This window comes from Oreochromis niloticus, linkage group LG12 (assembly GCF_001858045.2).
Source record: "Oreochromis niloticus isolate F11D_XX linkage group LG12, O_niloticus_UMD_NMBU, whole genome shotgun sequence".
Taxonomy (NCBI): domain Eukaryota; kingdom Metazoa; phylum Chordata; class Actinopteri; order Cichliformes; family Cichlidae; genus Oreochromis; species Oreochromis niloticus.
The window spans coordinates 7,004,401-7,110,280 of record NC_031977.2 but is presented as its reverse complement, the minus strand read 5'-3'; the positions used below and the strand labels follow the sequence as shown (position 1 = coordinate 7,110,280).

The window sequence follows — 105,880 nt, the reverse complement described above, 5'->3', positions numbered from 1 at the left end:
TCTGTGTGATCCTTGTATCACGCGAACATCTATTTATAGAATGATTTCGAAAGTTACGTTTGGTCACGGCGGTATGTGACCAGAGGGATTTGATTGAAGGGCATGGATCAAATGGAAATTTGTGTGGGCAGACCGGGTGTTTTAATAAGAAAAATAAGAAATGTGTTGCTTTTCACATTCTTTTGTTCTGAAACTGCTCAGACAAAAACTCAGTAAGTCTGGTTCCTATCTTTAAACAATGTTGCCACTAGCAACAACAACAAAATGTATGATAAGATCAAAACTTCCAAGAGTGAATCTGAAGGGAAGAAGTTCCTGTGGTCTCCAGTAAAATGATGGAACAATATCTTACACAGAACTATCACCATGCAAATCTAACTCACATTAACCCAATTCGACACATACAAAAACCTCATATCACACATCTTTTTTTCACTTACTCAGTGCAGATCAGTACCAAAAACTATTGCACATATAAATCAGTTCATCAAGTGCAGTTACTTTGATGAAAATTTGGGGAAAAAAACAGTAGTTTTTCCCAAATGCTGTCTCACATTTCTTAAAACTGCCCCATTCTTTCTTAATACCACCCAAAGACCTGGTATAAGACACACATGGTAACACATTCGGCCTTGGGACAGATTCAAACCCGGGCCTCTGCATTAACTTTACAGCATGTGGGCTGCCTGCTCTACCCAGTAAGCTTTTAAGCCCCCAAATATGACATTTTTCTACTTACATTTAGAAAACTTCGGAGAAAAAGACTTCGCAGATGACCACACATGCACAGACAGACGCGCACACACATCAACATATGTGCAATACCACTAAGTGTAATTTTTCTAACAAAACATAGTATGTAATTCTATTTTATATAGCATGTTATTCTTTTTATCTTATTCTATTCCATTGTTTTTCTTAATTTTTACTGCTTGTAACTTTGCACTGTCCACTTTCTGCCGTGACCCAACAAATTTCCCACGTGTGGGACTAATAAAGGCTTGAAAATTCAGACCTTCCATACACAACTGGCACTCATTCAATCCTACACAAACAAAGCACCAAATGTAAGTGCAGTAAAAGCAGTAAGGAACCACCACCATGCCCTATATAGTTTGTAAAAAGCATTGTACACAGATGTTTCAGTACAACACAGGGCAACCTAATTATGCTGAGGTTGGGTTGCGCTCTTTATCCTGCGTCCCTCATTATCATTCCACGAAGAAAAACATCTGGAAGTACTGTCCTTTGTTTTGCTCTTGTCTTCCTACCTCTCCTCCTCCTCTGCATCTTAGATTGTTCCCAGAGAAAACCATCCATCTTCCATCACCTCATTAGCAACACTTGTTGAGTTTTTGCCTACAAGTGAATTGCTGTGAAAATACATTTGAGAGTGTTTGGAGCAGTATTACATCAGGAGTAAATATACTTTGTTTTAGTGTTTACTGACATAAATTGGTCGGCTTTCGGAGCTTTGTTGCTAGAGAACTAACTCTGGCGCTGTATACCACGCTCTCATTGTCCTGAGACAACTTAATGAATCTCATTATTCTGGCAAAAACTTTACTCGCTTTCATCTCATTAAAACAGATTTTGGACCATGAAACACTTTTGATGCACCACAGATGGCAAAAGTAAACATTACCACAGCACAGATGTTATATCTTAGATCCAACAACTCAGAGTAGTTAATGAATCTCACAGTGGTTACATTTTATTGACCTCCATCTCCCCGATATGTGAGTTTTATTGTTGAATCGAGGATTTTGGTGTCAGATGTTTGCTGCCTTTATAATGCCATGTATACTACATTTTATCACAAATCTGCTGTGGTGTGACTTTTTGCTTAAAATTCACCTCTTTGCAAATTAACTGATGTACGAAGAAAAATCTAAGGCATTCAATTTTCTGTGTGTTGCCAAATACAAGATAGTTTTTCCACAGAAACAGTTGTTGTTGAAACAAGATGTTCAAGTCGTTCGGCAAACAACTCTGTTTCAAAAAATGATATTCCTAAGAGTGATTGATGGTTTCCGAACATTTCCTGAGAGATAAGTGTGTGTGGAGATCAGCTCAGGTAAAATGAAAATCTGTAATGCGTCGGGTAGCTACTGTTGTGTAATGAGGCGTGTTGCATCATGCGTAAAGTTATGTGAATACTCAGTAACCTCCCCTTTAAGACACAACGTCGGTTTGTACGCGTTGGCTCTCGCTGCTCATTACGGGAATGGGAGGGACATGTACAAAACAGCAATCATCTCTCTGCCTGAGAGACTAGTGTGAACGTCTGGTGTGTTCCAAAATTTACATTTTTAGTTTAAACTATGAAATTAAATTGCAAAGCGTTACATTGAAAGTAGAAACTACACTATACGTTTTTATTATGCAAACTGTTTTACAAATGGTGAGTTTGTTTTACAGTTTCTTTTTACTTTTTTTCAGTTGAAGTACGCATAGAAACTATACTTGTAACAGCATGAGGCTAATCACACTGAAAATGAGGCTAATGTGGATGAGGAAATGTGGTACTGATTTGAGACTGCGTTAAGAGTGGTGACAATGATGTGTGAATTGCACTAAAGCGATTGGGGAAAAGTGTAATATAGTAAATTGCGCTTTTCTAAAAAATATGAGCACTCAAGGCACTTTCTCCCATAAGTCTCATTCGCCCATTAACATACACACACATTCATATAGTGGTTTTATCTATACCCAAGCACTTTATAACAGTCAACACACACAAGTGTATGTGCCAGGAGCAACCCAGAGTTTATTATCTTGTCCAAGGTCACTTCAAGGGTCACTCTACCACCTGAACCACAGCCACCACAGATATCTTTTACTTCAGAAATATTTTTGTTATTGACTAAGATTTAATTTTTCCCTTTTTTGTTGGTCTGACCACAAACGTCATCCACTTGAAATTTGTCACATAGTGCTGTCTGGAGCTAGGCATGGTAGATACCTGGAGAGCCAAATGCCACATAAAGACATAACTCATAACTCATATCGATGTCCCCACATGTCTCTACAAACAATTTCCAGATTGTTTTTTAAATTTTCTTCAGAATACTAAACACATTCTCATAGACCAGCATGATACAGCTGTGATTCATAATAATAATAATGATGAATGGAGGCTCAAGCTAAACACAATTACAATGACATTTAATAAACGTGACGACTGGCAATTGGTCACGCTCGTTGCTATTGCTTTAATTAAGCAAAATAAGTCAATTGTGAATTCACAGGCAGCAAGAGTGATCAGAAAGTTGTTAAAAGCATTGAATGGAAATGGAGGCAGAGGAATAAGAGCCTGTAAGAAGAGCTGCAGGTGGAGGCAGAGGAGAGCAGACATTTCAGATGGAGTGTGAGAAACCACTATTTTTTCTATGTTTACTCATTTTTTTTATCCTTATTTTATGTTTTGTTGCACTGGAAAAATCCAAAAGGGGGGAATCTGTTTAATAAATAACAGTATATGTCAGACATGTCTGATGGATTGCTGTAGAGAGGACACAAAAACAGGACTCTTTGGTCAGTTTAGTCAATGAAAGGCATTTATTCTGCATACAAGAGTCTTAGAATAAACCAAGGTCAAATAAAAAAAGAAAAAAACAGGGCGATATGCCGGGGACAAATAGACAATCTGACAAATGGATGAAGCACTGCAGGCTTTCTTCCTTTCACTTGTTTGTGCCTCTTTTTGCAACCCACGGCAGGGAGAGGACTCTTTAAACAACTCGTGCTTTTTATTCAGTTATTTAAGATGTTCAGACTTTCTGCCTTTTGCTTCTGTCTGTGTGATTAAATAAAAGTATATCCTGCCACATTAGCCTGTTGTACACTTGGGTGTAATGATAAAACAAGCCATGATGACTGTCAAATATAGCTGTAGTTGTGCAATAACAAAACAATTTCTGATGCAGCTGTGCCAAATGACATATTTCATTTTCATGGCCTGAGGCAAAATACCATGAACCAGAGCTTTGACTTTTCATGGACTTGTATTTGTTTCTTAGTTAGTTTATTGTTTGTATTTGACTTTCATGTATTTCAGTTCAACATTAGTATTCTGGGTGGGGTTTACTTTGTATAGTCGCCTATGTTATTTTCTTAACCTTTACCCTCACATCTCTCTATGTCAGGTTTGTGCGTGTTAGTGTTTAGTTAGTTACTTCCTGTTTTATTTTGATAGCAGAGTTTGCGTGCTGCACAAAAACCCTCTCAGTGATTGCTTTGGTTGTGAGCTGATTGCCACAGTTGCCCATATAATTTTTTATGTTTGTCTGCAGCTACTTGATTGCAGACAAACATGATCGATCCAATTATCGACAGTATCGATACAAACATTAGTACTGTTGTCAGATCGATACTAACACAATAAGATTTATACTTTGTCTCCATCCTCCAAGTTCAGTGTGTAGCCCACTGAATTGCATTATTTTATTATTGTATTATTTTTATACAAGTGAAAAAACATGCACTGTAAAAAATGTCTGAACCTTAAAATGTGTTTTGAATTTGGAAATTGATGATGAGTCATTTCATGAATCATGACACACTGTCCACCTTACATAAGCTGCCTTTATAGGTTAAAAGTATTAGTATCAGGATTAGTAGGTCAGTATGAGCAACACTGGCTTGAAAACCTGATTTTGTTTTAACAGTTTTCAGAGAAAAGGGTGGAAGGTTGTGAGAAGTGTCTCTTGGCAACCTTGAGAAAAATAAGAAAAGAGGGAGAGGAAGTGTGGTGGAAACTGAACTGTTGCTGCAGCACTTACAGTGAGTGGCTTTAATTTTGAAACCTCCTCAGTCACATCTAAAACATTATAGCTGCTCAAATATTCTTTGTGCTCATTTTTTGGTCGACAACAAGATTTTTTTTTTGTCATCCACCACATCCCGATGCAGTTCTCATGACTCTGACACTTTGTCCATTATCATGTCCATGTCCAACCCAAGTATTGATCTGCAGCATATTTATAAAACTCAAGCTCTGATTGGTAAGTGCATTTGTTCACTTGGCAAAATAGCATGGCTATGAAGAACCCAGTGTTTATAGCTAATAATAATGTCATATAATAAATGAATACAAAGCAGAGGACGTGTATTGATGCACATTGGGTCACACTCAGTAGCTGTGTGTTGTTGCTGTGTTTACTGCCTGAAGGCATTGTAAAGCCAACACAGTGTTTCTGTTTTTATCTTCTATTTTAAGCATAATGAGTTTACATATAGGGAAATGTGCTATAGAGATAAAATTGCCATGTTTTCCAGCAGCCATTCACTGGATGTAAGTGGTAATAATGGAGTCAAGTGTGGGAGTAGGATAGGGTATCAAAAATTGACTCCCTGCAGTGCTGATATAATGCAAATCAGCGTTGCAAGAGTTCAATATTGAGTTAAATTTTTACATCCACTCTAATGTTAACATGACAGTAACTGCACTAAGGCTACGTTCACACTGCAGATCTTAACCTCCTAGGACCTGGCGTCCACATATGTGGACATCACATTTTGGGTTGTCTAGACCAAAATACTAAATTTTGCTCTACAAGGGCCTGATATCCAGTTACGAGGACATTATGCTGCCACTGTTCCATCAAAATTTAAAACGAATATCCTCATACGTGGCTCTCATTTTTCTGAGGAACAAAAATCGGGTTAAAAAACAAATATGTAAGACTGCTTTCTTCCATTTGCGCAACATCTCTAAAGTTAGAAATATCCTGTCTCTTAGTGACGCTGAAAAACTAGTTCATGCATTTATTACTTCCAGGCAGGGCTGGATTTTTCGTTTTTATGGGCCGATGGAGTTTTATTTCTTTTCTTTTTTTAATGGTATAAATGAATGGTGGATTGGCCAGCTGGTCATGATCGACTCTGGGCTGGACCAATTACAGCCGAGGAGGTCGAACTTTAAAGTTGAGGTGAAAAGGAACGCGATTTGTCCCGTAGTACTACTTCAGCTAGAAAGTTGCAAATGCAATCAAGAAACTGATCAATGATCGGCTGATCGGCTTTTCTCTCTGCGCCAGAAAGAGGAAACCAGCAGATGTCGCGCTAAACAACATCAGCATGTTTAAGCTTGATCAGCTGTTGTTAGAATTTATTTAATATTAATTTCTAGTATCAGCTGGTGTTTGCTGGAGCCACAGCCGTAAAGCTGCTGGTCATTATATCGGTTTGGATATGTGGTGAGAGGGAAACATGAAGATGAAACCAGGAGATGTCCTTACTGAATTATCAGAGCTGAACAGGCGATGGAGAAACAGGTTTACCTTTTAGGTGACATGAATGAGTTGAAGGGAAGTTATGAACTGTTTCTGAGAGACAAATAACACCAGGATCCTTTTCTAAGTAGCTGACAGCTGGTAACTGTGCAGGGGCGGGTCTAGCAAAGTTTTGCCAGGGGGTCAGGTAGGGCATTAACAGGGAAAGGGGGGGACAAGGAAATACTTTTCTTTCTTATTCTCATTTAAAATGTCTCGCTTTTAATAAATAATTATCTGAATCTTACAACCAAAGCTTTCATCTGATGTAAAATGTATAGAAATCCATTACTGTATTCAGTAAATATTAAGTCTAGTATGTACCCTAGTAAGTTATAGTATTCTTTCCTTTGGGAAGGTACCATCTGTGCAGTCTGCAATTCTGTTGAAGAAAGATGTTGAATCTATTTAATTACTGGAGAAAAATAATAGATTTCTGTGCATTTGTTTTATACGTGCATTCAATTAAAATTGGTTTTGTCGATTACGCATCTTGAGGCAGAGGGTACGGGAGTGGTTCCCTATTTTTTTTTTCTTTTTTTGCTGGGAGTTGCCAACCCTATTAGTTAGGTATATGTAATTATAAATTAGGTTGTTTTATATTTTTGCTAAGTACTGTTTAGAATACCATAATAGGGAGGATGGTGTAGGTTTAAGTTTATTATAAAGGCTATAATACCATGGTGGGCCGGTCACTAGTCAAAATGCCCGGGCTGATTTTTTGTCCCAGTCCAGCCGGGCTTCCAGGCTGGACTACTGTAATTCATTATTATCAGGAAGTCCTAAAAACTCGCTGAAAAGCCTTCAGCTAATCCAAAATGCTGCAGCAAGAGTACTAACAGGGACTAGAAAGAGAGAGCATATTTCTCCTGTATTGGCTTCCCTTCATTGGCTCCCTGTTAAATCCAGAATTGAATTCAAAATCCTGCTCCTCACATACAAGGTCTTAAATAATCAGGCCCCATCTTATCTTAATGACCTTGTAGTGCCATATCACCCTATTAGAGCACTTCGCTCTCGCTCTGCAGGCTTACTTGTTGTTCCTAGAGTATTTAAAAGTAGAATGGGAGGCAGAGCCTTCAGTTTTCAGGCCCCTCTTCTGTGGAACCAGCTTCCAGTTTGGATTCAGGAGACAGACACTATTTCTACTTTCAAGATTAGGCTTAAAACTTTCCTTTTTGCTAAAGCATATAGTTAGGGCTGGACCAGGTGACCCTGAATCCTCCCTTAGTCATGCTGCAATAGACGTAGGCCAGGGGCGATTTTAGCCCATTTTTGGGGGTGCTTCAGCACCCCCAAAATGAATCAAAGCACCCCCAAAGATTTCTTACTTTTTTTGACAATATTTGCTGTTTGTGGGACACACTACTAAAAATATAAAATGCATACAGTACGTAATTGAGATGGAACATTTTAACAACAAAAGTATAGATAACACCTCTCCCCCTCCCAAAGTGGTTTGTTCCAGCTCGGCTCTCCCCTGCTCTTGGGGCCTGCTCTGGCTCTAGCGCCGTTGCTGCCAGAGCGATGGTGGCTGAGACGCAGCGGAGCGGAGGTGAAAGCACCTGCCTTAAAACAGGACATGTTAGCTGCATTTAACCTTCAGTTACTCTTTATATAGTTAGGTAGGAGTCAGGCCATGTTTCGTTTTAGCTGAAAAACATTACACCCAGGTAACCTGCTGTGTTGAAAACGTGTTTCCCGACTATGTTTGCTACCCTACAATCCGTCCTATTCTGTAGTAACATCAGCGACATTTGACCGTCCTGTTGCTCCCATTTAAATGTATGCAGCCTATTTAAAATCTAAAACTTAACATTGTCCGTAGCCTGCTGTTGTTACCACTGTCCTGTTTGAAATGTAATGAGAGAAACTGGTTATTTTGTCCTATGTACAAGGTACTAACTAGCTAACTGGCTGGATGGCCATTAACCTTATAACTCCACTGTTGTGTGTGTGTGTATGTTTGTGTACAGAGAGACAGCCAGGTTCATAATGGATATGAGGAAGTTTTTTCAAAAAAAAGAAGCCACATTTAGGTAAAAGTGTAAGATCAAATTATCCATCAATAAAGGATAATGTTGGATCAGTGTTTCAATATTTATATCCTTTATTAGATGTACATGCGGTTTGGTTATTTGCCTTTTGGTTGAAAGTACACTGAGAGAGGACTTTTTTTATTAGTGATCTTAATAGTATTTTTTTTAATCTAATTGAATACAATCTATTTGTGTATGATTGTCGGTCCAAAGAGGGAGAGAGGAAAGAGGAGAACCTGAGGAGAAAGTACAGGGTCAGGAAGAACCAGGTAAGAAAACAGACAGGGAATACTAACAGGCAAAACAGAAACTGTTAAACTGGCAAAGAAAAAAACCCAACTAATTTTACTCATACAATCTGGAAGCTGTGTTCTCCCTATATTAAAGCTGCTATACAGAATCTGCAAAACAAACTGGGTTGTCAGCCCTGGCACTGCATTACCATATTGAGCTTCAGTCAGAGGAAGTCACGGTTGCCAAAAACTTTTTGAAGCTCAAGAGTGAGGCTGGTGCCATTCCAGATATGTTAACATCTTCTGGATAATCAGATCTTCCCCACACTGAAAACTGTTGTTCAGGTTGCCCTAACAAACCCAGTTAGCAGCTGTAGCTGTGAAAGGTCTTTTAGTGTCTTGAGTCAGCTCCATACCTGGCTGAGAAGGACCATGGGTCAAAGCAGACTCCAGCACCTGGCTGTGATGTCATTTGAGAAAGAGATGCTTGAGAGACTTGACCACCAAAATGTGATAGACAGATTTACCAACCTCAAGGTGAGGCGACAAGAAAGACCTTTTCATACATTGTATACATTGTACCATAGGCCAAGGTGTCTCCATTTTTTTTAATTTTTTAATAATATTTTGTACATTTCAAGGACTCTTCTATTTTTGGAGTGTATTTTTTATGTATCTGTATTGTATTATACATACACATTAAAAGTGAATCTCTGTCCAAAAAATGCACTCAGTTTACTTTTTACTGACTATGAGCATCATTCATTATTCTCCAGCAGTAATTAAGGTTAGGATATGTATTTTTTTTTAAAATTCCAATCCATTCTTCTTTAGCAGCATTTAAATAACCTTTATCAGATTTGATGGTTTTGTTACAGACTTTTCAAAAAAGTGTTTTGCTTTTCTTTCACAAATGTGGGGATTAAATTGTGTTAAAATGTCCAAAACAGTGATGTCATGTTTTGAGACGAGGACCCAGGCACAGAGAGACTTGATGAATTTAAGAATCTTATGACTTAATAAAGAAATTTGCAGACTTGCACAGAGAGGGTAAAATTATGATGACTGATAATGGAGATGAAGACAACAGACGATGAGGACAGGGAGGAACAGGGTTTAAATGCACCAATGAGACAGTCAGAGGGAACTCGGGACAACTGGAGACATTTAAGGATGCAGGGACTGACAGAGACGGGGAAGAAGTCTCATCGTGACGTGTAAAGTTTATCTTGCCTGGATGGGCAGCTCTCTGGGTGCTCAGCACCCCCAAAGCTATGATCCTAGAATCGCCCCTGACGTAGGCTGCCGGGGATTCCCATGATGCACTGAGTTTTTCCTTTCCAGTCACCTTTCTCACTCAGTATGTGGTAATAGACCTCTCTGCATTGAATCATATCTGTTATTAACCTCTGTCTCTCTTCCACAGCATGTCTTTATCCTGTTTTCCTTCTCTCACCCCAACCGATCGCAGCAGATGGCCCCGCCCCTCCCTGAGCCTGGTTCTGCCGGAGGTTTCTTCCTGTTAAAAGGGAGTTTTTCCTTCCCACTGTCGCCAAAGTGCTTGCTCATAGGGGGTCATATGATTGTTGGGTTTTTCTCTGTACCTATGAAGCGCCTTGAGGCGACTTTTGTTGTGATTTGGCGCTATATAAATAAAATTGAATTGAATTGGAAAAAAAAAATCTGGTGATTCTTTGTTTTTACATTCATCTGGTCCTAATATGCCCAAATATCAAAGAGAAATTAAAAATGCATGCCATGGAATAGTTTGGGTCTGAGGAGGTTAATGCTCAATTCCAATTTTTTGATCAAATCCGATTTTTTTGTCTGCTTGTTCACACTACAAATAATATGTCTGCAAACGCGCTCTAGTGTGAACCCTCAAAGCAGCCCGCATGCGCAAAGGAAGACGTCACACACATCGCTCTCTGTTTAGACCCAGACAAATAGTATTGTTTGACTGATGGCCCTTAATATAAAGACTTGTTTCAGACTTTACGTTTCCCAATTTAGCTTTAAGTTATAAAGTTATTTTGTTATTTAAATCCACTAATGAAGAGACAGAATAGCAGTGATGCTCTGAAATACAGTGAGTATGTGTTTGTAGATGATCTATCACCCTGTCAGGACTCACTCTTCTTCTTTCCTCCTGCATGTTTATTTACAATTTTCCAGTAAATGGCCCTGGGGGCGTGGCTTACATAATAGCCTACGCCCACGTGCGACACAGCAGATCTAATTGCCTGTATTTGTATAGCGCTTTACTAGTCCCTAAGGATCCCAAAGCGCTTTACACATTCAGTCATCCACCCATTCACACACACATTCACACACTGGTGATGGCAAGCTTAAATCCCGCCTACTCCTCCTGGCTGCAGTCAACATTTCCGATCGTCTTCCTTTACTTACAGCGCTAAAACTCAGGAACAACGGGGCCAAGAGAGAGAAACTTACTAAGCCAAGAGCTGGGACTTTGTTGTCACAGCTGTTGTCATGTCTTGAAGGTGATGCTGACATTTTGGAAGGAGGGTGCTCTGGCTTTTCACAGGGTGCTTTCAGTAGAAACTGGGCTGAGTTGAGTGATGGGATGGGTTAGGATTAGGGGCGGGTTTTGATTTTCGATTTATCGATTAAAATCGATTCTAGCTTGGGTAACGTAAAATCGATTCATTAAAATCCTGAATCGATTTTTAAATATAACTTTATTTTGCCCGAATTGCCAGAATCTCAGGTTAAACCTCACAAAATTTCAACAACCACCAAACAGCTAAAACGGTAAAGGAGAGCAGGTACGCGCGGACCCGCCGACGGATGAGAATCAGTGAGATGTGGCTTTCTCACCCGACGGCACGGGCACGGTCGGGGCTGAAAGCCGACAGCTCGCTGATTCTGATGTTTCGGCGGGTGCGCTTTGTGTTTACGCCCTTTTTGCGCTCGATTGAGAAGCTGCAGGTTTTTCACTCTCCAAACAATATTGACTGAACCAGATTCAAAAGAAGATCCAAACTACGCTTCACATAAACATCGTCATGAATTCACTCTTAGTTTTGCTGTTTTGCTTCCACCACGATAAAATCACACTTCATGCAGAGCTCACTGTCTCTCTCTCTCTCGCTCTCTCTCTCTCTTTCTGTATACTTCAAGAACAGTTTCCCATCTAAAAATCTGTTTTCTGCATTATTCGCTTGCTTATTACGCACAAGTCTACCGTTATTTACAGCGCTATGGGCCGCTGTTTTTTTTTCCTTTTACTTACTTCCGAAAAGAAAGACTCATTTCTGCTGTCCAATACTGAACAAACTTAAACTTTTTAAATTTATGCAAAATCGCAAAACGCTTAGCTGTGTCTCTAATCAAACCTCTGTAACTTTGCTCTGCTTCACTTCAGCAGCATCAGGTAATGTTCAGATGCTCAATAATGGCTTTCGTTCATTTTTGATCTACTGCAGAATATTTTTAAGGTTATCTGCTATAAAATCCCAGGCAAGGAAAGTCGCCTTCATGTTTTTCTGTGTTTTATCCTCAGTTACTTTGACACAAAGGCATCTGCTGTGATGCTTACACTCACTGTTAAAAAAAAAAAAAAAATCCTAAAAAAACCCCAGTAATATTCCGGCAGCTGGGGCGCCAAAATAACGCCAGAAAAGAACAGAAAAGAACTTTCTCATAAAAATACGGTTATTTTCAGTAATGACAATACAGTTTGTTGCCCTAATTTTACATGGGATTTTGCCTTTTTCAAGTGCTTTTAAACATTAAATTAGGAACATTTTAATGTGATTAAACAATGAACTTACCTATAAACAAGGTCAATGAATGCGGCAATAAGAATAATAATACTTAAATGTACAGAAATATACAGTTAACAGTTGGTTTAAATAATAATAATGGATTGCATTTATATAGCGCTTTTCGAGACCCTCAAAGTGCTTTACAGTTCCACTATTCATTCACACATTGGTGGAGACAAGCTACAGTTGTAGCCACAGCTGCCGTGGGCCAGACTGACAGAGGCGAGGCTGCCATATCGCGCCATCGGCCACTCTGGCCATCACCAGTAGGCGGTAGGTGAAGTGTCTTGCCCAAGGACACAACGACCGAGACTGTCCGAGCCGGGACTCGAACCCGCAACCTTCTGATTACAAGACGAACTGCCAACTCTTGAGCTACGATCGCCCTAAATAACACTATTTGATGTAAAAAAAAAAAAAAAAGTTTATAAGAATCATTTTATATATTTTTCCATAGTATTACATTTGAATTTAACAGTTTCTTTCAAATCTTTCAAATAACGGACAAATATTTATGAAATTATGATACATTTGTGAATGTATTTTAACAATCTAAATATGCATATGTACAGACAAATATATTTAAAAAACAAGAAAATTATGTTTTATTACATTTACAGTGATTTTATGTTATTTTACATTTGAAATGTGAAATCACAGTCTATTTATATAAATTTAATGATATTCTAGAAAAACAGTACAAAACTGTAAAATACACAGTACAATACTTTTAGATTACATTTTTTTACAGTGCTTTTTATAAAGTCTCGCAAGTGTCAGCTTTTCTTTTATAGATATAAAAATATGGAAATGTACTGAAACGTGATCAGAATTATAATATTTCTCACTGAGGCAAAATGTCCCCGATTTAAATCAAATCAAATCGATTCTAGAAATCAGTGATGATACCCAGCCCTGGTTAGGATGGGGACGAGAAGACGATACTAAACAGCCTTCTGACATCAGAGTGCTGGTTTGAAATGAACGCTGTCTGATCTGGTGGACTGACCAAGTCTCATCTTAGATAAGATTTTATCATCTATTTTCAGTAAACTTTTTATCACCAGTACACACCCTCACACTGGCACCATGTTAATATCAAGTCACTCTGATTTTGGATTTCAAAATAAAAGCCATTTAAATGTACCAAATGAGCTACACTTCCATTCACTTCAGGATGCTGTTAAAAGGAAAATTCCTGTTTCCACAAACTAATCGCAGCTCATGTCGATATGATAACACATAATCTAACAGTGAAGTCTGTAACAGCTTTTATAAAGTACCAGAGATGAAACACCTTACAGCAGTTTGCCAGACAACAGCTTATGAACAACTTTATTGATCCCAGAGGGAAATTCATAACTCACTATTTGTATGAGGAGTGAAAAGCCTGATGGCCGTGTGTGAATGATTTTCTGTCTCCCTGTTTAACAACGAAGACAGATGAGTCCTCCAGGTCCCATAAAGATGTTATAAGGTGAGCTGTTCGGAGTTGTTCATGATGGCTTCTAAGGTCTTTATTGTGCATCTTTCAACCACTTCTCCCATTGTGTCCAGTCTGGTGATGGTCTTGAAGTCAGCATTATATAATGTGAAAAGAAATGGAGCCAGGACAGTCCAGTGGAGCCCACACGCTGCTCATTAATGCCCCACAAGTGCAGTTCCCCTAGCTGGTATTGAAAGTGCTGCAGTATTATTTATTCATGCTTAGTTTTGGACTTTTCTACCGATGGCAAATGTAGCTGAAATACTGAAGAAGTCGTGCAGGCACAGAAGGAAACACAAAATCATCTCAGCTGTCATAAGGCGAGAGGCGGGGTCACTACTGCATGGGCATTTAATATAAGTATACATTTTAGTCATGGCTCCATCCTTTTAAAATCCTCATCCAACTGAAGTCATTGTTGGAGATGAGTAAGAGGACCAGCCACATATGTTGTTGCTACGGCAGCAGTACTAACCCCTGCATCATCATCATCATCCCAACAAAGTGACCCCAGCTGTGTCCTCTCTATGTTCAAACTCTGTGATCTTATGCAGCTTATCTACACTGTAAAAAAGAATTCTGTAAAAAACAGAAGATGTCCTGGTAATTTTCAGTTTTTTACGGAAACTGACGGACTTTTCCATAAATGATGAAAGAATAAATTTCTTAGGTATTAACAGAATACTCTGTAGGATTTACGGACATTTCCTTCGGCTATGAAACTGAAAATTCTGTTTATTCAGTATATTTTCTGTATTGTTAACTGATATTTTCCATTAATAGAAAAAGTTGTGTTTATATTACCATTTACAGGCACTTCTTTTTACTGTTTACTGTTTCTTTTAACTCATTAAATGTACATTTCTATACAATTACAACCTAATACACCATTTGCTCAAAAATTCACAAATTAAAACTTTGTAAATTAATCTGTGCTTAGTACACAACAACATTGGTACAGTTACTGTTAAATATTCTTTTATTCTCCTCACCTCAGAAACTATCCTAAAATATAATGACTGTCGAGATAGGCTGTGTGGCAGGCAGGAATGGTGGACCCAAAATGCAGGACTCTCAGAGACGGGACTTAAACTGAAAACGCAGCTTTTACTGCTGGAAAAACTCTTCATGAAAATAAAAACTTACAAAAAACCTCAAAGGTGAAACTAACACGAGACAAACACACAGCAAGAAGAGGGTACCAAACATTAACGACACGACAGAGGGCAAATGCAAACACAGGGCTAAAATACTCAGTGAAGTAATCAGAGAATAGGAAGCAGGAGGGAGACACAGCTGGGAGAAATTAAGTGCAATGAGACAGGGGGAAGTAAAACTGAATACACTGACATAAGACATGGACCTTCAAAGTAAAACAGGAAACAAGAAACAAATCACAACGACGCAGACGTGACACTGAACTAAACCTACACTAAACACGAGGGCACAAGAACAAAACCTAAGAACTCATAACCCGGAACAAACTGAAAACTATAATAATACTCAAAACAGCACAACTAAAGAATCAAAACATAAATCATAATACAGAAGAATACCAAAACACAAGAAACTGAAAATGCTGGGTCAAAATGACCCAGAACCGTGACAATGACAGCATCCATCTCGCCACAGAACGACTAAACAGCTGATACACAAAATCACTCCCAAACTTTCAAATTTGAGCATTTTTATTTCCTTGAAATCAGTTTGTCCTCATGTAAATGTCTTTATATACATTCATTCAAGTGGCTCCAAAGTGTTTTCTTCAAACACTTGACAAGAAAAATATGATATTTAACGATATGTTCACACTTAATAATATCCAGAGCACCTCTAAGTCAGAATCACTCCCTCAGCCAAACAGTTAAGGTGTGGTTTACATCCATGTCTGTCCACTCATGATACAGTACACACATGTAGTCAGTTATAGCCACTCACCTTTGACTACTGACATTGCATTCACTTCATCGATGAACTGAATGCAATTCACATTGCTGTGAACATTTTTGAACTTTTGGGGGTCTTTGCCTTACAATATAACATCATTTGAGTCCAGATTTGTTGACTATTTAAGTGGTGCTACATGAATGAAACTGAACAGATCTAAAGAAGGCGTTCCTGAAATTTGGCTTTATTAGAACAGGACGGATGGATGAGCACAGCCCTCTCAGCACAGGGCTGACAGGACTTATAAACTTATAAACCATAATATACATCAAATACACAGTGACTTAAAAGAAATCAATAAATACACAAACACTTCAACCGCTGCTTCCCCAGACTGCATGAGTAACAGGAACCACTCACTGTTGGATCTGTGAGTGATAAAATTACACTGTTACTAGAGCCATCCAGTCGTTCTCTAAAAGTGAACATTAACTTTCTTAAAAGTGCTTTAAAAGTCCAAACACCCACAGCTACAAACATCTGACTGGCACTACCCCCTCTAGGTATCCTGACCAAAGGGGGGCAGTATATAACGGTATGCAACAAACTGGAAGTGAACAAAAGCTGAATTTGTGTCAAACAGTATTTGCCTGCACATAGAGCTTACATCGTTGTCTGTATATGTCATCATTTATTTGGTCAGTAGTAAAGTAACCGAGGTATTTCCCCTTTTTGAAAGAAAAAATGTGTTAACCCCTGGACTAAAGAAAAAATGCTCCAAGTGGGCGAGGTGCTAATTTTCAGATGGCAGGTCTACATCTAGAATCAAAATGAGCACAAACGTTAACAACCAAAGTGAAGCACTAAGACAAAACATAGCAATGTCAAACAGGATCCACACATTTGGGCCCCAAAATAGATGTAAATTGACTAAACTAAGACACAAATCAGGCAAAAATAGATGCAGCCTGATCACAAACAGACACGTGTTGGCTACATGTTGATGCAAAATGACTAAAGTCACACGTGCAACACTTTCTACATATTTGACAACAGAAGAAAAACACAAACAAAGTTGGAATGTATTTTTAATTTAGATTTTTTTTATTTCATGCCAAATTAGATATTTTAAAAATTAAACGCCAAATCACAAAGTCTCCTCCCTGTTTGTACTGTAAGGTCAAAACCCTACAGTACTACAGAGAACCCCAACAATCAAATGATCCCCCTCTGAGCAAGCACTAGGCGACTGTGGAGAAGAAAAACTCCCTTTAACAGGAAGAAACTTCCAACGGAACCAGGCTCAGAAGGGGCGGCCATCCGTTGCGACCGGTTGGGGGGGATGGAAATCAAAAAGGAGACGAGATGGCGTGAACTACAGTTGTTAAAATTTGGATTTGGTGCTAAAATTCTGCTTCAAGATGTTAAAAGAAGCAGGGCAGCTGGGAAAAGCCAGGATGGTCATTTTAATCATCTCTGGCTTTAGTGAACCACCTAAAGGGTTTTCGCAGAGTTTTTCCCAACGCTGAAAAAAACCTGGAAATTTTGGACTTTTTGGGAGGACTGGGGAGGACTCTGAGGCAGACTTTTATTTGCTTTACCAGAGCCTCATCAAAACACGCATCATTTGCCATCGCATTCTTTAACACATTGTCTGCGGAACCAAACTCCTCGATGAGGCATTTGGCTATTTTCTTGATGAACTCTCTCTTGTCATTCATCAGACTTGTGGCAGACTCTGTGCTGCTAATTTCAGGCAGCATCAGACCTCTCAGACGGCTGATCACCACCTCTAGATCTTTTATAGTAGATGATGTCCTGGAAAAAAAGTGCTGAGTTTCACGTTTTGATTTTTTGATCAGACTCATCATGAGGATAAAGGCGAGGTTATTGGAAATTTTCTCAGCATCAGAAGATGACACTGATACAGAACTCATCTCTGACATGTCAGAGGAATCCTTGAGAACGCCTGAAACACTGGCAGAGCATTTTTCTGGGGTAATGCTCCCAGGTTTTGGTGTCTGATCAGGGACCTGAGAGCATATTTCTGGGGTAATGTTCCCAGATTTTGGTGTCTGGGGTGACTGATCGGGTGCCTGAGAGGATCTTTCTGGGGTAATGCTCCAAGATTTTTCTGTCTGGGGCTTCTGATCAGGTGCCAGAGAGCATTTTTCTGGGGTAATGCTCACAGATTTTGGTGTTACAGGTAATGGAACAGATTCTCTTCCACTGCCATCTGAATCTGGGCTTGTTTCCTTTGTTGGGGTCCTTGTTCTTCTAATAAGGTTCTGGATGTCTTCCACAGCCACAGAAACCTTGTCCTCAATCATTTGAGCTTGGCCTTCGTTCTCCACCCAGAGCAAAAGCTGTTGTACAAACTTTTCTACTATGTCTTCTACGAGGACATAGAGGATTTCAGCAGAAAAGGGACGCTTTGAGCCATGTGCTGGTTGTGGAGTCCGCGAGATGACAGTGTCTGAGAGGGATCTACCCATTAGAGGTTCGGGGATTTGATACAGTCGATCCGTCATAAGTAGATCAAACACTTTTGCCGTTAACTCCACAGTAAAATCTCTGGTTGACCCACTATTTCTAAAGTTTTCCTGTGTTTTATCTCCAACACAAACTGTAACAGCTGCATACAGGGAACCACTCACTGCTGTTTATCCTGCAGGACAGGATCTGACAGGGAAAGAAGGACAAATAAGGGAACCACAGACCACTTTGATAATGCTTTGATTTATCCAGAACATATTTAGTTCAAATATTGTTTTCATCACAGTGGGATTGTGCTGGTTTCAGTGGGAAAGGTATGCAGCTTATTTAAATACAAAGTTGTCCCTTCATAAAGTGTGTCAGTATTTTATAAAGATGTCATGTTTCTGTATCATCTCTCTCCTGTTAGAGCCTCTGACCCAAACATCAGCCTGTTTAATGCTCTCATGTCTTCAACATCTTAAGTAAATCATACTGCACAGTTTTCTCATTAATAAAAGAATATTTACTGCATCAGTTTGTCTTCATTTCATCTGAAACACACAAGGATCAAATCTTTGACTTTGTTTTTGGGATATTGTCCTTAAATATAACTAAAGCTTTCACACAGGGCTCATAAATGATATGAAATAGAAATAAATACCTTGAATTTTGAAATGTCATATTTGATTCCACCACTGAGCTTTCTTTTTCCAAAATGGTGTGTATATAGTGTAAAATCAATGATGTCACTCCTGTTACGTTTGTACCATCAAACTGAAATGAGACTAGTGTCAGCAGCTACACTAGCAAACTGTTTTACTAAACTTAGCATCATTGTTGTCTACGGGGACTCAGCGCATGGCTGTAATGTTCTCCCATCACACGGAGCTGAAACAACAGTTTTCACATAGAAAACAGAGTTTAACTAAGAACTGGGTACTTGAATCATTTTCATGATGTTTGTTTGTCGGCTGCGCTCAGACAGGATGGAAACACAGGTTTAAAAAGGACCTCGAGTCCTTTTTCATGTACTCATGGTGGCTGCAATTACTCAAACCTTCAAAACACAAAACTAAAATGTTGCCAACTGATTGTTAAAGAGAATAATCCAAAGCAGACTTCAGGTTTACCATCATTTCTGATATTCTCTTGATCTTACACATAATCAGATATGAGTCCGAGTGCTCTGTCATGTGGATAGTAAAGTTTTCCGAGTCCTAACAAGAAGAAAATCTAAAAGTTTCCATCGAATGAAACTAAAAACTGAAAATAAATAGAGGAGCGCTCTCTCCTTCCTCGGCACCGCCGGCGTCGAGCAGAACAGACCCACGCTGACACCCGGCAAAGGTGGACTTCTCCGTCATCACAGGCAACGAGCTGGCATCCGGCTGCCATGGCAACACTGTTCACCGTGTGATCACCGGAACAGGTATGTCTTGTATCAACATTACCACCTGCAGCACATCTAATAATGATATTTAAAAAGTTTATCTTTTCTTTTAAATTCCTTGGTATTTCTTTGTGAAGCACTTTGTGATCTTCGCATTGTGAGGCGCTACACAAACAACATTTTATTTACTAACTTTCATTGAAATTTAGTGGTGACTTTAAAATCAGTGCATTTGTATGTGACTGAGCCTCCATCTTTGGAAGTGGTGCTGTGTGAGACTCTCAAAGCAAGTTTTGCACTTTTAGTGGAGATGCACTAAAACTGTAATATCATTAAAAAACATGCTGAAGCCAAACAAACAGACAAAGAAGAAAACAAAAACTATTTGTTCTCTATGATTGGAACTGACATGTGAAATGTGTCAGGTTGTGTCTTCATCATCACTGATTTGTTTGGAGGAGTCGAGCTTGAACGCTCTTTTGTCCAAATTAAAATAATTTCAACATTATTCAAATAACAAGTGGTCGGGCAGAGAATCAGTGCTGTATCAATGCAAACACATGCACAGCAAGCAAACCCGCAAACCTCGGCTTTGGATTCAAATGAAGACACAAACATTTCCAAGTGCGTCCATCTTTGCTGATGATGCAGCAGACACGCTGACCTCCAGTCAGGAGGAGAAGCATGTTCTTCCACTCACAGAGACTGAAGCCTGAAACCGAACGGCCCGTTTACTGCGTTTAACCTAAGTCCTAGTTTCATGGTTCGACGCCTGTGACCTCGTTTAGCTCCAGTTCACAGCCGATTCTGCCAGACGTCAGTCTGTTTGCATCTGTAATAACTTTGAATAAGTCATCTTCAGTTAAACGACTCTGAGCATCTTTAATCAAATGCACTTTAATGAACACTGGGCTGCTTTCTAAAACCACTTTTACAAAGTCTCTGATAGACGTGGGAGGAGGAGCGAAGATGACATTTATATCAGATGAAGAGTTCTGACTGTCACAGCTGAACAGACGTCTCATCGTGTCGGGTATGTTATGCATATGTTTGTTTTGGTTTATTTGATAATCTCACACATTCATTATCTGGTATTCTAATAAACAAAATGATGATAATTGAATGAAGACAACATTTTTTAAAGTTGAACGTTTCAAATGTTAAATATGTTTGGTAGTTTTGTTTGAATCATTAGATTAGGATAGAAATGGAGTGAATGACAGAGACATCTGCCTCTTTGTTGATGCTGGTTTAAGTGTTATGATTAATAATGATAGAGCAGCTGAAGATGAGATTCATGAGGACGTCTTCACAGTTTTTCAGCTCTCAGTCATGAAGAGGTGTGGACTGATCCTCCTGCTGCTCTCAGGTCTGTAAACTCATCTCAGTCGCCTCATTTATAGTTTGAATAAAACTTTTAATATCAGAAAATCAAAGAAAGCACAAAGTGAACTGCTCCATAGTGATTATTTTAAAGGTGTCTGTAAACGAGCTTCAAGCAGTCAGAAACACTCGTACAATCTCCAAAGATCTTTGTCATGTCAACTAAACTTCTAAAGGTTTCTTTGGGTCCAGTTAGAAGTTTGATTGACAGTTTAATAGTCGGTAGTTTGTAACAGTTTGTATAAAGTGAAGTAAAAGAGTAAAAAAAGAAAGAAAGGAGGGAAGAGAGAGTGCATGAACGTGGCTCTGTTTGTGTACACTGCTGAGAAAAACACGTCTTGATTTTATTTTCTGTGTAGAAATCTGACTGAAAGCCTGAAACGCTGCAAACCCGTCTGCTCGCCGAAAAAGATCCTGACTGCTTTTACCACGTCCGTGTGCACGTGTTGTTCAGCTTTAAGCCTCGACCACTATCACGTTGTTTTCAGACCCCTTAGCGACTTTTTTTTTTCTAAAAAGCGACTAGCGACAAATCTGGCGACTTTTCCTGGTGTTATTGGAGACTTATTTATGACGACTTTTTGACGTGAAAACGCATATCGCTCTTACTCTCAACAAGCAGCGGTGCTGCCGTGGGCACCTCACCCGTGCCAAAGCACTCACAGGCGGAGGATAGTCCTCCCCCAGCTGCTATAAGGGCAGGAGATGTTCACACCTATGCGTCCAAATGGCAAATGAATCGCGCATGAGCGAAGCCGCTGCTCCCGCACTGACTGTAACGCAGTCAGTTCTTCTTTTACTGTTATGCTGTTTTGTGGATCACAAGGTTTAAAACTACTTATAAACACACTCACACACACTGCGTGTGTGGTGGAACTCCACCAGAGTGCCAATTTCGGGTCACTTTTGCCGGTCCAAGCCCGGATAAAGGAGCAGGGTTGGAATTGTGACATTAAAAAACAATAATTACTAAAAGAAATTTAATTTGTAGTTCTAAATAAATTCTAACTGCATTTAGGACGGTTTTTTACTCACTTTATGTCTCTTCCACGATGTTATTTCTCTCTCCAACAACGTAGGTAGGTTACAATTACATTAGCGTGACCAATTATGCAAATTAGGCGATGACATCATTTAGCGACTTCTAGCGACTTTTAGGACAGCCAATAGCGATTTTCCTTACTGAGGAGTTGGCAACACTGGTCCACAGGCATTGTAAAACACATTTTAACCAGTACACGAGTTACAAATCCTTTGAAGGACACATATATTAACAGACCACAACATTGTTCAAATGTCTGTAAATTCTCCTGATGAGTAAAATCGAGCTGAGGTGAGTCTGTGACCTTGCTGACTGACTCGTGTCCTCTCTCAGGTTACGTGATGGTCTGCCATCTTCAGTCTGATCAGTTAGTCAGACAGCTCCACCTCGTTGACCTGCAGAAGTCCTGGAACGATGCTCAGCAATACTGCAGAGATGAGTACATTGACCTCGCCATTGTTAACAGCTCAGCTCTCATCCAGGAAGCCCAGAAAAGGGCGGGGAGCACAGAGGCATGGATTGGACTCTCCAAGAGCGACTGGAAATGGTCTCAAACTGGTCCGGTTCAGTCATCCTGGTTTAATTTCTGGTCCTTGGGACAGCCAGGGACTGGAGAGTGTGTTATAACATCTAAACTTGGATCATGGTCCACAAAACCATGCTCAGCTACTTATTACTTTGTCTGCTATGACGGTGAGTGTTTCAGACTTTGGTACCAGGGTTTGACAAACTGAACATTTTAGCTGCAGGCAGTTGCGGTTTTTGATATGGGCGAGATGGGCGGTTGCCCAGGGCGGCATCACGGGTATCGGCAAAAAAAAGGTTGCTCGTACTCATGCTGCCCCGACATTGTGCCAGCGCATTTTGGGGATGGCATAGGCACCGAAACACCAGGTATTATGATACAGACTTATAATTTGCACCGATGTTTTTTCGAAATTCTATCCACGAAAAGTGACGTGAGAGCCCTCGGAGCGCCTGCGCGCTGCTGAAGTCAAAGTAAACTTTATTGTCAACTCCGCTACATACAGTACAGTATGGAGACGAGACGACGACGCTTCAGTTACAGCAGTGCAAGTAAACAAACAATAAATCTAAGAAGAGTAAGAAAATAAATATAAACTTTAGGACTAGTGGTAAAGGGATCAATAACAATTTAAAATGTATAATTTACAGCAGTGGCGGTCCTAGCCTGTTTGGCGCCCCGGGCGAACACGCCCTCTGGCGCCCACCCCCCCCCACACACACACACACACACACATGCACACACGCATATATGACCCTATATATGACGAGAGAGAGAGTATGCATAGTATGCAAATGGCTACCAAACAGACATCATAATTCATTATACAATGGGAACAGGACAAATCAACAATTGACACTGACTAATTAATATTATATTATTTTATATATTGTTTGGAGTTTAGTCTCTTACTGTTAGTATTTTTACCATTTCTTCTTGGAGGAACTGTAACCCAAAGTTTTTCCTTAGGGATTAAGAAAGTATTCTGATTCTTAATGTTTTAGGATACATGACCTGCCATTATCCAATGACACACCTGCTTACCTGTATCTTTTGCTCGTTTTATAATTAAATGTATTGAATTTTAATGATCACTGGTTGGTTGCTATGGTGATGTGTAACGGGAGTCACGTGACATTAAGGGGCGTTGTCAGTCTGTCTTTCACTGGTTTGATTTTGACAGAGAGCAGGGCTGGGTAGATGTAGTTTTTGTTGACCGCAGCACAACGAGTTTCCTCTTGTTGCATTAGAGCCTGTGAAGTTCTAAGAGTTTGAATCGCGAGCTGAACACATTGCTCTGTAAACTTTTCAAGCACTTTAATAAACAAGCAAGCAATTCCACCGCTCGCATTATTGTGTAAAGTTGACAGCGCGTCAGGCAAATAGGGAGGCTCAATCCCCGGCCTCTGGCGACTGTGGAAGTCGCTACACTCCTCCTCTTCTCTCTCTGTTTTTTAAACTTTAAAAACGGGTTGTGTGTGAGACTTTAAATCAACAAAATATAAAATATACATTTTAAATTGTTATTGATCCCTTTACCCCTGGTCCTAAAGTGTATATTTATTTTCTTACTCTTCTTATATTAATTGTTTTATTACTTGCACTGCTGTAACTGGAGCCTAGTCGTCTCGTCTCTCTATATACTGGACTGTATGTAGCGGAGATGACAATAAAGTTTACTTTAACTTCAGCAGCGAGCAGGCGCACCGAGGGCTCTCACGCTCACTTTTCGCGTATAGAATTTCGAAAAAACATCGGTGCAAATTATAACTCTGTATCATAATGTCTGCTGTTTTCGTGTTTGTTTGTTTGTTTTTATTTTCTTTTATTTTGCAAGTTGGTTATTAGATGCTGCTCCAGCCAGCCAGAGAATCCCCCGCCGCCCCGCCCTCTCCTCCCTGTGCCTCAAGCAGCAGGCGCAGGGAGGAGAGGGCGGGCGCCCTTTACTCCCAGCAAATGGGCGATAGAAAACCGATCGGTGCCTATGCCATTCCCAATATGTGCTGGCTGATGTCGGGGCAGCATGAGTACGAGCAATTTTTTTTCCGATGCCCGTGATGCCGCCCCCCACCACGATGCCGCCCCGGGCAACCGCCCGTGTCGCCCGTATCTAAAACCGCTATTGATTTACAGTTTGATGATTTAAAGTCTCACACACAACCCGTCGACAGGGGAGGGGGCAGCTGCTTCCAAATACAGCACATTTCATTCATAATGATGTCAATCCAAGCCCATTATCTATTCATGATTTGAATCCTGGGTCGTGCGAAGTCCCAGAAATAAACCCTAGACAAAGTGAATCTGTGAACTAAGGTGTAGGTCTGTTAGGTTATGTTGTGGTGATCCTCGGGTTGGGGGATGGGTGTTCATACTGGAGTGCAAAATTAAAACCAATGGAAGATGGACAAGAAAAGTTCAAAGCCATCAGGTGTTCAGTTTAGAAAAAAGAGAAAAGAAGAGGAGGAGAAACGAGTAAAAGATACAGGTAAGCAGATGTGTCATTGGATAATGGCAGGTCATCCTGAAACAAGGAAATTATGTCGGTTACAGTTGGTCCAAGAAGAACTGGTAAAAATAGTAACAGTAACAGACTAAACTCCAAACAATACATTATGTTACAGATTCTACACATTTAAGAAATAGCACTAATATATGCAGATCACTCAATTATAAATATCAAGAATTAACAGAGGTGATTATAAATGAATATCAAGAAAATTACAGAGTAGAAAAGAGCGTGTGTAAAAAGGGTGTAGCTATTGCAGTGTTTACAGTGTATTAGATGGAGGAGTTGTACAGGGAGATGGCCACAGGCAGGAATGACTTCCTGTGTCGTTCAGTGGTGCTCTTTGGTAATCTCAGTCTCTCACTGAACGTGCTCCTGTGACTAGCCAGTATGTCATGGAGTGGGTGGAAGGTATTATCCAACATCGTCTTTATCTTGGACAACATCTGCCTCTCAGACACCACCCTAACAGAGTCCAGCTCCATCCCCACAACATTACTGGCCTTGTGGATCAGTTTATTTAGTCTGTTGGCAACTGTGACAGCAGAGCGTCAAACAGGCTAGGACCGCCACTGGCTGCTGGTCTGAATCCGTCTGATCGTTTGTCTTTCAGCTGTGACTAACAAATACATCCTGGTGCAGAACTTCAAGACCTGGTCTAATGCTCAGTCTTACTGCAGACAGAGGTACACAGACCTGAGCACCATCAACGACTGGTCGGACAACAACCAGATAGCTTTCATTTTGCCAACTACTGTTCATGCCTGGATTGGACTGTACAGAAATTACTGGACGTGGTCAAACTCAAGCACAGCCTCCAACCTGCCATGGGGGCTCAGGCAGCCTAATAACAGCGTAAACTGTGCCACAATAGTTGGATCAACGGGCTCCTTCAACAGTCATAACTGTGATGACCAACGCCCCTTCCTCTGCTCCACAGGTGAGTCTGTCCTCTGTGTTTCTGCACAGTCTGGTCCTCCTGGGCTCATCGGCCTTGTCTTTCTCTGCAGATGTCAAACCTTCAGCCTCGAGGTCAGTGAAGGTTCAGCTGAGGGCGGGATCTGCAGACCTGAACGACCCCACAGTGCAAGAATCCATCCTGCAGCAGGTCAGAGGACACACGGGCCCCGATACAAGGAACAGACCGCTATAACTACTGTGAAATGATAGAGAGCAGTGAGTCTGTGCAGTCCAGGTTCAGGGACACATGACAGCACACAGCTGCAGAGATACGGGGCTCATTTAATGGAATCCCATCGATTTTTATTATTTAACCTTTTTTTAATTGGTAACTTGAAGAAGTCATTTAATTTCAGATTACTGTGAGGAGATGAAGTGAACCAATGACAGGCAATGAGGCCTAATTCCAAACTTCAGTTTCATCCCCAGCCAGTTCATTTAGTTCATTTCCCCCAGAAACAGCACGAACAACGTTTTCTGCTCACGGAAACAACGGCTGATTAATGAGGAGCTTCTGTTAATGTGTGAAAACTGTTTTTTAGGTGAGGGAGAAGCTGGTGGAGCAAGGGATCAGAGAGGAGGTGAACCTGAGGTGGAAGACGCAGCCTGATGGGAAGATTTTCCACAGAGAGGAGGAGACAGCCGGTTACTGTGAGAAGGAAGACTGTGGGTCGGTTTAGTCTGAACGTTACTGGCTGATGTTCCTCAGATGATCTGTTGTGTAATTCAACTTATTTCCATCTCTGTACTCTGACTGCTGGACTGTAATAGCGTAGCTTTGAATGACTGACAGTTGGAAATAATCCTTATTTATCCTAAGCTCAGATCAAAGAGTGTCTGATGAGCTGTTTTATGCCTCTTTGTTTCTTCTGATTGGTGGGCTGCAAAGTTTGCAGGTGAGCAGGTGAGCGGACCTTCTGTGTCTCAGATATAAATGTTAATGATATCCTGTCTCTACATATGAAAGTTCAAGAGGAGAAAAAAGTGAAATTGAGTGTTCAGAGCAGTCTGATGTCTGAGCTTTTTGACTTCATACATTATATTTCAAATGAGCACCCAGCAATATAACAGTAGATATGCCGTATATGTCAGTGAATCGCGCATTTATGCTCTCTATTATGATATTAAATATACATTTTTCTGTAAAAGTCTCAGAAATGTCTCTGCTGCTGTTTGATTCTGTAAACTACAGTGATGGCTCTGCATCCATCTTCATTGTAAACTCTATTCAATAAAGTCTATTGATATTTTATTGTTCCTGTCTCAACTTTCAGTTGCTTCATATTTATGCTCTTATTTTGAATTTGATGCCAGTAACACACATCATAAAGGCTGAGACAACATGAAGTTTAATGCTATAAAATAAGACATCTCACATACAATGAAGCTGATTGGCAGGACAGCAGTCACGTGACTGGGTATGAAATCCCAGACAGACAATCCAACAGTTTATGAAACATCTGAATGTAAAATGCTGAAAACTTCTGCTGCTCATCTGTACACAGAAAAATCTGTGAAAGCAAGCGACGAGACAGCTGTGTGAAGATCATTTTCAAAATAAATTCAGATCAAATATTTTCTGTTTTAAAACACAAAGTGTTTCACAGTCTGATAAAACTCCACATTAAGACCAGAGTACCTGTCCACACAGCAGTGCATTCACTGCTGCACACACACTTCCACACACACACATTAGAGGAACAAAACCAAAAACAATAAGAAACTGATTAAAGCTAATCTATAAAATTAGTTTTCAGCATGTGTTTTGAATAATTGTATTGTTTTTTATATTTTCTCTTTTACCGCGGGAGGGGCTTTCATGAGAATGAAATAAAGTAAATGATGGGCAGAGGAAAGCTGTTCCAGAGTTGGGAGCTATGACTGGGTCCGTTTAGTCTGCCCACCAGAAAGTGACTGATCAGCTGATTTTTAATGGCTGATGTTCACAGGTTGATTTGACTCTTTTTTTATCTTTAGAAAAATGTTCGTTTTGTTGGACAATAACATTTTTGTTATTCAGTAGAAAAAGTCTGAGTGGTAATGATTGAATTTTCCTTCAGGACTTCATCGTTGTTACTGAAAATGTGTTACTGACCATTTAAAAGTTCAACCCTGCACCAACTGCACCAGCTTCTAGTTTTGCCCGTCATCTTTATTTATACAGAGATATTACTTATTATTATTATAGTTTCCTTTAATTGTCCCACATAAATTATGAATATGCAGTAGTTCTATCCATGAGAACTTTGAATACTTAGTAATATTTGATCATTTAAATAGTAAAGACTGTGTTACGTGTTCGGAAACAAAACTGCCAGCTGCTGTTTGTGTGATTAAAAAGGTCACATGGGTGCTCATATTCATGTAAGGGTGACTGCTCCTGTGTCGCTGGAAAACTTCTGAGCAGGAAACAAGATGTGCATTAAAACAGATCACTGCTACATAGAAAGTGACACACACACAACAGAAGAATAGCTTGTAGTTGGTGTTGCTGTGATCCCGTGTGGGCTGGACTTTAGCCCACGTGCACCTGCAGACTCAAACTCTGTGCTTTCTGACTACATTTGTTTCTGAAAGCACAGAAAATGGGCTGGATTCAAAGCCTCTGGTGTTTTGGCATGTGCCCTCACTTCCTGCAATTCCAGTGTCTGCAGGAATTTTATGATGGAGTGGAGCTCTTCCACTCATTTCCACATTTATCCTCCTCTTTATTCCCGACTCCACCAGAGTGGCTAAAAACATATTTTAACATATGTTTGTTAAGACTCATTTATCTCAGCAGTCCCATTTGAGAAGAGCGCGGCCCATGTTTTTGTGCTCGGAGCTACAGATGTACCCTGAACGCATCACACTGGGATAATCAAAGTTTATGTAAACTACAGGAGAAGTGCGACGTTCTTACCAGACATTTTTCCATATCCTTTGCTCCTGTGAATGTTACTCCTACGATGATCACATTAGGGATATCTGCTCCCTTTGACGTCACAGAGACTTTGTGGAGCAGTCTGAACCCTGATCTTTGGCTCACATATTCATTATCCGGAAAGTTTAATATGAACATGTGCTGTTGGAAGGTATTTAAGAAAATAAGAATGAGCACAAGGGGGGATGATAGGCCTCACGGCCCGGGCGGCCCTTCGGTGTGCTGAAATCAGAGTATGTGATGAACTGCCTGTACTGTGATGCCACTGTTAAACGTCCACCTCTCCCTCTGGCCTAATAATGATCCATATTGCTGTTTTAGAGAGGAGCGGTGCTTCAAAGGATAGTTGGAAATTTCTGTCAGAATCTGCAGATTATACAGTACGAATAAAATGTTCACGTTTCTCCAACGTTGTCTTCCCAACAGTTTCACTAACATCTACACTGGATGGCCAGGAAGCGTTCGCGATGTCTTATCGGGCGCTTCTCCGGTGCTGATAATTGGCGTCTGTCTTGTGTCAGTGACGTAAAAGACGGATTTAATGCGACATGACCATTCAAACAGCAGTCGCTTTCTAAAACATCAGATATGCATCGGATTCAGTACCACATACGAAAGTGACCCAGATCGGATTTGAAAATATCGGATTTGTGCCGTTCACACTGTCATACTGTAGCCAGATGAGCTACTCGCCTTTTTTCTCTCTCTCTCACTCTCTCTCCTGTGCTCGCTCTCTCCTGCGCTCGTTCTGTTCGCTGCGAAACTAGGTTAATTGGGAACCCACCTGCATATTGATTGCAGGGTGGCGTCAGCCCGTATAAAGCTAAGCCGGTGTTTTTCAGGATCATTCCTCCCGTGCATTCGGCGCAAAGCAGCAGTAAATGCTGGCACACTGCGAAGGACTCATCAGCAAGTTCAGGGCCGTGCAGAGACGTTTATAGGGGCGGGTGCTCAAAGCTAAAAAGGGGCACATTGAACCAGGGTGAATAACAACAACACACATTCATCAAGAATCTAATATGGGATCGCATCATACTATATCACTGTTGTGAGGCAAAGCAAACGTAGCCTATGTTTTACCTGATGGGTACAATGTTGCTGTTGAGGGGTTGCTGCTGCTCCTGCTGCTGATAGTGTTGGAGGGCAGGGCTGTGTTGATCTGAGACTGTAGACATTAAAAAGTCCATAGGAGAGATGGTAGCTGATTAAACAAGTGTCATGAGATAATAACAAAATGCAAAGATTGGTGACAGCGCTTGGAACCATAAGGCAACAAAAAACTGAGAAATAAACTAGACCCTGCCTGTGAATCACTCTTTGCCTCTCTTCCTCCTTCCATCCCCTCATTTCATCTATCACTCTCCACTTGCTGTCCATCTGAGAACAAGGCACAACTTGCTATTGCAATAAACTATTATTTAATTTTCCACACTTAATGATAACAGAAAAATGTTATAGAAGCAAAACATTTCAGTTGTGCTTATTATTATTTTTATACTGGAATACCTCTCCAACAACTGGTACATGTGTTAATGTTACCTGTGCTCTTTGTAATCCAGCTGCTGAGGGATCCACTGCCTTTAGTAGCCTCACACAGCTCCTACTGTTTCCTCCTCATGTCCTTACCAGCCATGTCTGGACAATGTTATATTATGAGTAATAATTCAAAAATCCATATACATAAAACACACACATGCATGCACACACAGTGACATTTTAGACCTTCTTCAGAATACTGTGTATACTGTAGGCACAAGTTTCCATCATGGTGCTGATCCAGAATCCTTCCCTTATTATTTATTACTAGAGCTACAATAATAAAGCAATGAGGGAAAAAAAATAATAAATTTATAATAATGTATTTATGATGATTCCATTTGTTTCACTATCCACTCTGTGCAGGGAGAAAGCTTATTACATTTTTAAACTGTAGAGATACAATAATTTTGCTGCTGTAAAATCAGCATTTTGTCTTATTTAAAATATAAATCTAATATAATATATTTCTTAATGTATGTTCTTTAAAATACAGTGTGTTTTTTTAAATATTATAATTATAATAATCCATTATTATGTGGACATGCATATTAGATCGTTTTAAGTGAAATATAAGCCCTCCAGAAAGGCAGGAAAAGCCCTGTAACTTACTTTAAAACTAAATATGTTCCCTAAAACGGTGGACAGAGCTACAGACCCATGACAGCCTTACCCAGTGAGCCAGCAGCTATGACCAGCACTACTTGTGCAGTTAATAAAAGGACAGGTAAAGTTTGTCGCGCTGTTGCACACACAGCACGCTCATTTGTTTCAGTTCGTCAGTTGCCACAAGACAGCTTACCAACGTGTACGTAACAAGCTAATACTCCTGTGTGCTTTAGACTACAGTGTACGCTGTACACCTACTTACTGGTTTTGTCGCATCAGTCTGTGTCTCTGAGTTAATTTGTGTTTCTCCTACAGCTCCGGACCGCAAAAAATGCGCGTGCTCTTTGTGAGCTCGTTCCCGGCTCGTAACCAGCGCGTTCTGCCGTCAAGGGCGATCATTGGTTAATGGTGATCATGTGACTGATGCAAGCCAGATCCTTTTATTTAGCAAAAATGTGATTAATAGTTAAATATTATTGTTGAGGGGCACAGACAGGACTCCACACGCACACACACATTTAAAAAAAAAATTTAAATAAAAAAAAAAATTGCCTCAACAAAAGGGCCCTTTGGGCACCCATCAGGAAAGGGGCGGGTGCTCAAGCCCCTTCCGCCCCCCCCTCTGCACGTGCCTGTCAGCAAGAGTAGTTTATATGACAGCCACAGGTATGCTCTTGCTTAACCTCAGATTCATTCCAAGTATTAGAATGTGCAGTAATATAGTTTTGTGACCTGTTGTAGCGCAGCAGTTTTCTGATTTATTCCGGCGTTGCGAGAGGGGTGCTCGCGTTATCCCCACCAGTGAGAGTATAGCGCCTCCGGTTCTGGGGTAAGCCGTTAAAACTATTTTTATTAGCATTCACTGCTATAAGGGTCTAAGGTTACATTTGTCTGTTGTTTTAGGGTTTGATTGCTGTATTCACCTCTCCGTGGCAAATCGCCCAACCTAGATCGGAAGAGTGAAACGCCTTCCCAGCCGCTGTTGTGAGGTCTCCTCCTCGGTGGAGCCCGCTGTCTTGTCTTGTCTTGTCTATCTTGTCTTATCCTGTTTTATCTTGTCGTGAGACTGTTTTTATTAAGTAGGCTTACCTTTTCCTGGTTCGCCTGGTTTTATTCTATTTTATTCTGGACTGTTGCTTGTACCCACGCTTCTGTGATCGGGCTGAAGCGATCCTCTGCCCGAGTGTCGGGCCGGGAATTTGAAATCGCCTCCGTTGCTGGTCTCAGCCTGTGGGGAGCCCGACCAGCTTGCGATTGAGGCTTGGACAACTACTACCAGCACGAGTGGTAGTTTGACCCGTGGGGCATAAGCCTTCCAGTGTGGTGTGTGTCTGTGTGTGTCTGCATGTGCGATTTCTTTTATTAAAGTGTGTTTTAGTTTTTTATGATCTGTAGCGAGCCAGACGCTCAGTGTCCTTTTATTCCTTTAACGTATTTTTCTGTGTTTTATTTCAGTGAACGGAGGACGTGCCAGTGGCCCTGGGACCTCAGGTGGTGGGTCGTTTTCACACTTTCTTTTGTACAGCACCGGGTGGGCTGCAGTGATTTTCTTTTTGTGTGATTTTCTTTTGGGTCCACGGCTGCTGGTAAGTCCAAGTTCCATCATTGTTTTATTGTACTTTTAGGACACTGTCAACAAAGACGCTACATTTTGTTTCCTAATATTTTATTTATTTTTTACTATAAATAAAACTGTTTTAATATTGGAGCCAACCTGCCTCAGTGTACATCCTTGAATCTGTGCAGCCTCTTTTTATTCCTTTTATCTATTTTTCTTAAATATATTTCCTGGGGGCGAAATTCCCATAGGTGGCGTTGTCATTTTATTATTTCTTTTATAGCCCTGCCAAGCACTTGGTCACATACTTGGCGTTGGTCGACAGGATGCACATTTGAGGTAGACGTTTGGTCTTGTAAATTGTTTTATTTTTGCAGAGAGCATAGTTCACCTGTTTTGAAGGCTCTATTTTTTTTTTTAGTGTGTGATTATAGACAAGACAGCAGTATCCAGCTTTAGGAGGAAGCGTAATAGGATTTTAGCACCTTGCTGATGTAATTTTCCTTTTTTTTTTGGTCTAAATTTATTATGGAGGAAGAATTGCAGCAACTTAGAGACTTGGTAGCGCAGATAATGAGCAATTGCGCCAGGATAGGGGCGCTGTGCTGGAGTCTGGTGGTGGTGCCGCGTCGGCCTCCTTCGCACCAGCTGGTTGCATACCAAATGTTGGTAGCCAGGCCGCCGTTACAGAGCGTTTGGTGGTGGTGCCTAGGGACCGTAAATGTCCCATGTTCAATGGCAGAACGGGCATCAATAAAGCTGAATGGGTTGAAGAGGTTCAAGCGTGCATGCGTGCCCGGCACCTGTCTGTTGCTGATCAAGCGTTCTTTATTTTTGACCATTTAGAGGGAGAAGCAAGGGAGGAGATCAAATTCCGCCCTAATTCAGAGCGAGGGGATCCTGCTCGGGTGTTGACCATTTTAAAGGAACTGCATGGTAATGCGCAGTCCTTTGTCACTCTGCAGCAGGCTTTCTTATTGAGGAGATAGCGGGAGGGAGAGACTTTGCAGGAGTTTTCCTTAGCGCTAATGGCTCTGATGGAGCAAGTAAAACAAAGTGCACCTGATGGCATGTGTAATGCAGAGGTGTTGCTCCGAGACCAGTTTGTAGAACATGTTGTTGACAGTGCTCTCCGCAGAGAGCTTAAACAATATGTTCGCCGTGTGCCTACTACCACCTTGTTAGAGGTGCACGGGGAAGCAATTAGATGGGAAAGAGAAGGGTTTTCAGGCGGTGTTCGCGACCGTGGCTATTCTCACCCATCAGCGTATGGTTTCCAGTGTGGGGTGCACACTAGCCTTAGGTCCGCTCCTGTTGGTACACCTGAGTCCGAGTGGCGTGAGCTAAAGGAACTCCTAAAGCGCCAGCAAGAGCAGTTAAATCAGCTCACTGAGACAGTGGTTTCTTTACCGAACCCCCAAAGAGGTGTTCGGCTCTCACGGGGTGGCTTGGTGACTTGTCGCCGGTGTCAGCAGCCAGGACACTTTGCTAGGGAGTGCACTGGGGAGCGGGCTTCACGCCGCACCAGAGCAGGTTTTGATTCAGGCCCCACTCGTACAGCAGTTGGCAATCACCTTCCCGCTACCCAGTCGGAAAACTAAAGCCCTCTGAGCTGCAGAGCCACAGTTCAGGTGGGGAGTTCACTGGCTCACAGAAAGATAGGATTGGCAGGCTAATTTCATCGTGTCCAAAGATAGATGTGCTGATTAGTGGGGTGACTGTCCCTTGTTTGGTGGATACTGGGTCAATGGTTTCCACCATCACAGAAAGCTTCTTTTTGGCACATTTTGCCCCTTGGGGACAAGAACGCCTTCAGTCATGCCGTTGGTTACAGCTTCGGGCTGCCAATGGGCTTGCCATTCCTTACATTGGCTATTTGGAGCTCAGTGTACTCCTGTGTGGCAAGGAAATGCCCTCTTGTGGGATCCTTATAGTGAAGGACCCTCCTGGTGCCACGCCCTCTGTCCCTGGTATTTTAGGAATGAACGTAATCCGCCGCTGTTATCAAGAGATGTTTGGGGCTTTCGGTGGCTCCTTGTTTAATTCTCCTTCTGTGTCACAGGCACCGAGACCAGTTTTGGAGGCCTTACATCAGTGTCACCAGTCTGCAGCCCAAGCCCCAGAGGACCCTGTCGGTACCGTCAAGGTACAGGGCCCGCGGGCCGTGCGGATACCTGGTGGTGTTGTACAGCTGGTGGCCACCACCTGTTCCCAGCAGTTGTTGGGTCAGGCTATGCTTTTTGAGCCTCCCGAGTCCGGGTTGCCAGTCGGGTTGCTGGCCTCTCCATGTTTGGTCCAGGTGGATAAGGGCGTTGCCTACATCCCAGTCCCCAATGTGGGGACAGCTGAAGCTGTTCTCCACCCACGGACCCATTTGGGAGTGATAAGCCAAGCTACTGTTGTTAGCCTCCCTGCTGGCGTTAGCGAGGAACACTCTTTTCCCGTCACAGTTTCCTCCCATACAACCAGCAGCCCTGCTCAAGACACGGTGGATGCGATTGACCTGTCTGCTCTCGCTGAGTCGGAGCAACATGAGGTACGGTTACTTTTGCAGAAGTACCGCTCTGTTTTCTCCGCTCATGAGGGAGACTTGGGCTGCACGAACCTCATTTCGCACGACATACCTCTGTTTGATGACGTGCCCGTCCGGCAGAGGTACAGGCGAATTCCTCCTTCTGATTATGAGGCTGTTAGGGCCCATATCAACCAGCTACTGGAGGCCCAGGTAATTAGGGAGAGTAGCAGTCCTTATGCCTCTCCCATCGTGTTGGTCCGCAAGAAGGATGGAAGCCTCCGTCTGTGTGTTGACTATCGTTTGCTGAATAGCAAAACAAGGAAGGACGCCTTCCCCTTACCTCGCGTCGAGGAAAGTCTGGATGCCCTGGCTGGCGCACGCTGGTTTTCTACAATCGACCTGGCTAGCGGGTACAATCAGGTGCCAGTTTCTGAGCAGGATAAGCCCAAGACCGCTTTTTGCACACCCTTTGGCCTGTTCGAGTGGAATTGTATGCCGCTCGGGCTGTGCAATGCTCCTGGTACCTTCCAGCGCCTAATGCAGAGGATGTTCGGGGATCAGCAGTGCCAGTCGCTACTGCTGTATCTAGACGACACCATTGTGTTCTCCTCGTCTGTTTCTCAGCACCTGCAACGGCTGGAGATGGTGATGGCACGGCTGCAGCAAGAGGGGCTCAAGGCTAAGCTAGAAAAGTGTGCCTTTTTCCAGCAGAAGGTTAACTACTTGGGCCATGTAATCTCTTGTGAGGGTGTCTCCACCGATCCAGCCAAGGTCGACGCAGTAGCCAAGTGGAAGTGTCCCCGTTCCATGTCAGAACGCGCCCATTTATCTTGGAGATTGATGCCAGCCACAGTGGTTTGGGTGCAGTTCTCTCCCAAGATGTAGAAGGTGTTGTTAGGCCAGTGGCTTATGCTAGTCGAGGTCTTTGGCCACATGAGTGCAACATGGACAATTACAGCTCCATGAAGCTGGAGTTTCTTGCGCTCAAGTGGGCCATGGCCGAGAAGTTCCGGAGTACCTGCTGGGGCAGAAGTGTGTGGTTTACACTGACAACAATCCCCTCAGTTACCTCTCCTCAGCTGAGCTGGGTGCCACCAAGCAGAGGTGGGCATCCCAGCTGGCGGCATTCGATTTTGAGATTAAGTATCACTCAGGCCGCAGTAATAGGAATGCTGATGCTCTCTCTCGACAGTATGAGACGAGCTCCAGCCTGGCCGAGGGTGTGTTGCCTGGGACTCCTGTCCCAACTTCACTTCAGCAGGCTCAGTGTCCAGCAGTTTTGCCCTCCGTTACTCAGTTGGAGATTGGGGCCTTTCCGTCTCATTCTCCGGGGGACATCCATGCTTTGCAGGAGGCTGACCCCCTCCTGAAAGATTTCTTGGTATACTGGAGGAGGCAGTCCCCGCCCTCTTCGGAGGAAAGGAGTCAGGTCCCCAAACCAGCCATGGTTCTGCTGCGTCAGTGGGATTGTCTGGTGGAGAAGCATAGCATCCTTTATCGCCGTATTTTGCGTCCGGGTGGAGGTGAGGAAGCCCTCCAACTTGTTCTTCCAGAGGCTCTGAAGCCTGAGACCTTGAGGCAGCTGCACCAGGACTATGGGCACCAAGGTATTGAGCGTACCACTGAACTGGTCAGGCAGAGTTGCTATTGGCCCGGGATGTCCTCTGACATCAAGCAATGGGTTCAGCGTTGTGGACGCTGTCAGGTCGCAAAGGACTCAGAGTTGGGATCTCATAGTTATATGGGTCACCTGTAGGCGTCTAGGCCAAATGAAATCCTGGCCATAGACTTCACGGTGTTGGAACCTTCCCGTAGTGGAGTTGAAAACGTCTTGGTTGTGACTGACGTTTTTAGCAAATACACTGTCGCAGTCCCTACCCAGGACCACCGGGCCTCTACTGTGGCCCAGGCCCTGTTAACAGTGTTTTTTTGGGGGGGTTTTTAAGTTTGGCGTTCCTAGCCACCTCCACTCTGATCAGGGTAGAAACTTTGAGGGTTTGGTGATGCAACAACTATGCGAGTTGTATCGGGTAGCCAAGTCCCGTACAACCCCTTACCACCCAGCGGGTAATGGGCAGTGCGAACGGTTTAACCAAACCCTCCACAACCTCCTACGGACCCTGCCATCATCGCGGAAACGCGACTGGGCTACATGCTTACCACACGTGCACACACAATGCCATGATCGGATATGGGTCGCATAGAGTCAAAGTCGGATTTGATGCTCTTTCGCCTGCAGTGTGAACGTAGCCTTAGTGTTTATAAATGCACACTGATAGGGCTAACTTTGGCTTATCATTATAATGATCTAAATGGTAATGCGTGAGTGCATTGTGCAATAATTTAATAACAATTTATTCTCAATTTAATTTAAATTGAGAGCCCGAGCCATGGAGTCTAAACAGCATAACTTTCTGTGTTAATAATAATAATAATAATAATAATAATAATATGCACAAGACATGGAGCCATCCACATCAAGAGTTTGGCTCCATTCATGCACACTGCAGCTTTCCACAGTGATGCAAAAACAAAGTTACTGAGTGGCGTATGCCCCAAACCTGTACAGCCTCTCTGTTCACCCAGTCCAGTTTGTTGTTCTGGTAGGATCAAAGATAAGGGGGTTTAATACTAATAACCTCTTATATTTCCTCTCTTTATCCCTCGTTGTTGTGTTTGTTTCATTGGCTAATTATTCGACTGTTCTAACATTTGTTTTGTATGTTAGTGCAGCTACAGCACTTAAATGTTCCCTTTGGGGTTTAACTTCTCCTAATCCTGTCTTAATCTTCACTTAATCAAATGTCTCTGTGTGATTATGGACCTACTGTAACAACACGAGCAATTCAATACTGAATGTCATTATAATGAGTTTGGAGAGGATTTGTTTTCTTGGATAACAAAGACTGTTCTGGACACACACACACACACACACACACACTCACACTATCCTTGCCTTAGGTTTTCTTTGTACATTTAATAGTTGCTGCTGTGATTTATTGATCATCCTAAAAGTGCAATTTCTCAGCTATCTTTTTAAAAGGATAGCTGTCAGTTTTTCTCTGACTGACAAAACACTGAAAAACACAGGAAATATTACTGAAAAAAAAATGTATTCACCACTCATCCATTTTCATACAGCTTACTCAAATTCTTTCCGTGCAGAGTTGCAGAGACCTTCCTCACCCCTAATGTTCTAAGTTTTTGTTTGATAAGATTTGTATTTGATTTGATCTGTTTCTCTGCTCTCCTCCATACTGCAATTTGCCATCTACAGGATTAGACCCAGGAAGTGCTAAACCACTCCATGATGTTCTAGACCTGCTTTTATGGTCATGTGAGGTGGAGTATTATAAAAATAATAATAACTTAAATTTACATAGGGCCTTTCAAGAAACCCAAGAACACTTTACAAATTAATAGCAACAAAAAAGGGTATACATTGAGGGTTTCGTGGAAGACAGGTTGATTCTCTTAATACAATTAGACATGCTTGTTTGCTTTTAAACACTCTAACTATTAAGGAAACCATCCATCCATCTTCTTCTGCCTATCCTGGGCCGGGTACGGGCAGCAGCCCAAGCAGAGAAGCCCAGATCTCTCTCTCCCCAGCCACCTCCTCCAGCTTGTCCAGGGGAACATCAAGGCGTTCCCTGGCCAGCCGAGAGATATAATATATATATATATATATAAAGGAAAATATAATATAATCACTCCAGCGTGTCCTGGGTCTGCCCCGGGGCCTCCTCCCAGTGGGACATGCCTAGATCACCTCGCCCAGGAGGCATCCCTGTCAGATGCCCGAACCACCTCAACTGGCTCCTTTCGATGTGGAGGAGCAGCTGCTCTATTCTGAGCCCCTCCCGAATGGCTGAACTTCTCACCCTATCTCTAAGGGAGAGCCCAACCACCCTTCAAAGGAAGCCCATTTCCGACGCTTGTATCTCGTTCTTTTGGTTACTATCCACAGCTCATGACCATAGGTGAGGGTAGGGACGTAGAACAACCGGTAAATTGAGAGCTTCAGAGAGAATATATACAATTATACTCATGAAAATAGAGTTAAAAGTCCAAAATCTATGCTCCGTTAAATTTCACAAAGCCATTTATTGGGCCGGATTGGAGTCTTTCCTAGGCCAATTATGGCCCCCAGGCCTTATATTTGACACCTTTGCTGTACACTTATTAAATATAAACAAAGAGAGGTGCTCTTTTCATATGGGAGATTATGCCTTGGTTTTTAGTGGTCTAATTCACTTGTGGTCAGATTAGACTGTCTGTGGCCCATGAAGTAAAAGGAGTTTGACACCTTTTGTTTTTTGACTCTCTTAGCAGTACAAGTCATGTGCTCAGTCCTGCTGAGTCAGCAATCCCTGATGCAGTTTTGTTGGATATCTCACATCACTCTGCAAGAAAATAGGAGTAGATACATTAAGTACAATTTATACTCGTGATCTGCCTATTTTCTCTTCCGATAGGAGAATGAAGGATAGATATGTGCTTCTCTGAGCGAATGAAGACCAAATAAAGACTGCAGCAAATCAGGATTCATGCTTACATTTACCTGCTTTCACAGAGAAATTTGATGAAAAACATAGTTATCGACTGAACACAAGATGAATGACTTGTGGGGCAAGTGTCCCTTCCATTGTTGAAATGGGCTGTTGGACTGGAGGACTCTTGTCTTTTCTTATAGTGAAAATAGGTTATTGTAATTATGCACTGTCGAGTGCAGCAGTTAAATACACTGAAGTATGGCAGGCCTCATAGCCTTTTGTTGAATAGCTTAAACCAACCCAGAGTCACAGGCTTTCCCATTTAACAAGCTAATTTCTGACTGTTTCCAAACCTAATATTAGTATAAAGACAAGCACATAATTGTTTGCCTTAAAAAGAAATCTAAAGCCTGAATATAATCAAGCTTTAGATTCCTCTAAAGGGACTTTTATCAAACCTGTTATTTACTCAGGCTGTATTTTCCTTAGAGTTTTCATATCTTTAAAAGGTTAACCGTTAATTGCAGTGCTTGGTTGTAATGACCAACTCATCGACTGAAAGAGAAAATAAGAATTCCCAGAAAGCTGATTCTTTTCATCCAGACGTTGCCAGTTGTCAGTTTTCTTAGAAAATAAGAATGAATTAATTTAAAAAAAACATTTTCATGAGCATTTAAAATCTTTTCACATAATGGCATGAGAAGCCTACAGGAAGTTAAAACTAAAAAAAAAAATGAGTGGAATAGAGTTGGATGACATGTGGTCATACGTGTGCAAATCCAGTAGTGTTTCTTTTTAAATTTGTAAATGCAAACACCCTGGTTAAAGGAAGCAGTGTAAGATCAATTATAAGGAAAAACAATATCCTCTTAAAAATTAACAGAGGTTATGTTGTACAGGAACATGTTTTGTTAAGTTCCCTGTGCAGGTTTGATGTGAAGGAAAAAGAGATTTAGGATATGGTGCACCTGTCTGTCTCAGGGCAAACACAGAGAATGACAGACAGACACTTGCACTCACATTGATTTGGGCAGTTTAGATCGACCAGTTAGCCAAACCTGGGCTGGGTTCCATTCAAAACAGTCTCAGAGAAAATATACAAATTGAAACTTTCACATGGTGGATTTCTAAACAGATATATCAGTATAAAAGAGGTCCTCAAAGCTGCTGCGAATAGAAGAGCTTTTGGTATAAACATGATGAATTTTTAAAATTGTACAAATGTTGTAATCATTTAGAGATAAAATGCTTTCTATTATATTGTATATTATGCTATACTCTATGATAGACATGTAAGCTATCCAGTGCACCCCACTGGCAGCTGGGATAGCCAACACCATCCTGAATATCTCACAGGACTGTTTTCATGGTGTTAAACAGGGATCTCAGTATGATTTACTGTCATTTATTAAAGATTTGCCAAAAAAAAGAAAAGAATTTAAACAGCTGAGGAGAATTATGTGGCTATACTTGTGAAAGCCCCTTTGTATGTGAAGAAAGAAGAAGCTTTGAGAAAAACTTCACTGGGATTTGACTGTTGGAGGTGAAAGCATCTGAAACTTTTGATTTACATGAACAATGAGAACCAGCAGAAAAATCCTCCCAGAAAAGCGGCTGTGGAGGTGGAGGAGTTAAAGCGGGCAGGAGACATCTGACATTAAGCTGAGGGTTTGCTTAAGGCAGTGTACAGTTGTCTGACTTGCCCTAAAGACAATAAAAATGCCGAGGTGTGACCATGAAAGCAGTTTGTAAAATCTGAAAAGATATGTTTTGATGTGACACATTTTCAGAACAGAGCTTTGATTGAATATGTTTTCATGTTATTTTTCTTAAACGTCTACCTGGTGTGAGAAAAGCATTCCTCTATTAATTCTCCAGACTACTGTTTAAAAAGTCATTGTGTAGATTTCAGCAGTGAAATTTTTTTATATTTGAAGGAGTTTTCCAGATGATGCTAAAGAGATAACAACAGATCGCTTGTTAACATGTTAACAGTGCTTGCTGTTGTGTGAATAATGACATCAGTAATGGTTCATGGTAGCAACCAGACACCAAAATAAAGCTATAAGTGTGAAGGAGAGACAAATTTCTCGGACAGGGATGTTATTTCTGGCTTAAAATGACTTGATCGTCATGGTTATGTTTGGCAAATGTCTGACAAATTACAGGCCAACAAATGATTTTTAAAAAAAATCACTTTTTGTTACTGGTGTGGTTTGTTTGCCAAAAAGTGATTTCCGTGTGTTTTTTCTGTGTGACATTTTGCTTATGTTGGCAAAACGACTGAAGTCAACTGGATTTATTTACTGACTATATATAAAGAAATCGCCTGGTTTGCAAGCTCTGTGTTACTGTACCTATATTATATTCAACCAAGTCCTTTTCGGCCTCCTAAATTATCTTAAAAGCACTATTATGTTATATTCATTGTAATATCTGCTGCTCACTTGGTCACTCTTAAATAATAAACTTTTATTGTCAGACTTTTTGCCCTGGTAAATAAAGGATATATAAAAGTCACTTTACTACAAACTGATAGCGACTTCTATGTACCAGGAATGTTCTTCTCTGCTCAAAGTTATTTATTTATTTTTTTCCAGTGTGGAAAATACCGGAAGTCCTTTTTGACACAACACCTAACTCTAATTAAAAGCCTCCTGACACAGGTGTGATCCTCCGCCACGCCAGAGGCCTCTCCCAGCTCGCTTTTACATGGCGCCACGATAAAGAATTAAATCAACCAGGTGGTAGCTTATTTTTATCAAACGGTACTCGTTAAAATGAAGGTACCGGAGGAGGAATCCATGAGTGACATTTTGAAGCGGCTGACGGGCGAGTCTGCGCTCCCTGTCTACTGCAACATCGAGAAGCTCAAACGAGGACGGGACAATTTGTACTTCGTGGCCGAGGAGTTCAGCGAAACTGTGAAAAAACGAGAGTTGGTCAACGCCAAGGAACGAATGAGAGTGAGTGTTTTAAACAGTAACTTGTCACCACAAATGAAGGACTGGTGGCAAATTTTCCTTTAACAGCTCACTTAAGGAGGGACGCTGTTAGCAACCTCACAGCTAACAATGCTAACTGGAAAAATACACGTTGTTGTTCATGTTGGGAATAATTTGCTAATATTTTCTGAAAATAGAATGACGACTTTATTGTCCAAGCAGAGTTGCAAGTTTAATCTAAACATTTCGACTTTACACTCAATAAAGCAATATTTTTTTTCCTTAATCTGTGCCACTCCGCCCTACAACGAGTCCTCGGCTTATGTAGAGCTGCGTCCCTGAAGCAGCACTACACCAGTAACGCACCAGTTCACCCAAAGGCCTGCATCTTGTTTTTTTAGCAGCTGTGTGTTAAGTGCTAAGCATGACCTTTTTCTGAAATCGCTTTATGAATGCATCCTGGCATGAAATGGTCGGAAATGGACTAGATTTTCTTGGAAATGCACTTCTCCTTCATTGTTATATTAGAGATGTTGTTTTTGGATGTCTGAAAGATATTATTAGAATGAAGATAATAATAATAGCGCTGATATTTGCACAAGTAGACGTGCTGGGGTGCTAAAAGTTTCCTTTGTGTTTATTTTAAAATTACCTTTTGTATTTCAAAATCGACCAGTCTGTATAAAACTCTGTGCTGCTCATGATCAAGTAAGTATGAATATAGACCCTGTAAATGTTTAGTTTGCGTTTCTAAACTGGGATTTGTTCCCACAGAGCTTAAATTTGTACAAAAAAGGATGAAATTGTGACAATCACTCCTGCTTCAAACCCTACAGTTTTGCTCAAGCACTTCAGGCTCTCTTCGTTGCAGATCAGGAACTTGAATACCATGTTCTCCCGCTTGAAAAGGATGGTGCCACTGATGCGACCAGACCGAAAGCCCAGCAAAGTGGACACACTCAAAGCTGCCACAGAATACATTCGACTGCTGCTTGCAGTTTTGCAGGAAACTGACAGTGTAAGTACTGCGCTCAGCAGGACTCTCTGAAATGACAAGTGTGTTGTTTTCCAAGAGCAACACTGCCACTTATTGTGAAATGTTGATCTGTGTTTTGTTTTCTGTTTTTGTTTATTTTAGGATGATGGCAGTGGGACTGATTTCTTAAAGAATGCAATCACCTACAGTCAGACTGAAGGCCTTGGTAGTGACCTTTGGCGAGTGGATGATGTAAGTGGTGTCTGTTTCTTCACTTAAGTGACGCTGTTGTATCAACCTACTAATAGTGCTAATTCACATTCAGAATGTGCATGCATCATTAAATGGAGCGTCACACACATGCTAGTGCTTTGGCCTAAGTTCCTGCAGTTTTGCATTTGCATGTCTGTTGGGTTGCATTCAGGTAAATGAGTTAGCCATTAACACCTATCCCCCCCCATTGAGAAACTTTGCTTGTCTTTGCCATAGACTTTGGGTCATTACTTGTTGGCACAGTGAATTGTCATCTGATCAGTTTTGGGGTTTTTGTTTGTTTTGTTTTTTACCACTTAGCTGTAAATGGCTGATGGGATATTGTCTCTCTGCTGGGTGTGTGGACACCCGAGTTTGTGAATGCGATAATTTGAGAAGGATGCGATAAGGAAGTCACCTAGAATTTGTTATATTATACCGTACACGTATCCACTAGGAGTCTGCGGGCCATCGGTATTTTTCAGAATTTGTCTGAATCTGAGCAGTGTTTTTGGCCATCTGTGTAATCTGCATTCCAGATTGTATATTCCCTTTTCAGCCTAATTAGGGCCTCTTTTACTTGCCTTCAAGTTACTTTGACCGTCATGAGTTCCAGTGAAGAGCTACCAAATACAATTTCAACATATGGAAATCTTTTCTTTTCTTGTTAATTTGTTGCTGAATAACAAGGGAACAGGCATCCCCTGGCCATGAAACAGCCTGACAGTAATTATCAAAGTACTTTTTAAGCCTCAAAAATGGGGGACTGTGTATAAAAATGGCTATGCTTCATGAACAGAGTAATGCAGTACTCTGTAAAAGTCTGCACTTCAGTCACATCAGTGCTGTCGGTGGTGTATGGAGGCAAAATGTAAAACATGTCATAGTCCAAAGACTTAGACCCAACTGCATAACTATCTACTAAATAAACATTACAGTAGAATGGATCACTCTTTGACGTATGTGAGCTGAGCCTAACTGCAATTCAACCCTTTCTCTTGCTAAAAGTGTGGGTGCCAGTGTGTGTCTCCCTCTTTTGTAACAAGCTCTCTGGAGCGATGAAGGCCAGCAAAGCTCTGCTTTCCAGTCTGTGCCGTTTAACAATTAGCATTAAAGTGGATTCATGTCACTACATTAATTGAGTGCTAATATTATATTCCCCCTTGCGTCATCCTTGCTGTTGAAAGCTGCCTTGTTAACAGGTAGGGCCTCTGACATACCTCTTTGCCTGTGAAGATTAGTGTAACGCATTCTAATCAAAAGGTGAGCAACTGAAAAGGCAGGATTTATGTTTGGGGAAGGAGAGCTGACATCTTTAATCTCAGATCTGTTATCAGTTGCAACAACTCAGTGTTTATACTAAAAGGTCAAATCTTGCCACTGTTGAGCAAATCAGCCAAGTGCGTCGATCCAGGGTTTTCCACTTCTGATCCCATACACCTTTGTGTATCTGCTAATACTGAATGCCCATTCATTATATTGCTATTAAAATAAATGACATTAGGGCTAGGACATGAGAACCACAGAAAATGTATTTGCATTATTTGTCACACTGAGCTCAAGTTAGACATACAATCATTGGCTGCTGCTTACTGCTGATATTTGCAGTCTCTAGTTTCTCCTTCCCTCCACTCTGTAACTCCTTATCGCTCCTCACACACATGAAGTGGAACAGAGAAGAGACATTAATGGAGGTGGGTGAAAGTCATGTTACCATTACTCCAGTAAAAGTTTGAGAGAGTCATTGTCTGAGCCTTTCAGTTGTTATCTGACAGTTTCTAGTTAAGTCTAAAATATTGCAAACTTGAATACAGAAGGCCTGAAATGTCTCCAAACTGGTGTCACTTTTACTGTTGGCTTCCTCCATACTAGCTCCTTTTTATTTTTTAGCTCAACCTCTAATTACCAGAAGAATCAAGACTGCATCTGGTAACATTACACTAAACAACTTGGAACAGGACTGAATGGATGGGGACTTTTAGGAGCTTGTCATTTATATCTGACCCAGTTTTCACTCCTCTGCTGTAAAAGGCTGATGGGGTATTGTCCTTAATGAACGGATATAATTGTGATAGGATGGCGCATATAATTAATACATGAATAATTTTTTTTTTTTCATAAAGCCGCAAGCAGCAATCAACCATCCAGTCCTGAGCATAACATAAAACTACATCAGCTCACGGTCAAGTGTATATTGCTGTTAAATACACTGAAGTATGGCAGGCCTCATAGCCTTTTGTTGAATAGCTTAAACCAACCCAGAGTCACAGGCCTTCCCATTTAACAAGCTAATTTCTGACGGTTTCCATTAAATGATGATATTACTGTTAGTGGAGACTTTACTGAATAAAAGTGGAGACTTTTATTCAGTGTGTTAAGGTGATCTATCATATCCAACATGAAGTGCAGCTTTTCCAGGAAAGTGCTAAATGAAATTTATTTTTTTTAGTTTAAAACATTTAATCAGAGGTTAGAGTAAATACTTCTAAATGGTGAGCTCTCTAATGGGTGCATCTACTAAAAGTCTCAGACAACTTCGAAGCTCTGTGAACTCAACCTGAAGGTCAAAGGTCAAGTTTTCTGAAAATCCTCTAGGGCAGGGGTCTCCAACTCCAGGCCTCGAGGACTGGTGTCCTGCAGATTTTAGATATCACCCTGGGTCTACACACCTGAATCAAATGATTAGTTCATTACCAGGCCTGTGGAGAACTTCAAGACATGTTGAGGAGGTAATTTAGCCATTTGAATCAGCTGTGTTGAATCAAGGACACATCTAAAACCTGCAGGACAGGTTTTAGATGTGTCCTCGAGGCCTGGAGTTGGGGACCCCTGCTCTAGGGCTTTCAAACTAATACCATACATGCATCTACTAGGAGGGTGAGTAGTAGTGGTGGCCACAGGTATTTTATTTTCTATTTTTATTTTATTTTGGGGGTCATATTTTAATCATGCATGCTATTAAAAGGGAGGCACGTCTGTCTGGTACAAATAGTTTTGTGTACCTCTCACCATGGACATAAAAGAGAATTTAGATGCTACTTCAAAATAACTGCCCAAAGAAGTGCCTAGAGTGCCAATTGCTGAATGGGAAACTGGTATGACCACCTTTATTCTTCAACACAGCCTGAACTCTTTTAGGCTAACCCCCCTCCACGGCCAACCGAGTGCTGTGGACACCCAAGTTTGAATCCAATATGTCCAGAATGAATTGATATAGGAGTTTCAAATTGATACCATAGGTGTATCTACTTAAAATCTTGAACGAGTTTGACCTGAAGGAGGAACAGCACACTGCTCCCATGCCAGCCGAGAGATCTCAAGCGTGTCCCAAGCCTACCCCGGGGGGTTCTCCTGGTAGTTTGAAAGCTAATTTCTGCCGCTTACATCTGCGAGCTCATTCTTTTGCATTTATGAGAACTAACAATCTTGTTAACAAAAAGATCAGGCCAAGATTAACAGATTTACATTGTTTCTCAACAGCAATCTCGGGGCTGCAGCTCCATCTGGTGGCAGGGGGCTGCGTAAGATTTAAGACGCAACAATTTTATGGAAATAGCCAACAATTAAAATGTAGACAATTAGATTAAACGACTAGTACTGACTCGTGACGATTAGTCGTGTCGTAGACTAATTACGCACATTTCTAATTTGTATCCATGAATTTCATTCAGCTCACTGCTAAATATGGAATGAAGAAAAGTTCTGCAGGCTGAGTGATTCGTATAGAATAGAATAGAATAATCCTTTAATTGTCCCACAAGGGGAAATTTGGTTGTATCAGCAGCAAAAAAAACCACGCATATACAAACAGAACAGGACACACAGAACCGAAGCACAATTTTTACATATTTACATCATGGACAATAGTTACCAGAGCAGAGTACAGTACAGTTGTTTAAATTAGCGTACACATAGTGTGCAAACATAGCAGGATACTGAAAGATGTTTAAATAGTTAAGAATATTTAGAATAATTAGAAAAGTGCAGATTGTTTATTGTACCCGTGCATTAAAAAGTAAACATGTAACTTTCAATAAGTTAGTGTATATATAAGCTGAGAAAAGTAATGTGCAGTTACAACAGTAAAAGTTGTTACAGCACTGATGTAAACATCTGTGTTTGTTGGGAGCAGTTCTGATTGTACAGTCTGACAGCTGCAGGGAGGAAGGACCTGCGGAAACGCTCCTTCATGCATCTAGGATGCAGCAGTCTGTCACTGAAGCAGCTCAGCAGTTCAGCAACATTTACATGCATGGGGTGGGAGACTCTGTCCATCAGAGATGTTATTTTGGCCAGAGTCCTTCTGTCTCCCACCACCTGCACTGGGTCCAGGGTGCATCCCAGAACAGAGCTGGCCTTCCTGATGAGTTTGTCCAACCTATTCCTCTCAGCTGCCGATAAACCGCTGCTCCAACATACCACACTGTAAAAAATGACAGATGCCACCACAGAGTCATAGAAGGTCTTTAAAAGCGCTCCCTGGACTCCAAATGACCTCAGCCGCCTCAGCAGGTAGAGTCTGCTCTGACCCTTCCTGTAAAGAGCATCAGTGTTGTGGCTCCAGTCCAGTTTATTATTCAGGTGAACACCCAGGTACCTATAAGAGTCCACTATCTCAATGTCCACTCCCTGGATGTTCACCGGTGTCAGTGTGGTGGGTCTGCGTCTCCGGAAGTCCACCACCAACTCCTTGGTTTTCCCGGCGTTGATCAGCAGGTGGTTCTGCTGACACCAGTCCACAAAGTCCAGAGTCCACTGTCTGTACTCTGAGTCGTCCTCACCTGTGATGAGGCCGACTATGGCAAAGTCGTCAGAGAACTTCTGTAGGTGGCAGCGTGGGGAGTTGATGGAGAAGTCTGCAGTGTAGAGGGTGAAGAGGAACGGTGCCAGCACAGTTCCCTGTGGGGCCCCCGTACTGCAGACCAGCGTGTCAGAGACACAGCCCTGTGACCTCACATACTGTGGACGTTCTGTGAGGTAGTCCAGTATCCGCTGGGACATGTGGTGGTCCACTCCCGATAGCTCCAGCTTGTCTCTCAGAAGTCGTGGCTGGATGGTGTTGAAAGCACTGGAGAAATCAAAGAACATGATCCTCACAGTGCTTCCAGGCTTCTCCAGGTGAGTCAGAGCTCGGTGCAGGAGGTAGATGATGGCGTCCTCCACCCCGATGCCAGGCTGGTAAGCAAACTGCAGCGGATCCAATGAAGACCTCACCAGGGAGCGCAGATGGTTTAGAACCAACCTCTCGAGGGTCTTCATCAGATGCGATGTCAGGGCTACCGGCCTGTAGCTGCTGAGGTCCTTGGGATGGGAGGTCTTTGGTACCGGTACCACACAGGAGGTCTTCCACAGCTGTGGTACTTTCCCCAGTGACAGGCTCAGGTTGAACAGATAAACTAGGATGTCACACAGTTCATCTGCGCAGCATCTCAGGAGCCTGGAGCTGACGCCATCTGGACCTGCAGCCTTCCGCACCTTGATCTTGCGAAGCTCGTTCCTCACTTGAAGTGCTGAGATAGAAAGAGTGGGTTTTGGGGGAGGGGTGTGTATGTTGGAGTCCACAGAAGCTGGAGTTGGGTGTAATGACTGGGAGCTGGGAGGTGTGAAGCTGAGAGGTGTGAAGTCCTGAGATGAAGGACAGGCAGACCCTGGAGATGAAGGAGATTGCAGCAGGGGGGACGATGCTGTGGGAGGGGTGGGTGGTTGATCAAACCTATTAAAATATTTATTTAGGTCATTCACCCACCCCAAGTCTCCTGCAGCCTGGGGGGTTGGTTTTTGTCCTGAGATTGTCTTCAGGCTGTTCCAAACCCCTCTGATGTTGTCCTGTTGCAGCTGCTCTTCCATCTTCCTCCTGTAGTTTTCCTTTCCTTGCCTTATCTTCCATTTCAGCTTCTTCTGAACAACTCTCAGCTCCTGTTTGTCTCCAGATCTAAAGACTCTCTTCTTCTCCTTGAGGAGAGCCTTAATTTCAGGATTAATCCATGGCTTGTTGTTAGAAAAACAACGTACCTTTTTGATGGGTACGGTGTTGTCCACACAGAAGTTCATGTAATCCGTAATGCAGTCTGTGATGCTGTTGAGGTCATCCTCCAGGGGGCTGCAGAGGTTGTCCCACACAGTAGAACGGAAACAGTCCCTCAGGGCCTCTTCAGTCTCTGCCGACCATTTCCTTACTGTGCGTTTCACTACTGGTTCTCTGTGTACTAAAGGTTTATACACAGGCTGGAGATGAACCAGGTTGTGATCTGAGCCCCCCAGGGGAGGGAGAGGTGATGAGCTGTATGCCTCCTTAGTGTTGGCATACAATAAGTCCAATGTCTTATTGTCTCTGGTGTGGCAGGTATAATTACAACTGAAATAACATTTGTCCCTAATTAGCTTTGTAGGCAAACTTTTGTTGTATCATTGAACACTAATGGGTTATTCAGTGTTTTCTAGGAAAAAAAAACAAGCATTTGGAATAAAATCCTCTCATCAATAAATTAAAAATTAATGAATTATTTTCATTACAAATTCAGTTTTTCTCCCCTTCCAGTGCAGTTCAGTGTCTGATTCAAAGTGAAGTGTTGGAGTTATGGATATGAAAATGATTGAATTTTTTTTTTTTTTGTTTTTGGTGTTTTGTTTTTTTCCCAGTGACCTTTGAGAGAATAACTTTTCACCATCTCATCTGATTGTTGTTCTGGTTTAGTTGGTCTTGCTTTACTATAGTTGACCAGTCACGCTTCCCAGAAATGAGTGTTTTATGTAACTGTACTCTTTCTCCCTGCCAGTTGCTGAGCATGTCAGAGGAACAAATTGATGATGGATTTACTTTACCCCCTGAACCGGTGACAGACAATGGAGAGATGACCAGACTGATGTTGCAGCACTGTGTGATGCCAACGTACCAGTTCATCATCCAAGTAGCTCCTGATCAGCCAGCGGTAACTCATCAATGTACTTCATGTTTTCAGGAGTCGGTGTTCAGCCTGTCAGTCAAAAAGAGGGGGAACCTCAGTCTGGATTATTCATCTGATTTGAGGCTCACTGCTTATTTATTTTTTAGTGCAACAGTGCACACATCTGCAGGTCTATAGCTAAGATTAGAATTTTCAGTCGTGTCCCCCGAGCCAAAACAAAGAACTCTGCTCATGCTGAAATGCAGCAGTGTGCTTGTTGACATGGTGACTCTGGTCACTTTTGACCCCATAGCCTGTACTCTGTCCTCCCTTGGGACACACAGTAGTAGGGTTAAAATAAAGACAAGTAAATAAGTGAAATGAAGTCTTGTTTTTCCTCACAATGAACATTCGAGCAGTGCATCAGAAAAGAAAATTGACCAATTAACTGACCATTTATCCTATTTAAGGAACATCTGCATTTAAATTCTACCTTTTCACCTTCATAAAACACTTGGTCATGTGGAACAAACTCCTTCCTTCAATTCTAGGGTTTTAGATGGAGAGGGAAAAAAAAAAAAATCTAAAAATGGCACGTCTTTAAAATTGGGCAAATAAAACCTCAACACAACACATTACACTGGCATTATTTAACAAAAACTAGGCCAAAATGCACAAGTGGTGAATGGAAAAACCAAGTACACCCTTCCTGCTTATATTGGAATAAAAGGCAAATGGCAGCCAGGCGCTGCTAATCGAATACACCTGATTAATTGATCTTCAGGACCTCTATAAGGCAGAAGTTTCTGGTCAAATTGCATCAACTGCTTTAGCATTCTCAATGCAAAAATGAATCTAGGATTAAACAGCTGAGGTGCACTGCTCCAATCTAAAGGGTGTGTTTAGGAAATGCAGTCCACTAAGTGTGCTCACAACAGTCTTGTAGTTGTGGTGTTGCTCCCTCAGGGCTGAGTCTAATAACTTTGAGGTTTAGAGCTGTTCTGTTGATAACTGGCTTATATGCAGGTAACACTGGCAGTGATTATATGATCAGATCGGTCCTAGTGGGTGTATGGATTTTGTATCTGTGTGGACATGGTCCAGTGCATTCTTGTCTGTTGTAGGAAATCAGGGGTTTATTATAAATTTTTCATTAATCAAGTTGTATACAGAATTCACCCCGATGTATCAGTCACTGACAGCTGGAGCAACCTTTCAGAAGGAAGACGGGCAATGTTTATGCAGTTCTTGGAAGACGAACCCTGCAAACAATAGGCAATCACACGTTTAATTCCACAAATGATCTGGCAGAAACATTCTTCAATTACAGCTGACAATCAGCGCACAGCATTTGATTGTCTTCTGAGTAGTGCCAACATCTGAAAGGTTCAAGCGGTCCTAACAAGTGCCTGAGCATCTGATTGGATAATTTAGGTGAAGAGGTTTAGATAAAGCCAGAGCTCAGATTTTATTCCCCCACTTATATCATTATGCTGTACACAGAACTATTGTGACAAGCAAACTTCAGTATTCAGTGTTTGTGCGTCCAATAGTGAACAAATAATCCTCCTGGACTGTAAGAGTGAAAAGTTGACTTTTATCCAACAGAAGAAATGCTTAACATTGTAAAAACTTGAACATTAACTCATTAACCGTTTTTGTCTTCCAACAGACGTCTCAACCCTGCTAAGCAGTGTTTATAGCAGCTGATGTGGACTGATATTGGACACCTGCCAGGTTTGCATTTTTGAACACGAGTATTAAATCAGTTTACAGAAATGCAAGTGATGAAATGGAAAATGTTGGTGGGATCAGAATTTAATGATCAAGAATATAATTGACTGCAGACCAAATCAAGTTGGTAAATACCCTGAATGATAAATATCATTATTCTTGCTTTACTTTTCTAAAAATATATGAAGTACAAAATTAACCAGAATGTGTACAAATGTTGCCCTCATGTGGTCTGAATAAGCATCTCAGAATGGTTAAGGGTGTGAGTACTACTTCCTTTATATTCTAATTGGGCCTGATTTTATAGAATCTTTGCATATAGATGTAATTGCCCTTTAATTTATTTTTTTCTTCTCTCAAAACACTGGATGTGCATTAGATGATCTATATTTGAGTTTTTTTTAAGTGTCGTTGCACTGCCCTCTGGTGGACTGTTTCACTGTCTAATCTGTAGTTTTTCACCTCTGACCAGGGTACTAAAAATACCAGATTAGCTGCCGTTTGCATTGCCGATTTTTAGGTTTCTGATTCCTGAATGTGAATTCAGGTTTCCTACAGAAACTTTTATTTAAATGGCTCATAGTTTTAAGATGACATTCCAGCCAACACAACAGCTTCTTTTGAGCACTCGTGCTCGACTCGTGCTTCTACAAGTGGTGTGACGCAGTGCCACACAAGAGTTATTCTCACATCACTGCTGTGAATATAACTCCAAAAAGGATGTTGGAACTGTTTAAGAAATGATGGATAATGTTGAATTAATCACTTTAGTCTACTGGAGAACTTGATTTCGTTGTGGTAAAACATGAAGATGTAAAGCATGTAGTATGTGTATGTAGTGTCTTATCATTCATATAACATAAATGATAAACAACACTGATTAAACGCATACATTTAAAGGGAATTTTAAAATTAAATAAACTAAAAACGGTTGAGTTCATAAGTGTTTGGACTTCGTACTCTTGGCTTTTTACATGACCACAGTTGACTAACTCGAGGTCAACTTGAGAACAAGGTGTAGAGGCTGATGTACACCCTTTTTTCTTTTGGTTTTTTTTTTATACATCTTCATTTTCAGGGGATTAAAAGTAATTGAACTCCTGACTGAAGTTCATAGGAAGGATAATGGCATAATTATTTTAATGGTCAAGAGAACCAAATTCACAAAATCTAATCAAAATCATGAACGCACTCAAACAGGTAGACAAATTATTGTCAATCTACAGTCATGAGACATGTTTGTGAATGTAAAGCCTCTATATGTTTACAAACAATCCTGGTTTCACTCAAGAACAGGAAGCACAGGTTTGACTCTGCTAGAATACGACTGAAAGAGCCTGATCGTTGTACACATGAAACTAAAATTAACTTGTAACAATTTGAGAGAAACGTGTCAGCATACAGTCTATAAAACATAGAGGTTATGTTTTATATGGCCATGTGTGGTTGCCAGTGAAGCAGTCATGTTGTCATAATGTTCACTGATAATGTGAATGCTGATAGAAGCAGGGTGAAATGTGAAGCGTACAGGCAGGGCTCTAGACTAACTTTTTGCAACGATTGCACTTATGAGCCTAACTTTTCTTTTTCTCCTTTAGGTGCACCCAATATTTTTTTTTTTTTTTTTTTTTTTTCCTCCAAACACATCGCTTAACACAACAGCTTTACATGTTCACTCCTGACAGACAATATTGATTTGTAAATGATTAACTAACAATCTCCTCAACACAAGTTCCTTATTTGGAGCACATTTCTACAAGAAAGATAAGTTACCGTATTTTTTTTTTTTTTTTTTGGGACCATAAGGTGCACCGGATTATTAAGGCGCATTAAGTGAAACAAAACAGTCAGATAAGTCAAACTTTACTCAACTCATTCTTCTTGCTTCCTCCACTTCTGTACCATTGATTCATTAATGTTGAATTCTCTCGCAGCTGCTCTATTCCCATGTTCTACTGTGTGACTGAGTTTGATATCCGCTTCGTAAGCATGTCTCTTAACAGGTGCCATTTTGAGGTCCGTGACACACACACACACACACACACACACACACATACATACATATTATGGCAATATTATGTTGAAGCATGCATGTATTACACTCAGGCTCCTGACTACAGTAGCCGTAATGCTCCGGCAATCCATCAAGCGGTGCGGCTTTGTACCTTACCAAAGTCGTACTAAAACATTTTCAGATTTGAGCACAGTGTACCACAAAATCAGTTGGCGGTCAGTAAGCACAACCAGAATTCACAAGGCACACTTCTGAGAAAATGAAAGGATTTTAAGTGCGCCTTATAGTCCGAAAAATACTGCACTGAAAAAGTTCTTGTGCTTAAAGTTCTTCACTGAGCTGAAATTTAAACTTAAAATGTCTCAAGATATATAAAATAAAAAAGTCAAAATTAAAAGTGCCTCAAAGGCTTCGACCTGAACATCTCAATATCTGAACATCTTACGTTGGGCATGAGCATCTGAGAGGTTACGCCCTCGACTATCTCTGGTTTAGACCACGATATGGAGATAATGTGTCTGTTGTTGACCACAGAGACTTTCAGAGTTGCAGAGACTTCTTTCTTTTTTGTTATTTTGTTTGTTTTTTGGTACTCAAAGGGCTGGTTTTGTTAAATTCGGGGCTGTGTGAGCTTAATGTGGTGAGGCTTGTTATTCACACTCTGCTCCTAAATAAGTTTCTATTGCCGGTCAGTTTTTGGTTACAAATGTGGGTGAAACGCTTGTTTACAGCGTTGAAAACACAAACATGCACAGAGTCGTGCATGAAATGAGGCCTCAAAGAATTTGTGTTGAATTGGTTATTGAATTACTTGAATCGTTGCAGCCTGAATAGACAAACGTGTTTCTAGTGATTATTAAATGGTATGAATACTTTAAGGAGACCAAGTTGTTGATGAACTTTGTATTTCTTTTTCTTTTTAGGGATGTTGCTTTGAAGAAAAGGATTGTTTTGAAGAAAGCAGACTTTCATTTGTGGTGTTTTAACCTTTTGGGGTTTTGTTTTTGTTGAAGAAAATGTTTTGATTCTCATTTCACAGATTGTATCCTTGGCGGCCTTAAAATGTAAAAGGAACTTTGTTTTTGTAATTTCACTTATGAAATGAATTGTTTTCTGTGTAGGCCTATTAGAAGCCTGGTATATACAACACTTGTTGTAAGACTGATGTAAATGTTAAACTCATGTTGGTGTTCAAGAATGTTTTCTTTTGGGGGGAAAAAAGACTTGTGCTGATTAACAGCCTGAAGTTGTCACACTGCTCTCACTTGTTAATGTTATTAAATACAAACAGAAATGTGAAAATGCATGAAAAATTAAAGACTGTAGTTTTTTTTTTTTTTTTTTTTTTAAAGGATCTTTTTGTTCAGATGTTTATATTTTCTAAACCGAGCAGTAGAAAATAATTTATTAAATGTAACTACTGGAAACGTTTTAAAGCTTCATACACTTCAGTTTACTTATAAGGACAATTAAAGTTCAAAAGACCTGATGAATTCTGACCAGGTCTCTGCAGGCACTTTCTCTGTACTGCAAGAGTAAAAAGATTTGAAAGCCTGTATGTGGAAAGGCAACATGTGACCCCATGATTACTACAAAAGATCGTTAGAAATATTTAGAGAAAGTGATACACTGTTCCGCTTTTCAGGTCTACATGAAGAACATCACTTGAAACCTCGTCTGCAAAGCAACATCAGCAATTTTGATGGCACAACCTAGCAACTAAGGATTACCAATTGACTATTTTTGTGTAGCTCTGTGTACAGAAAGTTGGCATGTGTCTAGTTTGTATTAGATTTGTCACTTGATGTAATCATTGTAGCTGGGAGTTCTTCAGCAGCCATATCATCACACACTCATTGGGCGGGTTTGCGTAGGTGGACACATTTCAGGTAAATCATTAATGTACAAACTGAACAACAGAGGACCCAAAGTTGAACCTAGAGGTACTCCAACGTTTAATCTATTCTCCCCGTGTGATGTGGATCCTTGAGCAAAGAAAAGTCCACATGTATAAGAATTTAATAATACTTAATACAATCTGTATATCTTAAAAACAATCAGATCCATAAGCTCAAGCTACAGTCATCTAGGGTGTTGATAGAAACTCATAACCAATCTGAACCTCAGCAGTTTGTTTTCTGCTGCTGACTCAAGGCAGCAGCAGGAAACGAACAAGTACCAGCCTCTGCCACCCACCACCTATTATTTACGTCTGCTTCCAACCTACAGTAGCCATGTGTTGCCTCCAGCTGCTCATAACACCCACCTGCTGCCTCATGTACAGTTTACAGAGCTCGGAAGAAAACCACACACACCTCCCCATTCAGCCTCTTGTGCACTGTTCGATCCCTAACCAACCAACAGTCTCTTACAAAGACCATTAGAGCAGCGGAGGGATGTTATATGTTTTAATCTCCACCCCCACAGAGCTGTAGACACGTCACCTATGGCCTCATTTAACCACAGTCCACTTGCTACACCACATGAATGTTATAAAGACCATCTATGGCCTCAACCTGCAACCTACAGCTTCCTCCTCCACGCGCAGATTAAAGCAGATCGCAGGAGCTAAAGCCTCCACCTACTGCCTCATCCAGGCAATTTCACCAGCACCACGAACCCAAATAGCTGAAAAGTGATGTTATGTTTAAAACAACTGCCAACCCCACACCTACAGCCTCATCCTGCACCTTTAATTTCAGCTGCAGATACCAACAGAAACCTTTAAGCCAAATCTCCTTCAAACAAAGTGATGTTCAACTAACAAAAAGTAAATCCCACATAGTTCCAAAGTACTCTTCATGTGATTATAAATACACAGTGATGTGTAAATTTTAAGGACATTGGGCTGAATGTTGAAAAATAAGCACATTTCTAAAAGTAAAAGAAATATCTTAAAACAGCTTGAGCTCTTTTAATCTTTATATGATCCTTAAAATCCTGACTCTTTTTACCCTAAGGACGAAAAATGCCACCCTCCCAAAAACTGCTGTAAAAATATTACTATATAATACTTTTTTCCACTTTAAATGACTCAACCTTTTAAAGCTACTTTCGCCTGTGAAATACATTTTAAAAATTATTTTAACCCTTTAAATGCCAGTTTGTTTACAGAGCTCCACTGTTTTTTTTTTTAACAACTTCAGCCTGAAATATAAATATCAACTATTAAGTAGAGTTTTGGGACTTTAACCCTTTAAAGAAAAGGGACTGATTACTTCTTTGACCTGTAAACATCTATCTTCACACTTATAGTGCACGATAATTTCCAGATCCTCCTGCTGTAAAGCCTTGCCATCTCCAAAAGACTGCTCCTGCACTACTGCTCATACTTCTACCTATAGGCGCAGTGCAGTTGCATAACAGCCGTGATAACAAGGCTGCTGAAAGTTTCAAAGAAAAAAAAGTTGTCTACCACAACACTGGAAATCCTGCTTGTGAAATGCTAAACATAAAATAAATTTCATTGGGAATGTTTACACAATCAGGAGCTCTCCATATTATTGACTGTTACATAAAGCGTTAAACCTTAGTGGCAATTTATTACTCAGTACCATGCTCACAGGTCCTTCATAAAGGGTGATTAAGTTTGACTGATACAATGTAATTGTCACATCTGGGCTGTGACTAAATGCATAATTCCCCTGTAATTAAATTGAACTGTTTTCAATTATTTTATTTGAAACTACAGTAATTATATTAAGTTATGAACACTTAAAGATACCTACACTATAGTAAAGGGGGAACAAGTCACTCCTTGAAAGAGTGTATTTATAATGTAAGATTGGAAAATATTGTTTACCCATAAAATTATGAAAGATTTACGCAGAACGTCTGTAAGTACTTACAGAATAATTTCCTGTAAAATACCTAAGTTATGCAATACTTTTTAAATTACTCAAGCATGACCTAACATTGCTTACACATGACTTAAAATTACTTACAAACTATATAAAATTACTTACAGTATCATTATTTCTTCCTCTAAAAACATGACTTACTCCCTTAGTGTGTCTGCCTATTTGCATCTAAATATAATTCCATGTCACGTTATTGAAATTCCACACAGTTACAGGGGAATTCACACCCTTAGGCCATATTATAAAGTGTTATCATAACCTCTATATCCATTATCTTCTCTGATGATCTGAGTAACATCATTTGAATGGGAAGAAATCAGTTATATAAAATTGCAGGTTGAGCAAATATTGTGTTGGCCCGTACAAACTAGTGACGTCACGGGAGTACTTTTTTAAGCGGAGCCTCCTAAAACACAACGGATCAACTGCATAACCTCGTTTAGCACTGCTTGATTGGACTGGACTGGACGTGTCTGCGTTGGGTAAAAACACAGAGTCTTTACACGGTTTCCAGCAGAGCCAAATAAAAGTGGAAGTGACCTGCTGCTACTCTTTTCCCACCAGCTTGTCTTTCTAGTTCAATTATAATCTGATTTCCAAACACCCACAATCTGCATATTCCTGCTTTTCGGGCTGTGCTGTGTTAAAAACAGAAGGTGGCGCCTGTTTGATGTGTGATATTTTCTTTACTTGAAGTGGGCCTGAACGACTAAACAAGAAGACAGCGATAATAAAATCCTCCAGGACTGTGCGTCAAAAGGCTTTACGAGCACAATAACCGAGCACACTGCCAGGATCCCCGCTGTAGCGAACTGACTGGGAGTGTTTGGAGTGCTAGACTGTGCACAGGCGTGGCAGTGGGCTGGTCCTGGCTCACTGAGCGATGAAAAAAAAAAACACAGCAGGGTCGGTTGACTTGGTATCAGCTGAGGCCCTGAAACACTCTGACAAAGGAGCCAGTGCACACAGATTTGTTGCAATTAACTCCTTCATTCTGAGGACGTCTTGAGGCTGTGGGTGTGCCGCACCCACTCTGCAGACACGCTCCCGAGGATGCGCTGAGGTGAGTAACCCACACTGCTGATATTTACGTGTAGTTATCCACGGAGAAAAGACTGGGTGTAGTGCGGGGTCCTCCCTGACGCGTGCATGAACGTTGTGTGCGCATTTCTCTGACGATGCCTGCCTGAACTACTTCATGTTTAAGCTGCTGCTGTTGCGGCGCGTCCAACTCTGTTTTTGCACAATGAAATTAAGAGGCCCACGCCGCATGCAGCTTTCACGCACATCCCCCCCTCCTGTAAATGATCTCCGCAGCCAGGCTCGGTGGGTGGTGTGAGGCTGTCTGTTAACAGAGCCTGTGATGGCAGCGCCTCTCTGCTACTTTAGCCACACCGCGTCTGCTTGTCGTTGCTTTCCCTGCGCTGTATTTCGCTCTCTAGCTGTGCTCGGCTTTTATTTGGACTATAGTTGGGTTTAAATGTGCCTTTGCTCGTTTTGGCTCACTGAGGGGGGTGGTGTAGTGTTGTGCTACCGTCGCTGGTCTCTGCCTTTTTGCAGGAGGCCATTACCGGATCCTCCGCGCTGCTGGTACTGATGCTGCAGTGCTTGCGAATGTTGCTAGGCAGCCATGCAGAGCGCGCGCGGTCTGCAGGCGGAAGAAAGGATGATGCTAAAGAAGGGAAAAACTCGGAAAACAGTTTTGTACGTTAACGTTCACGTTTACATTCCTGTGTTCTGCACGCACTGCTCTGGATCAATTGGCCTGTACGCCTCTCCCCCCTCCCCGCCATGTGACACATCTGGGTTTTTTTTTTCTTTTTTTAAATCTCCCCCAGCACAATGGCAGGCCGTGACTGTGGGGTAGCGCTCAGACACAGTAGTCAGACCAGCGATACTGAAAAACGAAATAGCTGTAAAAACAATGATTTACACACTGTGCCCTGTTCAACAGAAATCATAGCATTTATTGGGGGATTATGTTTATCATTTATCCATCTATCGAATAAGACACTGTTGTGGTTATAATGAACCAACGCACCTTAAAATTTAACTGTATTGTAAGCTGTATGTGGAGATTGTTTGAATTTGGAAAGATAAATAGTTTTTCTTTTTCTTTAGTAAAGCAGTGGTCAGGACAAATAGAACAAAATAGATGTGAAATAGTTGTGATGAGGAATTACGATGATGAAATTCACTATGTAAGTCAGAAAAGTGTTCAAAAACATTATTATTTTTTTATTTAAATTTTTGTTTTGTTTTGTTTAGTTATTTGTTCTTGAACTCCAGATGTAGAGGGATAGCTACTTAGCATATGCTATGTAAAAAGGGTAGGTGTAATGAACTTCAGATGCCTTTCCAGCCTGCAAATTGTGTTCATCCTGTTTAATTCAGTAATTTGTTGACAGTATGTACTTAAAAGAGCAGTTTGGTGGTTATAATTGAAAAAAAAAACCTGTTAATCACCAAAACTGGAGCTTATTTTATACGATACTGGCAAGTGGGAATTTTGTTGTTTAAATTTAAATTGAAACAACTTAAAGAGCATATTGTGCTCATGTCGAGCTCCATACTTTATTTTCTTAGACTCAATTAGCATATGCTGAATTTTTTTAATTCATGCATTATCATCCGTGCATTATCACACAGGGAATATTCAATAACTGCAGGATTCAGTAATATTGTAATTAATGTAGTTCACTCCATTTCTTGTGTGTGTCTTCAGCTGCTGGTCTCATGTGCTGAAATGCTTTCTGTGTTGATGTTGCTAGTTTGTCAAGTTGGAGCCAAATTTCCCATTAGAGGCTGCAGAGACATAACTGTCCTACAGAGAATCTGCAAAACTTATTATACCTCTACATCAATCTTGCATAAATGCACTTTTATTTACTGCACACTGCATTTCTACAAGACACTCTTGTGTCAAATGTTTAATATTAATGTGTCCAATCTAAAGTCACAGAGTGTAAAATCTCACTGCTATATGTTAGCAAATTGGAGTCGACTAAGCACTTTGGGTGCCTTGAAAAGCGCTATATGAAATCCAATCCAATCCATTATTATTATTATTATTAAACTCTGTTTTGTTTTGTTTTTTACCCAGTCCAGCAGGGTTTGTTTTTTTTACCAATATTTTGTGTGTGTGTGTGTTTCTGTATACAAAAATTATGTGCACAATATAATTTAACATATGACAATAATATCAACACTTAGCAGCAAATCAGGACTAAAATATGGACAGGTGTCAATTAAATATTTTGTTTTATATCAAGCTTTTATCCAAGTTCGCTAAACTTCATCTGTAGTAAGTGCATCTATAGTACTCCGCTGTTTACCTCAGCTGTCAATATGCATCCACCTCTATTTACTACAGAGGAGGCTGTAAAACCTTGTGACAGGAGTACAAATCGATGCGTCGATGAAGCTCAGTTGTGTCTGATGGCAGTGATACTGAGGTGAGTTGTTGAGGATATGCTGAACTTTTCTGTCAGTAAGCGCTGCTGTTTAGCTGCTGTTAGCTTCTGTTAGCTTCTGTTAGCCAGCATTAGTGAAACTGTCTTTTGAGGTGGCGCTAACGTTGATGGAATAAAAAACTTAGTGGTCAGCCGTGCAGAGACAGGAGAGTTGCATGTCCAGACAACTGACAATAACTGCAACAATATTAGGAAAAAATAAATATGTTTATGCATATTTTCGTGTGTTGGAGTCCTGACTCCAGGTTAGGAGATGAGGCTTGAGTTGTGGAGGATGAGGTGGTGAAAGAGAAGTCATTGGTAGAGAGGGAGAGATGATGAAGAGATAAATGCACAAAAGTTAAATGGTCAACTCAAATATGCCTACTCAAATCAGATTGCTATGCTTTGGCATGACCTTAAATCAGCCACTCGTGCTTGGAAATCCTCCAATGTGGCTGAATTAAAAGAATCCTGCAAAGAAGAGTGGGCAAGACTTCCTCCACAGTGATGTGAAAGACTCATTATTAGTTATCACAAACGCTTGATAGCAGTTCTTGGTGCCAAGGGTGATACAACCAGTTATTAGGGTTAGGGGGCAATTACTTTTTCACACAGACAGTTAGGTTTGGATAGCTTTTTTCCCTTAATAAATCAAATCATTTAAAAAGTGGATTTTGCATTCACTTGTGTTTATGTAATTATAAAATTGCTTTAATGATTTGAAAGATATAAATATGATAAATATGCAAAACTTAAGAAATCACCAACAGGGCAAATACTTGTTCACAGCACTGTAAATGCAAATTGTTATTGAGGACATTAAAACTCAGTGACTGACAACAATTATTCAGTTTCACCACCAAAATCTGTTATGATTTATTGAAGGAATGCTGGTTGGGATTCACTGAAAACGTATGAAATGAACTAAATGGAAGGGAAGCCAAAGAAAATGGATCCAGCAATGTTAAATGTTGAGTCAGTGCTCTCTGTCTCTGTGCTGCTGGATGTGAATGCTCAGACACAATGACTTAAAACCACTGGAAGATAGCTTTGTCTGCTGCAAATCTAACCCTCAAATGTGGAAAATAATGCACTACAAGCTCCGTGTCTTTAAAAGAAAAATGCGTGGTTAGTTTCCGGGGTTTGATTTTAAGGATAAACATTGAACAAAAATCCTTAAAAAAGCAGAACGAGAATCACTTAAAAATGATTGTTTCCTGTCTGATTTCACTGTTGGGTTAGAAAGTACTGATTCAGCTGTAGAAGTCAGGAAGTTGTCTTGAGCTTTTGTGAAACAAAAGTGCGGTGATGATGCAGCATGTTCAGCCATCACAGGGAGACTAATGATAGGAGGTGGAGGCAGTGATGGCAGGCCAGCAGCCAGAAGTCCATGTCTCCCTTTTAGTCATTAGGATCCTCCCTGGAGAGAGCAGCTTTCTGTCTGGTGCCTGTCAGCAGCTGGGCCCCCTCTGTCCCCTGAGACAGAGAAACACACACAGCATGCTCTGGTAGGGAAAAGAGAGAGCTGCTGCTGTTGGTGAAACACGAGCGGCAAAAGCATTAAAACAAACCCATCTATGTGAATAGATGTAGATTTAAAGCAGCAGTGCAGATTGCATATAATATAACACTTGTATGTGTGTGTGTGTGTGTGTGTTTGGGGGAGGGGCTTAATTCTTCAGGGACTGGCTGATGTTTTTGCACAGCTGATGTTGGGATAAGTGCAGTTTATTCAGAAACTCCATTAAAGCTTTAGTCGTCTGCTGCAGTGAGGTGCAGTAATGCACATGTGTCTGCTGCCACTTTCTCTCGTACCTTCGGAGGATGAGAGTGCATCTCAGCTGAGGTTACACAAACAGTGGCGTTGCAGTAATGCACCTAATCGAGTAAGTAAGTAATGAAGACAGTTAGTGAGTGGTAGCATTGGAGGGAGGGTGTGGTGTGTGTGCAGGACCTTATCTGCTCCCCGCAGCAGAGTGTGTTTGAGTGAGGGAGTGGCCAGCTCTTTTCTGAAGATCCTTACGGTAACTCTTTTACTCTTTCTCCAATTACCGAGCCATATCGCATGCTAACTTCCTCTTAGTGGTTCTGCATGTGAGCTCTTACTGCTAATGCTGCATTTTCTATAGCTCTGCATTTCCACCGGCCAGGGCCCCGAGGAATACGGCATCCTTAATGCGAGGGTAGGTTTTTCATCTTAATGCTCCCATTTGAACGTGCAAGGACGCCAAGGCTTAATGCGCAGGCCGGCTCGCTGTTTATTTATCTGCTCTGCAGCAGGATGCTGAAAAACACAGAGGTATTTAGAGCTGAATTGAATTGTACTTAAATGAGCGTGCTGAATGAAGACACAATTGTACTTTAATGTTCGATCGCGTTTGCTTGATCTCTTCAGAGTGTCTCTCTGGGCTGGTGTGAGCAGAGCTCCTGTGTGCCGCAGCTTTAAAAGTTTTTTCTCTCATTTGCATATTTACTTACACTTCCTTGGCTAAGCTGTGATAGGGGTGTCTTTTTAAGCTGAAAAGGATTATTGCTCCTGCTTTAGAACGATATGGGCAGAATATTAAGAATAGGTTATTAAACTTATTTTCATATACTTCTTGGAGTGTATTGTAAGTATTTATTATTCTCCTACTTTACTTTTTAAATCACATCTGCACATCCTGATTGGACTGTCCGTTCTTCCTGCTGGGTGTAAACAGAAAGTGAAAGGTGGAAACTTGTTTTCCATTTAAAAAAAAAAAACGCTTCACAGCAGAGCAGCACTCCTGCTGTAAGGAAGGGCTTGTCCATGATGTCCCTTCTGACTGTTTTTAAACTAAATTCAGGATATTATGTTATCAAATGCTCCTATTTTCTACATATTATTAAATATTACATTGAAAATGGATTATATAAGCTTAAGAGCGCAAACTCTGAATACATCTGGGCTTAGTTTGAACTTCTGGGGACGTGTGTGTGTTTTGCAAGCATACCTATCAGGCCACACCTGGGTGGAACGTCTGGATGATTAGTGGTCTTTCCCAGACTGCACATTTAATTACACTTAATTTAAAAAAAAAAAAAAAAAAAAGAGGAAAAGAAAACAAACACAAATTTTAAGTTTAAATATTTTTTGTATGAACTGTTGTGCGACCTTGTGTCATTATTTACACCAGAGGTTCACAGAGGTTCACGATCCTTTCACAGATTTTAGCCCTCACATCTGTTGATGATATTTGGCTGACTCACAGATTTCCCCATTCTCTCCACACACTAATAGAGCTCGATATCACTATTGGAGTCATCCATCCATCCATCCATTCGCTTCCACTTCTCCTTTTCAGGGTCGCGGGGGGTGCTGGAGCCTATCCCAGCTGTCATAGGGCGAGAGGCGGGGTACACCCTGGACAGGTCGCCAGTCTGTCGCAGGGCCAACACAGAGAGACAGACAATTATTCGCACTCACATTCACTCCTGCATTCACACCTATGGGCAATTTAGATTAATCAATTAATCAGCATCGATAAAAATATCAACCAGTGTTATTATTACTAAATATTGGTATTGGTCTTAAAAATCCTGTATTTGTCGCGCTCCGTTAATAAGTGGAGTCATGCTGCATTTTGGAGTGAGAGAAGAGAGCAAACAGGGATTTTTTTGTTTTTGTGGCTACAATTTACAGAGGTCTACTAAACACATCATGTGCAGACAATCTGTGACGGCTGAAGCAAACAGTGGACTCCGCTATGACAGTTGTTAATGTGCAACTCTTGGGTCAAGCACAGGTAGAGAACAACTCACAAAACTGGGGGCAAGAGGGAGAATCCAAAAAAACAACCCCAAAAGTCCAAAATTCCAACATGCTGTAAAGCTTGACAAAAATGTTGGGACATTCTGTGAGGGATCGAAGGGAGGATGGCTGTTTACATCCTGGGTGTGTCATAAGCTGATGGGAGAGAGGTGTGGCTGAAAATTGGTGAGAAAAAAAGCAAGGATCATGCAGCCTTAGCAATACATGTGAGTAATTTCAAAATAAAACAGGAAATTGGTAAATGGTAAATGGCCTGTATTTATATAGCGCTTTACTGGTCCCTAAGGACCCCAAAGCGCTTTACATATCCAGTCATCCACCCATTCACACACACATTCACACACTGGTGATGGTAAGCTACGTTGTAGCCACAGCCACCCTGGGGCGCACTGACAGAGGCGAGGCTTGCGGACACTGGCGCCACCGGGCCCTCTGACCACCACCAGTAGGCAACGGGTGAAGTGTCTTGCCCAATCGCTAAGTTATTGTGTTGAAAACAGACAAAATTCAGGGTGATGGTTTCACACTAACTTGTGATGGTTAAATTTGTGTGTGTGCTCGTCTCCTGCACACAGAGTGGACCACGGAAAACATTTTTTGTACCAAAATATGAGAACTAATCAACCGAACCTTTTCAAAATCTAGAGAGTCTACAAAAACAGGTTTTCGGTCAGTGCAAACATGCTGCCATGCAGTCATCCAAAATCCTGCCTGCATGTCAATGACGCTGTGCATCAATAAATGTTACAGTATATTATAACTTTGCACTTCTCTGCTATTGGAGCAAGAATAGCCCACATTTTTTGACACTGCCCCCCTCTGACAACAGATGCTCTCCGCTGGTAACTGAGAGTCTACCGTCTGTATTGCTGCAGACCTGGATAATAGGTTCAATACAACTGGATAAGCAGGTGCGAAGAGTTGGTAGGTGAGGGAACAGACATACAGAGATTTCTCAAATTAACTGATGTATCACAACAACAACACAGTTTTGTGGCTCCAAGATATGCTAGTTTATTCCCCATAAATGCTTCACATCTGTACATAGTATACGGATGTGAAGCATTACTATACAGTCATCCTCTCGTCACGCCCAACTGGTCACGGCAGATGGCTGCCCCTCCCTGAGCCTGCTTCTGCTGGAGCTTTCTATCCCGCTGTTGCAAAGTGCTCGCTCATAGGCGGTCGTTTAATTGTTAGGGTCTTTACCTTAGAATATAAAGCAGCTTGAGGTGACTGTTGTTGTGATTTGATGCTATACAAGTAAAATTTAATAGGACTATCATTTACATCAGATTATTTTACAGACAACTCCACAACACCAAACCTCATGTGGTGCAGTAGAGCTGGTGACATTCACAGTTTGTAAATCAGCAGAAATATTTACATCTCAATGATCAAGTGTTACCTGACGGTTTGTAAACGCTTAAAAAGTCCACTGCAATGTACAATTTATAGTTTTTGTAATTAACTGTATTTTTTTCTTTGCAGATCCACCCCTGGTTGTAAGACGCCCACTGCAAAATAGTAAAAGATGAGCAAGTCTCCCACCCCAAAGGGCACCCCGGTGCAGCGCAGTCCCAGTGATGGAGTGTCTGAGGGCCTCCAGTCTCCCCAGCACTCCACCCCCAGCATCGGGCCACAACAAAAGAAACGCATCTCCAGCCTCCTTCAGAGTCCGGTAAGACGGCTGCTCACGTCTGATTTATTCTTTTTCTTTCCCCTCAGCCTCTCTCGCCCTCTCCTTGCTCTCTGGATGTGATTATCTCCTCACAGATGAATAAATCTGGTCTCAAATGCCATGTGACAGCTCGGGTTACAGCCAGTGCTGGACCTCCATGCTGAGTGATTGTGTGTGCTTCTGCATATGGAGTGAAAGTGACTATGAATTGCAAGGACGGATGCAATGAGAGTGACTCATTAAATATTTTCACTCACCCTCACCCATGTAACGAACGAGTGTTTAAAAATTTGTGATTGTGCTTAAAGCGCCAGTGAAATTGTTGCAGACGCTTTTTTAAACACTTGCAGTGAGTTTTAGTGTTTGGGGTAAAAGGAGTCAATCCAGTATTCAAATGTTCAAACTTTGTACAAAAGGAAGTTAAAACATTTTTATGAAGCTGAAAAGACTTTTAAGACATGATCTGTGTATATGTTCTTGATAATATAGTCATTTCTGATCTGTGTTTGTGCAGTCATTTAGAGAGGAGCTGGATATGCTGATCCAGGAACAGATGAAGAAGGGTGGCAGCTCATCCAATCTATGGGCACTGAGGCAGCTGGCTGATTTCATGGCCTCACATGGCTCTCCGGCTTCCCTGCCCGTCTCCCCATCAAGTATGTGTTGCACTTCTTTTAGTAAACTTTTATTCATCCTAGCTTCATGTACATAAAGAGACAACATTAAAGCTTTTCTGTGTGAAGTGTCTGATATGGATTGCCTTGTTACAGTAAGACCTGAGTGGTTAAGCTGTTCTTGTAGCGTATACAGTGGGTAGTACCTACCAAAAGCAGTCCAAGGAAGGGCAAGGAAAGTCTCTGACTCCTGCCGTGGCCAAGGTTCAGTGATGCATGTGGAAAGTGAAAACCTTAATGGTAGCTATGATAGAAAGGTGTCAACAAAGTAATCCCTGCTCATACCTACCCATGTCCAGGCTTAAAAGCATCTGACGTGGGAAGGTGAAGATTAGAAGAGAACAGTGGAAGAAGGTGATCCGGTCTGCTGAATCACATTTCTTTCACATCATGTTCACTGATCCGGGAACGAGGTGGAAATAGAACGCCTTGTGGGAAGCAGGTCGGGTCACTGATGAACATCCTACAAGGCGGCTACGTTCCTGATGGCGGTTGCCTTTTTCAGGAGGATCTTTCCGCGTGCCTTGAGGAGCACGACGAAGAATTACAGTACTGAATTGCAGATTTGCTGTTAAAAGAAGGCTGATCCATGATCTGTTTAACATCTGCTAACATGATCTGCTAACATTTTAATGAGACTGCAGGAGTTTCTTTTTACTAGTCATATTTCATGAAGAAATTTTCCAGAGTCAAAGGTGTAAGGTTACTGTTACATTTAGACAATTGTTCTTTTCCATTGAGCTGCTTTTGTTTGCTAGTAGCAAGTGCTAGCACTATTAGCTAAGTATGCTATTTAATAGTTAAGTGTGCTATTTATTATCCTAGGCTTGTCTTTTGTAATTCATTACTATCAGTTTGTCCGTGGAAAGTGTTTAGTTGATCCAAAATGCTGCAGTGCGAGTACTGACAGGAACTAGAAAGAAAGAGCGTATTTCTCCCAGGTTGGTTTAATGTGAGCATCCACGATAAGTTGACTTTAAGGAAAAGAGCTAAATGAGATGTTATCTACCTATGTGGTGATGATGTTTTATTGAAACACTTAGTCTTTTGTGTGCAGACCATGAGCTTTACTGCCTCTCTTCTGTCTCTGTCTGCTTTCTCTCTTCCTCCCACTCGCACAGACATGATGATGGTGACACCCATCAATGACCTGCATGGCTGGGAGCCCGGCAGCATGGTGAAGGGGGAGAGGTTGATGCGCTGCAAGCTGGCCAGCACACATCGCCTGTTCGACCTCTTTGGCTGGGCCCAGATCGGCCGCACCTGTCTCACAGTCAGTTCTGCTGCCTTCTCACATTACATTCCTCACTTTATCCTTATTTTTTTAAGAAGCATTAATGGAAGCATGTGAAATATACTTATACTTATAGCCTTCCGGTAAGTTGAACAGGCTGATTAAGAGATTAGGTTGTAGATATGCTTCTCATAAGTTGCTGAGTGATTTGACAGCAGTATTAATGCAAGGTATGACTTACTTTCAGATATGAATAAAGGAAAAGCAATTATCTGTAGAGGATATTATCTGTGTGATTAAGTGCAAATAAAATGAAGGAGATGGGCCATATGAACTTGCAGGATAAACACACAGAGTAGAAAGAGGATCAAGGGAACTACCTGCTATATGTGTGAGTGAGATTATATAAATCTGTTTTTCTGTGCTGCATTTTCTTGATTTTTGATGTGTCAATAAAATCATAGACTGTATTCAAAAGATGGACACCTACTTCTTAATGAATCTTGTTAACGAAGCCTACACCTGAGTACTTTTGTTATCGTCATCTTAGTGGACCTGATGAAAGATTGGTGGACCAGGGTGAGAATCTGAGGGACAAATCGTAAAGCTTACCCGTAAGTCACCTTATAGTCCTGCAGACAAAATAAAGTTAATTAAAATCATTACAGTAAAGTTGTGTTCAAAAAGACTCAAAGCCAATGGTTCAAACCACAACCTCAGAAGTAAAGTGTTTACTGAGGTCAGAGAACAAAGGAGCTGAGGCTTATTTTCTTTAAAGCCTAAAGTGTTTTTGCAACCAGGCGTCACCCCCTGGTGGTCATTAGAAAGACAGCAGGTTATGTCCATCTTTTATATGCAGTCTATGTATAAAAGACAGTAGTGTAAGTTTTTTTCGCTCTCTCCCACTGACAGCTGCGTGTGAGTAAAGAACAGGAACACTTCCTTGTGCTTCCAGATGGACTGGCCTATAGTGAGGTGACTGGATCCAGTCTGGTGAGTCAGCAGCAACACATGTGACTGGGTTCTTCTGGCTCCATTGTTACTGATACAATGCTACTTTTGATTGTACTTCATTTGTTATATAATTAATGAGTGCTACAGTGGATGTCCACCTGATTTTCTTGATCATTTATTCTTTAAAATTACATTGAGATTAATGACTGAAATATTATTAACGAATAAGCATACATCAAAGTCATAATGCCTGTAGATTTCCAGTAAATGCTCCTCATAGAGACTTTTCCTATAAACAAAATCTCATGTTAAATCTCATGTCTCAATGTTTAAATGCCATAGAACAATATGGTGATAATAATATGGTCATCCCAGAAATCTAGGAAATGTAAGATATTGTGCTACAAGCCTACATGGCTGTAAATGTCATGTAGGCTGCCCTTTACGACAGTCAATCAGAAATCAAAATGAGCAAAATAAGAGCACTGTAGTCTCTCATTTAAATTCATTATTACGTTTACCCTCAGGACTAATATAAGCGTCTTCATGTTAAACAAACAGGCACAGTTAGATGTGAAGCCAGTGCTTTCAGTGAAACTGAACAAACAACAACTTCCTGTCTTGTTTTATCTGCTCGTTCCTCTTGTTCTCATTTGTCACTTAAATCATTTAGTCAGCATTTTTAATCTCACATCTGACCAAATCTCACATTTTCAAAATACATTAATAGATCATAAACATATATATAAATAAGTACAGTATAAGTACAAGTCAAAAGGATTTATCCATCACTTGCTTGCAGGGGAAAGTGTGTTTTAGGGTCTGGCCAAGAAATCTGGATCTGGAAAAGTTGTGCCTTGTGAAAAAAAAGGCTGTTGGCTAATTGTAGAGAGCCCTCTGCCTCAGCAGCCTGAGCCTGCAGACGAAGCTGGGGCTCAGTCATGACTCATTTGCTGCCACAGGCACAAGAAAATAACTCTTCCTCCTCCTCCACTAATCATTGTTATCACCGCAGCCTTAATTTAAGTTCTGCCTTATTGAAGTTGCTACTAACACACACTAACTGAAGAACAGAGCCATCACTCATGAGCAAAGGTATTAAAAAGTGCACATCATTCATTCACCTAGAGCTACATTTGTTATATGTTTGCGCTATGTGAATTCCACGTTATAGAAATATCTTAACAGGAAGCCTTACTGCTAAATGTGACCCTGTGATGGCACTGTGCACTTTTACAGGTAAAGGTGAATATCCTGGGCGAAGTGGTGGAGAAGGGGAGCACCAACCTGGGAGTGGACACTGAAAAGTTCAGCCTGCACTCTGCCATCTACTCGGCCAGGCCAGATGTTCGCTGTCTGTTTCACCTCCACACACCGGCTACGGCAGCAGTGAGGCAGCTTTAGAGGACACATGCAGACACAAAATAACTGAATTTTACTCTGTTTATCTCCTAAAATAAGAAGTTTTTTTTAGCACATTGTGACTTGAGTCTATCTCTAGGTTTCAGCTATGAAGTCTGGCCTCCTGCCACTGTCCCATGAGGCACTGCTGGTTGGGGACGTAGCCTATTATGACTACAATGGAGTTATGGAGGACGAGGAGGACCGAGTGGAGCTACAGAAGAGCTTAGGACCTACCTGTAAGGTGAGCAGACTAAAAGAGACAACACTGAGACCCACATATCTTTGCTCAGTTCAACAGCTGCTGCCCCCGTGCCTCCCACATGGGTTTCAGAGTGAGTGGAGAGAAGACGTAAGGTGATGTGGTCGTGCACTGGATTAATAACTGGAGCTGCAGCCTGTCTCCCAGCTGAGATGATTTCATTGTTGTGGTAATATTTCTATTTTATGATACCTTTCAGGTTCTGGTGCTGAGGAATCATGGCATAGTGGCTCTGGGGGAGTCTGTGGAGGAGGCCTTCTACACCATCTACCACATCCAGGCTGCCTGCCAGATCCAGGTAACACACAAACAAGCACACTGTGCTGACAAACAACTGACGCACTGGAGATGGAGTGTGTGGCTATGTGAGTGGGAAAATGAAGTATCATGTGTAGGTAATGCAGATGTATTTCAGCCAGTAGCTCTGCACTGCAGTATAAAACACTACAGGTATGTTAGCACGTGCCAAAGCGATTCTGCAGTAATCCCACAGGAGCAGCAGTGAAGCCTGAAGGGAAGCAGATATGTGACTGTAAGGTCTTCAGTCAGGGTTTTTGTAAAACACTGTTGCGCTTGATTAAATCTAAATCATAGACCATGTCATATATAAAATGCAGGGTGTAGCCACCCTGATGCCACCCCTTCTCTGCTCCTTACCTTAATATATCTGTGGAGTTATTGTGAGGAACACAACACAAACTTAACTTACATTTACCTACAATAAGCGCTACCTATGGTCCTGATTTTGGCCTCTGCTTTTGCCTCCACTGTCTACTGGATGTCTGTTTCTGTTGGCTGTGCAGGCAGTTGTCATAGCACCCAGCCGTCAAAGAGCCAACAGGGACTCCTGAAGCGCATGCTTCGATCACTGGTGCGTTGCTCAGTACAGCAACAGAGCGTAATGCATGGTTTAAGTCTCTGCAGCACTTCAGCAGTGGCACAAATACCACAGTTTTTTTTTCCTGGGTGAAAAAAAGCTCTTTAAGACAGGTGTGCCAGCACAGCTGTCTATGCTGGCACACCTGCCAATCAAAGCAACCGCGCAGTTTGGGAGTTATTGAGATGCTTTTAGCCTCAAGTGGCCGCTGCAGGAACTGCAGTTCCTGGCTTTGAATTTGCTTCCTTTTCAACCACAGAAGTTGCTGGGATGTATGTGCATGTGTGCGGAGCAGACCTATGCTAGAAACATAGAAATTGCACTTTTTTCTTTGACATTTTATTGTCAGGTGTCGGCGTTGTGTTGTGCTGGTGGAGAACAGAACCTGATTATGCTGGACCGTACCATCCACAAACCCACTCCAGCCGGCACGGTCGGCTGGGCTGGCTCCACCTTCGGACCTCTGCATAAGAGCCGCGTTGGGGAGCACGAGTTTGAAGCCCTCATGAGAACTCTGGATAACCTGGTAAACAAGAATCACCCTGAACAGACACGTGTTTCACAATCAGCTCACTGATATTTTTTATTGAACATCAGAATTAGCTGTAGATGTAAATTCTGCACACGTTTTGTGGGTTTTACTGTATATTAGACTGTCTGACCCATACAGAGCTGAAAAAAAATAAAATATGAACAATGTGACATTCCCATTAGTATTTAGTCCCTTCTGAACCTTTGAACTTCTTCCTCATGTTATTTTTTCAGGGCTACCGCACTGGCTATGCCTACCGCTTCCCTGTACTTCTAGAGCGAACGCGAACACGGAGAGAGGTGGAGGTACCGGCGACCGTTACGGCCTTCCACCAATTTGATGACGATGGCGTCCACCCAGCGCTGAGGCAGCATCCTTTTGCCCAGCGCCAGCAGCAGGAGAGGACCCGATGGCTCAACACCCCCAACACGTACCAGAAAGTCAGCCAGGAACAAGCCAGCCCGGGACACCAGCGCACTACTGTGAGGCTCGTTTTAAGTTACTGCGATTATCTTTAAAACAGTCGTCTTTCCTACTAACTGTGCAACACGACATGTCCTATAACTCGCAGCCGGTGCAATCACAATACTGTGGAGGATAGAAACTGATTTCAGAGCCCTGGATGCAGAGAGATGAGAAATAGTATTTAATGGATATAAGTCTAGGGCATCCACTCGAGTCTTCACCTCAGCACAGTGACACAGATCTATTTACTTATCCAATCAGAGGCTAGCAGCGTTACCCTGCTGTAATGCTGACTGATTCCCTTTAAGCAACAGTAAAGCCCGTTAGAGGGCAGAGCATGTGAGATGGTTCAAAGCAGAGGTGGACACAGGGACAGAATAACGCAATTCCCCATCTTTTCTGCTATACATCATATTTGCATTACACAAGGCTATTTCTGCTTCCAAGCTGAGCATTTTCCTGTGATTCATATGGAGGCGGATGTAGACAGTGGAGCCGCTGTTTGTGTTTCCAGATACCTCAAGGGAAGGATTAAGCAGAGCTGTGAATGACGAGTCCCTTAAAGATAAAAACAATAGGAGAGCGGCTGTCTTACATCAGAGGGAGGAGCTTGGCTGTGCATCTGTGTTTCTCTCCTCCTCAGCACCTCCCGCCATCATTGCTCTCTGCATTGCAGGGGGAAACCCACCAACTCATTTATGACAGTGACAGTGCAGAGTCTGCCCTCTGGTGGCAAAATACACACTGTGTCACAGATTGGATATAAATATTTTAAGAATTTCAAAAATGGTTTAAAATGCCTCACAAAAAAGCACAAAAAAGCAAAAAAAACCCACAATAACAACAAGATGTGAACAACAGGTGAATACTGAATTAGATGATGTTGTGTTGTTGGTTTTCTTCGCCTTAGTGGTTGAAGACAGAAGAGGTGACACAAGCTGGCAGCACAGCCATCAAGATAGAGAACCCAAACCAGTTTGTGCCTCTGTTCACCAATCCTCAAGAGGTGATCGAGACCCGAAATAAGGTAACGCTTCTTTGCTTTTGGCTTGTTCTGTTTCCCCAGTGTCCACATTCCCGTCGGTGTCCTGCCACATGAAACAAAACAGTTTACAGAACGGCTTTTCTGTCCTCAGATTCGACAGCAGAATCGTCAGGACATGAAAACAGCCGGACCGCAGTCTCAAGTCCTCGCCAGTGTTATAACAGAAGATAGTCCTCCGGTAGTTTGCAGTCTCTCTCTCTCTCTCTCTCTCTCTCCATTACAACTCACTTTTATTTCTTACAGGTTAATCTTCTGAGGTAAAAGCTGTAATTTTGTGCTTCTGCTTGTCTATTAGTCCCCTGTCAGTCCACCTAAAGTCCCACCAGAGCCAGAACCTCCAAACCCCTTTAACGAGCTGACAGACCAGGAGCTGGAGGAGTACCGCAAGGAGGTGCAGAGGAAGCAGGATGGAGGAACCAATGGTACTCTGCTTAGCTTCCAACACACAGCATGTCTAATAACACTGATTGTCAAATACGTGTATCCTTAAAGTAATATTACAGTTAAATATAAGTGATAGCTGAATATCTTATTCCATGTTAACCACAGGTGTTAACGATAAGTAACAGTCAAAGAGCTTTTCTGAACTGAGTGTTTTTGTCATATTTCAGACCTGCTCTTAGAAGTTAATGAGTGTGGTCTCTGTTTATGCAGCTACCCTTGGAAAAACCCAAAAACTATTCTAATGTCCATCAAACCACATCTTTATTGGAATCTACCGAGGTATCAAAACACAAAATTAAGAGTACAGGGGAGGTCGTCAAATGTTGTCTTCATTGCAGTGCAACAACTATTTAGGGAAGGCTAGTATGTGTCATAACGTATCTGCAGAGAATTGCTGTCGGTCCACCACAACAGCATAAGTGAGGTCGGGTGCTCGGCAGCGAGTTAGCTTGAGCTGGTTAACTAACTTAGCAGGCTGGTTCTCGGCCTGTTAGCTACCTGTTTAGCATGTTAGCTTGGTTTTGAACTAAACTCACATTTATACTTGTAACAACTTGGCCATTTATTATACATCACTGTTCATATAAAAGTAGAGGCTGGATATTGGTTAGGAAAATTAAAAATGTTTCCTGTGCAAAATATTGAGCAGATCAGTGATTAGATGAGCTAAAAACCAAAGCTAGCAGAAACAGAGGAGTAAAATACATTTCATGTTATTCTTTTAATAAAGATCATTTTTCTATTACTTTAGTTTCCTAAATCGACCCAGTACCATTTACTGTTATTGCCATAAAAAATGTCTGCACATTGTTGGGAACATGGTGTAACAAAAATGTCTAATTATGCTACTGCTCACGTTCACACTATTCTAACCTTCTCATAGATGCTGTGTGTAACATTTAAAAAATCAAATAAATTGTTACGGGTGCTTTTTAAAAGCATCTGTCGGCTGCTCCCTCATTCACACAGCAGGCAGCTCCACATTTGGCTGATTTTTACGCCGGATCCCTGACGCAACTCCCAACATGCTACACACAGCACCTTTAAGCAAACTCACTTGTGACTGTGGTCTAAACTGTGTTCACTACTCTTTGCCTTTAAAAAAACTAACTTTCTGCACTGCTGTCCCCTCACTGTCCCTCACTGCTTGTGTTACTCTTGTTTATGTGCGTGCTGTGTAAGCAGAGGAGGAGGTGGCAAATGATAAGGAGTCTTCCCCCGCTACGTCCCCCACAAAGGGCCCTCCTCCAGCCACCCTCCTCTCTCAGGTGAGGCTCGGCAGAGTGCTGCCTGCCTGCCTGCCTGCCTGCCTGGCTCGCCTCACATACTCTCTGACTCACAGCTTTGCTCCAGATCTTACATGTGTGACTGATGATGTGCTGCTTCTGTCCTCTCATGCTTCAGATACTCACTGACAGCCGTGTTACTCCTCCTCTCCTCGTACGCAGCAGACACTGTGTGCGCTGAAAGCACTGATTTGGTAGATCTGAGTCAGATCTGCATTCACACAAAGACTGCCTGTTGATTGTTGTCTTTTATTTTTCTGTAAAGATGATATTTATAGTGACAGTCAGTGGGCTAATCCCAAAAAAGAAAGTTCCATAAAGTTCCTGCATGTTCACCAGCAGATGGCACTTTATCAGAAAAGTCAACCTATTGCACTCTCCTCTGTTCCAAATCAGTATTTTTCATTAAGACTTTACTAAGATAGCTTTGTGTGACTGGTGTCCAGTCTGGTGCTGAGGCACAGTACAAGAGTACAAGTACAAGAGGTGCCCACCTCTTCCCTGAGGGACAGTAATACATGTAATTTGGAAACATTCTTCCAATTGAAATATATTAGGTTTTACTGTCCTTAACAAAAAAAGCATGTTTGTGACTCTTTTACATTTTGCCATGTGTTGTGGACTACAAACATTGTTCACAGTGCGTTCTGTGGATTGATCACTGTGTAGGTCTGTAGGAGTAACACAGGCTGTCGTCGCTGTGTGTAACAGTTCTCTGTCATAAAAGACATTTTGACTTCACATTAGCAAACTGGTTCAGGTATATATTGCTACAGGTTCAGTGAATTAAAAGAGTAATAAAGATGCACTCAGATTTGCCCTGGAAAAATGTCTGAAAGTAAATGGATTGCAGATTTTATAATGAAGTCAAAATGTCTGCCTCGCTTCTAATTTGATCCATATTTGTCACATTTCAGCCCTTTGTAGTGACATCCATTTGTTTGTGTACCTGTTGTGTCTGCTGTGCTCTCTCCTTCTGTGTCTGTCTGTCCTCTTCTGTGTCACTCTACACTCGCTCATAGGGCACACCTCTGGTGCTTTGGTCTTGTCTCGCTAGTAAGTACAGAGCAACCACAGAGCACCCACTTCTCATTAAGCAAGCATGCTCATCTGCAGCAGCATGTAGCTTTGCAGCTCCACCCAGCTTTAAGGTTTTTATCTGGCTGCTGAATATTTTTGCTTTTGTGTTTGTTTGTTTTTTAACCGATACTCGGAGCAGAGGAGACAAAGACCGACTCTCCGGCCATTCAGAACGGAGGCGAGGAGGAGAAGCAGACGACAGAGGAATTAGAGAAAGGGATGAAGGCCCTTTCAACCAACGACACCTCCACGCCCGCCGCCCCGCCTGCCAAACCGCAGGGCGGCACCCCAGAGGGCTCACCCTCCAAGTCTCCGTCCAAGAAGAAAAAGAAGTTCAAGCCTCCGTCGTTCCTCAAAAAGAGCAAGAAGCAGAAAGAGAAGGCAGAGACCTGAGACGTTCAGAGTCGTGTGGCAGAACCTCGGTGAAATACTACAGTGAAATATTTCCTAGTGTATGACGGAGTAGCAGGTGGAGTCGACCACATCAGATGTATTTAAAGAGCCATTTAGGATGTCATTCACAGATACGGTGTACTCAAACGACACATACTTTACTGTACCACTCACATATGATATATGTGGTGACTCATCTTAAGGAAGTTAAAAAACAAAACACTGGTGATTATTTTCACATAATATTTGACCCAGGTGGGACGCACTTCTCGTCACACACGCAGTTTCTGTATTACCCACGTCTTATTTTTTAGCCTTGCTGCGCTATTGCTCCATCACTCCACTCCACTGTACAGGCATTCATATTTTCATTTCTAAAACTGAGGTTACTACTGTGATCAGACTTTTTTTTTTTAATAAATCCACAGTTTTGCAAGACACAAACTCCCCAATGAGTTATGCACACCTCATCCATGTATAGGCACAACGACACGTAGATTGACATCCTAGCACGTTTGCGTTTGTTCATTATCATAGGCATCTTCTAGTCACCATTTGGTTCTAAGTATCAGATAGATGTTGCAGGTATACTATGTGAGCACAGGTGCAGTACAATGTAGAAATATGCTGATAGCTACTGATCACGCTCTGCTGAACGCTGGTTTGGTGTTAAAACAGCAGGGACAAAAATGGGAAGACGAAGCTGGGCGAGCACGCGAGGTGTTGCGATGAGCTGCTGCGAACGCTTTGATCGAAGCCAAAGGGATGACGCATAAAGAATTTGTTGCTTGTCGGTGCAGTCTGTAAGCCAGTAAACAGAAGGTACTAAACATTCCACTTTTTGTCGTTTTCTTTTTAAATGTGCAGAATACCTCTCAACAGTAACGACTTTCTGTTTGAAGTAGTAGCTGACGCTGACGTGTGATGTTTGCTCATGGTCTTAATTTATTTTATATTAGAATGTATAAGTGAGTGTTGCAAGGTTACCATGTATCAGTCATTAAAGGTCGAGTTTGATTTAAAATCACATTTTTTTTTGTCTCTGTTTCTTTCTCTGCTTAAATTTTCTTCCTCCTTCCCATGCAACCTTGATAAAATGCTAATGGTAGGGTTGCAGAGTGAAAAGACTCCAGGATACCTCAAAAGTATGATTGCAAAAGCATTTATATGCTGGATGATGGAACTCAATTCAAAGCCACCCAGATACCCAAGACAGCCAGTGCTATTAATTTAAAAGCTAATACACATGATCTGTTTAAATGCTGCTGCTGCTTCTTTCAGCTGCTACCTTTAGAGGTCGCCACAGCCGATCACCTGGCTCCATCTCAACCTATCCTTAGCATCTTCTTCTGTCACACCAGTCCTCTGCATGTACTCCTTAACTAAATCCACAAATCTTCTTTGTGGTCTTCCTCTTTTCCTAGATAACCCTATCTTTAAGATCCTTTGCCCAGTATATCCACTATCCCTCTTCTGCACATGCCAAAACCATTTCAGCCTTGAGAGATGGTCCCTACTCTCACTATAGACCACCATGTCAACCATGTCATAGTCCACAGAGGCTCCTGCCTGACCTCCTATATCAACCTGTCAATGACTACTGCAAACAAGAAGGGTCCTAGAGTCGATCCCTGTAATCCCATCCCCGCCTGTAACCCATCTGTTGCTCCTAGTGCACATATCACCACTCTCTCACTATCTTCATATCCATCCTGCACCACTCTGGCATTCTTATGTACCACTCCTGACTTCTTCATGCAGTACCACAGTTGCCATCTTTCTTATACCCTCATGGTTTGTCTCCTCAGTTTATCCCTCTGAAGTTACTACAGCTCTGCACGTCACATGTGTCATTAAATACTATACTTTTTTTTTTTTAAAGAAGAAGAAGAAGAATGAACAACAGCTTTTATTCATTATTAGCTGGTCTTGGATGTTCTGGTCAACATCATACAGGCTATGCCACCAAAGAAGAAAACTATCCTCCAGGTTGGTAGAGGGCGCTCTTCTTCCTGTACGTGACCGGAAACTTGCATACGAAGCACAAGAAAGAGACCGGTTTAGAGTAGCATTTAGTAGCATTTACCAGCGACATACAAACAACTTCCAGCTGATTTGTAAATCATTTATTTTCCATTTTTTGTGAGTCTAGTATCTTATCTGTTCGGAGAATGGGTAGGAGCAGGAGTCGAACTCCTCCAAGACGAGGTAAGAAATTGAAGTAGCTAGCTGTTTTTCTCTGTTAGCGTCGTCTCTTCTTCAACACGCCGAGAAGTAAATGTGCTTTATCTGAAATCGCGTTTTTCTATCTGATAAAGATAATAACCTATACCTCAAAGGGACTAGAAGCAAAACTGCTATTTTAATTGTAACTGTGCATTGACTGGGTTGTCGTGGGCTCCTTTGAAATTAACAGAAGGTTCTAGATGTGTGGAGATCTCACAGTAGCTTTGATACGATTCCCGAGCTGCGTTCAAGTACTGTGCACAAAATGGGAGATAAACAAAAACACTCTCCAGGGGTCCACGGGAGGAGAAGACGCCATCCCAACCAGCAGTGCATTTTTGGGTCTGATGTAGGGTTGTTGTTGTTTTTTTTTTGTTTTTGTTTTTTTGGGGGGTGGAATACAAAACTACATATTAAAAATATATATTTCTGCATTATTTATCAGGACATATTATGTGTTTCGCAAAGATACAGAAAATCTGCTGGACAAATTGCAGTTTAATTTCCCGCGATTTTTGTATGATCAGTTTGGGAAATTCAATACACGGTCCTCTATTTTTAGAGGTTAAAAATTGATGCATAGTGGACTAACAAGCAGTTTCACGGTCAGTCGAGGACTGTATGCTTGTTGTACTGTGACGCATGAAGCAGATATAATATCTCATAGCCTCTCACTGTCATTTCAATTTTTCTAAATAGTTAATGCAACATTTTTTTTAAACCCTATAAATTAAAGGTGAAAGTCCATGCTATAGTCACGTCTCGTGGGTTCCTAAGTGGTACAGTACTTTTGACCATAAATGGCAAATGAACTGGTACTAATTTAGCACCCTTCTACTCGGTTTGCTTTTTACTACAGGAGGATAAGCAGCAAGAAATTGTGTGCTGATTATGGTTGGCACAATTTCAGACATGATACCAGTACCTATGAAAATACACAATACTCCATCCTACAGAAGTAATAGCAAAACAGTTATTTCTAGAAAAAGTTGTTAAATTTCAACCAGTTTTTCCCAATTATATGTGAGATTTAACAAAATACATATTTAATATGGCATTTAGATGTTTTATTATAGATGGTATCGCAGAAATCCAACACAGTACAGAAGAAAATAGCTGACATTTGGATTTTTAAGACTGCTACAGTATAGAGATGTCAGTCTGCTATTTAAGACGCTTCAGTTAATGCCATGATCTCATTTCCTCCTCCTCCAGAAAGAAGACGTTCCCGCTCAACTTCTAGAGAGCGTGAGCGAAGACGAAGGGAGCGGGATCGCTCTCGCTCTCGAGATCGGGACCGGGACCGTCGCAGGAGTCGCTCACGGTCTCCTCACAGGAGACGCTCAAGGTGAGTTTTTGTTTGTTGCTGTATTTGTTTTTGTATTTAGAGAAACGTTGTTTTCAAGAGTATAATATTTGCACCTCATTTACTATTTTAGAGACCTTACTCATGTAGAACTGTGGTAAATTTTGGGTTGAATGAGTATTGTTAGTATATATTGGGTAAACGGCAGTTTCCAGTTTACTATCACAGAGAAGTGTTGTGTTTCAGATGAGTAGCTGGTGCACTTGTGGTTTTCTTTGCCCTTTGTTAACAAACTTTTTGTCGAGATTCTTTTAAACAAACCAAGAGCAACACAAATTGCTTCTTTCACTCTGATTAGGTGTGATAACCCATCCTGCAGCCATCACTGTGCTCCTTTTGCAGGTCTCCCCGACGTCATCGATCCTCCTCCCTCTCTCCTTCGAGACAAAAGGAGAGACGAGATGATGAGCGCAAAGACTCAAAGGAAAAGACGGCAAAGCCCATTCAGATCTCAGGTATCAGACATTATCTATACACTCGCACATTAAGCAGGAATCTTAGTTTTTCAGACAGTTTGTAGTAGCAGAGACTAAATTCAATGTTTTTTGTTTTTTAAATAGCGGAGGACATGCAGGGCAAAACGGAGGAGGAGATTGAGATGATGAAGCTTATGGGATTTGGTTCCTTTGATACCAGCAAGGTGAGAGTTGTTCTATGTGTTATGCAGCCACAAGGGGGTGCAGTTTATTTCTAATAAAGTTCACAACACACACACACACACACACACATTATGTTTGCATTTATTTCAGTGGATTGAAATGGAACTTCCAAAAGCACATTGGCACTGATGAAATCTATTAGAGCAGCTGCTGTATAAAGCAGGTTGCTCTTGTTTAAATAAAGGGGACATTTTTCACGTTTTTCCCTTGACTCTTTCTATTTAGGGGAATACTGTTGTTTTTGAGTTATGGTTCTTTTTTTTCACCCCCGCTTATCTGTTAACCCTTTTAAACCGCACGGGAGCGTGCACGCTCCAATTTGCGTAACTATTTTTAAATCCCTATTATATTTTCGTTTTTGCTGCAGGTTGTAAAAATGAGTGTATTTCAAAAATGAAATTATAAAGACACTCAAAATAAATTTCCTGTGGCTGGGAACTATTTTGTGGAACTTTGCATTTACAGTTTTGAGGGATATACCTCTGAAGTTTCTGTAAATAGAAAAAAGTTTAAAAAACAATTTTCAATTTCTTTTTTTAGTTTATTGCACATTTTTGGTATTTATGTAGTTACTATGGACATATTGCATATGTATGATTTAAATTTAGGATAAAAGGATCTTATTGATGTATAACAAGTGGAAATGCTCCAAAAAATGGCACTACAGCATGTAAAAATGTAAAGATAAGCTCAGGCAGACTTGGTTCTATGGTGGGCTTAAAACGGTTAAATATTGACATAATTGACATATACTGACATGTTTGTACATGAATGTAGAGCAGCTTTCACATGACAGCAAGCCCTCCATGGCTAATGTAAGTTTGCAATACTGTGCAAGAGTTTTGAGCCACTCTCATTTATTTTGCTTCCATAACGAGCAGTGTTGGGTCCACACATAACAGACAGTTTGGCAAAGAAACAGTTTAAAATCCTATCTTTAGAGACTTTTGTTGCTAATAGCCTGTCACAGTATGTAAAAGTTATATCCTTTTGAAGTAGGAACAAATCCAGCAAAGACCTGGCACAGGGAAGCATCTGGCCCTTCAGGTGGTCATCTACTGTTCACTGAAGCCTCATCAAAAATAGTGTCAGTGGAAAGGTGAAGCTACTCTTAAGGAAGAATAAAAGGGAGAAAAGGCTGAAGTGTTCCAAATTACACAAGAACTGAACTGAAAATCGGTGGTAACAAGTCTTAGACATGATAAATCAAAATGTGAGTTTTTTGGTTCAGATTTTCTTAATATGTATGCAGGAGGTCAAGACAGAGGTACAACACTGAGTGTCTGCAGCAGTCTAAAACAGACGGTGAAGACTCTGTCATGGTTTGGGGCTGCACTTCAAGCAGTGCTGTTCAGTATGAACACAGAAAAGTACCATCATTTTAATCAACCATGCAATAACATCTGGAAAGCATCTGACTGGCAAGGGTTTTATTGTTCAGCATGACCCAGTCACACTGCCAAAGCAGTAAAAGCACACCTGGTTAGCCGAGCTTCAACATTATTGAAGCAACGTGGGATCATCTTGACAGAAAATAGAATAACAGGCACATTAAAAGAGCTTCGAATCTCCCTCAAGGAGCCTGGCGAACTATTCCAGAACACTACTTAAAGACAAAAAAAAGTCATACCAAATATTGACTCTCAGCTTGTTAGAATTATACTGCATTTTCATCTATGTTTACACAATTCAGTAAGTCACAGCACTGTAGCTGTCTAAGATTCTGAATGAAAAGTTGAGATTATAATCTTAAATTATGGCTAGCTGTTGAAATTGTTAGCTATAAGAATAGATTAACATTCTAAATGCTATGAAACCTGTCTATTATGAAAATGATCAAAAGTGGGGAAAATAAATGGATAGACTTAAAGTAATCACTAAACAAAGAATAGCAGTTACAAGAAGTGGACGAATAGTTGCAATTATAAACTAATAGTTATGGTTGTGCACACTGTTTATCCAATAAGAGTTGGTAAACTTAATCTAATCACAAAGAGCAAACAGTGGGTTGAAAAGGGTCACTTCAAAAATCAGTCCCATTGAACACTAGCAGTGTTATTGTTGATAAAGAGGTTCCTCTGACAGGCCACTGGGTTTGTCCTATTAACAAAACAAAACAGTTTTCCGTTGATCAAAATCCTTCAGTTCTGTGAAATGCATATTTAGAGAATTCCAACTGCTATCATGAGCTTGACCCAATTCAGCTTCACCTGTTCACTGTCATGTTTAGCTAAGAATGTTTTTTTTTGTATTTTTTTTTAAGTTTGCTTTGTAATATGTCATGCAGTAACATTATTTTTACACAGGGGAAGAAGACCGATGGCTCAAGTAACGCGTATGCCGTCAATGTGACCATGAAGAGAAAATACAGGTAGGTCATCGAACACAAAACAAGCGTTTGTAGTTGATCAGCTGTGCCGTCGGTACAGTGCAGCACATCTCTTTGGATATTTCATAAGCTTTCCTTTTGTTAGTGACGGATCCTTTTTAAAGTTACTTTTGGAGCCCCAGCTGTTACTCATGTTGCTGAATTACGTCAATTTTTCTGCCCCCTCTTCACAGTGTGCACTCTCAGCATCTATCACTGTTAAAGTAGCCAATCACCTCCGCAGGTGTTTCTATGCAGAGATGCCAGCGCTCCCATTGGTGCTCGATGATGTAATCTGTGTGTGTTGGGAGGGAAACAGTGATATAATGTTTTCTTATATATTTATTTTACAGGCAGTACATGAACAGAAAAGGTGGATTTAACAGGCCGCTGGACTTCATTGCTTGAAAGTATCTCAACTCCAATGTTCCCCAAGAAGTTTACCTGTGTGTACCCTCCCTTCCCTCTACCCTTATGAATAGATGGCATGTTCAGTATCCTATGTGGTTTGTGTGATTTAACAGTCGTGTATATACCTTTTTATAAACGAATGCATACATGTAAATAGTAGTACCTGCAAGATGTACTCACAACTGGGTGAGACTGAGCTTAATATTGTTGACATGGATGATTTATTTGAAATAAAAGCATTTAAAAAACATGCTTTCTGTCCTGATTATGAAAATGCATTTATTAAAATGCCTATGCACTAATTAAATATCCATCCACCAGGTTGTGCAGGAACACTCTTTCTTTTGAAATAATGGCTAAATATGACATTATTCATTGTCCCTTTTAAGGATTGAATAGGATCAGATTGGTTATTCCTGTGAATGCTTGCGTTTCTTTCTAGTTTAAATATAGCATAATCTCATTTGGTGTTCTCTGAGAAATGTATCCTATAGGATTGTTTCAAATCCAGGTTTAAATTCAGACCTAACTAAAGGCTGCTAAGAAACCTTTCCTGGGGTGGTATATGTTCAAGTCCAGGGTTTATCGTGCTCTAAAATAATGATCCCTCTCATTTTGAAGCAAGCTTTTAAATGTTTCATACTAGATTGGATCAGCTTTGCTGTCTGACAGAACCGACCCACCAAAATAACCAATCCCCGTACTTGTCCTTAACCCAACCACCAATCATAAGCGAGCATCCCTCCGGCAGATCCAATCTAGCGCCGAGCCTTTTAAAGCCATTATGGATCAGAAAGCAACAAGCGGACGCATGCGCGCAGATATTTTGTGACGGAGAAGAAGGAGACCAATGATAAGAGGTCATGTGAATTCGACCAATCATGTATCGCAAAATTTATTAAATGACACAACGGGAGCCAATCGCTGCCATACACCGAGAAACAGCATGGCAGAGAGGCGTGTTGATTGTCAAAAGCGGGCGTTGTCAGATAAGCTCGTGCGCACTAGGGCCAATAGCTGTCAAGTTTATAGAAAAAAACAACCAATTACTGTGTACAAGTGTATAGCGCAGAAACTGTCTCCATTGTGGCTGTACATGGTGTATTTCAGCCAATGTTAATTAGAACCAAAATGGCTGCTTAAGGTCCACAGTTGAAGTAAGCGCTGAACCCTCTTCTGCAATTGACGGTTTTAACGCCGAATAGGAGCTTGAGAGGTTATACTCAGTATCCAATCACACTGCAGCACCCAGAATCTTTGTACAATACAGTAGAGAGCTGGTGTCCAGATCAACAAGCCACTATTTTGGAAGCTGTTTGACAAACAGTCACTGTTCTTCAGTTGATGTCAGTCGCTATCGGCGTTTCCAGCAAGACGTATCGCGCGTTAAACCGGCGCAAAACTAACCAGCCACAGCTCTAAACCGAAAAGGTTGGATGACATCGTCGGCTGAACTTTATATCAGATAGCTCTTTTTTTATATAAATAAATTTCACAAGGCAAGTGTCTAGCAACTGTAGATGCTAACGTTCTTTTTTCACTGGCCGAAGCTTTTCCAAATACAACACAGATAGCAAGAACTTTCCATATTTAATTTGACAGCTTGACATTGGCGCTAACGTTAGCCAGCCTTTTTTTTTTTCGCCAAATAGAGCAATTCGCGGATTATTTTTGTATGTTACACAGCCTTTCGTTTTGTTTGTATCAACAAGCCGTCTTTTCTCGAAGAGCCACCTATAAAGCTGACGATATTTAGCTGACATTTTGACTTAAAGGGGAACAAAGTAACCTTAGCTCCTGAAGAAGTGTTATTAGTGTCAGCCCTCACTAGCCAGCTAACACCATATCCTTAATTTAACAACCACGGAGGAAGTTTGGCTTTTCGAACTGACTGGTGCTGCATTCAAGGCCTTTAACTTTTAAATATCCAGATTGACAGTGAAGGAGCAACTCTGTAACGCTCTCTCTGGCTCTTTAAAAATAATAACTGACAGAACAGCGAGCTCCCTAAGTGTGAAAAAGAAGCAGGAGCCTGAAGCAGTCTGTGTACAGCCACGGAATTCCTTTTCGGATTGTTAAATTATCAGTGTTATTGTTTAAAATGGCGGCGATCGGAATGGTGCAGATGTTGATCGAAGCAGCCGAGTACCTTGATCGCAGGGAACGAGGTAAAGTATCATTGTATTCTTTTCTACTCTCTTTTCTTATTCACCCTGTGCAATATAACATTAACACCCCTCCCCCTCCGAATCACTCGGATTTATGCACACGTCGTTTGATGCTTTCCCAAATCCTGTTGCTTCCTATTAATACTCTTATTACATCAAACAATCAGGCCATGAAATAAATTCATAAATGTCGAATTTCACGCATCGATTCAGCAGGGTGCATCACCTGCCCCAAACAGGTGCTAATAAATATGTGATTACAGGCGCATAATGCATACGTGTAAAGACAAACGGGCATTTGCATTGGCGATATTGAAAGAATGAATGCATATGTGGCAGATGTGCAGGGAGACATTGTTTTCGTGGGCGCCCCTCCTTTCCTTCTGTTGTGGTTTGCTAGTGGGGTTTATTCTAGTTCATGATGACATCATTGTCCATCCCGAGGAAGGGGGAAAAGGCTAAAAGATACTACTTGAGACCCATTCCCTGCATGCCTGCTAAAAAGCATTAGCCATTGCTGCGGGATGCCAAAAACTAAAGCTGAAATGTGGCACGTTGTGCAGTCTGTACTTCTGTTCACTGTGGCTATATTTTGCATTGCAGGATTTCAGGACATGTGACCACTATGTTGTTTACTTGCTTGCAGAAGCTGAACATGGCTATGCCTCAATGCCGCCGTTCATCAGCAGCCGGGAGAGGGAAAGTTTGAAAAGGAAAAGCAAAAGCAAGAAAAACACAAGTAGCAGGTAAAGGCAAAACTGTACATGCCTGATTGTTTTCCTGCTCTGCGACAAGTCGCCCATCACATCCCCACTTCAGGGGTCTCCCCCCACCTCCCCCCTCCCCTCCTCTTCCCGTCCTCACTTCTTGAAGGATTAAGCCATTCTTCATCACACTGGTGTTTGTGTTTCAAGTCAAAATCCTTATTTGGTGCTTGTGATGTGAGGCTTGTTTTTTAATTTTGTAATTTTTTTTAATGCATTTTCGTACTGTGCTTCCAGGTGGACACGCTAACTGCCCAAATTTAAAATGGTAGGAAGTGCAGTGAGGTCAGAGATAGCAGCCTGGTCCCTATTTGCATAATTTGTTACATTCACAGCAACGCTGTTGAAACAGCGACTTTGTGCTCTTGGCCAAACATGGTCACAATCAAACATCCAAAGCTTTGAATAGGGTTATGACTGCGAGACGCTACCTTGTTGTTTTGACATCAAATAGTGACCAGGTCAGACATACTGTTACAAACACCCATCTAATTGCAAAGAAAAGACAGACAGACTAGGCCAATTTTATAATCAAAATAACATGTTAATGCCTCTTAAGTAATATATCTGCAAAAAATATGACATGATTCCTGTCTCATCATGTTTCTCGCTGATGAGAGCTTATTAGAAGCCTTCGGTTTGTTACAGAGCATAAGTCAGCTCTCTGATCTTCCACTGTAAGCTATTGATACGGTTAGCTTCTGATCACCATATCTGCATTTTGGACATTTCTTTTCACTTTAAGATATTATGTTAAATGAAGAATAGAACATAAGATTATGAATAAATCTATTATCTTTTTATCACTGACTGCTGCAGTGAGAGCACAGCTGATGTCAGCTAATGTTTTAACTCTCAGCATTACCGCCTGCCTGTTGCGTTTTTGGTTTTTTCAATCAACACAAAATCCCACTTTGATGTTATAATAGTTTTTTTTCACGTATGTGTTTTACATGTTCAGTTTTTAGTATACCTAATATAGTGAAAACATCAGCATTTATTTTCTTATTTTTTGAGAGAACAATACTACCTGTAGTCATTTTACTAATGGACAGTGTTCTTATTATTAAAGTTCAGTCATTGGTAACCAGGTGGCCCTTACTGCCTCATGTTAGTTTACCAGCTAGCTTTCAAGTTATGTTGCAGTTTTAGTGATCCTTGAGATCATGCTTCCCCAGAGAGGATCTCTCCCAGGGTTGGACAGACTCCAATTCCACCGTGTACAGCGAGTGACTACAGTCGTCCCTCTACCCTGAAGTTTCACTTGGAGGTGGAAGACCTCTCTAAGCAGAATCTGCAGCACATAGAGAACTGGTACAGCTCACTGACGCTGCAGAGAAGAGCAAAACTAGTCCCACTAGCTGCATATTGAGTCGGTGGAGGTTGAGTCAGTACATAGGATTAAAGACTTACTGGAGTAGCAGCTGATTGCATTGTTTAGTTATTTATTTGATTCGAAATATTTGCAGAGGAGAAAATTCTGATAAACAGTATTATATAATAAATAACCTAAGTAATGACTCATGCGCCCCATGGCACAGGCACATGTGTACATGTTCAATCCATGGCTTGTATGAAATAGATTTACTCTACGCAGGCTGAGTTAACATTTACATGATGTGCAGACTATGCCTGTCTGTCAGTGAAGTATTGGTGGAAATCATCTACCAATGGTGGTAAAGGATTGTGTTGACTGACATATGACAGGGTGGGACATGTGCAAGAGGATAACCACCCATCAGCTCACCTTATATGTGGACAGGGCTTTAGAAGCGCTCCATAATCTGTCAACAGCACTGACATGCTGTATGCATAGGCCACTTTAGGTGTTTGGAACTCATTGTGTAATTAGCTATGCTACCAAGTAATATTTTGTAATTATTCAAAGTCTAATGGCCAATTCATATATAACACTGCAGAAAAGGTCCTCTGATGTCACACGTATGTGTGAGTCTGTTAGGTTAAGATTACGTTTAGTCTTCCCCATGTGTTCTTTAAAGTATGTGAGTGACAGATGCAAACATCATCCTGGCTTAAAGTCAATGACCCCATGGTAAGGAAAAGTGGGTCAGTCAAGGTGACTGCAGAAGACATTTAAGCGAGGCTGTGGTTGGTGTGTCCGGGCTGCACTGGTCATCTCAGTGGACACTAGTCAATTTAGAGTCTCTAACCTGAATTCCGTAAATCAATGTAATGAGGACAGATTTGTGTTGCCTCCGTGATCCATAGATCAATTTGCGCTCTGCGATTGGACTCCAGTTTGCTGTCATGATCCTGTGTAGGAAGTTATTTCCTGTGTGTACAAAGTTTACACAAAAAAAGCAGGTTTAAACTACTGCAGGTGATTGTTTCAACAGAGAGGATGATAGAAGTCCATTAAACTCTGTTGGAAACTGATCTTTGAGATAAAACAGTGACATCCAGGCACCTGCTTCTGTCCTTCAGTAGTATTAAATTCCACACAAAACTGACATATTGTTGATCCCAACCTTTATGTGCCTTCTTTTCATTCAAACATTAAAAAAAGCAGCAGATCAAAGAAGCAACTGATGAGAGCACCACCAGCTGTTTGCACAGATGCAGTAATTAATATACATATTTTAAAATGCTTGATGGTTCATATTGCATGAAGCCGCAATAAAAAGTTTCGGTGCTACAGTTACAGAACAGAATTTCATAATACCCCTAAACGTATTTCAGAGACATGCTTTGTTGGTTAAACAGGTGTATCAGGTGTATTGCCATGAGGGTAAACTATTCATCCATCCATTGTTCATCCTCCAGTGCAGTTAATATATGCTGGGGTGCATAATCTGCTTTGTGTAGGACTCATCTGATGTAGGATAGTAGGTATATTTTCTGGTCTATCAACACTCTTTTCTACTCCTGTAAATGTATGGTTTTGGTAGCAGTTACGTCTGCCTCTGATTTGATAGAAATCTAGACATTTTCCTGTTATTCTGGATCACACACACTGTGCGGTTTTCTGTAAGTGGCTGACATAATTAAAAGTAAACAATAAAAGAGGGAAAACTAAATGTGCAATGGAGGAAATGAATTTGGAAGAAGTTGAGGTGCATCTTGTGACTCAAAAAGCTGAACAGCCTGACTCTGGATGGTTAATCTAATAACTTTGCGCCCAAGAATTCAAGTGTAGTCAAAAGAAAACAGTTTAGCCAACTTATAGAAACCAGCATCATGTCTGAAATATAAATTTCCTGTCTTATCTATACAGTTATGATGTTCATACTAAATATGGTCAAAGGTTTAAGTAATGACATCTGAGTATGTCCCAGTAAGCCAATTACTCAGGCTTTAGACAGTTTTTTTCTACTCTGGGATCTTTATCATGTCAGAGAGTGTATACAGCGCTGGTTGTGAGCATAGAAGCTTCACCCATTTGCTGACCAATCATTGTCTTTGAGGGACAGGTAATCAGAGGAAAGCTTAGTTCAAAGGATTGTGGTGTTAAAGGAGAAGAGCTAAAAACGGCTTGTTTCACAGTTAATGAAGTGATGGAACTGCACTAAGGCCTGCTATAAGATAAATATGAATTTTGGACATTTTTTTTGCTAGCATTTCTGCTGTGATTTCAAAAACACAGGGTGTAGAGTGTTGAAAAGACAGTGCTTCTAACTCAGATCATGTCCTAGCATGTGTAGATGGCACCAGGTTTTTAGATTAGGTTTACTTGGTTTGTTGCAATTTCCGGTAAAAAAACAAAAAACAACTTTTCGTTCACCAGCTTTTCCTTTTTCCATTTCTAGTTCTGAAGCATTTTTTCAGCTATTACTCATTGCTATTTAAGGGCAGCAGAATCACACGGCATTAATAAGGGTATCTGTGCAATGAGTGAGATGATTTGATGTAGTCTGATCTGACATTGGCTCTTGGTGATTAACAGTACAGAATAAATTTACATCCTGGGGGGGGAAGGGTTGATCTCTGCTAGAAAAGATCTAATCAATTAATTGATGTTATTTGATCAGTTTTTATGTTGTTTCTGCTGCTGATTCTGGTCAAATATAGGGCAGGCATTTATATTTGAATTTATACATAAGCCCCTCCGGTTTCTGCCGTTTTCCCCGAAGCGTAGATGTGCGAGTAGTAGTAGTGGGGGAGGGGACTCGCCATGTTTCTGGCATGGACATGTGCATGTGTGTCAGTAGTAATGACTCCACCCTCCCCCTCATTTCTCTCTCTTTCTCCCTCTCACATTTCTCTCTCCTCACCTCCTCCATCCTTCTGTGTCTTTCCTGCTCTGCTCTCACTTTTGGCCGTCAGTGGAGAACAGCAGCGCCTCCATTACAGACAAGGAGAAAGAGTCCTCCCCCTCCTCACTCACAAACACACAATATTCATACACTATGTAACTACAGTGCACTGTGGAAATCGCACGAGGAGCTTGCCACAATCATTCTGCAGTCAACTGGTGCCTTTCGGTGGTCATCACACCGTGTTGTTCAGGCTGATGCAGCTGAAAGAAAAGTGCAGTGGTGAATCGTTTGGCAGCAACTCTGTGATCCAGTATTTAACCTTCTGAGGACCTCTGATGTGACAGTAGCTCATTTAGTGAGGCTTGTTTGTTGTGCGTTTTCTCTATTTTTGGCCAATGATTTCCACTCCAAAAACAAATGTTGAGGTTGACCCACCAGCCTGTCTGTCACAGGGCTCTGTATAGTTCTGTGGGGAAAAAAAAGTATACTCCCAAGATTCAGAAGCTTGTAGAACCACCTTTAAGCAATACCTTGAAGTAGCTGTCTCCTTATGACTTTATCTGTCTCTCACATCATTGTTGAGGAATTTTGACCTACTTGTCTTGACAGCATTGGTTCAGTTCATTGAGTTTGCAGGTATTTTTTTGATGCACTTCTCACTTAAGATTGCACCACAGCGTTTCAGTAAGGTTGAGGTCTGAACTTTGACACTGCAGAATCTTAATTATTTTCTTTTAGTCATTCTGTTTGAGCCAAGCTTTATCTGTCAGACAGATGGCCTCACATAATAATTCATAATACTTTATTATACAGAGGAATTCATGGTTGACTCAGTGATTGTAAGGTGTCCAAATCCTGTGGCTTCAAAATAAGTCCAAGTCATCACCCCTCTATAAGTTACTATGTGGTCTTTGGACTGGCACTGTGTAGTATAGCCAAACATCTCCAATTTGGTCTCATATGTCTAAAGGACATTGTTTCCGAATTGTTTGGGTTTGTTCAGTTGCAACTTTGCGAACCTAAACTGTGCTGCTATGTTCTTTTAGGGGAGAGAAGAGACTTTCTCCTGTCAGTCTTTCCAAATCAACCATATGTTCAATCTTTTTTGAACTGTACTGTCATGAACTTTAATATTTAACATACTAACTGAGGCCAGTATTCTTAGATGTAGCTCTTGGATCTTTTTAAATTTCTCTGAGCACTGCACAGGGTGAATTTGCTGGGTCATCCACTCCTGGAAAGTATGTGGTCCTGTGTTAACACACACCTGACTGCTCCAGCCCAGCAAACTGCAAAAACCTCAGCTTTTATAGAGGTGCTCACACTTGGAGATGATCATTTAAACAAATGCATTTAATTAGCAGCACCTAGCTGCTGTTTACCCTCTTAGTTCCTCTGGAAGCAGAAAATGTGTGTATTTAGTTTTCTCTTGTGGAAACCTTCTTTTTCATTTGACTGTGCTTTAAGTAACTAGAACAGTGATGGATTTGGAAATTAGCATAACATGTCATCTTAAATATTGGTTGTGCATTGTGGTGGCATGGGTGTGTTTGGTAAAGTAGCAGAGAGCTATGAGGTGTCTCAGAGCCTGAAATTTAGTCTCAGTGAGTGGGATCACTTCCCTGCCACCTCTGTTATGTCACCAGCGGCTGTCTGCCCCACACAGGAATGTACACTGGCTAGAGGGGGCCAAGTGACAGAGAGAACACCCAAAGCGAGTGGCAGAAAGACAGACACACACATGCTGCAGTGACACGCTGCGACACAGTGAAAATACGGTCAACCCCGAGCTTTAAACCCAGGTTCGGCCCAGCAACTGAGATTACACACAAGGGGGCACCCTTTGAGGTTGTGTTTGTGTCTATGTGTGTAGGAAGGACAGTCATTGGTTTGCAGAGCTGGAAAAATGCAGAGGCTATTTTGGGATTCAGCATGGGGGTGGATGGTGGGGTTCAGGTGGAGGTTGAGGAGCGTTCAGGAATGCAGAGGGGATCTTCTTCTCTGCTTGTGCCCTGCTCTCCTGTTTATCCTTTCTCTCACAGGTCAGACTGACACATTTCTACCTAACCCTACATTTGACCCCGTGTGTGTGTGTGTGTGTGTGTGTGTGTGTGTGTGTGTGTGTTACAGAGAGAGAGATGCTTTAATACTGCAGTGACAGAGTCATGCTGGCCACGAGCACACCTCTATCTCTCATTTTACCTTCACTGTGTTCCCCCCACCCCCACTCTGCTCAGGCTTGCATGTACAATGGATAATCAGGCAATATGAAGGGACAGAGTCCCATCTACTCCTGCCTGCTGTTTCTGGTTACTGTTACTATGTTTACCGTCGGGCCTCCTCATCACGTATCTGTGTACGAGTGTGGTCCTTAAAAAAAGCTTCCACCATGAAACAGGCCTCAGGCATAAGAACACCCAGGCTTTTCTTCATTTTTTTCTTTTTTTTTTCTCCTTGAATCTTATTTTGTAAGCAGCTCCGGCTGTTCACAGACTCCCACACAGCCCTTTCTCTCGTGCTCCCTCCTCTGCCTGGATTGCGGTGCATGTGGAGAAGGGGAAGCCTTAGCTTTTTTTATTTTAATCAGTGGCTTTTTTTATTATGTGTGATTTTTCATATGCGTTTTGTTTTATCTTCGCAGGTCTACACACAACGAAATGGAAAAGAACAGGTAAAAAAAAAGAAATCATATCTCTGTGTGTTTGTGTTGTTCTTCAATCCATGAAAATATCAATTCACGCCACCCCATGCCCTCTCACACTGAGGAAGTCTTTAAATTAGTTCAGTGGCAAGGTCCTGTAACCTGTAACATAATCTGAAACATTTTTGAAAGAAGGTACATTTTTTAAAGTTCCAGATCTAAGGTGAATGCTCTCAGAGTGACTATCAGGATTTTAAAATTGTAGTAGGTGAATCTCTGGTGATGTGGTGTGACGTGTTCGTCAGTCCTCTTTCATGAGCCCGCTTACATGCACGAGTGGGCAATCAAAAGAAAGGCAGCGCGTATGTAGACAGGTGAAGCTGGACCTCAACTTTTTATCAGGTGACTTATTGAGTGCGATTCAGTGGAATCCTCGGGTTTATCGGTGAGGTGTTTGAAGCTGCACTGCAGACCTGTGAGAAGCATCATCCCTTCTGCATGTGCATGGGCCCGACGTAGGTCAGATGCACATTAAACAGGCTCACATCACGCGCCTTTCTGGCGGATTAAGAAACCTACAGTTATGAACTAAGGCTGACGACTCGCTTCTTGCATGAATGCACAGATTGCAGACAAACTAGTTGAGCTAGATTACAGTCCTGAGCAAACCTTACCTTTTCTCTTTTGGCGCGTTGCCATCGTGAAACGAAAGCATAAGTTTTATTTGTGTACTGCCCTGTTGGCTTATGTAAGAGGTAAGCTGTATAACCCGTGATAAGCAGAAGGGAGACGTGGCATATCTAGACATGGTGGACGTGTTGTTTTTTGTAAACTCGTAACTAATTAAGTTTGAATTTAGGTGATGAGGGGGTAGGTAATGAGAAAAAAATGAGCTTTATGGTGTAGTTAAGTAATTTCTTTTGAGGGGGGTGGAAATTATGATGAACAAAAGGAACTAAGGAGACGATCGTTTACAAAACTCCTTACTTGAAAATAACTGATGGTCAAAATCATGGTTTTGGCTCATGCTTGAACAGAGCCATTGTTTTGTTACGGTGCTCTTCTGACACTGATGAGATGAACGACGGGTCACGGTTGTATCAGGTGGCTCACTGTGCTCTCTGGCTCCTGAGAGCAGCCGATCTGGTTTCACTGCTGCACAACTTGGTTGTCTTGACAACATTTTGGAGAGCATTCATTCATGATAATTTGGTTATGTAATGGAAATAAATGTAAAAGTTATCAGAGGAGATGGTTTACTAGCAAAAGGGTGGAGGTGAAAACACTGAACGGTTAGAGTTGAAATGGCACTGGTACAGTTGAAACTGTCATGATGATTGTTAATCGATTCTGCTTCCTGAATTTGATGATTTTCTTTTAGCATATGTGAACATAAACTGTCCCAACAATTGATAAAAGCCATTTTGGATGATGGTAAAGTCCTCAGTTTACATATGTAAAGCAATAGCAGTCATATTTTAATACAGTCGCTGTCACTCTCTGAGCTAGATGATTCAAACCAGCCGCTCAGTGGTCAGGCTGAGCCCTCTGTATGTGTTTGTGGACACACCTCACACCCTGCAGTAAAACACAATTATGACCACTAGAGAACCTACCTAGCCGTTAGCTAGTTTCTCCCACCACTAACCTGATGATGGAAAACCATCAGTGGCAAGTAGTAAATTAGTCACAGCAGCCCACTGCCAGCAAAGCCTCAGGAGTGCAATGAGACCCACCTTCCCTTTCATCAGTATTGGCTTGGTTAAATCACTCACTGTTAGGGGTCAGAGGGCAAGAGCCCTGAAAGCGAGGTGATTTACTGCTAGTCAGGCAAAGTGCACCAGCTGACCTAGTTGGGAGAAACCATTTTGGGTCAAAGGGGTGACAACAGCTGCAACTGTTTTAAGTGTAACAAACTGAGGCGGCACATTCACCTCATTTTGGACCAGACACATGCATTCAGGTCAGCCATATGTAAGTGTGAAACAAGGCCAGAGAAATGTAGGCTGTGGCCTGAGGCTGCAACTCCACATTTACTGTATAGTTACCTATTGACACAGTGAACCAGAATAACCTGTCACTGGAATAGCTGTGTGTTAGGACCACGCCATAGTGTTTCTCTGAATCGCCATGTGACTCGTGCTGTTTGAGTCTGCTCTCTGTCAGTGTTTAACAAACATTAGCCAGCCCTTATTATGTCAGAACAACACAGGCCGGAACATTTCCATGTTATGCAATGACAGTCTGCATGTCCTTTGGACCGAGTCAGCTGAGAAGCAGGCACTTGGCTTCAGCTGTTGAATGCTGCTTTGTATGTGCGTGCAAAGGCTCTGCTCGCCGATTGTGTGTTTATCTTTTTAAAGGGCAAGGGGTTGAGAATATATTTGTGCGCTTCCACTGCCCAGAGTCAAATCAGCCTCGCAGCTCTCCATGCGCCCCATTTGAATAAACTCTTTCCGGCAGTGACGCTCACGTTAGGATTATTTGCAGCAGACAATAAGTGAGCGGCTCAGCCGGCCAGCCCTTCAGCTGCACAGTCAAAAAAAAGAAAAAACACAAAGAAAGAAAATAATTTGTACACTCATTCTCAGGAAGAGTCTGACGTACACACGCCCACTTGCTCAGGCAAACACAAGCGCACAGACACGTACACACTGTGACGAGGCCGGAGCTGGAGGTGTGTGTTGTGTAACAGCGGGGTCAAGTGGTCACCAACACCCACCAGACCTTAGAAATTGCCAAGGCTGCCAGCATAGAGGGGCTTAGAGGCATACAGGTGGAAACAGAGGCTGTGAACTGTGCATAGGTGTGTGTGACGGGGGTGGGGGTATAAAGGGCAAGTGACATCAATAATGAGTTGCAGTTCTGAACATATGGCGCAGATGGCTTTCTGGTTTTCTTCTTGTTTAAGAGGACGGTTGGTGCACATCCTGTCGAGCTCTATTATGTAATAGTTAACACCCTGCTGGCTTCCTGAAGCATACAGGGCGTCTCTTTCCGTTTGCTCCTACCTTTATACTCTTTGATCCCAAAGGTTGCATTAAAGAGGAGAAAGTGTTTAGGTGGCTCCAGTCTGACAAATACTTGCAGTAATGACATCTGGTTGATGAGGCCTGAAGAGTGCAAAGGCATGTTCTCTGCAGCTTGTTCCTCATATTTGCTTTGATGCCAGCTTATCAGCTGGTATTGCTTCAGCACACGCAAATCTCCTCTTTGAACTAACTCAATTTGTGTGAAGTGGACAAAAAATTCCACCCTGACTTTGACAGTTACTGTCACAACAAGGAAGTATTCCCACTCTTGGTATTTAATGCTTTAACTTCCTGCTGAAACAGAAAGAACTATCTGCTGCTTGTGACCACCTGCAGCAAAGTAGAGACGAGGCATACCACAGATGAGCTAGGAAAAAAGAGTCCTGTCCTCACAGTAGTCTGGCGCAGAAGTACTAATTGGTCCTAATAATGTGGCCATGTCACTGTGCAGTAGTCATGGATACATATTACATCACTTTAGGATTTGGTTTGTTGTGTGTTTTAAAACTGCAGTTAAAGTTGTCTAAATGTGAGTATTCAGAATATGTGTGCTTTACCAAGTAAAAGCATACCTGGATAGAAAAACACACAATGGAACACAATCAGTCATGGATTGGCCAGTACTTCAATAATAAGTCCAACCCTGCCTGAGGCAGTTCAGGCTGTGTAGAATTCATTAGAATTAACTCATTAGAATTGTCCAACACTGATTTTTGCCTAATATACTGTATTTCCATGTGTGTTTGCACATGTTTGAATAAATCATTTCACCTATTTCCCATGTTCCTAGAAAAGTCTTATGACATGAGACTGACTCGAGACTTGTCAGAGTAAAAGATGGCAAAAAATGCTGTTATAATTCACCTGTTCATTTGTCAGTATTTGGCAAAATGTAAACACAGTCCTTTCAGGGCTCTTAGTATGAAGACAAAATCTCCCCTGGATGTATTTTAAGAGGTTGCTTGTTTCCCCTCAGTGAAAAATCTGAGGTTGAATCCTTGAAGCCCAATCATCCAACTGAATTTCGAGTAAAAGGTCAATTTCAGTACAAGAGTAGAACTTCTTGTAGAAAGAAAAACCAGGATAGTTTAAGATATTTGCACTCAGCTTTTCACAGCTCAGGTAAATCAGGGATTTTCAGATTTCAGTGGCCTAGCTTCTTGTTTTGTTTTTGCTCTTTTTTTTCTATACATTTAATAGCATCTTCCACCTTCATTTTTATCTTTCCTCTTCAGACGGGCACATCTACGACTGTGTTTGGAGCGCTTGAAATCCCTCGTTCCCTTGGGACCAGATGCTAACAGGCACACCACCCTCAGCCTGCTGATGAAGGCCAAAGATCACATCAAGGTGCGTGGATGTGCACGTCAACCACTCACCTAATCGGTGTGAAGAGGGCAATTTGTTGACCGCTGCAGTTGCTGAGTATGTTAGTAATTGCGTGTTTCAGTGGCTGATAAGCTGCTGTGGACACGTACACAGGAGCAGATTAGGAGCTGTTCATGAAGCGCGCCCTTTTCTCTCCTTCTCCCTTGCAGAGGTTGGAGGAGAGCGAGAGGAAAGCTCAGCACACTTTGGAGCAGCTACAACGGGAGCAGAGACACCTGCAGAGGCGTCTAGAGCAGCTGGGAGTGGAGAGGACCCGCATGGACAGCACCGGCTCCACTCGGTCCTCTGACAAGTCCGACTCTGACCAGGGTGAGGCTGCACACAGGCAGAGCTGTGGCCAGTTCAGACAACTTTGTTACCGCTGCATGTTTTTATTCATGTCACTCTTCAAATGAGTGTCTGTCTGGAAACACAGGGCAAATATTCAGATGGTTTAACGTCTTCTCTCAAAGCACATGAAAAAAATATGGAGGTGAACCGTTGTGCAGGAAGTTCTGAACAGGCATTCATTTTATTGTTCTTGTGTCAGGTATTGTCTTGATCATCATCACTAAACACAATCTTCCACAGTGCAAAGTAAAGTAAAGCGTCTTAGTAAGTGCACTGCTTATAAAAACACACTCATCAGATCTTAATGTGAAAAAAACATCCTGGATATCTATACTGATGTGGACTAGGTAATATGTTAGGGATGAAAGGGTGCTACATTTCTTGATAGAAACAAAGGTGATCAACCTACAGAGCACTGAATTTAATAATACCCCAAAAATCCAAGTGAAAAAAATCATGCATTCAACCCCTCCATTCTGCCAAATGTCATTGCAGCAACTCCAAATGATACTCAGCAGTTTATACTGAGTGCCATTTATGTGGCATTCATTGTTGTTTTGTCATATGGTTAATGTCCTCCCTCCAAAGCAAATGATGTAAAACAGAAAAGAAGGAACATGGAGTAGTAATAGTTTGTGGATCATATGAATGCTTGATGATATCAGAGCATGCTTCTAATGAGACAACAGATAATGTCCTGTACATTTTCTCCCAGATCTGGACCAGGACGTCCCTGAGCTCCTGCTCTCATCTGTAAAAACACACAGGACGACAGTGGTGAACGTGCCAAGTCTGGTATTCTATGGCAAATGCCAATCGGCTCCACAGTGCTGTGTAGTTAGCACCAGGCCCACTTGAAAACCTCAGTCTGCCCTCATGAAGTCTGATTGTTTGGTCAGACACATTCACTCCAGCTGCCTATTGGAGGTCATTTTGTAGCTTTGACAGTGCTCATCCCGTTCCTCCTTGCACAAATGAGCACTGTCAGTGCTCATTTGTGCAAGGAGGTTAGGACCTTCTGAGGCCTTGTCCAGCTCTCCTACAGTAACTGCCTGTCTCCTGGAATCTTCTTCATTCTGAAACTGTGCTGGGAGACACAGCAAACCTTGACAATTGGCACATATTTATGTTAATCTTTCAGGAGTTGGACTACCTGTGCAACCTCGGTAGGGTCCAGGTATCACCTCCTGCTTCTATTGGTGACACTGACACTCAAATTCAAAACTAGTGAAAAAACAAACTTATGCTGTGTAGCTTTGTCCCTGTTGTTTAAAGGGGATTTTAAATACAGGAAAAAAGAGCTTTTGCAGGATGTGCAGAGCAGGCAGTTACCAGCTGCTGCTGCTGGCTGTACAGGTTCTACCATTAACTCGTGCTAGTTGTTTAATCAGTGTTACTAGTAATAATAACATCCTCTCTACAAGTGGAGAAACTTGAGTAGATTAATAATATGACAGAGTTGTCATTCAGCTCTTTAATGGTGTCGTGTTTGTGTTCTTTTTGTTCAAACAGAGGACCTGGATGTGGACGTGGAGGGGACGGACTACCTGCTGGGTGACCTGGAGTGGAGCACCAGCAGCGTGAGCGACTCAGGGGACGAGCGAGGCAGCCTGCGCAGCAGCTGTAGCGATGAGGGCTACTCCAGCGCCAGCCTGCAGCACATGCAGAACACTCAGGAGAAGGCTAAGCAGCTGGGCTGCAGCCTATAAACAGCACTGGTCACTGACCCAGCACCCACCTCTTCCCCTCAGCCCCCTCACCACTCCTTGGTCCCACTCCGACCTCACCTCCCCTTCCTGCCCCTCTTCCTCCCTCTTTACCAGGACTGACCAAGTCTGAGGCCTCTCCTCCAGCTGGGCCTCCGCAGACTTCCTGTCTGCACAGTGACTTCCATTCAGACTGCAACACCTCCGAGACATCCAGCCCATCATCAGCGGTCAGTCTTTAGGGTGTCCCCCGCTCTGCTCCGCACCGATAATACGAGCGGGACGTCAAAGACACTCCACCCCCCCCAACCATCCCCACCCCATCCGACAAAAAAACAAAACAAAACACAACTTTCAGCCAGAGAATGTTACCACACAATGTCCCACTGCCTCTTTTTCTATGCCTCAAGAGCCATGGGAAGCACTTATGAGATTTCACCCATACTTCACACACATAACATCAACTCGCACGTACACACACAGACCGCTCCATCTCTCCCAAAGGTGTGATGCTGACAGGGTGCGGGGCTTTTTTTGTTTGTTTTTTTGTTTTTGCGGCCCGCACACCGGTCGACCGTATGTGCATGGTACTTTGCACTTAAAATTGCTTTTTTGTAAACAAAACTATCACCTTTTTCAAACACTGTCCCTTAGCAAAGCCCCACCCCGCCCCAACCCTCCTGCTGCAGCCATGGCAGCAATGCCACCAGATGAACTGAGTGTTTGAAAAACATGTCAGTCGGCAGACTTTGCGGACACTAAAATAGAGCGCGCGTGTGTGTGTGTGCGTGTGTGAGAGATGTTAAACTGTCGACAGCAATACGTCCCTCAGTACCCGGGCTTTGACAGGCAGGCTCGCAGCTGCCCTGTAATTTTTTGTCCGCGCCTGCCCTTTAGAGCAAAAAGTAACAGAAAAACCAACAAAAAAGAAAAAAACAAACAAAAAAAATCGTGCAGCATGAGATTGTGACTGGGGAGGGTTTGATTGTTTTTATGCCGCTCTCTGATGACAGGGCATTTATTTTACTTCATTTTTTTTCAAACATCATCCCTTTCTTATGTGTGCTTGTCATGGATACTATGAACACCAGCCACTGGGCCCAATACTGGTACGCTCTGGCGGGTGTCGGTACGTTTTTGTACACTACTTCTTCACTGCCCCATTCACCAGGTATTAAACAGGAAGGGAATCTACTGAGAGCACATTCCACTTATGTAAAGAAGACAGGCAGGTGAGGCTGAGAGCATTATTTCATTATTTCATTGTTTTGGTTTGCAAGTGGATGTTCCTGCCAGTTATTTATGTAGAGAGTCCAGTTTGAGATGAAGCGAGTCACACGGAAATACAAATGGTCAGCTTTGACTTTTCAACGGGAACACACACACACACACACACACACACACACACAGAATCTCTCTCTCTCTCTCTTTCTCTCTGCTCACAGCTAAACTAAAGCAGTTTTCTCTCCCTCACCTTGCCTTCATAGCTATTTATTGTTTTAGCAGAAATATACACCTTTTAATGTAAATAGTTTACAGAAAGATGTGTCTATCAGCAGATGTATTTATTAGATAAATCTATAGATGAATATACAAAAAAAATCTATTTAATTAGTTATAGCTTATGTTCTTCTCGTGAGGTTTATTGAGAGTTTCCTATATGTAGTTTGTTTGCACAGCCTAGTCAATCCATAAAATATTGAGAAATGTCTCTTTGTGCCTCGAGGCTTTAGTGTCTGTCTGAATTCAGCACGGTGCTCCTAGGAAGTGATTTCTCTGTGGCTGATTCTGATTTTTCTTTTAGCCATTTTCAAAGCCCATAAGAGAAGGATAATGGGACAAAAAATACTGAACAACTTAAAAAAGAAAATGATTAGAAAGTAGAAAACGCGAGAGGAGCAGGTGTCCGGGTAGAGCGCAATGGCGTTGCCGGTTCACCTCCCATCACCCCTTTCCCTCCCCCCACGCCTGTGCCTCAGACAAAATGGCTCTTGAGCCTTGTGAGATTTTTTTTTTCTTCTTCTTCTTTTTACCCCTCCTCTTCCTCCTCCTCCTCCTCCTCTTCGCGTGTGGTTCCCAGTCATCACGGGCAGGGACAGGAGGCAGATCTGTTGTCGTTTCTTCTGAATGTACGCGTTATCAACCCCTGCAGTCGTAGCAGCACGGTGCCAAAAGAAGCTCCCTGCGTGTTGTGCATGCGCCACTTGCAGATCTCAGTTTAAAGCATGACGATGGTACGCCAAAAAAACCAAAAACACAAAAAAAGGAAAAAAAAAAAAGGAAAGCAGAAAAATAGATATGAGATTGTTTAGTCGTTGAGTGTCGAACGCTGCTTATTTTTGTCCAAACGGAGAGGGACTGTGCAGCCACGCTAACCAAGTGGGGGTTGGGGGGGTGGGGGTATTGAAAAGTAGGTGTGAGTGGGCAGGTGTGTTCACTGAAATGCCATCTGTCGGTGCATACGTGTGTACAGTATGTGAGCATGTGTGTGAGTTTACTGCATTATTGTCTTCAGAGATATATTTTTTGGGGCAGTAGAGGGCGGGTGATTTTAAAAACATTGTAAATCCATGTTTCTGTTTATTTGTTTTATTTGAAGAAGAGCATTAATGTCTTTCTGTGGTAGCCACCATTTTTTTTTCTCTCCTCCCCATCCATCGCCTCATTTCTGTCTTCCACTAATCTCTGTGTGCGTGCGTGTGTGTGTGTGTGTGTGTATTTGTGCCATGCAACCATGTGTGAGCAATACACCCTCCTCCACGTGCTGCGTTGGCATCAGTGGTTCAGGCAAAGTGTGTGTGTGTGTGTGTGTGTGTGTGTGTGTGTGTGTGTGTGTGTGTGTGTGTGTAGCGGGGCAGTGTACTGTATGTGTCAGTGATCACATCACACCCCTCTCACTTCCAGTACAAAGACCCTGGTGCTCTCAGCATCTGCCTTAAGAAGCAGGTGTGGAATCTCTCAAAGAACAAGACTACAGTCAGACCAGTTGTTTAAGCTACAGCTTTCCACATCAGGGGAAAACTCAGTTCATGTGTATATTTGGCTTTTCTTTTCTTTTCTTTTTTTGCACACTTTTATCCCTGCGTACAAAGCGGCTCAAAACGGACACACCTGTTACGGCCTAACAGACGCATACGATGTGTTTACGACAACAGCGACGTGCATCACAAAGGTCGTTCCCTTCTTTTCTTCATCGTGACGGGTCTCAGGCGTGGTGCTCTCATCGCATTAGACACAAAACACACAAGACAACACCCCCTCGCCACGGCTCCATTGAACATCGTCGTCACCTCCTGCCTTTCTTCTCAGAAAGGTCAAACGTCTGTTTGCTGAATAATAACGTTAAGGTGAACGTTTTGTGCACTTAACTTTTTAAGAAATTGGAGAATTTGGACACTGTCTTCTAAAGAAATCTCTTCAAATATAAGAGAGGGGAGAAACAGCCCCCCTTTGACAATGAATTGTTGAGCAGCAATTTATATTTGCCAGTGATATTAAAATGAATTAAACATTTGAAACCCTTGTTTACCTACCTATCTCCTTGTCGTGGTCTTTGTTCATGGTTTGTGATTATAAGCATATGTGAAGAGGACAAATGGAGGCTTTCTGGGGAAATCCAGCCCACTGGTTTCTCATACAATGGGTAATTTTCACGTAGAGGTTGAGTAGACGGTAATGAGGAGCAATTTTTTTTTGAAGACTATATAAAAAGAAAGCCTTAGCAGCCATCCATTGTGTTCCAGAGTAATCTGTTGGCCAAATCCCATGTTTGTGTGATCACCGCCATCTGACTGCTGCTCTACAGGCAACACACACAAAGCTAGAATGGGAAAAGAAAGAGGGGGATGGGTTTCCTGAAAAGGCTGCATCCCTTCATGCTGCATCTAATGCAAGTCCTCTCCACGCTTTGCATCCACAAACAGTCACAGTTCATGTTGTAACTGACCAACAGGTACCTTGACCTATCACGGCAGGAAAAGCACGGTAAATGTCGAATTGTTCCCGAGGCTGTCTGATGAAGAAATGTTGGGATATACACTTACCAGCTACAACTACTTGCAAATGCAATCATATAGCAGCAACTTGGTGCATTCAGGCATGCAGACATGGTAAAAATCAAGCTAAGCATCAGAATGGGAGTAAGAAAGGTGAATTAAGGAACCTTGTTGGTGCTTTGAGGCTACAGTAACTCAACCTCTTTGAACACACATGTCAAATCATAAGCCAGCAAGAACACAAAACACTGGCTACAGTTCACACGGGCTTACCGAAGTTGAATACTTCTCTGAGCACCAACTGAGCATCATGGAAAGGCCACAGCCTGCCTAAGTGTTGTCAGTGACCTTATCCATCCCTATATGACCATGCTGTGCTCTTCTGAAGGCTGCTTCCAGCAATATAACCAGCCACAGTGGAAATGCTATCATATCATGTCAACACAGATCAAAACGTCTCAGGAATGTTGCCAGCACCTTCTTGACTCTATGACACTATTAAGGCAGTTCTGAAGGCAAAAGGGATCCAACGCATTACTAGCAATGTGTAACTAATCAAGTATGTTATGCTGACACAGATCTTTTAGTGACAAATCCCATCTACACCAGGCATCCCAAACTTTATGTGATATCCTAATATTACAAAATGCTGATGACTGAGCTGAACACGATGGTAACATCTGAAATTCTTAGGTCGTTTTTATAAATGAACACAATACTTCTAGCAGGAAATT

General features: G+C 41.6%; 5 protein-coding genes across 13 annotated transcripts; all 5 read left to right on the top strand.

Moving 5' to 3' along the window:
• Positions 1–20,586: 20,586 nt before the first annotated feature.
• On the top strand, positions 20,587–27,218 carry LOC102079197 (putative C-type lectin domain family 20 member A). Of its 2 annotated transcripts, XM_005472973.4 has the most exons (6): positions 20,587–20,612; positions 20,895–20,948; positions 22,338–22,697; positions 25,650–25,976; positions 26,047–26,144; positions 26,539–27,218. In XM_005472973.4, exons 2-6 carry the CDS (start codon positions 20,912–20,914, stop codon positions 26,674–26,676), a joined length of 960 nt encoding a protein of 319 aa, XP_005473030.1. In that variant the 5' UTR covers positions 20,587–20,612; positions 20,895–20,911; the 3' UTR covers positions 26,677–27,218. The 2 variants fall into 2 exon arrangements, with proteins under 2 accessions (XP_005473030.1, XP_013128816.1); XM_013273362.3 differs by lacking the exons at positions 20,587–20,612; positions 20,895–20,948 and adding an exon at positions 22,223–22,258.
• A 15,195-nt stretch (positions 27,219–42,413) lies between these two features.
• figla (folliculogenesis specific bHLH transcription factor) lies at positions 42,414–55,576 on the top strand. Its single transcript, NM_001311330.1, has 6 exons — positions 42,414–42,599; positions 43,450–43,596; positions 43,717–43,806; positions 50,583–50,735; positions 52,363–52,427; positions 55,362–55,576. Exons 1-5 carry the CDS (start codon positions 42,414–42,416, stop codon positions 52,378–52,380), a joined length of 594 nt encoding a protein of 197 aa, NP_001298259.1. The 3' UTR covers positions 52,381–52,427; positions 55,362–55,576.
• Positions 55,577–58,985: 3,409 nt separating this feature from the next.
• Positions 58,986–78,903, top strand: add2 (adducin 2 (beta)). 7 transcript variants are annotated; one of them, XM_025896912.1, is made up of 15 exons: positions 63,759–63,777; positions 63,883–63,936; positions 67,038–67,227; positions 67,742–67,883; positions 69,023–69,174; positions 70,048–70,128; positions 71,329–71,478; positions 71,591–71,734; positions 71,952–72,050; positions 72,979–73,155; positions 73,395–73,643; positions 74,537–74,653; positions 74,763–74,849; positions 74,967–75,093; positions 77,621–78,903. In XM_025896912.1, the coding sequence occupies exons 3-15, from the start codon at positions 67,081–67,083 to the stop codon at positions 77,872–77,874; spliced, it is 1,926 nt and encodes a 641-aa protein (XP_025752697.1). In that variant the 5' UTR covers positions 63,759–63,777; positions 63,883–63,936; positions 67,038–67,080; the 3' UTR covers positions 77,875–78,903. The 7 variants fall into 7 exon arrangements, with proteins under 7 accessions (XP_025752696.1, XP_025752698.1, XP_025752699.1 ...); XM_013273379.3 differs by lacking the exon at positions 63,759–63,777 and adding an exon at positions 76,301–76,383 and having other exon boundaries at positions 63,784–63,936; positions 77,621–77,835; XM_013273386.3 differs by lacking the exon at positions 63,759–63,777 and adding an exon at positions 77,424–77,457 and having other exon boundaries at positions 63,784–63,936; positions 77,621–77,759.
• A 981-nt stretch (positions 78,904–79,884) lies between these two features.
• Positions 79,885–104,687, top strand: snrnp27 (small nuclear ribonucleoprotein 27 (U4/U6.U5)). Of its 2 annotated transcripts, XM_003448585.5 has the most exons (6): positions 79,887–80,082; positions 81,316–81,448; positions 81,809–81,921; positions 82,027–82,106; positions 84,432–84,496; positions 84,847–85,154. In XM_003448585.5, the coding sequence occupies exons 1-6, from the start codon at positions 80,046–80,048 to the stop codon at positions 84,899–84,901; spliced, it is 483 nt and encodes a 160-aa protein (XP_003448633.1). In that variant the 5' UTR covers positions 79,887–80,045; the 3' UTR covers positions 84,902–85,154. The 2 variants fall into 2 exon arrangements, with proteins under 2 accessions (XP_025752705.1, XP_003448633.1); XM_025896920.1 differs by lacking the exons at positions 84,432–84,496; positions 84,847–85,154 and adding an exon at positions 102,530–104,687 and having other exon boundaries at positions 79,885–80,082; positions 82,027–82,193.
• On the top strand, positions 86,053–104,276 carry mxd1 (MAX dimerization protein 1). The gene is made up of 6 exons (XM_003448616.5): positions 86,053–87,072; positions 87,719–87,818; positions 94,695–94,724; positions 98,962–99,076; positions 99,265–99,424; positions 100,958–104,276. The coding sequence occupies exons 1-6, from the start codon at positions 87,006–87,008 to the stop codon at positions 101,152–101,154; spliced, it is 669 nt and encodes a 222-aa protein (XP_003448664.1). The 5' UTR covers positions 86,053–87,005; the 3' UTR covers positions 101,155–104,276.
• Positions 104,688–105,880: the final 1,193 nt, after the last annotated feature.

Bases quoted from the DNA above. Each gene is read 5' to 3' on its own strand.
- LOC102079197 (XM_005472973.4), top strand. From the start codon at position 20,912: ATGAAGAGGTGTGGACTGATCCTCCTGCTGCTCTCAG. The intron at 20,949-22,337 runs GTCTGTAAACTC...GTCCTCTCTCAG, and splicing joins GATCCTCCTGCTGCTCTCAG to GTTACGTGATGGTCTGCCAT. The intron at 22,698-25,649 runs GTGAGTGTTTCA...TTTGTCTTTCAG, and splicing joins TTACTTTGTCTGCTATGACG to CTGTGACTAACAAATACATC.
- figla (NM_001311330.1), top strand. From the start codon at position 42,414: ATGAAGGTACCGGAGGAGGAATCCATGAGTGACATTTTGAAGCGGCTG. The intron at 42,600-43,449 runs GTGAGTGTTTTA...TCTTCGTTGCAG, and splicing joins ACGCCAAGGAACGAATGAGA to ATCAGGAACTTGAATACCAT. The intron at 43,597-43,716 runs GTAAGTACTGCG...TGTTTATTTTAG, and splicing joins TTTTGCAGGAAACTGACAGT to GATGATGGCAGTGGGACTGA.
- add2 (XM_025896911.1), top strand. From the start codon at position 67,081: ATGAGCAAGTCTCCCACCCCAAAGGGCACCCCGGTGCAGCGCAGTCCC. The intron at 72,051-72,978 runs GTAACACACAAA...TTTTATTGTCAG, and splicing joins AGGCTGCCTGCCAGATCCAG to GTGTCGGCGTTGTGTTGTGC. The intron at 73,644-74,536 runs GTGAGGCTCGTT...TCTTCGCCTTAG, and splicing joins CGGGACACCAGCGCACTACT to TGGTTGAAGACAGAAGAGGT.
- snrnp27 (XM_003448585.5), top strand. From the start codon at position 80,046: ATGGGTAGGAGCAGGAGTCGAACTCCTCCAAGACGAG. The intron at 80,083-81,315 runs GTAAGAAATTGA...CTCCTCCTCCAG, and splicing joins TCGAACTCCTCCAAGACGAG to AAAGAAGACGTTCCCGCTCA. The intron at 81,449-81,808 runs GTGAGTTTTTGT...CTCCTTTTGCAG, and splicing joins CCTCACAGGAGACGCTCAAG to GTCTCCCCGACGTCATCGAT.
- mxd1 (XM_003448616.5), top strand. From the start codon at position 87,006: ATGGCGGCGATCGGAATGGTGCAGATGTTGATCGAAGCAGCCGAGTAC. The intron at 87,073-87,718 runs GTAAAGTATCAT...ACTTGCTTGCAG, and splicing joins CCTTGATCGCAGGGAACGAG to AAGCTGAACATGGCTATGCC. The intron at 94,725-98,961 runs GTAAAAAAAAAG...TTTCCTCTTCAG, and splicing joins AACGAAATGGAAAAGAACAG to ACGGGCACATCTACGACTGT.